At 42.5% G+C, this 144,179-nt stretch overlaps 2 protein-coding genes across 2 annotated transcripts in view; both read right to left on the bottom strand.

The window, feature by feature from the left end:
* The window catches only part of SASH3 (SAM and SH3 domain containing 3), a 97,412-nt gene extending 89,778 nt beyond the window's left edge, over positions 1 to 7,634 (bottom strand). Inside the window, exon 1 of the mRNA XM_056539732.1 lies at positions 7,504 to 7,634. Within this exon, the coding sequence (XP_056395707.1) occupies positions 7,504 to 7,560 (57 nt within the window). The 5' untranslated portion in view covers positions 7,561 to 7,634. The remainder of the gene's footprint in view (positions 1 to 7,503) is intronic.
* Positions 7,635 to 28,781: 21,147 nt separating this feature from the next.
* On the bottom strand, positions 28,782 to 113,568 carry XPNPEP2 (X-prolyl aminopeptidase 2). The gene is made up of 22 exons (XM_056538435.1): positions 113,527 to 113,568; positions 93,848 to 93,921; positions 84,864 to 84,928; positions 82,844 to 82,954; positions 82,449 to 82,512; positions 74,035 to 74,139; positions 65,655 to 65,741; positions 63,999 to 64,145; positions 61,401 to 61,502; positions 56,034 to 56,115; positions 53,752 to 53,947; positions 52,711 to 52,800; positions 51,848 to 51,957; positions 50,661 to 50,738; positions 49,913 to 49,984; positions 48,880 to 48,940; positions 45,612 to 45,681; positions 45,086 to 45,190; positions 44,405 to 44,464; positions 43,775 to 43,851; positions 42,675 to 42,773; positions 28,782 to 29,631 (listed from the first exon to the last, which is right to left on the bottom strand). The coding sequence occupies exons 2-22, from the start codon at positions 93,906 to 93,908 to the stop codon at positions 29,431 to 29,433; spliced, it is 2,043 nt and encodes a 680-aa protein (XP_056394410.1). The 5' UTR covers positions 93,909 to 93,921; positions 113,527 to 113,568; the 3' UTR covers positions 28,782 to 29,430.
* Between the last annotated feature and the right edge of the window lie 30,611 nt (positions 113,569 to 144,179).

The raw sequence follows: 144,179 nt of genomic DNA on the forward strand, positions 1-144,179 counted from the left end.
GGGGTATGTGCATATGTAGTGTTTTACTCTTTATTATGTGTAGTGTTTTTAGGGTACATTCACATATAGGGTTCACAGCGAGTTTCGCGCTGGGAGTCTGAGCTTCAGCGGAAAATTTGCTGCATCTCAAACTTGCAGCGAGAAAACTCGCTGTAAACCCAACTGTGTGAATGGACCCTGTACATTCACATGGTGGGGGGGCAAACCTCCAGCTGTTGCAAAACAACAATTCGCAGCATGCAGTGACAGAAGGGCATGCTGGGACTTGTAGTTGTGCAACAGCTGGAGGCACACTACTTTAACTTTAGGCATGCCCTTTGGCTGTCCGTGCATGTTGGAGGGTGTGGTTTTCAACAGCTGGAGGCACAGTGGTTGCAAAACACAGAGTTTGTTACATAACTCAGTGTTTCCCAACCCGTGTGCCTCCAGCTGTTGCAAAACTAAAACTCTTAGCATGCATGGTCTGTCAGTGCATGCTGGGAGTTGTAGTTTTGCAACAACTGGAGGCACACTGTCTGGGAAACATCTGTTTTCTAACTCCGTGTTTCCCAACCCGTGTGCCTCCAGCTGTTGCAAAACTACAACTCCCAGCATGCCCAGACAGCCGAAGGGCATGCTTGGATTTGTAGTTTTGCAACAACTGGAGGAGAACAGATTGGGGACAACTTTGTAGTGGTCTCCAAACTGTGGCCCTCCAGATGTTGCAAAACTTCAACTCCAAGCATGCCCAGACGGCCCAGGCATGCTGGGAGTTGTAGTTTTGCAACATCTGTAAGAGCACAGATTGGAGACCACTGCACAGTGGTCTCCAAACTGTGGTCCTCCAGATGTTGCAAAACTACAACTCCCAGCATGCCCAGACAGCCAAAGCTTGTCTGAGCATGCTGGGAGTTGTAGTTTTGAAACTCCTAGAAGCAGCAGCGAAGATCAGTGATGATCTTCAATGCTGTCTCTGATCCCGCCGCCTCCTCCACTTGCCTGACGCCTCCACGTGTGCCTGCCGCCGGTCCCCGGTCCCCATTGCTGCGCCGGTCTCCCCGCAGGTATGTGCCGCGGTTCCCCCGCAGCTCTTGGGTCCTCTTCACCCGCCCTGCCTGACATCTAGGGGAGGGCAGAGCGGGGGATCTGAACTTTCACCCCGCGTCAGCTGAGACACTGTGATTGGTCCACAGGGACCAATCACAGTGATCGCTGACCAGGACCATCAACAGATGGTCCTGGGGGGCTAGCAGAAGTTGTCCCCGGCTGGTAACAGCAGGACTTATGCCAGTTAACCCATGTGATGCCGCGCATCGCTGGGTTAACTGAATGACGTCTATAGACGTCGGAATGCGGGAAGGACCTGTGCAATCCGACATCTATAGACGTGATTCTGCGGTAAGGGGTTAAGGTACAAAAAGGGAATGGTAAAGATGTCAGAAACAATAAGATGGTTAGCAATGGCCGACATCTCACAATTTCATGTGCCCAAGTCTGAAAAAATATCTGACAGTGATGATAAAATAAAAAAGTGAAAAGTGAAAATAAATAAAATAAATAAAAGTTTTTTTTTCCGGCCTGCAGCACGGTAAACCATATTCAAATGTAAGGCTTTCTTTGCAGACCTTCATTTAGACATTAATTTGCCTTAAAATAAAAACTAAAACAAATAAAGCCAAACACACAGACAAACAAGTTTCTCAGAAGCCGCGTAGACATGATCTAAAAGCGGCGGTAAAAATTATCTGGGTGCAGATCTGCACGAAATGTATCATTGTCACTGAAACAAGATGATAAATTTGGAGAAGCACCGCCCCCCAAAAAATGCATCTAGACAAACAATAAGAATGATCCAGCCAAGACCATTCTTGATATATATCCCCCAGTGTTATTAAAAGTGCAGGAACTCAGTTCCCATGCGTTCCTGCAGGAATTGAGCCCTGGATACATGGTTTTAAAATGGATACCACATGACAAGCTTAGATACACAGCTTGGACAGGTGGTTGCAAATAGTAAAGCCTAAGGATAATGTAGTATATCTTCCTGAAAAACCATACACAGTGTATTTGTTAGGGACCTACCAGGGGACAGGGAGAGTGAGCCCTAATCTGACCCTAAAACCGCTCTCCCTGCCTACTTGCCCACTCACCCTAAACGGTGAGATGACAACTGGGCGCCGGTCCCTCCCTGAACTAAAGTGCTGGGGTCTAATAAAAACACTTACTAATAAATAGTCGTCCACCAACCAGAAAACTAACAGGAACAAACAACTCTACGATATATAAGTTCAGAGGACACCATCAGCGGACATGAATAGAGGACACTAAAGATCGCCGGACATGAACAGGGGGCACAGTGGCCGTGAACAGAGGACTCTATAGATCTGTGGTCATGAACAGAGGTCACTATAGATAAGTAGACATGTACCAACTCAAGAGATCAGAATACAAGAACTAATAAGCATAAAGTTCAAAACACTAGACAGGAAAACGGATAAGTCAACAGACAGGAATATAGCATAATCCTCCAGAACATCCAGTAGACTCCAAGTCCATGGACCAGAAACAGGGATATATCGCTAACCAGGAATGATCGCAATCCCCCAGAAACCACCAGTAGAAACAGGAATGTCTTGATACTAGAATCTCCCAGAGTCCACATTGGAGCATGGACAGACAGGGTGATCTATCACAAAGACCAGGATCTCCTAACAGTGTGTTGTCTTCCTGGTGCTTGAGTTCGGCACATCGCGGATCGGGTTGACAGGTTGCTGGGTGGGGCTGGAGAGGACTCAGCAGTCATGGTACATATTGGCACCAATGACAAAGTAAGAGGTAGGTGGAGTGTCCATAAAAATGATTTCAGGGACTTAGGCCGCAAGCTTAAGGCAAGGACCTCCAAGGTAGTCTTTTCTGAAATATTACCTGTACCACGAGCCGCACCAGAGAGGCAGCGGGAGATCAGGGAGGTAAACAAGTGGCTCAGAAGCTGGTGTAGAAAGGAAGGGTTTGGGTTCATGGAGAACTGGGCTGACTTCACTGTCGGATACTGAGACCTGTGAATCTCATAAAGGAAACAGGTTTCTGACTATAGCTAAAGACAATTATCTGTCCCAAATGGTGCAGGGCCCGACCAGAGGGGGCGCCCTACTCGACTTAATATTAACCAACAGACCTGACCAGAGGGGGCGCCCTACTAGACTTAATATTATCCAACAGACCTGACCAGAGGGGGCGCCCTACTAGACTTAATATTAACCAACAGACCTGACCAGAGGGGGCGCCCTACTAGACTTAATATTATCCAACAGACCTGACCAGAGGGGGCGCCCTACTGGACTTAATATTAACCAACAGACCTGACAGAGTAACTAATGTGCAGGTAGAAGGACACCTAGGAAATAGTGATCATAATATAATACATTATAACTTGTTCTGCAATAAGGGAACCTCTCGAGGGGCCACAAAAACAATGAACTTTAGGAAGGAAAAGTTCAATCAACTCAGAGAAGCTCTTAATATAAAATAGGAAAATGTCCCCAAAAACAAGAATACTGACACTAAAAATAAAAGTGTTGGCCCTTTAAAAAATGATTAAGAAGAAATTATAGACGGGGATCAGGAAAAAGCAAATATATTAAACAAATTCTTCTCCAGTGTATTCACCGCGGAAAATGAAATGCCAGGTGAAATACAGCGAGATAAGGTAAACTACCCAGTACAGGTCACCTGTCTAACCCAGGAAGAAGTACAGGTCACCTGTCTAACCCAGGAAGAAGTACAGTGCCGCCTACAAAAAATCAAAATAGGCAAATCACCAGGTCCAGATGGCCTTCACCCCCGTGTTCTAAAGAAATTAATTCATGTAATAGTCAGTCCCCTATTTTTAATATTCATGGACTCCATACTAACAGGGACTGTTCCCCAGGACTGGCACATGTCAAATGTGGTGCCAATATTTATAAAGGGGTCAAAAGGTGACCCCGAGAATTATGGACCTGTTAGTTTAACCTCTGTTATATGTAAATTGTTTGAGGGTTTTCTAAGAGATGCTATTTTGGAGAATTTTGATAAAAATAAATGTATGACCCCATATCACATGGCTTTATGAGGGATCGGTCCTGTCAAACTAACAAACTAACACTGTTACAAGTGGATCTGGATAGGTTGGAGGTTTGAGCTGGGAAGTGACAGATGAGGTTCAACACTGATAAATGTAAGGTAATGCACATGGGGAGGCAACATCCGGGCTGGGATTATGTATTAAATGGGAGAACACTTGGGACGTCTGACATGAAAAAGGACTTAGGAGTCTTAGTTAATAGTAAATTTAGCAGTAGAGACCAGTGTCGGGCAGCTGCTGCCAAGGCTAATAACATCATGGGGGCATCAATAGGGGCATAGATGCCCACGACAAGGAAATAATTCTTCCACTGTACAAATCACTAGTCAGACCACACATAGAATACTGTGTACAGTACTGGTCAGACCACACATAGAATACTGTGTACAGTACTGGTCAGACCACACATAGAATACTGTGTACAGTACTAGTCAGACCACACATAGAATACTGTGTACAGTACTGGTCAGACCACACATAGAATACTGTGTACAGTACTGGTCAGACCACACATAGAATACTGTGTACAGTACTGGTCAGACCACACATAGAATACTGTGTACAGTACTAGTCAGACCACACATAGAATACTGTGTACAGTACTGGTCAGACCACACATAGAATACTGTGTACAGTACTAGTCAGACCACACATAGAATACTGTGTACAGTACTGGTCAGACCACACATAGAATACTGTGTACAGTACTGGTCAGACCACACATAGAATACTGTATACAGTACTAGTCAGACCACACATAGAATACTGTGTACAGTACTGGTCAGACCACACATAGAATACTGTGTACAGTACTGGTCATACCACACATAGAACACTGTGTACAGTACTGGTCAGACCCCACATAGAATACTGTGTACAGTACTGGTCAGACCACACATAGAATACTGTGTACAGTACTGGTCAGACCACACATAGAATACTGTGTACAGTACTGGTCAGACCACACATAGAATACTGTGTGCATTACTGGTCAGACCACACATAGAATACTGTGTACAGTACAGGTCAGACCACACATAGAATACTGTGTACAGTACTAGTCAGACCACACATAGAATACTGTGTACAGTACTGGTCAGACCACACATAGAATACTGTGTACAGTACTAGTCAGACCACACATAGAATACTGTGTACAGTACTGGTCAGACCACACATAGAATACTGTGTACAGTACTGGTCAGACCACACATAGAATACTTTATACTGTACTGGTCAGACCACACATAGAATACTGTATACAGTACTGGTCAGACCACACATAGAATACTGTATACAGTACTGGTCAGACCACACATAGAATACTGTATACAGTACTGGTCAGACCACACATAGAATACTGTGTACAGTACTGGTCAGACCACACATAGAATACCGTGTACAGTACTGGTCAGACCGCACATAGAATACTGTGTACAGTACTGGTCAGACCACACATAGAATACTGTGTACAGTACTGGTCAGACCACACATAGAATACCGTATACAGTACTAGTCAGACCACACATAAAATACTGTGTACAGTACTGGTCAGACCACACATAGAATACTGTGTGCAGTACTGGTCAGACCACACATAGAATACTGTGTACAGTATTGGTCAGACCACACATGGAATACTGTGTACAGTACTAGTCAGACCACACATAGAATACTGTGTACAGTACTGGTCAGACCACACATAGAATACTGTGTACAGTACTGGTCAGACCACACATAGAATACCGTATACAGTACTAGTCAGACCACACATAAAATACTGTGTACAGTACTGGTCAGACCACACATAGAATACTGTGTGCAGTACTGGTCAGACCACACATAGAATACTGTGTACAGTATTGGTCAGACCACACATAAAATACTGTGTACAGTACTGGTCAGACCACACATAGAATACTGTGTACAGTACTGGTCAGACCACACATAGAATACTGTGTACAGTACTTGTCAGACCACACATAGAATACTGTGTACAGTACTGGTCAGACCACACATAGAATACTGTGTACAGTACTGGTCAGACCACACATAGAATACTGTGTACAGTACTGGTCAGACCACACATGGAATACTGTGTACAATACTGGTCAGACCACACATAGAATACTGTGTACAGTACTGGTCAGACCACACATGGAATACTGTGTACAATACTAGTCAGACCACACATAGAATACTGTGTACAGTACTGGTCAGACCACACATGGAATACTGTGTACAATACTGGTCAGACCACACATAGAATACTGTGTACAGTACTTGTCAGACCACACATAGAATACTGTGTACAGTACTGGTCAGACCACACATAGAATACTGTGTACAGTACTGGTCAGACCACACATAGAATACTGTGTACAGTACTGGTCAGACCACACATTGAATACTGTGTACAGTACTGGTCAGACCACACATAGAATACTGTGTACAGTACTGGTCAGACCACACATTGAATACTGTGTACAGTACTAGTCAGAACACACATAGAATACTGTGTACAATACTGGTCAGACCACACATAGAATACTGTGTACAGTACTGGTCAGACCACACATAGAATACTGTGTACAGTACTGGTCAGACCGCACATAGAATACTGTGTACAGTACTGGTCAGACCACACATAGAATACTGTGTACAGTACTGGGCACCAGTGTACAAGAAAGATATAGTAGAGCTGGAAAGGGTTCAAAGACGGGCAACCAGGGTAATACGGGGAATGGGAGGACTACAGTACCCAGAAAGATACCCAGAATTAGGGTTATTTAGTTTAGAAAATATAAGTATTAGGGGGCGACCTAATAACTGTGTATAAATATATCAGGGACCGTACAGAGATCTCTCCCATGATCTATTTATACCCAGGACTGTATCTATAACAAGGGGGCATCCTCTACATCTAGAGGAAAGAAGGTTTCTACACCAGCACAGACGGGGGTTCTTTACTGTAAGAGCAGTGAGACTGTGGAATTCTCTGCCTGAGGAGGTGTCATGGTGAACTCTATAAAAGAATATAAAAGGGGTCTGGATGCATTTTTGGAGAATAATAACATTACAGGTTATGTGTAATAGATTTATAGGGACAGAACGTTGATCCAGGGATTTATTCTGATGCCATATTTGGAGTCGGGAAGGAATTTTTACCTCTAGTATGAGGGATTTTTTGCCTCCTCTGGATCAACTCAGTAGGGACTCATTAGGGTTATAGGTTGAACTTGATGGACTCTGGTCTGAACTATATTACTAAGTTACTATGTTACATCTATGAGGGTAGTGTAAGAATATTGGAGGCTGCATGATAGGGGCACAAAGTCTACATGTGGAGCATTAATGTTCTATGCCCATCCTCACATGACGACCATAACGTTGTGACCTACCTTCTTTTTTTGACCGGGGTCCTTGTCCGAGGCGTTGGACGGTTTCCGCCGTAACATCTTGGACTAATATCAGGCTCAGATCTTATAATCTGGTAGATACAAGAAGTCGATGAATCAGGACTGGTGTTCTCTTGTCTCTGAAAGGATGAAACATATTACAGGAAGCCAGGTCACGTGATCTGCTAAAAAAGTCACTTATTGCGGCGGGGCCGAGAAGACCTGTAAATGAGGAAGGAAACCGCAAAAACAAAGAACTCCCCTAGAAGAGGCTGAAATACTGAGAAGACTACACGAATATTAGGTAATGTAATACAGCCCCTTATGTACAAGAATATAAATACTATAATACTGCTCCTATATACAAGAATATAACTACTATAATACTGCTCCTATATACAAGAATATGACTACTATAATACTGCCCCTATATACAAGAATATAACTACTATAATACTGTTCCTATATACAAGAATATATCTACTATAATACTGCTCCTATATATAAGAATATAACTACTATAATACTGCCTCCTATATACAAGAATATAACTACTATAATACTGCTCCTATATATACAGGAATATAACTACTATAATACTGCATCTATATACAAGAATATAACTACTATAATACTGCTCCTATATGCAAGAATATAACTACTATAATACTGCTCCTATATACAAGAATATAAATACTATAATACTGCTCCTATATACAAGAATATAACTACTATAATACTGCTCCTATATACAAGAATATAACTACTATAATACTGCTCCTATATACAAGAATATAACTACTATAATACTGCCCCTATATACAAGAATATAACTACTATAATACTGCTCCCTATATACAAGAATATAACTACTATAATACTGCCTCCTATATACAAGAATATAATTACTATAATACTGCCCCTATATACAACAATATAACTACTATAATACTGCTCCTATGTACAAGAATATAACTGCTATAATACTGCCCCTATATACAAGATTATTACTACTATAATACTGCTCCTATATACAAGAATATAATTACTATAATACTGCCCCTATATACAAGAATATAACTACTATAATACTGCTCCTATATACAAGAATATAACTACTATAATACTGCCCCTATATACAAGAATATAACTACTATAATACTGCTCCTATATACAAGAATATAATTACTATAATACTGCCCCCTATATACAAGAATATAACTACTATAATACTGCTCCTATATACAAGAATATAACTACTATATTACTGCCTCCTATATACAAGAATATAACTGCTATAATACTGCCCCCTATATACAAGAATATAGCTACTATAATACTGCTCCTATATACAAGAATATAACTACTATAATACTGTTCCTATATAGAAGAATATAACTGCTATAATACTGCTCCTATATACAAGAATATAACTGCTATAATACTGCCTCCTATATACAAGAATATAACTACTATAATACTGCTCCTGTATACAAGAATATAACTACAATAATACTGCTCCTATATACAAGAATATAACTACTATAATACTGCTCCTACACACAACAATATAACTACTATAATACTGCCTCCTATATACAAGAATATAACTATTACAATACTGCTCCTATATACAACAATGTAACTACTATAATACTGCTCCTATATACAAGAATATAACTACTATAATACTGCTCCTATATACAAGAATATAACTACTATAATACTGTTCCTATATACAAGAATATAACTGCTATAATACCGCCTCCTATATACAAGAATATAACTGCTATAATACTGCTCCTATATACAAGAATATAACTACTATAATACTGCCTCCTATATACAAGAATATAACTACTATAATACTGCTCCTATATACAAGAATATAACTACTATAATACTGCTCCTATATACAAGAATATAACTACTATAATACTTCTCCTATATACAAGAATATAACTACTATAATACTGCTCCTATATACAAGAACATAACTACTATAATACTGCTCCTATATACAAGAATATTACTACTATAATACTGCTCCTATATACAAGAATATAACTACTATAATACTGCATCTATATAAAAGAATATAACTACTATAGCACTGCCTCCTATATACAAGAATATAACTACTATAATACTGCTCCTATATACAAGAATATAACTACTATAATACTGCTCCTATATACAAGAATATAACTACTATAATACTGCTCCTATATACAAGAATATAAATACTATAATACTGCTCCTATATACAAGAATATAACTACTATAATACTGCTCCTATATACAAGAATATGACTACTATAATACTGCCCCTATATACAAGAATATAACTACTATAATACTGTTCCTATATACAAGAATATATCTACTATAATACTGCTCCTATATATAAGAATATAACTACTATAATACTGCCTCCTATATACAAGAATATAACTACTATAATACTGCTCCTATATATACAGGAATATAACTACTATAATACTGCATCTATATACAAGAATATAACTACTATAATACTGCTCCTATGTGCAAGAATATAACTACTATAATACTGCTCCTATATACAAGAATATAAATACTATAATACTGCTCCTATATACAAGAATATAACTACTATAATACTGCTCCTATATACAAGAATATAACTACTATAATACTGCTCCTATATACAAGAATATAACTACTATAATACTGCCCCTATATACAAGAATATAACTACTATAATACTGCTCCCTATATACAAGAATATAACTACTATAATACTGCCTCCTATATACAAGAATATAATTACTATAATACTGCCCCTATATACAACAATATAACTACTATAATACTGCTCCTATGTACAAGAATATAACTGCTATAATACTGCCCCTATATACAAGATTATTACTACTATAATACTGCTCCTATATACAAGAATATAATTACTATAATACTGCCCCTATATACAAGAATATAACTACTATAATACTGCTCCTATATACAAGAATATAACTACTATAATACTGCCCCTATATACAAGAATATAACTACTATAATACTGCTCCTATATACAAGAATATAATTACTATAATACTGCCCCCTATATACAAGAATATAACTACTATAATACTGCTCCTATATACAAGAATATAACTACTATATTACTGCCTCCTATATACAAGAATATAACTGCTATAATACTGCCCCCTATATACAAGAATATAACTACTATAATACTGCTCCTATATACAAGAATATAACTACTATAATACTGTTCCTATATAGAAGAATATAACTGCTATAATACTGCTCCTATATACAAGAATATAACTGCTATAATACTGCCTCCTATATACAAGAATATAACTACTATAATACTGCTCCTGTATACAAGAATATAACTACAATAATACTGCTCCTATATACAAGAATATAACTACTATAATACTGCTCCTACACACAACAATATAACTACTATAATACTGCCTCCTATATACAAGAATATAACTATTACAATACTGCTCCTATATACAACAATGTAACTACTATAATACTGCTCCTATATACAAGAATATAACTACTATAATACTGCCTCCTATATACAAGAATATAACTACTATAATACTGCTCCTATATACAAGAATATAACTACTATAATACTGCTCCTATATACAAGAATATAACTACTATAATACTTCTCCTATATACAAGAATACAACTACTATAATACTGCTCCTATATACAAGAACATAACTACTATAATACTGCTCCTATATACAAGAATATTACTACTATAATACTGCTCCTATATACAAGAATATAACTACTATAATACTGCTCCTATATAAAAGAATATAACTACTATAGCACTGCCTCCTATATACAAGAATATAACTACTATAATACTGCTCCTATATACAAGAATATAACTACTATAATACTGCTCCTATATACAAGAATATAACTACTATAATACTGCTCCTATATACAAGAATATAAATACTATAATACTGCTCCTATATACAAGAATATAACTACTATAATACTGCTCCTATATACAAGAATATAACTACTATAATACTGCTCCTATATACAAGAATATAACTACTATAATACTGCTCCTATATACAAGAATATAACTACTATAATACTGCTCCTATATACAAGAATATAACTACTATAATACTGCTCCTATATACAAGAATATAACTACTATAATACTGCTCCTATATACAAGAATATAACTACTATAACACTGCCTCCTATATACAAGAATAAAACTACTATAATACTACTGTGTAATTTGTCAATGTTTTTATGACTATTTCCCCATTACAATTACAGAAAGTGTTTCGGAGGCCCCTGATGGTGAGTGTAACACAGTGTGAGCAGAGCCTGAGCTGTTGGATTTTTACACATTGTGCCGCCTGTCTGTGGTCTAATATGGCGCACAGTTTTGCATTGTGGGGATTGCAGCGTTTCCTGCGCAGATGTCTGCCGTATATTACAGATAGGATTTGTTTCTCCTTCTGTTACTTCCTCCTATAGATTAAGATAAGAGATGATCACATGTCACAATCTATAGATTTACAGGAAGTGTCTGTACAGGGGGCAATGATCCGAAAATCTCTGTCAGCGGTCACTGTCCCTGCTGGAGTCCTAGTCACTGCTGGGTGACAATCAATATGGCCGCCAGAGGTGACCCTGTAACTGTGTGTCATGTACATATTCCCCCATAATAGTGTACTCTACAGATCCCCAATAACAGTGTGTCCTCTACAGATCCCCCATAACAGTGTCATCTACAGATGCTCCATAACAGTGTCATCTACAGATCCTTCATAACAGTGTGTCCTCTACAGATCCCCCATAACAGTGTATTCTACACATCCCCCATAACAGTGTCATCTACAGATACTCCATAACAGTGTCATCTACAGATACTCCATAACATTGTCGTCTACAGATCCTCCATATCAGTGTCATCTACAGATACTCCATAACAGTGTGTCATCTACAGATCCCCCATAACAGTTTAATCTACAGATACTCCATAATAGTGTCATCTACAGATACTCCATAACATTGTCGTCTACAGATCCTCCGTATCAGTTTAATCTACAGATTCCCCATAACATTGTCATCTACAGATCCTCCATAACAGTGTAATCTTTATATCCCCCATAACAGTGTGTCATCTACAGATCCCCCATAACAGTGTGTCATCTACAGATCCCCCATAACAGCTTAATCTTTATATCCCCCATAACAGTGTAATCTACAGATCCCCATAACAGTGTGTCCTCTACAGATCCTAATTATCAGTGTAATCTACAGATCCTCCATAACAGTGTGTCCTCTACAGATCCCCAATATCAGTGTAATCTGCAGAGCCCCCATAACAGTGTATCATCTACAGATCCCCCATAACAGTGTCATCTACAGATCCCCCATAGCAGTGTGTCCTCTACATATCCCCAATATCAGTGTAATCTACAGATCCCCCATAACAATGTGTCCTCTACAGATCCCCCATAACATTGTGTCCTCTACAGATCCCCAATATCAGTGTAATCTACAGATCCCCCATAACAGTGTGTCCTCTACAGATCCCCCATAACAGTGTAATCTACACATCCCCCATAACAGTGTCATCTACAGATCCTCCATAATGTTGCGTCCTCTACAGATCCCCCATAACATTGTCATCTACAGATCCCCCATGACAGTGTGTCCTCTACAGATCCCCCATACCATTGTGTCATTTACAGATCCCCCATAAAAGTGTGTCCTCTACAGATCCCCCATAACAGTGTGTCATCTACAGATCCCCCATAACAGTGTCATCTACAGATCCCCCATAACAGTGTGTCATCTACAGATCCCCCATAACAGTGTCATCTACAGATCCTCCATAACAGTGTGTCATCTACAGATTCTCCATAACAGTGTCATCTACAGATCCTCCATAAAAGTGTGTCATCTACAGATCCTCCATAACAGTATGTCATCTACAGATCCTCCATAACAGTGTGTCATCTTCAGATCCTCCATAACAGTGTGTCATCTACAGATCCTCCATAACAGTGTCATCTACAGATCCTCCATAACAGTGTATCATCTACAGATCCTCCATAACAGTGTGTCATCTACAGATACTCCATAAGTGTCATCTACAGATCCCCCATAACAGTGTAATCTACAGATCCCCCATAACAGTGTGTCATCTACAGATCCTCCATAACAGTGTCATCTACAGATACTCCATAACAGTTTCATCTACAGATCCCCCATAACAGTGTCATCTACAGATCCTCCGTAACAGTGTCATCTGCAGATCCCCCATAACAGTTTCATGTACAGATCCTCCATAACAGTGTGTCATGTACAGATCGCCCATAACAGTGTGTCATCTACAGATCCCCCATAACAGTGTCCTCTACAGATCCCCATAACAGTGTGTCATCTACAGATCCCCCTTAACAGTGTCCTCTACAGATCCCCCATAATGTTGTGTCCTCTACAGATCCCCCATAACAGTGTGTCATCTACAGATCCCCATAACAGTGTCCTCTGCAGATCCTCCATAACAGTGTGTCATCTACAGATCCCCCATAACAGTGTGTCATCTACAGATCCCCCATAACATTGAGTCATTTACAGATCCCCCATAACAGTGAGTCCTCTACAGATCCCCCATAAGTGTGTCCTCTACAGATCCCCAATAACATTGTGTCATTTACAGATCCCCCATAACAGTGTCATCTACAGATCCCCCATAACAGTGTGTCATCTACAGATCCCCCATAACAGTATCATCTACAGATCCTCCATAACAGTGTGTCATCTACAGATCCTCCATAACAGTGTCATCTACAGATCCTCCATAACAGTGTGTCATGTACAGATCCTCCATAACAGTGTGTCATCCTCAGATCCTCCATAACAGTGTCATCTACAGATCCTCCATAACAGTGTGTCATCTACAGATCCCCCATAACAGTATCCTCTACAGATCCCCAATATCAGTGTAATCTACAGATCCCCCATAACAGTGTGTCCTCTACAGATCCCCCATAACAGTGTAATCTACACATCCCCTATAACAGTGTCATCTACAGATCCTCCATAATGTTGCGTCCTCTACAGATCCCCCATAACATTGTCATCTACAGATCCCCCATAACAGTATGTCCTCTACAGATCCCCCATAACAGTGTGTCCTCTACAGATCCCCCATACCATTGTTTCATTTACAGATCCCCCATAACAATGTGTCCTCTACAGACCCCCCATAACAGTGTGTCATCTACAGATCCCCCATAACAGTGTCATCTACAGATCCCCCATAACAGTGTGTCATCTACAGATCCCCCATAACAGTGTCATCTACAGATCCTCCATAACAGTGTGTCATCTACAGATTCTCCATAACAGTGTCATCTACAGATCCTCCATAACAGTGTGTCATCTACAGATCCTCCATAACAGTATGTCATCTACAGATCCTCCATAACAGTGTGTCATCTACAGATCCTCCATAACAGTGTGTCATCTACAGATCCTCCATAACAGTGTATCATCTACAGATCCTCCATAACAGTGTATCATCTACAGATCCTCCATAACAGTGTGTCATCTACAGATACTCCATAAGTGTCATCTACAGATCCCCCATAACAGTGTCATCTACAGATCCCCCATAACAGTGTGTCATCTACAGATCCTCCATAACAGTGTCATCTACAGATACTCCATAACAGTGTCATCTACAGATCCCCCATAACAGTGTCATCTACAGATCCTCCATAACAGTGTCATCTACAGATACTCCATAACAGTGTCATCTACAGATCCCCCATAACAGTTTCATGTACAGATCCTCCATAACAGTGTGTCATGTACAGATCCTCCATAACAGTGTGTCATGTACAGATCGCCCATAACAGTGTGTCATCTACAGATCCCCCATAACAATGTCCTCTACAGATCCCCATAACAGTGTCCTCTACAGATCCCCATAACAGTGTGTCATCTACAGATCCCCCATAACAGTGTCCTCTACAGATCCCCCATAATGTTGTGTGCTCTACAGATCCCCCATAACAGTGTGTCATCTACAGATCCCCATAACAGTGTCCTCTGCAGATCCTCCATAACAGTGTGTCATCTACAGATCACTCATAACAGTGTGTCCTCTACAGATCCCCCATGCCATTGTGTCATTTACAGATCCCCCATAAAAGTGTGTCCTCTACAGATCCCCCATAACAGTGTGTCATCTACAGATACCCCATAACAGTGTCATCTACAGATCCCCCATAACAGTGTGTCATCTACAGATCCCCCATAACAGTGTCATCTACAGATCCTCCATAACAGTGTGTCATCTACAGATTCTCCATAACAGTGTCATCTACAGATCCTCCATAACAGTGTGTCACCTACAGATCCTCCATAACAGTATGTCATCTACAGATCCTCCATAACAGTGTGTCATCTACAGATCCTCCATAACAGTGTGTCATCTACAGATCCTCCATAACAGTGTAATCTACAGATCCTCCATAACAGTGTATCATCTACAGATCCTCCATAACAGTGTGTCATCTACAGATACTCCATAAGTGTCATCTACAGATCCCCCATAACAGTGTAATCTACAGATCCCCCATAACAGTGTGTCATCTACAGATCCTCCATAAGTGTCATCTACAGATACTCCATAACAGTGTCATCTACAGATCCCCCATAACAGTGTCATCTACAGATCCTCCATAACAGTGTCATCTACAGATACTCCATAACAGTGTCATCTACAGATCCCCCATAACAGTTTAATGTACAGATCCTCCATAACAGTGTGTCATGTACAGATCGCCCATAACAGTGTGTCATCTACAGATCCCCCATAACAGTGTCCTTACAGATCCCCATAACAGTGTGTCATCTACAGATCCCCCATAACAGTGTCCTCTACAGATCCCCCATAATGTTGTGTCCTCTACAGATCCCCCATAACAGTGTGTCATCTACAGATCCCCCATAACAGTATCATCTACAGATCCTCCATAACAGTGTGTCATCTACAGATCCTCCATAACAGTGTCATCTACAGATCCTCCATAACAGTGTGTCATGTACAGATCCTCCATAACAGTGTGTCATCTACAGATCCCCCATAACAGTGTCCTCTACAGATCCCCCATAATGTTGTGTGCTCTACAGATCCCCCATAACAGTGTGTCATCTACAGATCCCCATAACAGTGTCCTCTGCAGATCCTCCATAACAGTGTGTCATCTACAGATCACTCATAACAGTGTGTCCTCTACAGATCCCCCATGCCATTGTGTCATTTACAGATCCCCCATAAAAGTGTGTCCTCTACAGATCCCCCATAACAGTGTGTCATCTACAGATACCCCATAACAGTGTTATCTACAGATCCCCCATAACAGTGTGTCATCTACAGATCCCCCATAACAGTGTCATCTACAGATCCTCCATAACAGTGTGTCATCTACAGATTCTCCATAACAGTGTCATCTACAGATCCTCCATAACAGTGTGTCACCTACAGATCCTCCATAACAGTATGTCATCTACAGATCCTCCATAACAGTGTGTCATCTACAGATCCTCCATAACAGTGTGTCATCTACAGATCCTCCATAACAGTGTAATCTACAGATCCTCCATAACAGTGTATCATCTACAGATCCTCCATAACAGTGTGTCATCTACAGATACTCCATAAGTGTCATCTACAGATCCCCCATAACAGTGTAATCTACAGATCCCCCATAACAGTGTGTCATCTACAGATCCTCCATAAGTGTCATCTACAGATACTCCATAACAGTGTCATCTACAGATCCCCCATAACAGTGTCATCTACAGATCCTCCATAACAGTGTCATCTACAGATACTCCATAACAGTGTCATCTACAGATCCCCCATAACAGTTTAATGTACAGATCCTCCATAACAGTGTGTCATGTACAGATCGCCCATAACAGTGTGTCATCTACAGATCCCCCATAACAGTGTCCTTACAGATCCCCATAACAGTGTGTCATCTACAGATCCCCCATAACAGTGTCCTCTACAGATCCCCCATAATGTTGTGTCCTCTACAGATCCCCCATAACAGTGTGTCATCTACAGATCCCCCATAACAGTATCATCTACAGATCCTCCATAACAGTGTGTCATCTACAGATCCTCCATAACAGTGTCATCTACAGATCCTCCATAACAGTGTGTCATGTACAGATCCTCCATAACAGTGTGTCATCCTCAGATCCTCCATAACAGTGTCATCTACAGATCCTCCATAACAGTGTGTCATCTACAGATCCCCCATAACAGTGTCCTCTACAGATCCCCAATATCAGTGTAATCTACAGATTCCCCATAACAGTGTGTCCTCTACAGATCCCCCATAACAGTGTAATCTACACATCCCCCATAACAGTGTCATCTACAGATCCTCCATAATGTTGCGTCCTCTACAGATCCCCCATAACATTGTCATCTACAGATCCCCCATAACAGTGTGTCCTCTACAGATCCCCCATAACAGTGTGTCCTCTACAGGTCCCCCTTACCATTGTGTCATTTACAGATCCCCCATAACAATGTGTCCTCTACAGAGCCCCCATAACAGTGTGTCATCTACAGATCCCCCATAACAGTGTCATCTACAGATCCCCCATAACAGTGTGTCATCTACAGATCCCCCATAACAGTGTCATCTACAGATCCTCCATAACAGTGTATCATCTACAGATTCTCCATAACAGTGTCATCTACAGATCCTCCATAACAGTGTGTCATCTACAGATCCTCCATAACAGTATGTCATCTACAGATCCTCCATAACAGTGTGTCATCTACAGATCCTCCATAACAGTGTGTCATCTACAGATCCTCCATAACAGTGTATCATCTACAGATCCTCCATAACAGTGTATCATCCACAGATCCTCCATAACAGTGTGTCATCTACAGATACTCCATAAGTGTCATCTACAGATCCCCCATAACAGTGTCATCTACAGATCCCCCATAACAGTGTGTCATCTACAGATCCTCCATATCAGTGTCATCTACAGATACTCCATAACAGTGTCATCTACAGATCCCTCATAACAGTGTCATCTACAGATCCTCCATAACAGTGTCATCTACAGATACTCCATAACAGTGTCATCTACAGATCCCCCATAACAGTGTCATCTACAGATCCTCCATAACAGTGTCATCTACAGATACTCCATAACAGTGTCATCTACAGATCCCCCATAACAGTTTCATGTACAGATCCTCCATAACAGTGTGTCATGTACAGATCGCCCATAACAGTGTGTCATCTACATATCCCCCATAACAATGTCCTCTACAGATCCCCATAACAGTGTGTCATCTACAGATCCCCCATAACAGTGTCCTCTACAGATCCCCCATAATGTTGTGTCCTCTACAGATCCCCCATAACAGTGTGTCATCTACAGATCCCCATAACAGTGTCCTCTGCAGATCCTCCATAACAGTGTGTCATCTACAGATCACCCATAACAGTGTGTCATCTACAGATTCCCCATAACATTGTGTCATTTACAGAACCCCCATAACAGTGTGTCCTCTACATTTCCCCCATAAGTGTGTCCTCTACAGATCCCCCATAACATTGTGTCATTTACAGATCCCCCATAATGGTGTCATCTACAGATCCCCCATAACAGTGTGTCATCTACAGATCCCCCATTACAGTATCATCTACAGATCTTCAATAAAAGTGTCATCTACAGATCCTCCATAACAGTGTCATCTACAGATCCTCCATAACAGTGTGTCATCTACAGATCCTCCATAACAGTGTGTCATCTACAGATCCTCCATAACAGTGTGTCATCTACAGATCCTCCATAACAGTGTGTCATCTACAGATCCCCCATAACAGTGTCATCTACAGATCCTCCATAACAGTGTGTCATCTACAGATCCCCCATAACAGTGTCATCTACAGATCCTCCATAACAGTGTGTCATCTACAGATCCTCCATAACAGTGTCATCTACAGATACTCTATAACAGTGTCATCTACAGATCCCACATAACAGTTTCATGTACAGATCCTCCATAACAGTGTGTCATGTACAAATCCCCCATAACAGTGTGTCATCTACAGATCCCCCATAACAGTGTCCTCTACTGATCCCCCATAACGTTGTGTCCTCTACAGATCCCCCATAACAGTGTGTCATCTACAGATCCCCATAACAGTGTCCTCTGCAGATCCTCCATAACAGTGTGTCATCTACAGACCCCCCATAACAGTGTGTCATCTACAGATCCTCCATAACATTGTGTCATTTACAGATGCCCCATAACAGTGTGTCATCTACAGATCCCCATAACAGTGTCCTCTGCAGATCCTCCATAACAGTGTCCTCTGGAGATCCCTCATAACAGTGTCTTCTACAGATCCTCCATAATAGTGTCATCTACAGATCCCCCATAACAGTGTGTCATTTACAGATCCCCCATAACAGTGTGTCATCTACAGATCCCCATAACAGTGTCATCTACAGATCCCCCATAACAGTGTAATCTACAGATCCTCCATAACAGTGTCATCTACAGATCCTCCATAATGTTGCGTCCTCTACAGATCCCCCATAACATTGTCATCTACAGATCCCCCATAACAGTGTGTCCTCTACAGATCCCCCATAACAGTGTGTCCTCTACAGATCCCCCATACCATTGTGTCATTAACAGATCCCCCATAACAGTGTGTCCTCTACAGACCCCCCATAACAGTGTGTCATCTACAGATCCCCCATAACAGTGTCATCTACAGATCCCCATAACAGTGTGTCATCTACAGATCCCCCATAACAGTGTCATCTACAGATCCTCCATAACAGTGTGTCATCTACAGATTTTCCATAACAGTGTCATCTACAGATCCTCCATAACAGTGTGTCATCTACAGATCCTCCATAACAGTATGTCATCTGCAGATCCTCCATAACAGTGTGTCATCTACAGATCCTCCATAACAGTGTGTCATCTACAGATCCCCCATAACAGTGTCATCTACAGATCCTCCATAACAGTGTGTCATCTACAGATTCTCCATAACAGTGTCATCTAAAGATCCTCCATAACAGTGTATCATCTACAGATCCTCCATAACAGTGTATCATCTACAGATCTTCCATAACAGTGTGTCATCTACAGATACTCCATAAGTGTCATCTACAGATCCCCCATAACAGTGTCATCTACAGATCCCCCATAACAGTGTGTCACCTACAGATCCTCCATAACAGTGTCATCTACAGATACTCCATAACAGTGTGTCATCTACAGATTCTCCATAACAGTATGTCATCTACAGATCCCCATAACAGTGTCATCTACAGATCCCCCATAACAGTGTAATCTACAGATCCTCCATAACAGTGTCATCTACAGATCCTCCATAATGTTGCGTCCTCTACAGATCCCCCATAACATTGTCATCTACAGATCCCCCATAACAGTGTGTCCTCTACAGATCCCCCATAACAGTGTGTCCTCTACAGATCCCCCATACCATTGTGTCAATTACAGATCCCCCATAACAGTGTGTCCTCTACAGACCCCCCATAACAGTGTGTCATCTACAGATCCCCCATAACAGTGTCATCTACAGATCCCCATAACAGTGTGTCATCTACAGATCCCCCATAACAGTGTCATCTACAGATCCTCCATAACAGTGTGTCATCTACAGATTCTCCATAACAGTGTCATCTACAGATCCTCCATAACAGTGTGTCATCTACAGATCCTCCATAACAGTATGTCATCTGCAGATCCTCCATAACAGTGTGTCATCTACAGATCCTCCATAACAGTGTGTCATCTACAGATCCCCCATAACAGTGTCATCTACAGATCCTCTATAACAGTGTGTCATCTACAGATTCTCCATAACAGTGTCATCTACAGATCCTCCATAACAGTGTATCATCTACAGATCCTCCATAACAGTGTATCATCTACAGATCTTCCATAACAGTGTGTCATCTACAGATACTCCATAAGTGTCATCTACAGATCCCCCATAACAGTGTCATCTACAGATCCCCCATAACAGTGTGTCATCTACAGATCCTCCATAACAGTGTCATCTACAGATACTCCATAACAGTGTCATCTACAGATCACCCATAACAGTTTCATGTACAGATCCTCCATAACAGTGTGTCATGTACAGATCGCCCATAACAGTGTGTCATCTACAGATCCCCCATAACAATGTCCTCTACAGATCCCCATAACAGTGTCCTCTACAGATCCCCCATAACAGTGTGTCATCTACAGATCCCCCATAACAGTGTCCTCTACAGATCCCCCATAATGTTGTGTCCTCTACAGATCCTCCATAACAGTGTGTCATCTACAGATCCCAATAACAGTGTCCTCTGCAGATCCTCCATAACAGTGTGTCATCTACAGATCCCCCATAACAGTGTGTCATCTACAGATCCCCCATAACATTGTGTCATTTACAGATCCCCCATAACAGTGTGTCCTCTACATTTCCCCCATAAGTGTGTCCTCTACAGATCCCCCATAACATTGTGTCATTTACAGATCCCCCATAACGGTGTCATCTACAGATCCCCCATAACAGTGTGTCATCTACAGATCCCCCATAACAGTATTATCTACAGATCCTCCATAACAGTGTGTCATCTACAGATCCTCCATAACAGTGTCATCTACAGATCCTCCATAACAGTGTGTCATCTACAGATCCTCCATAACAGTGTGTCATCTACAGATCCTCCATAACAGTGTGTCATCTACAGATCCTCCATAACAGTTTGTCATCTACAGATCCCCCATAACAGTATCATCTACAGATCCTCCATAACAATGTGTCATCTACAGATCCTCCATAACAGTGTCATCTACAGATCCTCCATAACAGTGTGTCATCTACAGATCCTCCATAACAGTGTGTCATCTACAGATCCTCCATAACAGTGTGTCATCTACAGATCCTCCATAACAGTGTGTCATCTACAGATCCCCCATAACAGTGTCATCTACAGATCCTCCATAACAGTGTGTCATCTACAGATCCTCCATAACAGTGTCATCTACAGATCCCCCATAACAGTGTGTCATCTACAGATACTCCATAACAGTGTCATCTACAGATCCCCCATAACAGTGTCATCTACAGATCCTCCATAACAGTGTGTCATCTACAGATCCTCCATAACAGTGTCATGTACAGATACTCCATAACAGTGTCATCTACAGATCCCACATAACAGTTTCATGTACAGATCCTCCATAACAGTGTGTCATGTACAAATCCCCCATAACAGTGTGTCATCTACAGATCCCCCATAACAGTGTCCTCTACTGATCCCCCATAACGTTGTGTCCTCTACAGATCCCCCATAACAGTGTGTCATCTACAGATCCCCATATCAGTGTCCTCTGCAGATCCTCCATAACAGTGTGTCATCTACAGATCCCCCATAACAGTGTGTCATCTACAGATCCCCCATAACATTGTGTCATTTACAGATGCCCCATAACAATGTGTCATCTACAGATCCCCATAACAGTGTCCTCTGCAGATCCTCCATAACAGTGTCCTCTGGAGATCCCTCATAACAGTGTCATCTACAGATCCTCCATAATAGTGTCATCTACAGATCCCCCATAACAGTTTCATCTACAGATCCTCCATAACAGCGTGTCATCTACAGATCCCCTATAACAGTGTGTCATTTACAGATCCCCCATAACAGTGTGTCATCTACAGATCCCCATAACAGTGTCATCTACAGATCCCCCATAACAGTGTAATCTACAGATCCTCCATAACAGTGTCATCTACAGATCCCCATAACAGTGTGTCCTCTACAGATCCCCCATAACACTGTCTTCTACAGATCCCCATAACAGTATCATCTACATATCCCCATAACAGTATCATCTACAGATCCCCATAACAGTGTGTCCTCTACAGATCCCCCATAACACTGTCTTCTACAGATCCCCATAACAGTATCATCTACAGATCCCCATAACAGTGTGTCCTCTACAGATCCCCCATAACACTGTCTTCTACAGATCCCCATAACAGTATCATCTACAGATCCCCCATAACAGTGTGTCATCTACAGATCCCCCATAACAGTATCATCTACAGATCCTCCATAACAGTGTGTCATCTACAGATCCTCCATAACAGTGTCATCTACAGATCCTCCATAACAGTGTGTCATCTACAGATCCTCCATAACAGTGTGTCATCTACAGATCCTCCATAACAGTGTGTCATCTACAGATCCTCCATAACAGTGTGTCATCTACAGATCCCCCATAACAGTGTCATCTACAGATCCTCCATAACAGTGTGTCATCTACAGATTCTCCATAACAGTGTCATCTACAGATCCTCCATAACAGTGTGTCATCTAAAGATTCTCCATAACAGTGTGTCATCTACAGATACTCCATAACAGTGTCATCTACAGATCCCCCATAACAGTGTCATCTACAGATCCTCCATAACAGTGTGTCATCTACAGATCCTCCATAACAGTGTCATCTACAGATACTCCATAACAGTGTCTTCTACAGATCCCACATAACAGTTTCATGTACAGATCCTCCATAACAGTGTGTCATGTACAAATCCCCCATAACAGTGTGTCATCTACAGATCCCCCATAACAGTGTGTCATCTACAGATCCCCATAACAGTGTGTCATCTACAGATCCCCCATAACAGTGTCCTCTACTGATCCCCCATAACGTTGTGTCCTCTACAGATCCCCCATAACAGTTTGTCATCTACAGATCCCCATAACAGTGTCCTCTGCAGATCCTCCATAACAGTGTGTCATCTACAGATACTCCATAACAGTGTCATCTACAGATCCCCCATAACAGTGTCATTTACAGATCCTCCATAACAGTGTGTCATCTACAGATCCTCCATAACAGTGTCATCTACAGATACTCCATAACAGTGTCATCTACAGATCCAACATAACAGTTTCATGTACAGATCCTCCATAACAGTGTGTCATGTACAAATCCCCCATAACAGTGTGTCATCTACAGATCCCCCATAACAGTGTCCTCTACAGATCCCCATAACAGTGTGTCATCTACAGATCCCCCATAACAGTGTCCTCTACTGATCCCCCATAACGTTGTGTCCTCTACAGATCCCCCATAACAGTGTCCTCTGCAGATTCTCCATAACAGTGTGTCATCTACAGATCCCCCATAACAGTGTGTCATCTACAGATTCCCCATAACATTGTGTCATTTACAGATCCCCCATAACAGTGTGTCATCTACAGATCCCCATAACAGTGTCCTCTGAAGATCCTCCATAACAGTGTCCTCTGGAGATCCCTCATAACAGTGTCATCTACAGATCCTCCATAATAGTGTCATCTACAGATCCCCCACAACAGTGTCATCTACAGATCCTCCATAACAGTGTGTCATCTACAGATCCCCCATAACAGTGTGTCATTTACAGATCCCCCATAACAGTGTGTCATCTACAGATCCCCATAACAGTGTCATCTACAGATCCCCCATAACAGTGTAATCTACAGATCCTCCATAACAGTGTCATCTACAGATCCCCATAACAGTGTGTCCTCTACAGATCCCCCATAAAACTGTCTTCTACAGATCCCCATAACAGTATCATCTACAGATCCCCATAACAGTGTGTCCTCTACAGATCCCCCATAACACTGTCTTCTACAGATCCCCATAACAGTATCATCTACAGATCCTTCATAACAGTGTCATCTACAGATCCTCCATAACAGTTTGTCTTCTACAGATCCCCCATAACAGTGTGTCATCTACAGATCCCCATAACAGTGTCCTTTGGAGATCCCCCATAACAGTGTCATCTACAGATCCTCCATAACAGTGTGTCATCTACAGATCCCCCATAACAGTGTCCTCTGGAGATCCCTCATAACAGTGTCATCTACAGATCCTCCATAACAGTGTGTCATCTACAGATCCCCCATAACAGTGTCATCTACAGATTATTCCAACTAAAAGCTGGCTTACTTTACACCCAAAAAAATTACACCAACTTCTGACTAATTCGAGCCATGCTTAGTCATGTGAAGCCACACCCTTGTGCAGCTAAGCCCCTCCCCCTTGCCTGAGCCGCAGAAATAGTTTGGTTCTTTTGAGGCAAATCCTCATTGGTCACATCCGACCGTCTCACTTTATGGTAATGACTTTGTAATGGTTTAACTTATCTAAGGGATTTTTCTTTTAGGAAGAGAATCTGAGAGGTCTGTGTGACTCATGTTAAAAACTGCACCCCTAAAAGAATTCAGAACAGGATTTACCAACGTTGTTAACCCTTTAGGTGCTTCACAGGAATTAAAGGGGTACTCCGCAACAGCGGCAGGACCCTTGCGATCAGACATCCTATTCTTCGTAAATCTGTCCTGTTGAATTACATGTAGTAATACTTAAAGGGGTACTCCACCCCTGGACATCTTATCCCCTATCCAAAGGAGATAGGATATAAGATGTCTGATCGCGGGGGTCCCGCCGCTGATGCACCCTGAGTTCGTTTAGAGCGTTGGGTGCAGTGCCCATGCTCGTGACATCATGGCCACGCCCCCTCAATGACGGCCGTTATGCCCACTCCCATAGACTTGCATTGAGGGGGCGTGGCCGTGACATCATGAGACTCCACCCCACATCGCCAGTCATCCGGCATGGAGCGAAGTTCGCTCTGTGCACCGAATGTCTGGGTGTTGCAGACGCAATTGCGGGGGTCCCTAGTGGTGGGACCCCCGCAATCAGACATCCTATCCCTGCAATCAGACATCCTATCCCCTATCCCCGCAATCATACATCCTATCCTTTGGATAAGGGACAAGATGTCTAGGGACGGAGTACCCCTTTAAATGTTTCAGGCAGTTCTGCAGATATACAGATAGTTGTGCGCTCTCTAGTGGTCGTCATCACACATTGCAATCAATATAAAATACAATTTCTGTTCCCCTGTAGTTCTAGCAGTCTCGGAATGGAGACCTCACTAATGAGGAAGGGAATAGTTGTGTATAGTTTTGTAGATGTTATAGTGTGTGATCCAGTTGTGGCTGATGTGAATTTATTCCCTGTACACCGCTGTGGAACAAGTTAGTGCTATAAAAATACTGAGGTTAAAAAACACATGTACTCTCCCTCACTCCAGTTTGTTTGATGTTTAGTAATTACATTTCTCTATATAAATCTATGGACACCTTTCAATCAATGTTCTAATAATTTTATTTATTATGGCATGAAAAGCATTTTTCCCCTTGGTTTCTATAAAAAATTTTGCTCAGTTTCTCTTCTACAGCCGCCGCCATGTCCTCACATATAGTGCATTCTGCTGTGCTTCATTCAGAGTGAAAACCTTAAAGGGGTACTCTACTGGTAAACATTTTCTTCTAAATCAACTGGTGCCAGAAAGTTAAATAGATTTGTAAATTAATTCTATTATAAAATTTAAATCCTTCCAGTACTTATCAGCTGCTGTATAATACACAGGAAGTTGTTCTTTTTGAATTTCCCTTCTACCTGACCACAGTGCTCTCTGCTGACACCTCTGTCCATGTCAGGAACTGTCAGTCTCTGATAAGTACTGGAAGGATTGGGATTTTTTAATAGAAGTAATCTACAAATGTGTTTAACTTTCTGGCACCAGTTGATTTAGAAGAAAACGTTTTGCAGTGGAGTACCCCTTTAAGAGGGATTGCCTGACCATTTGGTCTCCAGCTTTTCTCTCTCCTCTCTTGATAGATCAGTCTCCATTCCTTATCTCTTCTCTCCTGATTGCTTGGTCTCTAGCCCATATCTCTCCACTCGTAACTGCTCAGTCTCCAGCCTGTGTCTCTTCTCTCCTGACATTTTGGCCTCCAGTCATTATCTCTCCTTTCCTGATGGCTCAGTCACCAGCACTTATCAATCCTTTCCATTCAGCTCGGTCTTCAGTCCTTATTTCTCCTCTTCTATTGGCTTGGTCTCTAGCCATTATCTTTCCTGATGGCTCAGTCTCCAGACAAGTCTCCTCTCCTGACAACTCAGTCTCCAGTCCTTATGTTTCCTCTCCTGACATTTCAGTCTCCAGTCCTTATCTCTCCTCTCCTAATGTCTTAGCCTCTAATCCCTATCTCTCCTCTCCTGATGACTTGGTGTCCAGCCTTAGCTCTTCTCCCCTGATCACTCAGTCTTCAGCCTTTATCTGTCCTCTCCTGAAGTTTCAGTGTGAAGCTATTATCTTTCCTCTCAGGTTCCAGCTCTTATCTTACCTCTCCTGATTGTCCAGTCTTCAGCCCATCCCTCTGCTCTCCTGACCTTTGATCTGGTCATAAATCAATTTTAAGTTCATTCAGGAGATGAGAGATAGGAGCTGAAGACGGTTTTCACAGAGGAGCCTTTACTTTGCGGTTGCAGAAGGACTTATAATATGTTTTTTTTACATAATATCGAATACAATGCAACAATATAAAATGTCATCCATAGGTGTCCATAGTGTTTACAGATAACATACAAATGTGGTTTTAGAGGGGTACTCCACTGCTCAGCATTTGGAACAAAATCTTCCGAATGCTTTGAGCCGGTGACGGGAGCTCGTGCATCATAGCCCTGCCCCTCATGACGTCACGCCCCCGCCCCCTCAATGCAAGTCTATGGGAGGGGGTGTCACGGCTGTCACGCCCCCTTCCATAGACTTGCATTGAGGGGGCGGGGCATCATGAGGGGCAGGGCTGTGACGTCACGTGCTGCCGTCTCTAAGCATTCAGAACATTTTGCTCCAAACGCTGAGCAGCGGAGTACCCCTTTAATGAATCCTTATTCTCCTCCTAATATATATATATATATATATATATATATGTCAGGCATATCCTAAAGCTTGTGTGTTTTGGTGCAATGTGTCGGTATGTAAATTCCCTGCACTTTTTTAATACTGAAGATCTGCAAATAAATCGTGTGTTATTGCAATTATTATAATGTAATAGGAATTAATGGACGTTTTCCATTCCTGGGAGATCTACATAGAGTATAACAGAGAGATGGTCACATGGGTGAGAGGTCTCCCATTTAGGACTATATGAGTCAAAAATTTACTGATATTTGGATTATAACAATTTACATGTAATAAAACACAGGTCACATGATTATACTTTCCGGATATATTTATTATTTGGGACATTATTTGGATCTTGAAGTGTCCCTGTAATAAACTGGAGTTTTATTGGACCAGACCTCTTAGTCTTCTTCTTCCACCATCGATGATCCCAGGCACGATGTATGAGGTGCCCCCGGCCAGTGCACTGTGATAGGAGACTTAAAGGTTTACCCCGCCCATAGACATCTTATCCCCACCTCTGGAGACCCCCGTGATCTCTCTGCTGCACCCAATGTTTGTTTAGATCGTCAGGTGCAGTGGGAGGTTCTTGATGTCATGGCCACGCCCCCTCAATGCAAGTATATGTGAGGGAGAGTGACTGCCATCACGCCCCCTCCCATAGACTTGCATTGAGGGGGGGTGGCCGTGATCTCACGAGCCTCCGCACCACATCTCCAGTCATCAGGCACGGAGCGAAGTTCGCTCTGAGCACCGGATGTCTGTGGTGCCGTGGCCAAGTTTGCGGGGGTCCCCAGTGGCGGGGATAAGATGTCTAGGGGCAGAGTACCTCTTTAAATCCTTCTTCAGCCCATTAGACGGCTCCATCCAGTTTGTATTAACCGCAGATCTACCTTACGAGGTCAGTATTATAGGTGACGTCATGGTGTGTATATAGGATGACGGCCATGTTATTCTCTGGGCTTCTGTCTTATACCATCGTCTGCTGTAGACACAGGTTGGAGATGAAGGTCATGGTGAGGAGACCGAGAGAGGCCACCGTGAAGGTCCCGTGGGACAAGGGCTGCGTGTTCTTCTCCAGCCATTTATACTCTTCATGAAGTTCTTGTTTTTGTAACTCAGGTCCAAGAATTTTCCTGATCTTCTCGTAATGTTTGTCTACGTGTTTAATCTAAAGAAGAACATGGAAGAAATGAAGAGGTCTTGTTTATATGGCCAATGACCTCAGCTGTGTAATCTATACCGACAATAATATAATCGATACTCCACGCTGTCCCAAACCAAGGCCCTAAAGCATCTGATCTGTGCCCCAATAGTAAGACCAATGCCCAAACCAATGCCCTCAAGCATCTGATCTGTGCCCCAATAGTAAGAACAATGCCCAAACCAATGCCCTCAAGCAGCTGATCTGTGCCCCAATAGTAAGACCAATGCCCAAACCAATGCCCTCAAGCATCTGATCTGTGCCCCCAATAATACAAATGCCCCAAAACAAAGCCCACAAGCATCTGATCTGTGCCACAATCATTTGACCAATGCCCCAATCCAAGGCCCTCAACCATCTGATCTGTGCCCCAATAGTAAGACCAATGCCCATACCAATGCCCTCAAGCATCTGATCTGTGCCCCCAATAATACAAATGCCCCAAAACAAAGCCCACAAGCATCAGATCTGTGCCCCCAATAATAAGACCAATGCCCAAACCACGGCCCTCAAGCATCTGATCTGTGCCCCCAATAATAAGACCAATGCCCAAACCAATGCCCTCAAGCATCTGATCTGTGCCTCCAATAATACAAATGCCCCAAAACAAAGCCCACAAGCATCAGATCTGTGCCCCCAATAATAAGACCAATGCCCAAACCACGGCCCTCAAGCATCTGATTGGTGCCCCCAATAATAAGACCAATGCCCAAACCAAGGCCCTTAAGCATCTGATCTGTGCCCCCAATAATAAGACCAATACCCCAAACCAAGGCCGTCAATCATCTTGTCTGTGCCCCCAATAATAAGACCAAATTCCCCAAACCAAGGCCCTCAAGCATATGATCTGTGCCACCAATAATAAGACCAATGCCCAAACCAAGGGTCTCAAGCATCTGATCTGTGCCCCCAATAATAAGACCAATACCCCAAACCAAGGCCGTCAATCATCTTGTCTGTGCCCCCAATAATAAGACCAAATTCCCCAAACCAAGGCCCTCAAGCATCTGATCTGTGCCCCCAATAATAAGACCAATGCCCAAACCAAGGCCCTCAAGCATCTGATCTGTGCCCCCAATAATAAGACCAATGCCCAAACCAAGGCCCTCAAGCATCTGATCTGTGCCCCCAATAATAATACCAATACCCCAAACCAATGCCCTCAAGCATCTGATCTGTGCCCCCAATAATAAGACCAATGCCCAAACCAAGGCCCTCAAGCATCTGATCTGTGCCCCCAATAATAAGACCAATACCCCAAACCAGGGCCGTCAAGCATCTTATCTGTGCCCCCAATAATAAGACCAATGCCCCAAAACAAGGCCCTCAAGCATCTGATCTGTGCCCCCAATAATAAGACCAATGCTCAAACCAAGGCCCTCAAGCATCTGATCTGTGCCCCCAATAATAAGACCAATGCCCAAACCAAGGCCCTCAAGCATCTGATCTGTGCCCCCAATAATAAGACCAATGCCCAAACCAAGGCCCTCAAGCATCTGATCTGTGCCCCCAATAATAAGACCAATACCCCAAACCAAAGCCGTCAAGCATCTTATCTGTGCCCCCAATAATTAGACCAATGCCCCAAAAAAGGCCCTCAAGCATCTGATCTGTTCCCCCAATAATAAGACCAATGCCCAAACCAAGGCCATCAAGCATCTTCTCTGTGCCCCAAATAATAAGACCAATGCCCAAACCAAGGCCCTCAAGCATCTGATCTGTGCCCCCAATAATAAGACCAATACCCCAAACCAAGGCCGTCAAGCATCTTATCTGTGCCCCCAATAATAAGACCAATGCCCAAACCAAGGCCCTCAAGCATCTGATCTGTGCCCCCAATAATAAGACCAATGCTCCAACCAAGGCCCTCAAGCATCTGATCTGTGCCCCCAATAATAAGACCAATACCCAAACCAAGGCCCTCAAACATCTGATCTGTGCCCTAATAATAAGACCAATGCCCAAACCAAGGCCCTCAAGCATCTAATCTGTGCCCCCAATAATAAGACCAATGCCCCAAACCAAGGTCCTCAAGCATCTGATCTGTGCCCCCAATAATAAGACCAATACCCCAAACCAAGGCCCTCAAGCATCTGATCTGTGCCCTAATAATAAGACCAATGCCCAAACCAAGGCCCTCAAGCATCTGATCTGTGCCCCCAATAATAAGACCAATGCTCAAACCAAGGCCCTCAAGCATCTGATCTGTGCCCCCAATAATAAGACCAATACCCCAAACATCTGATCTGTGCCCCAATACTAAGACCAATACCCCAAACCAAGGCCCTCGAGCATCTGATCTGTGCCCCCAATAATAAGACCAATGCCCAAACCAAGGCCCTCAAACATCTGATCTGTGCCCTAATAATAAGACCAATGCCCAAACCGAGGCCCTTAAGCATCTGATCTGTGCCCCCAATAATAAGACCAATGCCCAAACCAAGGCCCTCAAACATCTGATCTGTGCCCTAATAATAAGACCAATGCCCAAACCAAGGCCCTTAAGCATCTGATCTGTGCCCCCAATAATAAGACTAATGCCCAAACCAAGGCCCTCAAGCATCTGATCTGTGCCCCCAATAATAAGACCAATGCCCAAACCAAGGCCCACAAGATCTGATCTGTGCCCCCAATAATAAGACCAATGCCCAAACCAAGGCCCTCAAGCATCTGATCTGTGCCACCAATAATAAGACCAATGCTCAAACCAAGGCCCTCAAGCATCTGATCTGTGCCCCCAATAATAAGACCAATGCCCAAACCAAGGCCCTCAAGCATCTGATCTGTGCCCCCAATAATAAGACCAATACCCCAAACAATGCCCTCAAGCATCTGATCTGTGCCCCCAATAATAAGACCAATACCCAAACCAAGGCCCTCAAACATCTGATCTGTGCCCTAATAATAAGACCAATACCCAAACCAAGGCCCTCAAACATCTGATCTGTGCCCTAATAATAAGACCAATGCCCAAACCAAGGCCCTCAAGCATCTAATCTGTGCCCCCAATAATAAGACCAATACCCCAAACCAAGGCCCTCAAGCATCTGATCTGTGCCCTAATAATAAGACCAATGCCCAAACCAAGGCCCTCAAGCATCTGATCTGTGCCCCCAATAATAAGACCAATGCTCAAACCAAGGCCTTCAAGCATCTGATCTGTGCCCCCAATAATAAGACCAATACCCCAAACATCTGATCTGTGCCCCAATACTAAGACCAATACCCCAAACCAAGGCCCTCGAGCATCTGATCTGTGCCCCCAATAATAAGACCAATGCCCAAACCAAGGCCCTCAAACATCTGATCTGTGCCCTAATAATAAGACCAATGCCCAAACCGAGGCCCTTAAGCATCTGATCTGTGCCCCCAATAATAAGACCAATGCCCAAACCAAGGCCCTCAAACATCTGATCTGTGCCCTAATAATAAGACCAATGCCCAAACCGAGGCCCTTAAGCATCTGATCTGTGCCCCCAATAATAAGACCAATGCCCAAACCAAGGCCCTCAAACATCTGATCTGTGCCCCCAATAATAAGACCAATGCCCAAACCAAGGCCCACAAGATCTGATCTGTGCCCCCAATAATAAGACCAATGCCCAAACCAAGGCCCTCAAGCATCTGATCTGTGCCCCCAATAATAAGACCAATGCTCAAACCAAGGCCCTCAAGCATCTGATCTGTGCCCCCAATAATAAGACCAATACCCAAACCAAGGCCCTCAAACATCTGATCTGTGCCCTAATAATAAGACCAATGCCCAAACCAAGGCCCTCAAGCATCTAATCTGTGCCCACAATAATAAGACCAATGCCCCAAACCAAGGCCCTCAAGCATCTGATCTGTGCCCCCAATAATAAGACCAATACCCCAAACCAAGGCCCTCAAGCATCTGATCTGTGCCCTAATAATAAGACCAATGCCCAAACCAAGGCCCTCAAGCATCTGATCTGTGCCCCCAATAATAAGACCAATGCTCAAACCAAGGCCCTCAAGCATCTGATCTGTGCCCCCAATAATAAGACCAATACCCCAAACCAAGGCCGTCAAGCATCTTATCTGTGCCCCCAATAATAAGACCAATGCCCAAACCAAGGCCCTCAAGCATCTGATCTGTGCCCCCAATAATAAGACCAATGCTCCAACCAAGGCCCTCAAGCATCTGATCTGTGCCCCCAATAATAAGACCAATACCCAAACCAAGGCCCTCAAACATCTGATCTGTGCCCTAATAATAAGACCAATGCCCAAACCAAGGCCCTCAAGCATCTAATCTGTGCCCCCAATAATAAGACCAATGCCCCAAACCAAGGCCCTCAAGCATCTGATCTGTGCCCCCAATAATAAGACCAATACCCCAAACCAAGGCCCTCAAGCATCTGATCTGTGCCCTAATAATAAGACCAATGCCCAAACCAAGGCCCTCAAGCATCTGATCTGTGCCCCCAATAATAAGACCAATGCTCAAACCAAGGCCCTCAAGCATCTGATCTGTGCCCCCAATAATAAGACCAATACCCCAAACATCTGATCTGTGCCCCAATACTAAGACCAATACCCCAAACCAAGGCCCTCGAGCATCTGATCTGTGCCCCCAATAATAAGACCAATGCCCAAACCAAGGCCCTCAAACATCTGATCTGTGCCCTAATAATAAGACCAATGCCCAAACCGAGGCCCTTAAGCATCTGATCTGTGCCCCCAATAATAAGACCAATGCCCAAACCAAGGCCCTCAAACATCTGATCTGTGCCCTAATAATAAGACCAATGCCCAAACCAAGGCCCTTAAGCATCTGATCTGTGCCCCCAATAATAAGACTAATGCCCAAACCAAGGCCCTCAAGCATCTGATCTGTGCCCCCAATAATAAGACCAATGCCCAAACCAAGGCCCACAAGATCTGATCTGTGCCCCCAATAATAAGACCAATGCCCAAACCAAGGCCCTCAAGCATCTGATCTGTGCCACCAATAATAAGACCAATGCTCAAACCAAGGCCCTCAAGCATCTGATCTGTGCCCCCAATAATAAGACCAATGCCCAAACCAAGGCCCTCAAGCATCTGATCTGTGCCCCCAATAATAAGACCAATACCCCAAACAATGCCCTCAAGCATCTGATCTGTGCCCCCAATAATAAGACCAATACCCAAACCAAGGCCCTCAAACATCTGATCTGTGCCCTAATAATAAGACCAATACCCAAACCAAGGCCCTCAAGCATCTGATCTGTGCCCCCAATAATAAGACCAATACCCAAACCAAGGCCCTCAAACATCTGATCTGTGCCCTAATAATAAGACCAATGCCCAAACCAAGGCCCTCAAGCATCTGATCTGTGCCCCCAATAATAAGACCAATACCCCAAACATCTGATCTGTGCCCCAATAATAAGACCAATACCCCAAACCAAGGCCCTCGAGCATCTGATCTGTGCCCCCAATAATAAGACCAATGCCCAAACCAAGGCCCTCAAACATCTGATCTGTGCCCTAATAATAAGACCAATGCCCAAACCGAGGCCCTTAAGCATCTGATCTGTGCCCCCAATAATAAGACCAATGCCCAAACCAAGGCCCTCAAACATCTGATCTGTGCCCTAATAATAAGACCAATGCCCAAACCAAGGCCCTCAAGCATCTAATCTGTGCCCCCAATAATAAGACCAATGCCCCAAACCAAGGCCCTCAAGCATCTGATCTGTGCCCCCAATAATAAGTCCAATACCCCAAACCAAGGCCCTCAAGCATCTGATCTGTGCCCTAATAATAAGACCAATGCCCAAACCAAGGCCCTCAAGCATCTGATCTGTGCCCCCAATAATAAGACCAATGCTCAAACCAAGGCCCTCAAGCATCTGATCTGTGCCCCCAATAATAAGACCAATACCCCAAACATCTGATCTGTGCCCCAATAATAAGACCAATACCCCAAACCAAGGCCCTCGAGCATCTGATCTGTGCCCCCAATAATAAGACCAATGCCCAAACCAAGGCCCTCAAACATCTGATCTGTGCCCTAATAATAAGACCAATGCCCAAACCGAGGCCCTTAAGCATCTGATCTGTGCCCCCAATAATAAGACCAATGCCCAAACCAAGGCCCTCAAACATCTGATCTGTGCCCTAATAATAAGACCAATGCCCAAACCGAGGCCCTTAAGCATCTTCTCTGTGCCCCCAATAATAAGACCAATGCCAAAACCAAGGCCCTCAAACATCTGATCTGTGCCCTAATAATAAGACCAATGCCCAAACCAAGGCCCTTAAGCATCTGATCTTTGCCCCCAATAATAAGACCAATGCCCAAACCAAGGCCCTCAAACATCTGATCTGTGCCCTAATAATAAGACCAATGCCCAAACCGAGGCCCTTAAGCATCTGATCTGTGCCCCCAATAATAAGACCAATGCCCAAACCAAGGCCCTCAAACATCTGATCTGTGCCCTAATAATAAGACCAATGCCCAAACCAAGGCCCTTAAGCATCTGATCTGTGCCCCCAATAATAAGACCAATACCCCAAACCAAGGCCGTCAAGCATCTTATCTGTGCCCCCAATAATAAGACCAATGCCCAAACCAAGGCCCTCAAGCATCTGATCTGTGCCCCCAATAATAAGACCAATGCTCCAACCAAGGCCCTCAAGCATCTGATCTGTGCCCCCAATAATAAGACCAATACCCAAACCAAGGCCCTCAAACATCTGATCTGTGCCCTAATAATAAGACCAATGCCCAAACCAAGGCCCTCAAGCATCTAATCTGTGCCCCCAATAATAAGACCAATGCCCCAAACCAAGGCCCTCAAGCATCTGATCTGTGCCCCCAATAATAAGACCAATACCCCAAACCAAGGCCCTCAAGCATCTGATCTGTGCCCTAATAATAAGACCAATGCCCAAACCAAGGCCCTCAAGCATCTGATCTGTGCCCCCAATAATAAGACCAATGCTCAAACCAAGGCCCTCAAGCATCTGATCTGTGCCCCCAATAATAAGACCAATACCCCAAACATCTGATCTGTGCCCCAATACTAAGACCAATACCCCAAACCAAGGCCCTCGAGCATCTGATCTGTGCCCCCAATAATAAGACCAATGCCCAAACCAAGGCCCTCAAACATCTGATCTGTGCCCTAATAATAAGACCAATGCCCAAACCGAGGCCCTTAAGCATCTGATCTGTGCCCCCAATAATAAGACCAATGCCCAAACCAAGGCCCTCAAACATCTGATCTGTGCCCTAATAATAAGACCAATGCCCAAACCAAGGCCCTTAAGCATCTGATCTGTGCCCCCAATAATAAGACTAATGCCCAAACCAAGGCCCTCAAGCATCTGATCTGTGCCCCCAATAATAAGACCAATGCCCAAACCAAGGCCCACAAGATCTGATCTGTGCCCCCAATAATAAGACCAATGCCCAAACCAAGGCCCTCAAGCATCTGATCTGTGCCACCAATAATAAGACCAATGCTCAAACCAAGGCCCTCAAGCATCTGATCTGTGCCCCCAATAATAAGACCAATGCCCAAACCAAGGCCCTCAAGCATCTGATCTGTGCCCCCAATAATAAGACCAATACCCCAAACAATGCCCTCAAGCATCTGATCTGTGCCCCCAATAATAAGACCAATACCCAAACCAAGGCCCTCAAACATCTGATCTGTGCCCTAATAATAAGACCAATACCCAAACCAAGGCCCTCAAGCATCTGATCTGTGCCCCCAATAATAAGACCAATACCCAAACCAAGGCCCTCAAACATCTGATCTGTGCCCTAATAATAAGACCAATGCCCAAACCAAGGCCCTCAAGCATCTGATCTGTGCCCCCAATAATAAGACCAATACCCCAAACATCTGATCTGTGCCCCAATAATAAGACCAATACCCCAAACCAAGGCCCTCGAGCATCTGATCTGTGCCCCCAATAATAAGACCAATGCCCAAACCAAGGCCCTCAAACATCTGATCTGTGCCCTAATAATAAGACCAATGCCCAAACCGAGGCCCTTAAGCATCTGATCTGTGCCCCCAATAATAAGACCAATGCCCAAACCAAGGCCCTCAAACATCTGATCTGTGCCCTAATAATAAGACCAATGCCCAAACCAAGGCCCTAAAGCATCTAATCTGTGCCCCCAATAATAAGACCAATGCCCCAAACCAAGGCCCTCAAGCATCTGATCTGTGCCCCCAATAATAAGTCCAATACCCCAAACCAAGGCCCTCAAGCATCTGATCTGTGCCCTAATAATAAGACCAATGCCCAAACCAAGGCCCTCAAGCATCTGATCTGTGCCCCCAATAATAAGACCAATGCTCAAACCAAGGCCCTCAAGCATCTGATCTGTGCCCCCAATAATAAGACCAATACCCCAAACATCTGATCTGTGCCCCAATAATAAGACCAATACCCCAAACCAAGGCCCTCGAGCATCTGATCTGTGCCCCCAATAATAAGACCAATGCCCAAACCAAGGCCCTCAAACATCTGATCTGTGCCCTAATAATAAGACCAATGCCCAAACCGAGGCCCTTAAGCATCTGATCTGTGCCCCCAATAATAAGACCAATGCCCAAACCAAGGCCCTCAAACATCTGATCTGTGCCCTAATAATAAGACCAATGCCCAAACCGAGGCCCTTAAGCATCTTCTCTGTGCCCCCAATAATAAGACCAATGCCAAAACCAAGGCCCTCAAACATCTGATCTGTGCCCTAATAATAAGACCAATGCCCAAACCAAGGCCCTTAAGCATCTGATCTTTGCCCCCAATAATAAGACCAATGCCCAAACCAAGGCCCTCAAACATCTGATCTGTGCCCTAATAATAAGACCAATGCCCAAACCGAGGCCCTTAAGCATCTGATCTGTGCCCCCAATAATAAGACCAATGCCCAAACCAAGGCCCTCAAACATCTGATCTGTGCCCTAATAATAAGACCAATGCCCAAACCAAGGCCCTTAAGCATCTGATCTGTGCCCCCAATAATAAGACCAATACCCCAAACCAAGGCCGTCAAGCATCTTATCTGTGCCCCCAATAATAAGACCAATGCCCAAACCAAGGCCCTCAAGCATCTGATCTGTGCCCCCAATAATAAGACCAATGCTCCAACCAAGGCCCTCAAGCATCTGATCTGTGCCCCCAATAATAAGACCAATACCCAAACCAAGGCCCTCAAACATCTGATCTGTGCCCTAATAATAAGACCAATGCCCAAACCAAGGCCCTCAAGCATCTAATCTGTGCCCCCAATAATAAGACCAATGCCCCAAACCAAGGCCCTCAAGCATCTGATCTGTGCCCCCAATAATAAGACCAATACCCCAAACCAAGGCCCTCAAGCATCTGATCTGTGCCCTAATAATAAGACCAATGCCCAAACCAAGGCCCTCAAGCATCTGATCTGTGCCCCCAATAATAAGACCAATGCTCAAACCAAGGCCCTCAAGCATCTGATCTGTGCCCCCAATAATAAGACCAATACCCCAAACATCTGATCTGTGCCCCAATACTAAGACCAATACCCCAAACCAAGGCCCTCGAGCATCTGATCTGTGCCCCCAATAATAAGACCAATGCCCAAACCAAGGCCCTCAAACATCTGATCTGTGCCCTAATAATAAGACCAATGCCCAAACCGAGGCCCTTAAGCATCTGATCTGTGCCCCCAATAATAAGACCAATGCCCAAACCAAGGCCCTCAAACATCTGATCTGTGCCCTAATAATAAGACCAATGCCCAAACCAAGGCCCTTAAGCATCTGATCTGTGCCCCCAATAATAAGACTAATGCCCAAACCAAGGCCCTCAAGCATCTGATCTGTGCCCCCAATAATAAGACCAATGCCCAAACCAAGGCCCACAAGATCTGATCTGTGCCCCCAATAATAAGACCAATGCCCAAACCAAGGCCCTCAAGCATCTGATCTGTGCCACCAATAATAAGACCAATGCTCAAACCAAGGCCCTCAAGCATCTGATCTGTGCCCCCAATAATAAGACCAATGCCCAAACCAAGGCCCTCAAGCATCTGATCTGTGCCCCCAATAATAAGACCAATACCCCAAACAATGCCCTCAAGCATCTGATCTGTGCCCCCAATAATAAGACCAATACCCAAACCAAGGCCCTCAAACATCTGATCTGTGCCCTAATAATAAGACCAATACCCAAACCAAGGCCCTCAAACATCTGATCTGTGCCCTAATAATAAGACCAATGCCCAAACCAAGGCCCTCAAGCATCTAATCTGTGCCCCCAATAATAAGACCAATACCCCAAACCAAGGCCCTCAAGCATCTGATCTGTGCCCTAATAATAAGACCAATGCCCAAACCAAGGCCCTCAAGCATCTGATCTGTGCCCCCAATAATAAGACCAATGCTCAAACCAAGGCCTTCAAGCATCTGATCTGTGCCCCCAATAATAAGACCAATACCCCAAACATCTGATCTGTGCCCCAATACTAAGACCAATACCCCAAACCAAGGCCCTCGAGCATCTGATCTGTGCCCCCAATAATAAGACCAATGCCCAAACCAAGGCCCTCAAACATCTGATCTGTGCCCTAATAATAAGACCAATGCCCAAACCGAGGCCCTTAAGCATCTGATCTGTGCCCCCAATAATAAGACCAATGCCCAAACCAAAGCCCTCAAACATCTGATCTGTGCCCTAATAATAAGACCAATGCCCAAACCGAGGCCCTTAAGCATCTGATCTGTGCCCCCAATAATAAGACCAATGCCCAAACCAAGGCCCTCAAACATCTGATCTGTGCCCCCAATAATAAGACCAATGCCCAAACCAAGGCCCACAAGATCTGATCTGTGCCCCCAATAATAAGACCAATGCCCAAACCAAGGCCCTCAAGCATCTGATCTGTGCCCCCAATAATAAGACCAATGCTCAAACCAAGGCCCTCAAGCATCTGATCTGTGCCCCCAATAATAAGACCAATACCCAAACCAAGGCCCTCAAACATCTGATCTGTGCCCTAATAATAAGACCAATGCCCAAACCAAGGCCCTCAAGCATCTAATCTGTGCCCCCAATAATAAGACCAATGCCCCAAACCAAGGCCCTCAAGCATCTGATCTTTGCCCCCAATAATAAGTCCAATACCCCAAACCAAGGCCCTCAAGCATCTGATTTGTGCCCTAATAATAAGACCAATGCCCAAACCAAGGCCCTCAAGCATCTGATCTGTGCCCCCAATAATAAGACCAATGCTCAAACCAAGGCCCTCAAGCATCTGATCTGTGCCCCCAATAATAAGACCAATACCCCAAACATCTGATCTGTGCCCCAATAATAAGACCAATACCCCAAACCAAGGCCCTCGAGCATCTGATCTGTGCCCCCAATAATAAGACCAATGCCCAAACCAAGGCCCTCAAACATCTGATCTGTGCCCTAATAATAAGACCAATGCCCAAACCGAGGCCCTTAAGCATCTGATCTGTGCCCCCAATAATAAGACCAATGCCCAAACCAAGGCCCTCAAACATCTGATCTGTGCCCTAATAATAAGACCAATGCCCAAACCGAGGCCCTTAAGCATCTTATCTGTGCCCCCAATAATAAGACCAATGCCAAAACCAAGGCCCTCAAACATCTGATCTGTGCCCTAATAATAAGACCAATGCCCAAACCAAGGCCCTTAAGCATCTGATCTGTGCCCCCAATAATAAGACCAATGCCCAAACCAAGGCCCTCAAACATCTGATCTGTGCCCTAATAATAAGACCAATGCCCAAACCGAGGCCCTTAAGCATCTGATCTGTGCCCCCAATAATAAGACCAATGCCCAAACCAAGGCCCTCAAACATCTGATCTGTGCCCTAATAATAAGACCAATGCCCAAACCAAGGCCCTTAAGCATCTGATCTGTGCCCCCAATAATAAGACTAATGCCCAAACCAAGGCCCTCAAGCATCTGATCTGTGCCCCCAATAATAAGACCAATGCCCAAACCAAGGCCCACAAGATCTGATCTGTGCCCCCAATAATAAGACCAATGCCCAAACCAAGGCCCTCAAGCATCTGATCTGTGCCCCCAATAATAAGACCAATACCCCAAACCAAGGCCGTCAAGCATCTTATCTGTGCCCCCAATAATAAGACCAATACCCCAAACCAAGGCCGTCAAGCATCTTATCTGTGTCCCCAATAATAAGACCAATACCCCAAACCAAGGCCCTCAAGCATCTGATCTGTGCCCCCAATAATAAGACCAATGCCCAAACCAAGGCCGTCAAACATCTGATCGTTGCCCCCAATAATAAGACCAATGCCCAATCCAAGGCCCTCAATCATCTGATCTGTGCCCCCAATAATAAGACCAATAGCCCAAACCAAGGCCCTCAAGCATCTGATCTGTGCCCCCAATAATAAGACCAATAGCCCAAACCGAGGCCCTCAAGCATCTGATCTGTGCCCCAATAATAAGGCCAATACCCCAAACCAAGGCCCTCAAGCATCTTATCTGTGCCCCCAATAATAAGACCAATACCCCAAACCAAGGCCCTCAAGCATCTGATCTGTGCCCCCAATAATAAGACCAATGCCCAAACCAAGGCCCTCAAGCATCTGATCTGTGCCCCCAATAATAAGACCAATGCCCAAACCGAGGCCCTCAAGCATCTGATCGGTGCCCCCAATAATAAGGCCAATACCCCAAACCGAGGCCCTTAAGCATCTGATCTGTGCCCCCAACTATTCAGACACTATGGGTAATGCCTCAGTGATGTTATGATTATGGTCCACATGGTGCGATGACAGACACTATGACCGATGCCTCACTGTTTCAAAACTACAACTCCCATCATGCCCTGACAGCTGGAGGCATGCTGGGAGTTGTAGTTTTACTAGAGCAGTATTTGCCCTACAGTGTCTCCAGCTGTTGCAAAACTAAACTCCCAGCATGCCCGGACAGCCACAAGTTAGGAAAAACTGTGCGACAGTATAAAGATTTCTATGAGTTCACTACTCACCTGAGCTTGGGTCATCAGACTGGTGTCAATTAACTTTCTGTCATAGGGGACTAAGGTGATCGTCTCAAATGTGAGATACTTCTCCCCTCCAAATGTATTCTGCGTCCAGAGAAGAAGAGGGAGAGATGGGGGATGGAGAAATAGAAGGGAAGGAGGGGGGCAGAATAGAAAGGGTTAATCGCTGATCCATTCATTAAGGGTTACTATATGTAGTAATATGTGCCATATACATGGAAAATATAAACACATATTCCGCCCTCTAGTGGCCGTCATCATGTACAGCAATCCTGAAAAATATTATTCTAGAAATCTTCCACAGGGTGCGTTCACACCTGCGTATTTTCTGCTGTAGTTTTACTTCGCAGATTTTCTACCCATTGAAGTCAATTGGCAGCAGAAAATACGCAGGTGTGAACGCATCCACACGGTAAAAACAAGGGGAGAATTGATTATTCAGTTATGGCAAAAGAAAGTTGCAAATTTTCTTGATTGGCATCCAGTATACATACATTGTACATACATATATTATACATACATTATAAATACATACATGAAGGTATATATGGATGTAGACATGGAGGTGTATATATAAAGGTGTATATATATATATATATATATATATATATATATATATATATATATATAAAACTTCCCTCCTGTTTATGAATTGTCAGGCAGAATTATCCTCAGAATTAATATTCTGAACTTCATTTCTACCCTTTGAGATATATATATATATATATATATATATATATATATATGTGTGTAAAGGATCCGCCTCAGAACGCTCGGTGCCAGAGGCCGTGATTGTGCCGTCATGGCCATGCCCCTTGTGACGTCATGCCACCCCCCCACCCCATTCATGTCTATGGGAGGGGGCCTGTCTAATATGGAAACATGAAGGGGGTGTGTGGCATGACATCACAAGGGGGCATGTGTGGCCGTGATATCACGATCACTGCTGCAGGAATCCGGCGTTACTCCACTTCTCCTCTGCACAGGTTTTGATATATGTTTCCCCTGTACACTCCATATCCTTGTATTAGAATGCACAGTACATAAATCTCATAAAATCCAGGGACATATATAAAACAAAATACCTTGGTCTCGGCTTCCACCACCACCGCAATATCCTCAATCCGGATCCCAAAATATCCATCATGATAGTAACCGGGTTCTAATACCGAAAACAAAAGGCGTACTGTGAGGGAAAGAGGGTGCAGGGCTGCAGTGTCACCTCCACACTGTATAACAGCTACAACAATCCGGTCTGGCTGCAGCATCATCCTTGTCCCAGCCGAAGTGCAGACTGGGACAAAGTCCAGGAAGTGAGGGCGGGACCAGTATTCCTCTGTGCTCACTCCTGTCCTATCAGACTGGAGTAAGGAGGGGGTTACAGAGCAACCTGTAGTGATTGGATGAAGAGACCAAACACAGCACAGCAGACTCAGGGAGGGAGATGAGTCCTGCAGAGAGAGGACACGGCCCCCTCTAGAGAACAGAATGACAAACCAAGTGAGCAACAGGTTTTTGTGAGAGAAATATAGGTGCTAGACTCAAGATTAGATACTGAGTAGTGAATACTGCTCAGGTTAATGTGAGTACAAGTGGCCGTAGCCTTAGGAGAAAGGTCTGGAATCAAAGCAGAAGGAGTCATCTGAAGGAAATGCCGGCGCCACTTGTCATGAATCAATATGGCGTCAAGTAACGGTGATCAGGAGACAACTTACCGATGGAGGTGAACATTCCTTTTGTCAAAGCAATGTTGTTGGTCTGTAATCCCACTGGCCCTGAAATAGGGAATAGTGCACAGAAAGGGGGCAGAAGAAGTTACACAGTAACAATATAAATATTATAACAGTAAAATATACTTTACTGCCTGTTATAATAATAAAATAATAAATACTTTCCCGTTTGCACTAATAAATATAACAATAATTGATATTTCTAGCCTGTAATAATAATATATCAACAATAGATACTTTCCAGCCTGTAATAATAAAAATAATAATTAATTATGACAATAATATACACTTCCCCGTCTGCAATAATAAAAATAATAATAATAATAATGAATTATAACAATAATAGATACTTCCCCATCTGTAATAATAATAATAATAATAATAATATAACAAGTTACTTTCCAGCCTGTAATAATAAAAATAATAATAATAATTAATTATAACAATAATATACACTTCCCGTCTGTAATAATAATAATAATAATAATGATTTATAACAATAATAGATACTTCCCCATCTGTAATAATAATAATAATAATAATAATATAACAAGTTACTTTCCTGCCTGTAATAATAATAAATATAATAATAGATACTTTTCTGCCTGTAATAATAAATATCACAATAATAGATACTTTCTCCCCTGTTCCCAGGTTAGGACTTACATTCATGGACAGAAAAGAAGTTTCCTATCCCGTGTCCTGTGCCGTGGCCATAGTTCAGGCCGACTTCCCACAAGGCCTGTCTGGCTATTGCTTCAATGGTTCTACCTGTGGCCAGAAAAACATGACCCGTTTAAATCAATTATTTATTTATATATTTATATATTTTATTTTTTGTAAAACCAAATTTAAAATAATAAAACATTTAAGTTAAATTATGACAAAACAAAATGTATTTATTAAGGTTAGAGACAGTTAGACCATAAGGATTTATTGGTGGCTACAAACAAGCTGACTAGGCCATCCGTGGGGTCAAACAGGTCCCCAGCAATAATTTTGCGCTTTTCTGTGGAGGTGACAATCAGAAAGGCCTCAGCAAATATTGATACATTCTCTTTCAAAATTCAGAATACATGAAACTAGATACTTGACCCCCAGACTGTGGATTCTAAGGGAAGTCATTTAGGTTTATTTAATGAAGTAATTCTGCAGCAATGATAAAAGGACAAGAACGGAATAATGGAAATACCGGGAGTGCGAGGTGGAAAGACCAGTTTGCTGAGCTCGATATTTCCCATCAGGACCCGGGTGTAGGCCTCCTAGAGGATGAGAGAAATGGGGAGATTATTGGGGAAGGAGTTACCCTTTAACCAGGAGATGCATAGCGGCCATAATACATCAGCTTCTCTTCTCATTCATGTACAGATACAGTCATATATATATACAGTCACATAGATACAGACATATGTATATATATATAGTCACATAGATACAGACATATATATATATATATATAGGCACATAGATACAGACATATATATATATATATATATATATAGTCACATAGATACAGTCATATATATATAGTCACATAGATACAGTCATATATATATATAGTCACATAGATACAGTCATATGTATATAGTCACATGGATACAGTCATATATATATATAGTCACATAGTCATATATATATATATATATATATATATATATATATAGTCACATAGATACAGATACAGTCACATGGATACAGATACAGTCACATAGATACAGATACAGTCACATGGATACAGATACAGTCACATAGATACAGATACAGTCACATAGATACAGATACAGTCACATAGATACAGATACAGTCACATGGATACAGATACAGTCACATAGATACAGATACAGTCACATGGATACAGATACAGTCACATAGATACAGATACAGTCACATAGATACAGATACAGTCACATAGATACAGATACAGTCACATGGATACAGATACAGTCATATATATAGACACAGTCACATAGATACAGACATATATATATATAGTCACATAGATACAGTCATATATATATATAGTCACATAGTCATATATATATATATATATATATATATAGTCACATAGATACAGTCACATAGATACAGATACAGTCACATAGATACAGATACAGTCACATAGATACAGATACAGTCACATGGATACAGATACAGTCACATAGATACAGATACAGTCACATGGATACAGATACAGTCACATAGATACAGATACAGTCACATGGATACAGATACAGTCACATAGATACAGATACAGTCACATGGATACAGATATAGTCACATGGATACAGATACAGTCACATGGATACAGATACAGTCACATAGATACAGATACAGTCACATGGATACAGATACAGTCACATAGATACAGATACAGTCACATAGATACAGATACAGTCACATAGATACAGATACAGTCACATGAATACAGATACAGTCACATAGATACAGATACAGTCACATAGATACAGATACAGTCACATGGATACAGATACAGTCACATAGATACAGATACAGTCACATAGATACAGATACAGTCACATGGATACAGATATAGTCACATGGATACAGATACAGTCACATAGATAGAGATACAGTCACATGGATACAGATATAGTCACATAGATACAGATACAGTCACATGGATACAGATACAGTCACATAGATACAGATACAGTCACATAGATACAGATACAGTCACATAGATACAGATACAGTCACACAGATACAGATACATTCACATAGATACAGATACAGTCACATAGATACAGATACAGTCACATGGATACAGATACAGTCACATGGATACAGATATAGTCACATGGATACAGATACAGTCACATAGATACAGATACAGTCACATAGATACAGATACAGTCACATAGATACAGATACAGTCACATGGATACAGATACAGTCACATGGATACAGATATAGTCACATGGATACAGATACAGTCACATAGATACAGATACAGTCACATAGATACAGATACAGTCACATAGATACAGATACAGTCACATGGATACAGATACAGTCACATAGATACAGATACAGTCACATAGATACAGATACAGTCACATGGATACAGATATAGTCACATGGATACAGATACATTCACATAGATACAGATACAGTCACATAGATACAGATACAGTCACATGGATACAGATACAGTCACATGGATACAGATATAGTCACATGGATACAGATACATTCACATAGATACAGATATAGTCACATAGATACAGATACAGTCACATAGATACAGATACAGTCACATGGATACAGATACAGTCACATGGATACAGATATAGTCACATGGATACAGATACAGTCACATAGATACAGATACAGTCACATAGATACAGATACAGTCACATAGATACAGATACAGTCACATGGATACAGATACAGTCACATAGATACAGATACAGTCACATAGATACAGATACAGTCACATAGATACAGATACAGTCACATGGATACAGATACAGTCACATGGATACAGATACAGTCACATGGATACAGATACAGTCACATGGATACAGATACAGTCACATGGATACAGATACAGTCACATGGATACAGATACAGTCACATGGATACAGATACAGTCACATGGATACAGAAACAGTCACATAGATACAGATACAGTCACATGGATACAGACACAGTCACATAGATACAGATACAGTCACATAGATACAGATACAGTCACATGGATACAGATACAGTCACATGGATACAGATACAGTCACATAGATACAGATACAGTCACATAGATACAGATACAGTCACATGGATACAGATATAGTCACATGGATACAGATACAGTCACATAGATACAGATACAGTCACATAGATACAGATACAGTCACATAGATACAGATACAGTCACATGGATACAGACACAGTCACACAGATACAGATACAGTCACACATACAGATACAGTCACATGGATACAGATACAGTCACATAGATACAGATACAGTCACATAGATACAGATACAGTTACATGGATACAGATACAGTCACATAGATACAGATACAGTCACATAGATACAGATATAGTCACATAGATACAGATACAGTCACATAGATACAGATACAGTCACATAGATACAGATACAGTCACATAGATACAGATACAGTCACACAGATACAGATACAGTCACACATATACAGATACAGTTACATGGATACAGATACAGTCACATAGATACAGATACAGTCACATAGATACAGATACAGTTACATGGATACAGATACAGTCACATGGATACAGATACAGTCACATAGATAGAGATGCAGTCACATGGATACAGATACAGTCACACAGATACAGTCACATGGATACAGATACAGTCACACACACGGATACAAACACTCCTTGTCTCTCCTTGTTTAGGTTTTTCTTTTTGTAACACTTTGCTCATTTCCATAACATGTGACATTTGACCTTTTCAAAGTCAGTCGGTGTCCCCCAGTGAACCGTCCTCGTGATGTCAGTCGTTCCATCACTGAAAAACATTGATATGAAAATATAATAAGAAAAATACTGTAAACATAAAAGACTAGTGCTGCTTATCAAGTTATTGTCTCAGATGACAATTATTCCTAGTCATTGGGCTATTACTAATACTAATTATAGTGCTATTACTAATACTAATTATAGTGTTATTACTAATACTAATTATAGTGTTATTACTAATACTAATTATAGTGCTAATACTAATTATACTGCTATTTCAATTACGAATTACACTGCTATTATTATTACTTATTATATTGCTATTACTAAATATACTGCTATTACTATTACTAATTATACTGCTATTACTATTACTAATTATACTGCTATTACTATTACTAAATATACTGCTATTACTATTACTAATTATACTGCTATTACTATTACTAAATATACTGCTATTGCTATTACTCATTATACTGCTATTACTTATTATACTGCTATCACTATTACTTATTATACTGCTATTACTAATTATACTGCTATTACTATTACTTATTATACTGCTATTACTTTTACTAATTATACTGCTATTACTATTACTAATTATACAGCTATTACTATTACTAATTATACAGCTATTACTATTACTAATTATACAGCTATTACTTTTACTAATTATACAGCTATTACTATTACTTATTATACTGCTATTACTATTACTAAATATACTGCTATTACTATTACTAATTATACTGCTATTACTATTACTAATTATACTGCTATTACTATTACTTATTATACTGCTATTACTAATTATATTACTATTACTTATTATACTGCTATTACTATTACTAATTATACTGCTATTACTATTACCAATTATACAGCTATTACTATTACTTATTATACTACTATTACTAATTATTCTGCTCTTACTATTACCAATTATACAGCTATTACTATTACCAATTATACTGCTATTACTACATCCAATATGGGTAACATTTACAATACTCACTAGTACTGCCCCCCAGAGTCCACCAGATACATTTCCTTCTCAGTCAGTTCTCGGTCAGTTTGATTATTTGGCCTGAAAAATGAAAAAACAAAAAGTAATTTTCTGATATCAGGATTTTTCTTAGTAAATTCACATGAAACCTTAAATCCAGGGAGCAGTCACTATAGGGCCCATACTGCACCATATGACCCTATAGTCTGTATAGACATTACTGCTGGATATGAGGGCACTGCGGCAGCGGCACTGAATGGAGGCTATAGACCTGCGGACCTCTGGATGTAGACCACCAATATGCTGGGAGTTGTAGTTTTGCACAGTTTGGACACCACTGGTAGAGAGCATAAACCCCTATAGAGTCTATGGCAGTGTTTCCGAACCTGGGTGCCTCCAGCTGTGGCAAAACTTCAACTCCCAGCATACCCGGACAGCCAAAGGCTGTACGGGCATGCTGGAAGTTGTAGTTTTGCAACAGCTGGAGGCACCCTGGTTGGGAAATACTGGTCTGTGGTGCAGGGATCATCCTCTGTGCACATCCTCTGCTATTGTAATGAGTGCAGTCCTGCCTATCTAGTCTCCAGCAGCACAATCCCATTGGCTCTATAATCCCAGTGAATGACTCTTCCATCTCCTGCCATCCTGATGCTTTAGTGTCCAGTATATACATTGTCGTTCCTTTTCCTATGGATTTCCATGAATAAAATCAAAACTACATAAAAATCCATAGTCCCGGATGCGGTTCTGTCGTTACCTGTAGTGCGGCAGCGCGGCGTTGAGACCTCCTGCAGAAATGGTGCCAAAACTTGGACCTTTAAAATGCGCTTGTTTCCTAAAACAGGGAAATGAAACATTAACCATTAGTTTTCAGTGATTTTCTAAAAAAAAAAAAAAAAAAAAAAAAAAGGTACTCCACTGGAAAACACACACATGTATATATATATATATATATATATATATATATTTTTTTTTTTTTTTTTTTTATTTTTTTTTTTTCTTAAATCAACTGGTGCCAGAAAGTTAAACAAATTTGTAAACTACTTCTATTAAAAAATCTTAATCTTTCCATTACTTATCAGCTGCTGTATTCTCCAGTCTTACCACAGTGCTCTCTGCTGACACCTCTGTTCATGTCAGGAACTGTCCAGAGCAGGATAGGTTTGCTATGAGGATTTTGCTCCTGCTCTGGACAGTTCCTGACATGGGCAGAGGTGTCAGCAGAGAGCACTGTGGCCAGACAGAAAGAACTACACAACTTCATGTGGAGCATACAGCAGCTGATAAGTACTGGAAGGATTAAGTAATTTACAAATCTGTTTAACTTTCTGGCACCAGTTAATTAAAAAAAATAAAAAATAAAAAGATTTCCAGCAGATTACCCCTTTACAGGGGTACTCCGCCCCTATCTAAAGGATAGGGGATAAGATGTCTGATCGCAGTGGGCCCGCCGCTGGGGACCCCCACAATCTCTCTGCTTTACCCGGTGTTCGTTTAAAGTGTCAGGTGCAGTGCCGGAGGCTCGTGACATCATGGCCGCACCCTGCTCATGACATCACAACCAAGCCCCCATGGCTGTCACACCCCCTCCCATAGACTTACATTGAGGGGGCATGGCCGTGACGTTACGAGTGGGGCGTGACCATGACATCACAAGCCTCCGCATCGCCAGTCATCCGGCATGGAGCGAAGTTCACTCCGTGCACCGGATGTCTTGGGTACCACAGCAGAGATCGCGGGGGTCCCCAGCAGCGGGACCATCGCGATCAGACATCTTATCCCCTATCCTTTCGATAGGGGATAAGATGTCTTGGGGCGGAGTACCCCTTTAAGACTGCAAAAGTTGTGTCAAACCCATAAATTGTAGCTCTCAGTGGCGCATTTCACGTTTCCTCATAGCCACGCCCCTCTCATCTTTCTCCTCCCATCATTTAGAACACTTACGCCCGTAGCCCGTCCACATAATTTGCTCCACTTATTTCAGTCACCACACCATTCGGAACAGTTTTCTCCAACCAAAGTAAGTATTCCACGACCGCCACGGCGTCCCGGATCTAGGATCGCAGAGAATAAACTATAAACTATAAAGAAGTTGCTTTCTTCTAAAAACAGCGCCACCTCCTTTCTCAGGTTGTGTGTGGTATTACAGCTTGGCTCCAGTCACTTCAATGGAACTGAACGTTCATACCGTACACAACCTGAGGACTGGACCTCTATGTCATGTTAACTAGATACGTAATCCCCTCAAATTCCCAGAATGCACCGGTCCTGACCATTAAAGGGTTACTCCGGTGGAAAACTAATTTTTTTTTTTAATCAACTGGTGCCAGAAAGTTATACAGATTTGTAAATTACTGCTATATAAAAATCTTAATCCTTCTGGTACTTATCAGCTGCTGTATGCTCCACAGGAAGTTGTGTAGTTCTTTCCAGTCTAACCACAGTGCTCTCTGCTGACACCTCTGTCCATGAGGTTTGCTATGGGGATTTACTCCTACTCTGGACAGTTCCTGACATGGACAGAAGTGTCAGCAGAGAGCACTGTGATCAGACTGGAAAGAACTACACAACTTCCTGGGAGGATTAAGATTTTTATATAGAAATAATTTACAAATCTGTTTAACTTTCTGGAACCAAAATTATTTATTAAAAAATAAAATAAAATAGTTTTCCACCGGAGTACCCCTTTAATGATACCGCCACATAGGATCCCAGTCACATGTACACAGCACCTAATGCATTCCTATGGACCACGACTGTCCTAATACAGAGGTAACAACATACTACTCTCTGCGCATTATACTCACATGACATTGCTTCAATAATTCCTGCTCTTTCTCCGTTTTCACGGCTTTTGTCATCATGACCGGAGAATAATCATCAGACACCAGTTTATTCTGGGCAAAAAAGATATTAATAGAAAAGAATATAAAAAAAGTATAAAAAAATTAAAAATGTATCTATCTATCTATCTATCTATCTATCTCGTATCTATCTATCTATCTATTTATCTCATATCTATCTATCTGTCTATCTCATATCTATCTATCTATCTATTTATCTCATATCTATCTATCTATCTACCACATATCTATCAATCTATCTCATATCTTTCTCCTATCTATCTATCTATCTATCTCATATCTATCTCATATCTATCTATCTATCTATCTATCTATCTATATCTCATATCTATCTCCTATCTATCTATCTATCTATCTATCTCATATCTATCTATCTACCGCATATCTATCAATCTATCTCATATCTTTCTCCTATCTATCTATCTATCTATCTATCTGTATATCTATCTCATATCTATCTATCTATCTATATCTCATATCGTTGTCTTTGCACATGCTGGAATAAATACCACCTTATGCATAATTGTGGAGTGCTGCATCATCTTTACTTTTCTATATCTCATATCTATCTATCTATCTATCTATCTATCTATCTATCTCATATCTATCTCCTATCTAATATCTATCTATCTATCTATCTATCTATCTCATATCTATCTCATATCTATCTATCTATCTATCTATCTCATATCTATCTCCTATCTAATATCTATCTATCTATCTATCTATCTCATATCTATCTATCTATCTATCTCATATCTATCTATCTATCTCATATCTATCTATCTCATATCTATCTATCTCATATCTATCTATCTCATATCTATCTATCTATCTCATATCTATCTATCTATCTCATATCTATCTATCTATCTATCTCATATCTATCTATCTCATATCTATCTATCTCATATCTATCTATCTATCTATCTGTGTCTGTCTGCCCTCTGTATAGCCCTTCTTTCAGGAGATCAGTGATTTTACCTTTGGAATAACCTCGTATACGCCATAGTTGGTGTACCTAGATCCGATCCATACTTTCACATCCCCTTTCACATATTCCGCCAAGGTCTCGCGCACCTTTTCGTAGTCCAGGATCTGTACGCAGGTTGATCCCGGGCAGTTGGTGGTCAGGTAGGTGCGGACGCTGCTGGTAATCCGGCTGACGTTCACGAACAAACTACAAAAACAGAACAATAAGAAAACATCCGCAATGTCACCGTCATCAGAAGGGCCAAATAAAGTCACCACATTAGGAAAGGTTCCGCTGCTTTCTAATATATTTCACCTTTGAATTCTTTATTATTTTCATGATTTCTGCTGTCAGGGGATAGAATGTTCTTGTTTATTGTTACATTCTAACAAATCTTGCGCTCATTTTGCCGCCGTTACATCACACAAGATTGTATTCCAGTAAAAAAACATGTTATTGCTTTCATATCAACTGGCTCCAGAAAGTTAAACAGATTTGTAAATTAATTCTATAAAAAAAATCTTAATCCTTCCAGTACTTATCAGCTGTGGAAGTTATGTTGTTCTTTTCTGTCTAACCACAGTGCTCTCTGCTGACACCTCTGTCTTTCTCAGGAACTGTCCAGAGCAGGATAGGTTTTCTATGGGGATTTGCTTCTACTCTGGACAGTTCCTGATACAGACAGAGGTGTCAGCAGTGAGCACTGTGGTCAGATAGAAAAGAACAACTCAACTTCAGCAGCTGATAAGTAGTGGAAGGATTAAGATTTTTTAACAGAAGTAATTTTTAAATCTGTTTAACTTCCTGGAGCCAGTTGATATGAAATATATATATATATATATATATATATATATATATATATATATATATATATTTCTTACTGGAATACCCCTTTAATGTTTCCATTCACTGACCGATAACATAGATCTTGAAATGGTAAAAAAAACTGTATATTTAAAAGTTGAAAAACTGTTCACTGTATTTCCATGAAGCCGGGAGCCCCCTTTATGGTGCCTGATTTAGATACAGAATAAATATCTCTAATATTCTGATGTATCCTAAGGACTCCAATCTTCCCTAAGAATCCCCGGGAAATGTGTAAAATTTCCAGCAAATCATATTGGGGCAGTATTGGGTTAAGGCGGGGGTGGAGCTTTCTCATCAGCCCCCTCCCCTGCTTATCCAATTTCATGCAGCAGTCGAATTAACCCCTTTTCCACTGCAGCAATAGTTTTAATTTAAAGGGGTACTCCGCCCCTAGACATCTTATCCCCTATTCAAACGATAGGGGATAAGATGTCTGATCACGGGGGTCCCACAGCTGGGACCCCCGCAATCTCTGTGCAGCACCCGGCGTTCGTTTAGAACACTGGGTGCGGGTGACGGGGGTTGTGACGTCATTGCCACGCCTCTTGTGATGTCAAACCACGCCCCCTCAATGCAAGTCTATGGGAGGGGGCATGGCTTAACGTCACAAGAGGTGTGGACGTGACATCATGACCCCCGTCATCCGTTTCAAGCGTTTGGAACAAAATGTTACCAACGCTGGAGCAACGGAGTGCCGCTTTCAAGGGGTACTCCGGTGACAAAACGTTTTATTTTAAATCAACTGGTGCCAGAAAGTTAAACAGATTTGTAAATTACTTCTATTAAAAAAATCTTAATCCTTCCTGTACTTATTAGCTGCTGAATACTACAGCGGAAATTATTTTCTTTTTGAAACACAGAGCTCTCTGCTGACATCATGACCACAGTGCTCTCTGCTGACATCTCTGTCCATTTCAGGAACTGTCCAGAGCAGCATATGTTTGCTATGGGGATTTCCTTTTACCCTGGACAGTTCCTAAAATGGACAGAGATGTCAGCAGAGAGCACTGTGCTCGTGATGTCAGCAGAGAGCTCTGTGTTTCAAACCGAAAAGAATCTCCACTGTAGTATTCAGCAGCTAATAAGTACAGGAAGGATTAAGATTTTTTTAATATAAGTAATTTACAAATCTGTTTAACTTTCTGGCACCAGTTGATTAAAAAAAAAAAAAGTTTTTCACCGGAGTACCCCTTTAAGTAATTTTCCTTGTAATAATTTAAGCAGGACACAATATAATATATTATTAAATAAAACAATAAATAAATTAATATTTGTGGTGTGAAATGGAAAAAAGAGGAATTCTGCCATATGTGGAGGTCACTTTATGGCGCTCACCGTGCGGTAAACATGGCGTCTCTGTATTCTGCGGGGTCAGAGTGATACAAGTTATATGGTTACAATGTATCACGACTGGTGACATCACTACCTGATAGAATCGCTGCTCAGCAGGGAGTAGGAGTAGAAGAAAGGATTATAGGAGACATCTTGTCCTCGGAGATTGAAGAGCCCTGCGGGAAGAGAAGCGTCATGTGATATACTGCACTGTATACGGGGGGCGACCTCTATATACTGCCGCCAGATACCAGCCAGAAGAAGTTGTTTTGTGGCTGGGAGAGAACTTCCTGTATGTGACATAAATGAACATGGGGATCTGTGAGTTAAAGGGGTACTCCGGCGAAAAACAATTGACTGGCTCCAGAAAGTTAAAAAGATTTGTAAATTACTTCTATTACAAAATCTTAATCCTACCAGCACTTATCAGCTGCTGAAGTTGAGTTGTTCTTTCCAGTCTTACCACAGTGAACTCTGCTGACACCTCTGTCCATGTCAGGAACTATCCAGAGCAGGAGAGGTTTGCTATGGGGATTTGCCTCTACTCTGGACAGTTCCTGACATGGACAGAGGTGCCAGCAGAGAGCACTGTGGTCATACTGGAAAGAACTACACAACTTAAGCAGCTGATAAGTACTGGTAGGATTAAGATTTTTTAATAGAAGCAATTTACAAATCTATTTAACTCTCTGGAGCCAGTTGATATAAAAAAAAATTAATGTTTTTCCCCGGAGTACCCCTTTAAGCAAAACTGTTCTGTGAATTGCCCTACATTCATAGCAGACACGGTAAAATAAGAGTCTAAGGGTTAAAATGTACATATGTTGTTATATCAGATGAATGATGCCTTGGTCTTATGATGATCCCTAGCCTAGAGTCAGTAGTTTAGGACCAATTTACAGAAACTACAGATCCCAGCATGTCTCTTGCTGTGCAGAACGGTCGAAGGTAAGGATCAATCAGAAGACACTTACAGTAGGTTTTCTACTTTACTTTACAAAGTTGTTAGAACTTCCCATTTCTCAGTATTAGATGCATATGATGAATTAGATGTATTAGAAGTATTATATGTATTAGATGTATTAAATGTGTTATATATATTAGATGTATTATATGTATTAGATGTATTATATGTATTATATGTATTAGATGTATTAAATGTGTTATATATATTAGATGTATTATATGTACTAGATGTATTATATGTATTATATGTATTAGATGTATTAAATGTGTTATATATATTAGATGTATTATATGTATTATATATATTAGATGTATTATGTGTATTATATATATTAGATGTATTATGTGTATTATATGTATTATATGTGTTATATATATTAGATGTATTATATGTGTTATATATTAGATGTATTATATATATTAGATGTATTATATGTATTAGATGTATTATATGTATTAGATGTATTATATGTATTATATATATTAGATGTATTATATGTATTATATATATTAGATGTATTATATGTATTAAATGTATTAAATGTGTTATATATATTAGATGTATTATATGTATTATATATTAGATGTATTATGTGTATTATATATTAGATGTATTATATGTGTTATATATTAGATGTATTATATGTATTACATATTAGATGTATTATATGTGTTATATATTAGATGTATTATATATATTAGATATATTAGAAGTATTATATGTATTAGATGTATTATATGTATTATATATATTAGATGTATTATATGTATTATATATATTAGATGTATTATATGTATTAAATGTATTAAATGTGTTATATGTATTAGATGTATTATATGTATTATATATTAGATGTATTATGTGTATTATATATTAGATGTATTATATGTGTTATATATTAGATGTATTATATGTATTACATATTAGATGTATTATATGTGTTATATATTAGATGTATTATATATATTAGATATATTAGAAGTATTATATGTATTAGATGTATTATATGTATTATATGTATTAGATGTATTAGATGTATTATATGTATTAGATGTATTATATGTATTATATGTATTAGATGTATTAGATGTATTATATATATTAGATGTATTAGATGTATTATATATATTAGATGTATTATATGTATTAGATGTATTAGATGTATTATATGTATTAGATGTATTATATATATTAGATGTATTATATGTATTAGATGTATTATATGTATTGTATATTAGATGTATTATATGTATTATATATTATATATTATATGTATTATATATATATTAGATGTATTATATGTATTAGATGTATTATATATATTAGATGTATTAGATGTATTATATATATTAGATGTATTAGATGTATTATATATATTAGATGTATTAGATGTATTAGATGTATTATATATATTAGATGTATTATATGTATTAGATGTATTATATATATTAGATGTATTATATATATTAGATGTATTATATATATTAGATGTATTATATATATTAGATGTATTATATGTATTAGATGTATTAGATGTATTATATGTATTAGATGTATTATATATATTAGATGTATTATATGTATTAGATGTATTAGATGTATTAGATGTATTATATGTATTAGATGTATTATATATATTAGATGTATTATATGTATTATATGTATTAGATGTATTATATGTATTATATATTAGATGTATTATATATATTAGATGTATTATATGTATTAGATGTATTATATGTATTGTATATTAGATGTATTATATGTATTAGATGTATTATATGTATTGTATATTAGATGTATTATATGTATTATATATTAGATGTATTATATATATTAGATGTATTATATGTATTAGATGTATTATATATATATTAGATGTATTAGATGTATTAGATGTATTATATATATTAGATGTATTAGATGTATTAGATGTATTATATGTATTATATGTATTATATGTATTATATATATTAGATGTATTAGATGTATTAGATGTATTATATATATTAGATGTATTATATGTATTAGATGTATTATATATATTAGATGTATTATATATATTAGATGTATTATATATATTAGATGTATTATATGTATTAGATGTATTAGATGTATTGGATGTATTAGATGTATTAGATGTATTATATGTATTATATGTATTAGATGTATTAAATGTATTAGATGTATTAGATGTATTAGATGTATTAGATGTATTATATATTAGATGTATTAGATGTATTAGATGTATTATATATTAGATGTATTAGATGTATTAGATGTATTAGATGTATTAGATGTATTAGATGTATTAGATGTATTATATGTATTAGATGTATTAGATGTATTATATGTATTAGATGTATTATATGTATTAGATGTATTAGATGTATTAGATATATTAGATGTATTATATGTATTAGATGTATTATATATATTAGATGTATTATATGTATTAGATGTATTAGATGTATTATATGTATTAGATGTATTATATATATTAGATGTATTAGATGTATTATATATATTAGATGTATTATATGTATTAGATGTGTTAGATGTATTATATATATTAGATGTATTAGATGTATTATATGTATTAGATGTATTATATGTATTTTATATATTAGATGTATTATATGTATTTTATATATTAGATGTATTAGATGTATTATATATATTAGATGTATTAGATGTATTAGATGTGTTAGATGTATTATATGTATTAGATGTATTAGATATATTGGATGTATTAGATGTATTAGATGTATTAGATGTGTTAGATGTATTATATGTATTATATGTATTAGATGTATTATATATATTAGATGTATTATATGTATTAGATGTATTATATATATTAGATGTATTATATGTATTAGATGTATTATATATATTAGATGTATTATATGTATTTTATATATTAGATGTATTATATGTATTTTATATATTAGATGTATTAGATGTATTATATATATTAGATGTATTAGATGTGTTAGATGTATTATATATATTAGATATATTAGATGTATTAGATGTATTAGATGTATTAGATGTATTAGATGTGTTAGATGTATTAGATGTATTATATGTATTAGATGTATTATATATATTTAGATGTATTATATATATTAGATGTATTATATGTATTTTATATATTAGATGTATTATATGTATTTTATATATTAGATGTATTATATGTATTTTATATATTAGATGTATTATATGTATTATATATATCAGATGTATTATATATATTAGATGTATTATGTGTATTATATATATTAGATGTATTATGAGTATTATATATATTACGGTAGATGTATTATGTGTATTACATATATTAGATGTATTATGTGAATTAGATGTTTTACAGATATGATGGAGCTGGACCTGGAGTTGGATTTATCTTTGGTAGAATCCAATGAGAGGTAACACTAGAAGAGTAAAGTAAGCAGGGGCGGGTCCAAGAAGAGACCAGCAAGAGCCAACAAGGTCCCATTGACTTAACCAGTGGTAAAGGTGTGTCCCCCCCCACAGTGACCCCATAACCTGTACACCTCCCACAGTGACCCCATAACCTGTACACCCCCCACAGTGACCCCATATCCTGTACACCCCCCACAGTGACCCCATAACCTGTACACCCCCCACAGTGACCCCATAACCTGTACACCCCCACAGTGACCCCATAACCTGTACACCCCCCACAGTGACCCCATAACCTGTACACCCCCCACAGTGACCCCATAACCTGTACACCCCCCACAGTGACCCCGTATCCTGTACACCTCCCACAGTGACCCCATAACCTGTACACCCCCCACAGTGACCCCATATCCTGTACACCCCCCACAGTGACCCCATAACCTGTACACCCCTCACAGTGACCCCATAACCTGTACACCCCCCACAGTGACCCCATATCTTGTACACCCCCACAGTGACCCCATATCCTGTACACCCCCCATAGTGACCCCATATCCTGTACACCCCCCCACAGTGACCCCACATCCTGTACACCCCCCCACAGTGACCCCATATCCTGTACACCCCCCACAGTGACCCCATAACCTGTACACTCCCCACAGTGACCCCATAACCTGTACACCCCCACAGTGACCCCATAACCTGTACACCCCCACAGTGACCCCATAACCTGTACACCCCCCCACAGTGACCCCACATCCTGTACACCCCCCCACAGTGACCCCATATCCTGTACACCCCCCACAGTGACCCCATAACCTGTACACCTCCCACAGTGACCCCATATCTTGTATACCCCCACAGTGACCCCATATCCTGTACACCCCCCCACAGTGACCCCATATCCTGTACACCCCCCAGTGACCCCATATCCTGTACACCCCCCACAGTGACCCCATAACCTGTACACTCCCCACAGTGAATCCATAACCTGTACACCCCCCACAGTGACCCCATAACCTGTACCCCATGCCGGTGGGATGGTTTCCCTTCCTGATGACCTACATGCACTTTCCTCCAGAGATGACAGCAGCACCGCCGACGGCTTCTGGGAATGTTGTTCCATTTGTTTCCGGATATCGGTCACTTTTTCCTGCCAGGTGCTGCCTGAAAAAGAAGGAAAAATGCAGAGAAATGAACGATGATGCCAAAACGGGGGAAAATCGCCCAAAATATCTCTGTACAGAGGGAGAAGCATAAAGACATTTATATAATGCACTAATGTGGTGTCCCAGCCCCATAGACTGTCCTGCGGGTGAGAGATTGCCTCGGGCATCCCGCTGTCTATATGTTGGGCCCCTGCTCTATTGTCTGACCTGTTATAATGTCATGAATTCATTTATACACTGTACCTTTAACCCCTTAAGGACACATGACGTACTGGAACGTCATGTGTCCGCTCCCGATCTATAACGCGGGGCCACGGCCGGGACCTGTGGCTAATAGCGCGCGGCATTGATTGCGGTGCCGCGCGCTATTAACCCTTTAGACGTGGCGTTCAAAGTTGAATGCCGCTTCTAAAGTGAAAGTGAAAGCATGCCGGTTAGCTCAGTGGGCTGTTCGGGATAGCCGCGGGGAAATCGCGGCATCCCGAACAGCTTACAGGACAGCCGGAGGGTCTCTACCTGCCTCCTCCCTGTCCGATCGCTGAATGACTGCTCAGTGCCTGAGATCCAGGCATGAGCAGTCAAGCGGCAGAATCATCGATCACTGGTTTCTTATGAGAAACCAGTGATCAATGTAAAAGATCAGTGTGTGCAGTGTTATAGGTTCCTATGGGATAACAATGATCAGTGTGTACAGTGTTATAGGTCCCTATGGGGTAACAATGATCAGTGTAAGATATCAGTATGTGCAGTGTTATAGTCTCCTATGGGATAACAATGATCAGTATAAGAGATCAGTGTGTGCAGTGTTATAGGTCCCTATGGGATAACAATGATCAGTGTAAGATATCAGTATGTGCAGTGTTATAGTCTCCTATGGCATAACAATGATCAGTATAAGAGATCAGTGTGTGCAGTGTTATAGGTCCCTATGGGATAACAATGATCAGTGTAAGATATCAGTATGTGCAGTGTTATAGTCTCCTATGGGATAACAATGATCAGTATAAGAGATCAGTGTGTGCAGTGTTATAGATCCCTATGGGATAACAATGATCAGTGTAAGATATCAGTATGTGCAGTGTTATAGTCTCCTATGGGATAACAATGATCAGTATAAGAGATCAGTGTGTGCAGTGTTATAGGTCCCTATGGGATAACAATGATCAGTGTAAGATATCAGTATGTGCAGTGTTATAGGTCCCTATGGGATAACAATGATCAGTGTGTGCAGTGTTATAGGTCCCCATGGGAGCTATAACACTGCAAAAAAAAGTGGGAAAAAAAGTGAATAAAGATGATTTAACCCCTTCTCTAATAAAAGTTTGAATCACCCCACTTTTCCCATAAAAAAAGAACACAGTGTACATAAAAATAAACATATATGGTATCGCCGCGTGCGGAAATATCCGAATTATGAAAATATATCGTTAATTAAACCGCACGGTCAATGGCGTACACACAAAAAGATTCCAAAGTCCAAAATAGTGCATTTTTGGTCACTTTTTATATCAATAAGTCCTATCAATGCAAAAATGGTACCGTTAAAAACTTCAGATCATGGCGCAAAAAATGAGCCCTAATACCGCCCCATACGCGTAAAAATAAAAAAGTTATAGGGGTCAGAAGATGACATTTTTAAACGTATACATTTTCCTGCATGTAGTTATGATTTTTTCCAGAAGTGCGACAATATCCAACCTATATAAGTAGGGGATCATTTTAACCGTATGGACCTACAGAATAAAGAGAAGGGGTCATTTTTACCGAATAATGTAAAACATAGAAGCGGAAGCCCCCAAAAGTTACAAAACGGCCATTTTTTTTTAATCAATTTTGTCTCACAATAATTTTTTTTTCCCGTTTCACCGTAGATTTTTGGGCAAAATGACTGACGTCATTACAAAGTAGAATTGGAGGCGCAAAAAATTAGCTATCATATGGATTTTTAGGTGCAAAATTGAGTTATGATTTTTTAAAGGCAAGGAGCAAAAAACGAAAATGCAAAAACGGAAAAAAACCCGGTCCTTAAGGGGTTAAGGGATTGTGGTAGAGTGACCAGGTGACGCCCCAATGGGGGACCCCAAAACTAGCCCTTGTAGTGTAGGGGGGAGGAGAGTTCACTTGAAGTTTAGTGTAAGAGGAGTAAGAAGTGAAGGGCTGAAATACCGTGAGGAGCGGCCTACGGAAAACAAGACGACAAAATTCCACCGCCGCGCCAATCTCAGGAAATCCCCCGGCGCACAGGGGAAAATCAAAGTCTGGCGGTAAGAAGAGCTCTTGGGGGAAAATCGGTGAGTGCTGCTACTAAACTTAAAGAGGTACTCCACTGCTCAGTGTTTGAAACAAACTGTTCCGAACGCTGGAACCGGCGCCGGAAGCTCGTGACGCCATATCCCCGCCCCCTCATGACGTCACACCCCGCCCCCTCAATGCAAGTCTATGGGAGGGGGCGTGACAGCAGTATGCTTATAGGAAATGTAACATGGCCACCTACCTACAAACTCAGCGGGAATGGAATAGACTTCATTGTCCGGAAGAGCCGGCCGCTGACTCCCCCACACAACGTCCACCAGATTGTTAGGAATGGAGCGGAGAATCTTCCCAGAATCCTGCAGTAAACTGTCGAAGGATCGCCACTCGTCTACGAAAGAGAGATGGGACATCAGATGTAGCAGAGCTGAATGGGAAATGTAACAGTTTATTGTCCACACAATGAGGAAATATAGAGATGTCACAGGAACCAATCAGAAAGGGACAATGTAATAATAAGAGCTGGAATCTGATTGGTTGACATGGAAGTTTACAGAACTTTCCCCTTGCACTGGTTTTGATAAATATATGTGTATAAGATGTTTCCCTTTTATACCAGTTCACACCATGTGTTGGTTATATGACAGGATATTGTAATGTATCCAATGTTGTGCTCATAGGGTTAAATAGACCACATATAATCCACCGGTTACTATGTGCAGTTCGCTTTATGTCAAAATATGTTTTATGATTGGGACACAATGTAGCGGTGGTTAAAGGGGTATTCAGCCAAATACATCTTATCCCCTATCCAATGGATAGATCATAAGAAGTCTGATCACTGGGGTCCCGCCGCTGCGACCCCCTATGATCTCTGTGCAGCAAATGCATTCTATGCGGGGCTTCTGCTCCTGTCTCTGTGTTTCAGGACTGGGGACGTGAAGCCGCGACCCCTCCATTCATGTCTATGGGAGGGGGCCGGGTGTGACATCACGAGGGGGTGTGTGTGACGTCGTGTGACATCACAAGGGTGTGTGGTGTGAGACCACTCCCCTCCATTCATGTCCAAGGGAGGGGGCGTGGTGTGACATCAAAAGAGGTGTGGCATGACCTCAAGTCTCCAGTCCCTCCCATAGACATGAATGTAGGGGGCGTAGTGTGACATCACAAGGGGGTGTGGCATGACGTTGCATCTCCAGTCCTTCCCATAGGCATGAATGGGGGAAATGGTGTGACATCACAAGGGGGTGTGGAGTGACACCACTCCCCCTCCATTCATGTCTATGGGAGGGGGCTTGACTGGACACGTTACAGAGGTTTCTGAGACTGGAGCAGTAGCCCGGAATAGAATGTGGGTGCTGCACGGAGATCGCAGGGGGTCCCAGCAGCAGGCCCCAGCGATCGGGGATAAGATGTGTTTGGCCAGAATACCCCTTTAATGCTAAAACACATGGCGGCATAAACCAGATCAGATGTAGTCACTATGTTTGGCTTATCGTTCCCTTTGGACACAGTATATCCTGACCTGCACCTGTAGCGGAGATGAAGCTCGGTGTGAACAGCCCCTTACACGTGTTGTGGACAATTTATGAAGATCAGCGTCATACAGACGCAGGCGCGCTGGATTTATGTAGAGGCGCATGTCTCTATCTTCTGAGGCCGCGTCCTCCTACTGAAATGTATACGCAGCTGATGCTAGAGGAGATTCCAGCTAAAATGTATATCTGTTTTCAGGCGTAATTTGTACCCCCGCGTCTCCTTCATGTGACGCCCAACATGTGCTACACTCTGCCTACTACCAAAATTGCAAAATTTTTGCGCAAAGTGAATGTTGAGACTATCTGACAAATAAGCTGGGGATGATGTATCCCCCATTGTTTTAGGAAAACTGACAACGCACCAATGGAAAAGAGGAAAGGGTCGAAGCCGATCTCTTCTCCGTCCTTCAGTTCTTGTAGGATCCAGGAAACAATTTCAGAAGCTGAGACTGGAAACGGCAAAAGTTATTTATTACAATCTAATTAATACATAGAAGATGATAATAGTAATAATAATAGTATTAGTGTAGTAGTTGTTATTATTAACTATTACTGTTATTATTCCTTATGTAATGTCAATATATATATACCCTAGAATAATTATACTCTAATTAGCAGTAACTATAATTAACAGTGAGGCTCCTTCACACTATGAGAATTCATCCCTTATTAAATGTCCGTTTTCTGTATAATAACGGATCAAATAACAGGAACATCAAATATTCATCTGTTCAGACCCGTTATAACATCCATCATGTACGGCCGTAACACCTCTGCCTACAGACTCCCACAGCCGGGACTACTACTACTCCCATCATGGAACAGACTTGTTTCCATGATGGGAGTAGTAGTTCCCCGGCTGTGGGAGTCTGCAGACAGCTGGGGAGGCTACATTAGTGTTTGTACTACTACCCCCATCATTGAACTGAGTCTGTTCCATTGTTCCATGATGGGGGTTGTAGTACAGGGGCTGAGGGATTGATCGCACCAGGTTTCACTTCTGAGACCCGATGCGATTAGAAGTTATTAAGCAGGGGACGGGGCGGCCGGCTGCTGGCATTATGCGCTCCTGATAGAAATACTTTTCATTCATAGCGCTGCGGTGGCATATTATGGGGGGGTGTGTGTGTGGGTGTGTGTGTGTGTGGGGGGGGGGGGGGTGTATATATATATATATATATATATATATATATATATAAATGCGCTCCAGAAATACTTTTCATTCATAGCGCTGCGGTGGCATACTATGGGGGGGGTGTGTGTGGGGGGGGGGGGGGGGGGTGTGTGTGGGGGGGGGGGGTGTATATATATATATATATATATATATATATATAAAAAGCAAAATCATCGGTAGTTGCAGTATCTTGCAATAACCTTTTTTATTGGACTAACAAGATTTTGTAGAGACAAGCTTTCGGGATTCCTCCCTTTATCAAGTCATAAGCATTTCTGAGCTCACAAGGAGAAAACACAGGTTCTATCTCACAAAATATGCAGGGGTTAAAACAACATTAGTGGAGAATGGACATTAAGTTGGGCCATAAATTGTATAGCAATAGGACGATAGATACAGATAAGGATGAGGAGGGGGGGGGGGGGGGGGGGCTGGAGAGCAGAGGTGAGAATAGTGGTTACGCTGGACAGACAATTTTACTACAGAACCATAGACTGAAGATAAGACTAGACAGGGGAGGGGGAGCAGGGGTGTGATGGTGTTAGAGCAGGGAGAGAGTAGAGAGTTTAGCAAAGGTTATAGGAAATTTTGATAATGGGATAAGAAGCTTAAATCCACATTAAGTCCTCTGTTCTTGGAGTCATAAAGAACTATCATTTTGGCTTCAAATGTCTTTCTTTCCTGGGTGTTCTTGAAGTTTCCTTTCAGGATCTTGATTTTGAGGTCCTGTAGGGAGTGACCTGTTTGGGTGAAATGGTGTCCAACTGGGGTGCAATAGTCCTTTTCTCTATGGTTGTTGATGGACGATCTGTGGAGGTTCATCCTTTTGTTGAGTGGCTGACTGGTCTCCCCAATGTAACATCCCAGGTGACACTTGGTGCATTGTATCATGTAGACTACATTCTCTGTGGTGCAGGAGTATTGTCCCTTGGTGTTATATGTCTTGTCGTTGTGGCCTCAGGATTTGTGCAGATGTGTTGACAGAGTTTACAGCGCAGTTTGGCGCAGGGTTTGGTCCCATTGTCTGTATCTGATGTGTCTGTGGGTAGTTTCCTATTGACCAGTTTTTGTTTTAAGTTGGGTGGTTGTCTGAAGGCCAAGATGGGTGGTTCAGGAAAGATTTGCTTTAACACCTCATCTTCTGCTAGTATTGGCTGCAGGGCCTTGATGATTATGCATATTTCCTCAAGGGTGGGATTGTATGTGGTCACCAGTGGTATGCGTGATGAGGTTTGTTTCTCTCTGTATTGCAGCAGGTGTTCACGTGGTGTTTGAAGAGCAGAGTGGATTTTCTTATGGATGGTCCTTGGTTTGTAACCTTTTTGTTTACATTTCTCAGCTAGCGTTTGTAGATGTCTCTGTCATCAGGGTTGGAGCAGATGCGGTGGTACCTGATGGCTTGGCTGTATATTATGCCTTTCTTGGTGTGGGACGGATGGGAACTTGAATTGTTTAGATAGCTGGATCGGTCTGTGGGCTTTCTGTATACAGATGTCTGTATTGTGTCCTTGTTTATAGTTACAGTGGTGTCCAGAAAGTTTACACTTTCTGTAGAGAAGTCCATTTTGAGTTTGATGGATGGATTAAATGTGTTGAAGGCATCATGAAATTGTTTGAGTTTATCCTCTCCTTCAGTCCAAACAATGAAAATATCATCAATGTATCTGTAGTATCTGTAGGGTTTGTGAATTTGGGTATTCAGGAATCGCTCTTCAAGGTCAGCCATGAACAGATTGGCATATTGTGGTGCCATCTTGGTCCCCATAGCAGTTCCCATCGTCTGTAGGTATATTTCATTGTTGAAGCTGAAGTAGTTGTGTGTGAGAATGAATTCTATAAGTTTGGTGATGATCTGAGGGCTGTATTTCTCACACACAACTACTTCAGCTTCAACAATGAAATATACCTACAGACGATGGGAACTGCTATGGGGACCAAGATGGCACCACAATATGCCAATCTGTTCATGGCTGACCTTGAAGAGCGATTCCTGAATACCCAAATTCACAAACCCTACAGATACTACAGATACATTGATGATATTTTCATTGTTTGGACTGAAGGAGAGGATAAACTCAAACAATTTCATGATGCCTTCAACACATTTAATCCATCCATCAAACTCAAAATGGACTTCTCTACAGAAAGTGTAAACTTTCTGGACACCACTGTAACTATAAACAAGGACACAATACAGACATCTGTATACAGAAAGCCCACAGACCGATCCAGCTATCTAAACAATTCAAGTTCCCATCCGTCCCACACCAAGAAAGGCATAATATACAGCCAAGCCATCAGGTACCACCGCATCTGCTCCAACCCTGATGACAGAGACATCTACAAACGCTAGCTGAGAAATTTAAACAAAAAGGTTACAAACCAAGGACCATCCATAAGAAAATCCACTCTGCTCTTCAAACACCACGTGAACACCTGCTGCAATACAGAGAGAAACAAACCTCATCACGCATACCACTGGTAGCCACATACAATCCCACCCTTGAGGAAATATGCAAAATCATCAAGGCCCTGCAGCCAATACTAGCAGAAGATGAGGTGTTAAAGCAAATCTTTCCTGAACCACCCATCTTGGCCTTCAGACAACCACCCAACTTAAAACAAAAACTGGTCAATAGGAAACTACCCACAGACACATCAGATACAGACAATGGGACCAAACCCTGCGCCAAACCGCGCTGTAAACTCTGTCAACACATCTGCACAAATCCTGAGGCCACAACGACAAGGCACACAACATCAAGGGACAATACTCGTGCACCACAGAGAATGTAGTCTACATGATATAATGCACCAAGTGTCACCTGGGATGTTACATTGGGGAGACCAGTCAGCCACTCAAAAAAAGGATGAACCTCCACAGATCGTCCATCAACAACCATAGAGAAAAGGACTATTGCACCCCAGTTGGACACCATTTCACCCAAACAGGTCCCTCCCTACAGGACCTCAAAATCAAGATCCTGAAAGGAAACTTCAAGAACACCCAGGAAAGAAAGACATTTGAAGCCAAAATGATAGTTTTTTATGACTCCAAGAACAGAGGACTTAATGTGGATTTAAGCTTCTTATCCCATTATCAAAATTTCCTATAACCTTTGCTAAACTCTCTACTCTCTCCCTGCTCTAACACCATCACACCCCTGCTCCCCCTCCCCTGTCTAGTCTTATCTTCAGTCTATGGTTCTGTAGTAAAATTGTCTGTCCAGCGTAACCACTATTCTCACCTCTGCTCTCCAGCCCCCCCCCTCCTCCTCATCCTTATCTGTATCTATCGTCCTATTGCTATACAATTTATGGCCCAACTTAATGTCCATTCTCCACTAATGTTGTTTTAACCCCTGCATATTTTGTGAGATAGAACCTGTGTTTTCTCCTTGTGAGCTCAGAAATGCTTATGACTTGATAAAGGGAGGAATCCCGAAAGCTTGTCTCTACAAAATCTTGTTAGTCCAATAAAAAAGGTTATTGCAAGATACTGCAACTACCGATGATTTTGCTTTTTGCATCACTGGACTAATACGGCTACTCCTAACTAATCTATATATATATATATATATATATAAATGCGCTCCAGAAATACTTTTCATTCATAGCGCTGCGGTGGCGTATTATGACAAATGCGCTGCGGGGGGTGTATATATATATATATATATATATATAAATGCGCTGGTGGGGGTCACATTAATTAATCTTTATTAATGCGCTGCAGGGGGCTAGATATATAGGCTATATGTCTGCCCCCCCTGCAGCACTGTATATCTTGCCCCCCACAGTGCTTTTAATATACATATGCCCCCCTGCTGTTCACAATTAGTGTTGAGCGGCATAGGCCATATTAAAATTTGCGATATTTCGCGAATATATGGACGAATATTCGTCATATATTCGTTAAATTTGCATATTCGTAATATTCCCGTTTTATTTTCGCATATGATAAAGTTAACATAAGAGAAAATCTGCATATGCGAATATTCGCGCGTCAGTCTCACACAGTAGTATTAGAGCCTTCATTACGCCACAAGCTGGAAGCAGAGAGGGATGATCACTGTGATGTGTACTGTGAAAAAAAAAACAACAACGAATATTCGCAAGTAACACTACTCACAATGTTCATTTTTAAATCTCCTGCTGAGAGCCCTGATTGGCTCCTCGGTATCGGCCATTCAGGGGGGATTTAAAAATGAAAGTTAAAACACACCGGACCATGCTGTCCGCTCCCCTACTTAATAACTTCTGATCGCATCGGGTCTCAGAAACGAAACCCACTGCGATCAAACCCTCAGTCCCTGTACTGCAACCCCCATCATGGAAAATACTCTGTTCCATAATGGAGGTAGTAGTACAAACACTAATGTAGCCTCCCCAGCCACCGGCAGACTCCCACAGCCAGGGAATTACTACTCCCATCATGGAAACAAGTCAGTTCCATGATGGGAGTAGTAGTAGTCCCTCAGCACTGCAGGAGTCAGTTCCATGATGGGAGTAGTAGTAGTAGTCCCTCAGCACTGCAGGAGTCAGTTCCATGATGGGAGTAGTAGTAGTCCCTCAGCACTGCAGGGGTCAGTTCCATGATGGGAGTAGTAGTAGTCCCTCAGCACTACAGGAGTCTGTTCCATGATGGGAGTTGTAGTAGTCCCTCAGCACTACAGGAGTCTGTTCCATGATGGGAGTAGTAGTAGTCCCTCAGCACTGCAGGAGTCAGTTCCATGATGGGAGTAATAGTAGTCCCTCAGCACTGCAGGAGTCAGTTCCATGATGGGAGTAATAGTAGTCCCTCAGCACTGCAGGAGTCAGTTCCATGATGGGAGTAGTAGTAGTCCCTCAGCACTGCAGGAGTCGCTGATGTCACCTCTTCTGAGCTCAGAAGTAATAACGGATATTATAAACCAGACGGACGACATAAAGGCTCATCCATCACCCATAGACTTCAATGTTAAAAATAACGGCCGTTCATTTACCCGTTTCTTGTGACAGAAGAAAAATGAGTGCATGTTCCGTTATTTCTTCTGTCACAACTAACGTCCGTTATTCATGACCGGCTATAACGGGTCATAACGGATAATCAAAAAATCCCATAGACTTTAATGGGATTTTGTAACGGACGTTTATCATCCGTTTTTAAAGCTTTTCTAACAGACGTTTATAACGGATGAAGTTTATAGTGTGAAAGGGGCCTAAAAGAAAGGGGCATACTTACCTCCCCAGCCCCCTGCTCCGCTGTCACGTCTTCCCATCCTGAATGCCCTTCCATTCTGCCAGCTTCGTGATTGGCTGAGCGAGGAGCAAGACATGACCGGACGCTGGCAGAAGAGAAGCACAGCCGGGACCCCGAGACGTAGCAGCGGGGAGTAAGGGGGGGAGGTAAGTATCTGCTTTTTTTAAATGTTTTAATGCACAGTGAGATGTTCTAAAAATAGTTTTTATAAAAATGGTTAAAACCGATACCGATGCAGCACTTATTCTCGTGTGGCACAATTATTTTTTGCTGTGATCGGCTGTTTTACAAGATGCCGTTACTGTCGCCACGCTGCAGCATTTTTCTGCTGGCATTACACATTGGCGCAACAGTCCTGCATGGAACAATGGCGTGTGAGCGCAGCCTGACATGGAGCCTTAAAGCAGTGTTTCCCAATCAGGGTGCTTCCAGCTGTTGCAAAACTACAACTCCCAGCATGCCCGGACAGCCAAAGGCTGTCCGGGCATGCTAGGAGTTGTAGTTTTGCAACAGCTGGAGGCTGTCCGGGCATGCTAGGAGTTGTAGTTTTGCAACAGCTGGAGGCTGTCCGGGCATGCTGGGAGTTGTAGTTTTGCAACAGCTGGAGGCTGTCCGGGCATGCTGGAAGTTGTAGTTTTGCAACAGCTGGAGGCTGTCCGGGCATGCTGGAAGTTGTAGTTTTGCAACAGCTGGAGGCTGTCCGGACATGCTGGGAGTTGTAGTTTTGCAACAGCTGGAGGCTGTCCGGGCATGCTGGGAGTTGTAGTTTTGCAACAGCTGGAGGCTGTCCAGGCATGCTGGGAGTTGTAGTTTTGCAACAGCTGGAGGCGGTCCGGGCATGCTGGGAGTTGTAGTTTTGCAACAGCTGGAGGCTGTCCGGGCATGCTGGGAGTTGTAGTTTTGCAACAGCTGGAGGCTGTCCGGGCATGCTGGGAGTTGTAGTTTTGCAACAGCTGGAGGCTGTCCGGGCATGCTGGGAGTTGTAGTTTTGCAACAGCTGGAGGCTGTCCGGGCATGCTGGGAGTTGTAGTTTTGCAACAGCTGGAGGCACACTGGTTGGGAAAAACTGCTTTATTGTCTTTATTTCCAAAATTGGATACTGTATCCTATGAGGGTCATATTCAAAACTCTTCACTTCAAAAATTTCTCGTTTGTTTGTGTAGAAAGTTTATATCAGATATTCAAAGTGTTTTACATGAGAACTGTCCAAGGTTTACACCAGTCTCACCAGTTTAGCAAAAGTGGGCGTGGCTATGTAAATTTTATGTTTTACAGGATATTATCAAAGGGGTGCGAGTCCATTCTACATAAAAACTAATTAACATTTATTATTTTTTTTTTTTTACCAGAAATGGTTGTAGTTTTTTAGTTTCTTGTTTTCTTTAGTTTTTTTTTTTTTTTTTTTTGGGGGGGGGGGGGGGGAAAGGTGTATATATATACATTTTTTTTTATTTCATGGTCACTATACCTGAACTTATATTTAAGGCCTAGAAATGTTTTTTTTTTTACAGTTATCGCTTGTCTGGGCGCTAGTAATCATAGAATATTACGTGAGATGCTTCCGCCAGAATTTTCCGGAATGTAAAATTTGCCGCCATATTGGATTTTTTTTTCCCCCAAAAAATCCAGTATGGCAGCAACAATAAAAAAATTTGCCCCAATTTTGGCGCAAAAAAATCAAACAAAAGTGGCACGAAAATGAACTCTCACATATTTTCATATTTTCAAAGCAGCACAAGAGACCTTTGAAAATGTAAGGAGAAAAAAAAGTGTAATTAAAGGGGCACTCCGGTGGAAAACTTATTTTTTTTTTTTTCATATCAACTTGCACCAGAAAGTTAAACAGATTTGTAAATTACTTCTATTAAAAAAAAAATCTTAATCCTTCCAGTACTTATCAGCTGCTGAAGTTGAGTTGTTCTTTTCTGTCTGACCGCAGTGCTCTCTGATGACACCTGAGGTCCGTGTCAGGAACTGTCCAGAGCAGTAGAAAATCCACATAGCAAACCTATGCTGCTCTGGACAGTTCCTGACACGGACAGAGGTGTCAGCAGAGAGCACTGTGGACAAGACAAAAAAGAAATTAAAAAAGATAAAGAATTTCCTCTGTGGCATACAGCTGCTAATAAGTACTGGAAGGGTAAAGATTTTTTAATAGAAGTCATTTACAAATCTGTTTAACTTTCTGGCACCAGTTTATTAAAAAAAAAATATATATATTCCACCGGAGTACCCCTTTAATATTGCTAGAACAGAAATTACAGGAGTTTTTGAATATCTCCCCCTATGTGTTTTATGAGGTGGTAAAGGACTCCATGGATTTACTGACGTGTTTTCTGAAGTTCCCAGTTACAGTCCATCTCCCGCTCCGCCTGGGTCCAATAGCGGCTGTCGGTGAAGACGGCGGCTCGGGTCAGAGTGACCGCTGCGCTACCTGAAACAACAGAATAAACCAATTATGGAGGCGCGTGGAAACTGCCAGACACCAAATGATTAATATGTTTTTACTTTACTAACTTAATACAAGAAAAATAAGTTAGAGGTCTGCAAACAGTGCACCTCCAGCTGTTGCAAAACTACAACTCCCAGCATGCACGGACAGCCGTTGGCTGTCTGGGCATGCTGGGAGTTGTAGTTTTGCAACAGCTGGAGGTGCACAGTTTGCAGATCATTGATCTAACCACCTAACTGAATCATTATACAATGTAAAGTTCTTTCATATTCTAGTTGACTCCTTTGAGATTTTCCAGATCTCTGCTTGCTGTCATTGAATGTTCACTGTGCAACTAAAGAGCTTACACTCCAGACTGAAGCATTGGCCAATGCTTAAATTGCACAGTCTAAAGCCATGTTCACACAGTGGGAAAAATTAGCACAATATATATATATATATATATATATATATATATATATATATATATATATATATATATAATTACTATGTATTATTTTAACAAAATACAGTGTGTATTTTTAGTAAAAAAAAAAATTTGGGCAAACTAGTGTACTGTATTCTAGTCTATGAAAAAAGCATCCATCAGTGCGCACATTCTGTGAAAAACGGCCTAACGCCAAAAACACATTAAAGGGTACCTCTCATCAAAAAAACTTTTGATATATTATAGATTAATGTATGCAGAATAACTTTACAATTGCATGTTATTAAAAAATATGCTTCTTTCTATTTAATTTTCCACTTTGAAGAAATGACCACTAGGGGTCTCCCTACCAGTCCTGGCAGCAAGCATTTCAGACTCATGCTGGAGTCCTAAACACTACGAGCTGCCAGTCTGCTTTGTTCACAAAGGAGAACACTCAGAGCTGCCAGCCTGCTTTGTTCACAGCCTGTTTGGCTGTGAACAAAGCAGGCTGGCAGCTGTGAGTGTTTAGGACTCCAGCATGAGTCAGAAATGCTTGCTGACAGGACTGATCGGGAAAAATACAATAGAAAGAAGCATATTTTTCATTAACATGTTATTGGAAAGTTATTCAACATTCATTAATCTAAAATATATCTAAAGTTTATTTGATGAGAGGTACCCTTTAACCCCTTAAGGACACATGACGTTCTCATACGTCTCCATTTCCGAGTCCTTAAGGACACACGACGTATGAGAACGTCATGTGTTTTACCGGCCCCCCGCAACCATTTGGAGGGGAGCCGGTGCCCGATGCCTGCTGAAATCGTTCAGCAGGCATCGCAGCATATCGCCCAGGGGGGTCATGATGACCCCCCATGTCGGCAATGGCCGCAGATCGCTGGACAATTCAGTCCAGCGATCTGCGGCGGATTCCGGGTCAATCGGGTCTCCAGTGACCCGGTGACCCGGAATTATTGGCTGATCAGCCAGAGCCTGCAGGGGTGAGGTGGCACTGGTGCCACCTCACGATCGCCCTGATTCGTCGGCCGTATTACTGGCCGACCAATCAGGGCACCTGCTGCGGGTGTCACTCCCGCACCCGCTCCGCCCCTCTTCCGGAGGACGTGAGCGGGTGCGGGACGTGCACCCCGGGTCCTGGGGACCCCGATCCCCGGCGTCCCTGTTGGGATCGGGGCCCCAGGAGCAGCGGCGGCGACGACGAGGAACTGACCTGATGCGGCTGGATCGTTGGAGGTGAGTGACAGCTCCCAGCATGCAAAAAGGGCATGCTGAGAGCTGTAGTTATGCAACAGCAGGAGGCAGACCACCACAACTCCCAGCATTCCCTTATGGGCATGCTGGGACTTGTAGTTTTGCAACAGCTGGAGGCACATTCTTTCTATGGAATAGTGTACCTTCAGCTGTTGTATAACTACAACTCCCAGCTTGCACAATCAGCTAAAGTGCATGCTGGGAGTTGTAGTGGTGCATCTGGTGGTTGCATAACTACAACTCCCAGCATGCCCATTGGCTGTCGGTGACTGCTGAGAGTTGTAGTTTTGCAACAGCTGAAGGCACACTGAGTTAAGTAGCAAACCAGTGTGTCTCCAGCTGTGGCATAACTACAATCCCCAGCATCCCCAGCCAAAGTAGTATGCCTCCAGCTGTTGCATAACTACAAGACCCAGCATGCCCTTCCGCTGTCCGTACATGTTGGGGGTTGTAGCTTTTGCAACAGCTGAAGGCACACTGGTTGCAAAACACTGAGTTTGTTACCAAACTCGGTGTTTCACAACCAGTGTGCCTCCAGCTGTTGCAAAACTACAACTCCCAGCATGCACTAATAGACCGTACATGCTGGGAGTTGTAGTTTTGCAACAGCTGGATGTTCCCCCCCCCCCCCCCCCAATGTGAATGTACAGGGTACACTCACATGGGCGGAGGATTACAGTAAATATCCGGCTGCAAGTTTGAGGTGCGGCTAAATTTCTGCCGCAGCTCAAACTGCCAGCGAGAAACTACTGTGAACCCCCCGCCCGTGCGACTGTACCCTAAAAACACTACACTACACTAACACACAATAAAATAAAAAGTAAAAAACACTACATATACACATTCCCCTACACAGCCCCCCTCCCCTCCCCAATAAAAATGAAAAACGTCTGTTACGCCACTGTTTCCAAAACGGAGCCTCCAGCGGTTGCAAAACTACAACTCCCAGCATCCACTGATAGACCGTACATGCTGGGAGTTGTAGTTTTGCAACAGCTGGATGTCCCCCCCCCCCCCAATGTGAACGTACAGGGTACACTCACACGGGCGGAGGATTACAGTAAGTATCCGGCTGCAAGTTTGAGCTGCGTCAAATTTTCTGCCGCAGCTCAAACTGCCAGCGAGAAACTACTGTGAACCCCCGCCCATGTGACTGTACCCTAAAAACACTACTCTAACACAAAATAAAATAAAAAGTAAAAAACACTACATATACACATACCCCTACACAGCCCCCCTCCCCAATAAAAATGAAAAACATCTGGTACGCCACTGTTTCCAAAACGGAGCCTCCAGCTGTTGCAAAACAAATACTCCCAGTATTGCCATATAGCCGTTGACTGTCTAGGCATGCTAGGAGTTTTACAACAGCTGGAGGCACCCTGTTTGGGAATCACTGGCGTAGAATACCCCTATGTCCACCCCTATGCAAGTCCCTAATTTAGGCCTCAAATGCGCATGGCGCTCTCACTTTGGAGCCCTGTCGTATTTCAAGGCAACAGTTTAGGGCGACATATGGGGTATCGCCGTACTCGGGAGAAATTGCCTAACAAATTTTGGGGGGTATTTTCTGCTATTACCCTTTTTAAAAATGTAAAATTTTTGGGAAAACAAGCATTTTAGGTAAAAAGATATATATATATATATTTTTTTTTACATATGCAAAAGTCGTGAAACACCTGTAGGGTATTAAGGTTCACGTTACCCCTTGTTACGTTCCCCGAGGGGTCTAGTTTCCAAAATGGTATGCCATGTGTTTTTTTTTGCTGTCCTGGCACCATAGGGGCTTCCTAAATGCGGCATGCCCCCAGAGCAAAATTTCCTTCAAAAAAGCCAAATGTGACTCCTTCTCTTCTGAGACCTGTAGTGCGCCAGCAGAGCACTTTTCACCCCCATATGGGGTGTTTTATGTATCGGGATAAATTGGGCTTCAAATTTGGGGGGGGGGGTATTTTCTGCTATTACCCTTTTTAAAAATGTAAAATTTTTGGGAAAACAAGCATTTTAGGTAAAAAGATATATATATATTTTTTTACATATGCAAAAGTCGTGAATCACCTGTAGGGTATTAAGGTTCACTTTACCCCTTGTTACGTTCCCTGAGGGGTCTAGTTTCCAAAATGGTATGCCATGTGTTTTTTTTTTGCTGTCCTGGCACCATAGGGGCTTCCTAAATGCGGCATGCCCCCCAAAATCCATTTGTCGCTCCTTCCCTTCTGAGCCCTCTACTGCGCCCGCTGAACAATTAACATAGACATATGAGGTATGTGCTTACTCGAGAGAAATTGGGTTTCAAATACAAGTAAAAATTTTCTCCTTTTTACCCCTTGCAAAAATGCAAAAATTGGGTCTACAAGAACATGCGAGTGTAAAAAATGAAGATTTTGAATTTTCTCCTTCACTTTGCTGCTATTCCTGTGAAACACCTAAAGGGTTAATACACTTACTGAATGTCATTTTGAATACTTTGGCGGGTGTAGTTTTTATAATGGGGTCTTTTATGGGGTATTTCTAATATGAAGACCCTTCAAATCCACTTCAAACCTGAACTGGTCCATGAAAAATAGCGAGTTTGAAAATTTTGTGAAAAAATTCAAAATTGCTGTTGAACTTTAAAGCCCTCTGGTGTCTTCCAAAAGTAAAAACTCATAAATTTTATGATGCAAACATAAAGTAAACATATTTTATATGTGAACCCAAAAAAATATATATTTTGAATATCCATTTTCCTTACAAGCAGAGAGCTTCAAAGTTCGAAAAATGCAAAATTTTCATTTTTTTCATCAAATTTTGGGATTTTTCACCAAGAAAGGATACAATTTACCATAAAATTTTACCACTAAGTTAAAGTAGAATATGTCACGAAAAAACAATCTCGGAATCAGAATGATAACTAAAAGCATTCCAGAGTTATTAATGTTTAAAGTGACAGTGGTCAGAATTGCAAAAAACGCTCCGGTCCTTAAGGTGTAAAATGGCCTGGTCCTTAAGGGGTTAAAGTAATGAACACATTCATAATTTGCAGCAATAATAAAGAAATTTCGGTAGGAATAACAAAATCCAAAACAGTAAAAAAAATAAAAATAAAAAATACTGTAAAAATTTGAAATAACTGACAGAAATTTCTACATTTTCTTTCTGGTTTTAATGTTAAAAATCCAGGGAAGAATGCAGGAAAAACGTAAAATAAACAAACACCAAGACTAAAATCCATTATTTTTGAAAAAAAAAAAAAAAAGATTAAAAAGAACAAAACAAAAAAACAACGCAAAAAAAGTTCCCTCTTATTTTGCATTCCCAAAATGCCTTTTTTTTTATTTTTTATTTATTTTATTTTTTTAAATAGTGGGTTTTATTCTTGATGTTTTTTTCCCCTTTGGTGTCTTTTTTGCATTTTTCACTGTCTTTTTATCATTACAAGTCATGTGATTCATTCATCATGTGACTTAAGGATTTCTATTGAGGAATTGGGGACAAGAAAAAAAAAAAAACACACAATGTTACAACGTTAAACCTACACTGGAGTTTCCTATGAAAAAAAAATAAAAACACTAAAATTCCCTAAAAAAAATAAATAAAGTTGCAGTCTCAGCATTTCACAATTTTTGAAATCTGCCATTGAGACAAAAAACGACAATGAAGAGTGAGAAAAACGCCAAGTGAAATCACAGCCTTATTAGAAAGACTCTCAGATTTTTACGGCTACGAATATGACTGAGAATGCGACAAACCCGTAAACATGACCAGAGGAGGCGCCAATGTTTTCCAAGTGACTCAATCCGATAAATTTGGCGCATCTTTACACTTCTTTTTCATACCAAGTAGGAGTTGGCTTTCTTTCCACTTTGGCACATTCTGCCATATTTTGGACCATTTAAGCCACACCCTCTTTGTTAAGCCACACCCACACCCCATTTAAGCCACACCCCTTTGTCATGTGAACAGAAGAAAGTGTTTAAAATACAAAGTAAATTTGTCTAAGATGAAGTGTGCCTTATTTTACTACTTTTAGCGCCAAAGTCAAGATGAACAGACGTTGGTAAATCTGTATCTGACTCAGAGACACAACCTGTGGACAGGAGGGGGCGCTGTTTTTTGCAAAAAATAGACTCAACGTTTTTCTATTCCTGGACGACCCCATTAACCCTCTAATAGGGAGTGTGAAATTAGTTTTCTATAGTAGATGACCCCTTTAAAGGCGTACTCCGTTACCTTGCTGTCGGAGCGTCCGGAAGTTATTGTTCAGAACGATGTGTGTGCGGGCTTCCGTGTTCAGGGCCACCCCTTGTGACGTCATGCCCGCCCCCTCAATGAAAGTCTCTGGGAAGGGGGCGTGACGGCGGGCATGACATCACGAGGGGCGGCCCTGAACATGGAAGCCCGCACACACATCGTTCGGAACAATAACTTCCGGACGCTGGAAAGCGGAGCTCCAACAGCGAGGTAATGGTGTATCCCTTTAAAGGGGTACTCCGCTGCTCAGCATTTGGAACAAACTGTTCCGAACGCTGGAGTCGGCACCGGGAGCTTGTGACGTCATAGCCCTGCGCCCCTCATGATGTCATGCCCCGCCCCCTCAATGCAAGTCTATGGAAGGGGGCGTGACGGCTGTCACGCCCCCTCCCATAGACTTGCATTGAGGGGGTGGGACGTGACATCATGAGGGGCAGGGCTGTGACATCACACGCTCTCGGCTCCAGCGTTCGGAACAGTTTGTTCCAAATGCTGAGCAGCGGAGTACCCCTTTAAGTCATCGGCCCTCCTGTCTGCTGTGATATCTCTAGTGACCTCCAGACCCAGGAGATTGTAATCAATTGTTTCCTCGGATCCTATCAGATCTTTTATGACCATCACATAAATGACTTTTGTTATTTCCTTGTGTCACAGATAAAGGGCAGATTCCTCCAGTGTCTGTGAATCATTCACCAAACTCACAGCGGGGACGTCTTACCATAGTGACCTCTGCAACATGGAGACTCTGGAACTATTAGGATCCGATCCTGGAACCAACCTCAAACTTAAAGGGGTACTCCGGTGGAAAACTATTTATTTTAAATCAACTGGTGGCAGAAAGTTATACAGATTTGTAAATAACTTCTATAAAAAAAAATCTTCATCCTTCCAGTACTTATCAGCTGCTGTTTACTACAGAAAAAAGTTCTTTTCTTTTTGAATTTCCTTTCCAGTCTGTCCACAGTGCTCTCTGCTGACACCTCTGTCCATGTCAGGAACTGTCCAGAGTAGGAGCAAATCCCCCATAGCAAACCTCTCCTGCTCTGGACAGTTCCTGACATGGACAGAGGTGTCAGCAGAGAGCACTGTGGTCAGACTGGAAAGGAAATTAAAAAAGAAAATAACTTTCTCTGTAGTAAACAGCAGCTGATAAGTACTGGCTGGATTAATATTTTTAAATAAAAGTAATTTACAAATCATTTGAACTTTCTGGCACCAGTTGATTTAAAATCAATTGTTTTCCACCGGAGTGCCCCCTCTGAGTCCTCCGATGTCATGTTATCCATAGACAAGATATGAAAAGGTGTATCGAGGTAATAGAGTGGGGTCCTCATTGGAGACACCACAATTAGAGAGCACCTAAGGCGGTAGATATATATATATATATATATATATATATATATATATATATATATATAGCTGCAAAAAAACAATTAATCGTACAATCGATTCATTGCCAATGACAAATGAATTGATGAATCAGGGAAAATGGCAAAATGACCAAAAAAGTTTTTTGGGGGCTTTAATTAAAAAAAAAATATGCACAAGTGAAAAAGGTTTTTTATTACATTTCCTCCATGCCCCTATTATTACTTGGCACAGTGTTTCCAAACCAGGGTGCCTCCAGCTGTTGCAAAACTACAACTCCCAGCCAACCCGGACAGCCTCTTGCTGGAGTTATAGTTTTGCAACAGCTGGAGGCACCCTGGTTTGGAAACACTGACTTAGCATTTAAAGCAAAATTGTTACCTCCGTACGAGGTACAGAATAATGTCAGTTAGGGCATAATGCGATCTAATGCGCCCTAACCCCGCGCCCGGCAAGGAACCCTGTACGCCTATCATGCGGAACCAGCAAAGTAAGGACAAGAACCTTCCCTTAGATCATATTATGCCCCAACTGATGGTGCCCATACCTTGTACTGCGCTCTGCCCCCTCAACCGGCTCCCAGAGCGGAATATGAAGTTACAGTGCTGTGATTTCATATTCCCCACTGAGAGCTCTGATTGGTCAATCAGTGCTGCCCAATCAGAGCTCCTGGTGGGGAATATGACATCACAGCACTGTAACTTCCTATTCCTGCACTGGGAGCCGGACGGCCAGAGGGAAGAGGGTAGTGCCGCCTGCAGAAGTGCAGCGCTGACCCAAAAATGTCATAACTCCGGTGAATCAGAGCTCGATTAATCAGTGACGGGATTGGTCGGCAACGAATCCAGTTATCAACTTTTATCAATAATGTTGATTCACTATTACAGCCATATACATATGTCTTCATCAGCCCTGGGGTCCATCATATGCAATATTGTTGTAATATACAATTTCCACCATTTTCAGACCCATCTAGGACACTACAGATACATTGTTGAAGATTTTCTACCTGAGGATCCCATGAAGCCCGTCAGCCATTGTCTCCGTTTCTCGCGGATCGCTGTGTATTCCCCCTGATTATACAATGGGAAATGTCAGATTAAAAAACAAAGACTTTCTATTGGTCACTGACAGACAAAGCTCAAGTATTGTAAAAACATGCAGCTCGTTATCCTCATCCCATACTCCACCCCCCATCAGTGCACTGTCCTTAAATACTCTGTGCTGCTGGGGTCCCTTTCTCTATGTAACTCTCAGTCTCTCATCTCCCACAATGTAAGCACACGACTCTCCGGAAATACTCAGCGCTGCTCGTGTCTGGCTTCTTCACTTGTCCCCATCATGTCTGACAATTACCCATCCAGATGTTTGTATCAACCTCTAATAACAATTAGATCTTCTCACCAAGTGCGGGTCGGTGGCCGGGATAATGTACGCAGAGATGTTGTTTATTCTCATTTGTTGGCGAAGATTATTCAGATCTTCTGTGGAGTTTTTTGCAGTTGGTGGAACATGCTAGAAAGGAAAAAGAAGAACAAGAAGGTTAGAGAGCGAAGAGCAGAAGATGATGGAGAAGGAGAAGAAGAAAAGAACAAGAAGGTTAGAGAGCGAAGAGCAGAAGATGATGGAGAATGAGAAGAAGAATAGAATAAGTAGATAAGAGAACAAAGAGCAGAAGATGATGGAGAATGAGAAGAAAAGAACAAGAAGGTTAGAGAGCGAAGAGCAGAAGATGATGGAGAAGGAGAAGAAGAAAAGAACAAGAAGGTTAGAGAGCGAAGAGCAGAAGATGATGGAGAATGAGAAGAAGAAAAGAACAAGAAGGTTAGAGAGCGAAGAGCAGAAGATGATGGAGAATGAGAAGAATAATAGAATAAGTAGATAAGAGAACAAAGAGCAGAAGATGATGGAGAATGAGAAGAATAATAGAATAAGTAGATAAGAGAACAAAGAGCAGAAGATGATGGAGAATGAGAAGAAAAGAACAAGAAGGTTAGAGAGCGAAGAGCAGAAGATGATGGAGAAGGAGAAGAAGAAAAGAACAAGGTTAGAGAGCGAAGAGCAGAAGATGATGGAGAATGAGAAGAAGAAAAGAACAAGAAGGTTAGAGAGTGAAGAGCAGAAGATGATGGAGAATGAGAAGAAAAGAACAAGAAGGCTAGAGAACGAAGAGCAGAAGATGATGGAGAATGAGAAGAAGAAAAGAACAAGAAGGTTAGAGAGTGAAGAGCAGAAGATGATGGAGAATGAGAAGAAGAAAAGAACAAGAAGGTTAGAGAACGAAGAGCAGAAGATGATGGAGAATGAGAAGAAGAAAAGAACAAGAAGGTTAGAGAGTGAAGAGCAGAAGATGATGGAGAATGAGAAGAAAAGAACAAGAAGGTTAGAGAGTGAAGAGCAGAAGATGATGGAGAATGAGAAGAAGAAAAGAACAAGAAGGTTAGAGAACGAAGAGCAGAAGATGATGGAGAATGAGAAGAAGAAAAGAACAAGAAGGTTAGAGAGTGAAGAGCAGAAGATGATGGAGAATGAGAAGAAGAAAAGAACAAGAAGGTTAGAGAGCGAAGAGCAGAAGATGATGGAGAATGAGAAGAAGAAAAGAACAAGAAGGTTAGAGAGTGAAGAGCAGAAGATGATGGAGAATGAGAAGAAGAAAAGAACAAGAAGGTTAGAGAGCGAAGAGCAGAAGATGATGGAGAATGAGAAGAAGAAAAGAACAAGAAGATTAGAGAACGAAGAGCAGAAGATGATGGAGAATGAGAAGAAGAAAAGAACAAGAAGGTTAGAGAGTGAAGAGCAGAAGATGATGGAGAATGAGAAGAAGAAAAAGAACAAGAAGGTTAGAGAGCGAAGAAAGCAACAAGAATGAGAAGAAGAAGGTTAGAGAACAAAGAGCAGAAGATGACGGAGAAAGAGAAGAGGAAAAGTACAAGAAGGTTAGAGAAGGAAGAGCAGAAGATGATGGAGAAGGACGAGAAGAAAAGGAGAGGATTGTGAGAAAGGAAAAAGGGAATGAGAAGAAAGACAAAGGAGGGAAAAAAAGGAAGACAGAAAATAACAAGAAGAAAAAAAGAGGAAGAAGGTTAGAGAATCAAGAGCAGAAGATTATGGAGAAGGAGAAGGATTACAGGAAAAGAAAAGAAAGAAAAACAAAAAAAATTGTACAAGAAAAAAATAGAACAATGAGGAGGAGAAAGAGAAGATACAGTAGATGAAGATGGAGAGGGAAAAAAATGAGAAAGAGAAGGAGAAAAACAAAAGGAGAGAGAAGACAAAGAGACAAAGAAGAAGAACAGATGAGACATAATAGAATAAGAAGGGGCAACGATGAAGCAGAAAATGAACAAGGAGAAGACAAGGAGAGTGAGAAGAAGAATAAAGAAGAGGAGAATAGGGAGAACAGGGCACCGTGCAGGGGTCTTACTGGGGGGCTGGTAGAACAATTCCTTATGGTGGTGTCTCGGGGCCTCGGCACGCCTTCAGCAATTTCTGAAAGAAAAATGTGAAGAAATTTGGGTTGAAAAGAGAAATGTCAGATATAAGTATGTGCAGTCGGAGACGTATGATCTCTATAAGGGTCCGCTCCCCTCAGGACCCCCCTTTACTGTCTGCGGAGGCCCAGGGTGTTGTGTATTACATGACGCCGAATGAGATTCCTGTTAGTAACCTTTCATCTACAGAGTCCCAGTGGCCCAATCGGCACATTGACCACTTTAAGAAGCTTTAAAGGGGTATTCCGGCCAAAAGACATCTTATCTCCTATTATCGCCATTTCTGTGCAGCTCCCGCATTCTATGCAGGGCTGCTGCTCCAGTCTCGGAAACCTCCGGGACTGGAGACGTGACATCATGCCATGCCCCTTGTGAGGTCACACCCCACCCCCCCATTCATGTCTATGGGAGGGGGCGTGATGGCAGTAAATGGAGGGGCATGACATCAGAAGGGGGCGTGGCATGATGTCACGTCCCTGTGTCAGGTTCTGCTCCAGTCTCAGAAATGCTGCATTGCTGAGACAGAGACGTGATGACATCATACCCCCTCCATTCATGTGGTGCGGCGTGACGTCACAAATGGGCGCGGTGTGACATTACGTCTCCAGTCCCGGAAACACAAAGTTTTTCTACTGAAATAAATGGGGGTCAGAAGAGGACAATTTTTAACATACTTATTTTGTTAATTTTTTTTTTTTTTTAGGTTTTACATTAATAGAAAAACCGCATAACTTGGGCATCATTTTAATCCCGTTGACCTACAGAATAAAGACAACATGGCGATTTTACCACAAAGTGCCACTGCGTAAAAACAAAATCCCCAAAATTTGCAAAATTACGCATTTCTTTTCGATGTCACCCACAAATAATAATTTTTTTGGTGTACGCCATAAATTTTATGGAAGATGAGTGATGTCATTATAAAGGACAATTGGTCGCACAAAAACAAACAAACAAACCCACATGAGTCTGTGGATGGAAAAACTAAAGAGTTTTGGCTCTTAAAACTAAAGGGCAAAAATTAAAGGGGTTAAGAAAATTTTTTGCCACAATTTGCATTTGATCAATCACTGACCAACGTAAAAATCTACATTCAAGTCATTTTCTTAAATGAGTTGTGCAAAAAATTGTGGCTTTTTACTGTAACTGGAAACTGGATACACTTGTAATGTATATATATATATATATATATATATATATATATATATATATATATATATATAGGAATATGCAAATCAGTTAATTACATCACCTTTTCAGGCGATGTTCCCATGTATCATTTTAGCTCCAGTTAAGAAATATAAAAAGCTAATCGGGATTAATGCCAAGCCAGAACTCTCTCTCCAGAAGGAAAGAGCACCCATCTGCAGACAGCTGTTTCGGGGTACTTGCCCCTCGTCAGAACAGAGCAGGGTAATCTGGCTTGGCTTGGCTGAGATAAGGTCCCTCATCTCAGCCAATCCAGATTACCCTGCTCTGTACTGATGAGGGGCAAGTACCCCGAAATAGCTGTCTGCAGATGGGTGCTCTTTCCTTCTGGAGAGAGAGTTCTGGCTTGGCATTAATCCCGATTAACTTTTTATATTCCGTAACCGGAGCTAAGCTGATACCTGTTACGCCTAGCGCTCCGGGCCCCCGCTCCTCCCCGGAGCGCTCACGGCGTCTTTCTCCCTGCAGCTCCCCGGTCAGTCCCGCTGACCGGGAGCGCTGCTCTGTCATGGCCGTTGGGGATGCGATTCGCACAGCGGGACGCGCTCGCTCGCGAATCGCATCCCAGGTCACTTACCCGTTCCCGTCCCCTGCTGTCATGTGCTGGCGCGCGCGGCTCCGCTCTCTAGGGCGCGCGCGCGCCAGCTCCCTGAGACTTAAAGGGCCAGTGCACCAATGATTGGTGCCTGGCCCAATTAGCTTAATTGGCTCCCACCTGCTCCCTGGCTATATCTGGTCTCCTCCCTTGCACTCCCTTGCCGGATCTTGTTGCCATCGTGCCTAGTGAAAGCGTTTTGTGTGTTTAAAGCCTGTGTACCAGAACTTCTGCTATCTCCCCTGACTACGAACCTTGCCGCCTGCCCCCGACCTTCTGCTACGTCCGACTTTGCTTCTGTCTACTCCCTTGTACCGCGCCTATCTTCAGCAGTCAGAGAGGTGAGCCGTTGCTAGTGGATACGACCTGGTCACTACCGCCGCAGCAAGTCCATCCCGCTTTGCGGCGGGCTCTGGTGAAAACCTGTAGTGGCTTAGAACCGGTCCACTAGCGCGGTCCTCGCCATCCCTCTCTGGCACAGAGGATCCACTACCTGCCAGCCGGCATCGTGACAGTAGATCCGGCCATGGATCCCGCTGAAGTTCCTCTGCCAGCTGTCGCTGACCTCCCTACGCTGGTCGCCCAGCAAGCTCGTCAGATCGCCCAACAAGATCACCAGCTGTCGTACTTGACCACCATGACACAGCAACTCCAGTCACAACTACAGCAAGTACAGTCACAGCTACAGCAGCAACAACCATCTCCTCCGCCAGCTCCTGCACCCCTTCCGCAGCGAGTGGCCACTCCTAGCCTCCGCCTGTCCTTGCCGGACAAATTTAATGGGGACTCTAAGTTTTGCCGTGGCTTTCTTTCGCAATGTTCCCTGCACTTGGAGATGATGTCGGACCAGTTTCCTACTGAAAGGTCTAAGGTGGCTTTCGTAGTCAGCCTTCTGTCTGGAAAAGCCCTGTCATGGGCCACACCGCTCTGGGACCGCAATGACCCCGTCACTGCCTCTGTACACTCCTTCTTCTCGGAAATTCGAAGTGTCTTTGAGGAACCTGCCCGAGCCTCTTCTGCTGAGACTGCCCTGCTGAACCTGGTCCAGGGTAATTCCTCCGTTGGCGAGTACGCCATACAATTCCGTACTCTTGCTTCTGAACTATCCTGGAATAATGAGGCCCTCTGCGCGACCTTTAAAAAAGGCCTATCCAGCAACATTAAAGATGTTCTGGCCGCACGAGAGACTCCTGCTAACCTGCATGAACTCATTCATCTAGCCACTCGCATTGACATGCGTTTTTCTGAGAGGCATCAAGAGCTCCGCCAGGAAAAAGACTTAGATCTCTGGACACCTCTCCCACAGTCTCCACTGCAATCTGCGCCTAGGCCTCCCGCCGAGGAGGCCATGCAAGTGGATCGGTCTCGCCTGACCCTGGAAGAGAGGAATCGCCGTAAGGAAGAGAATCTTTGTCTGTACTGTGCCAGTACTGAACATTTTTTGGTGGATTGCCCAATCCGTCCTCCACGTCTGGGAAACGCACGCTCGCACCCAGCTCTCGTGGGTGTGGCGTCTCTTGATGCTAAGTCGGCTTCTCCACGTCTCACGGTGCCTGTTCGGATTTCTACTTCAGCCAGCTCTCCCCTCTCAGCCGTGGCCTGCCTGGACTCTGGAGCTTCTGGGAATTTTATTCGGGAGTCCTTAGTGAATAAATTCCGCATTCCGGTGACCCGTCTTGTCAAGCCACTCCACATTTCCGCGGTCAACGGAGCCAGGTTGGATTGCACCGTGCGTTACCGCACGGAGCCCCTCCTAATGTGCATCGGACCTCATCACGAGGAAATTGTATTTTTTGTCCTTCCTAATTGCACTTCTGAAGTTCTCCTTGGACTACCCTGGCTTCAACACCATTCCCCAACCCTGGATTGGTCCACTGGGGAGATCAAGAGTTGGGGTCCCTCTTGTTCCAAGGACTGCCTTCAACCGGTTCCCAGTACTCCCTGCCGTGACCCTGTGGTTCCTCCTGTATCCGGTCCCCCTAAGGTCATTAAGGACTCTGCCTGCCACAGGAAATGCCTCTCCCCCCCTCCCAGTCCCATCAGGCAAGCCTCTGTGTCCCCTCATGGCCCTCGTCCTGGTGTCACACTGCCCCGTGCCAGGTCTCGCCCTCTGCCCTCTCTCCCCATTCCTACTCCTGCTGTACTGCCTGCCGTTGAGGAATCCCTCCATCCTTTCCCGGTGTCCTCATCCCAGGGGAGGCAGTTACCGGACAAAGAGAAGGGGAGACCTAAGGGGGGGGGTACTGTTACGCCTAGCGCTCCGGGCCCCCGCTCCTCCCCGGAGCGCTCACGGCGTCTTTCTCCCTGCAGCTCCCCGGTCAGTCCCGCTGACCGGGAGCGCTGCTCTGTCATGGCCGTTGGGGATGCGATTCGCACAGCGGGACGCGCCCGCTCGCGAATCGCATCCCAGGTCACTTACCCGTTCCCGTCCCCTGCTGTCATGTGCTGGCGCGCGCGGCTCCGCTCTCTAGGGCGCGCGCGCGCCAGCTCCCTGAGACTTAAAGGGCCAGTGCACCAATGATTGGTGCCTGGCCCAATTAGCTTAATTGGCTCCCACCTGCTCCCTGGCTATATCTGGTCTCCTCCCTTGCACTCCCTTGCCGGATCTTGTTGCCATCGTGCCTAGTGAAAGCGTTTTGTGTGTTTAAAGCCTGTGTACCAGAACTTCTGCTATCTCCCCTGACTACGAACCTTGCCGCCTGCCCCCGACCTTCTGCTACGTCCGACTTTGCTTCTGTCTACTCCCTTGTACCGCGCCTATCTTCAGCAGTCAGAGAGGTGAGCCGTTGCTAGTGGATACGACCTGGTCACTACCGCCGCAGCAAGTCCATCCCGCTTTGCGGCGGGCTCTGGTGAAAACCTGTAGTGGCTTAGAACCGGTCCACTAGCGCGGTCCTCGCCATCCCTCTCTGGCACAGAGGATCCACTACCTGCCAGCCGGCATCGTGACAATACCAGGGAACATCGCCTGAAAAGGTGATGTAATGAGCTGATTTGCATATTTCCCTACCCAGAATGCCTGCGGAGTGCTTAGTGGCCCTTGAAAGCTCCGTCACACCAGGAGTGGTGAACTCTCCCTGAGTTAAATACTCATCCCATAGATATATATATATATATATATATATATATATATATATATATATATATATATATATATATAATAGATATTGGATCAGGAGACATTTCTAGCCTCTTCCATTTAACAAGGATGTGTCCATTCACTGACAGCAGTCGGAGATCTTAAATATTACCACACAAAGGTGTGTGTTATATAAAGTGTCACATAATGGTGCAATATCGATGACATTTTGGAAAATAGTGTCCCCATGCAGAAGAATAGGGTGTAAGTTAGAGAACATGTACAAAATGTACAGCAGTGTTTTCCAAACCGTGTGATCCCCGCTGCTGCAAAACTACAACTCCCAGCATGCCCAGACAGCCGAAGGCTGTCCGAGCATGCTGGGAGTTGTAGTTTTGCAACAGCTGGGGACACACCATTTGGAAAACACTGATGTATCTGATTTATAAATGAAAAAAGTGTTTATAAGAATTATAAAAAAAAAAAAAGAAAAATAATATGTTTTAATAAATGAAAAATAATATGTATAATAATAAATGAAAAATAATGTTTATAAAAATGATTAATAAATAAAAAATATATATAACAATAATTAATAAATACAAAATAATATTTATAATAATGATTAATAAATGAAAAATGATGTGTATAATAATAAATGAAAAATAATATTTATAGTAATGATTAATAAATGAAAAATAATATGTACAATATTTAATAAATGAAAAATAATATTTATAATAATGATTAATAAATGTAAAATGATATGTACAATAATAATAAATGAAAAATAATATGCATACTAATAATTAATAAATGAAAAATATGTTTATAATAATGATTAATAAATGAAAAATAATATGTACAATATTTAATAAATGAAAAATTATATTTAGAATAATACAAAATGAGAAATAATATTTATAATAATGATTAATAAATAAAATATGAAAAAATTGAAAAAGAATGTTTATAATAATGATTAACACATGAATAATAATATGTATAATAATAATGAATACATGGAAAATAATATTAATGTTAATGATAAATAAATAAAACAATAAATATTTCTAATGATTTGTGAACAATTTTTTTAATAATGATAAATAAAAACAAAAATATTTAACTGCTATTTTTGAACTCTGTGCTGATTTCTCCCATTACCTATTACAATACAGAATATTTGATAGGACAATCCAATAGACTTTATGTTACCATTCCCAACATCTCTGCTTGTTGTCAGTGAACGAGAACACGAACCTGCAAACCTGTACATGGTGGATAGAATTGTATCCAGTGTAGATGAGAGTCTGTGAGCTAAAGACATCAGCAGCTGCTGCTCAAATCCCTCTGTAATTTGTTACAATGTATCAGTCCAGAGAGAGTTATGCATTTACAGATGTAGCAGAGCTGTTCCATTCCACTATTTGGTGCTGCAGCATTTATTTTCTAATCTCAGGTAACATATAGATCTTATTTCCGTTTCACATGATTTTTATTGTTTTTTTTCCAAAGAATTAAACAAAAGGAACATTTTAACAATGAATTTGGAATGCAATATAGATCAAATTAAAGGGGGTACGGGGGTACTCCGGTGGAAATTATTATTATTATTATTATTATTATTATTATTATTATTTTAAATCAACTGGTGCCAGAAAGTTAAACAGATTTGTATATTCCTTAAATTAAAAAATCTTAATCCTTCCAGTACTTATTAGCTGCTGAATACTACAGAGGAAATTCTTTTCTTTTTGGAACACAGAGCTCTCTGCTGACATAACGAGCACAGTGCTCTCTGCTGACATCTCTGTCCATTTTAGGAACTGTCCAGAGCAGCATATGTTTTCTATGGGGATATTCTCCTACTCTGGACAGTTCCTAAAATGGACAGAGATGTCAGCAGAGAGCACTGTGGCCATGATGTCAGCAGAGAGCACTGTGTTCCAAAAAGAAAAGAATTCCCCCTGTAGTATTCAGCAGCTAATAAGTACTGGAAGGATTAAGATTTTTTAATAGAAGTAATTTACAAATCTGTTTAACTTTCTGGCATTGGTTGCTTAAAAAATAAAAAAAGTTTTCCACCCCTTTAATATGTATTCGTCTAAAATACAATGTTATTAATAATGCATGCGTTGTAAAAATGTTGCCTTATATATATATATATATATATATATATATATATATATATATATATATAAACTTATGATCGTTTATGTCATAACATCATTTAGCCTAAAGATACTAAATGTTTAACATAAAAATGACTAATGTTGATTGGTAATTATGAAAGGCTGGAGGCTTTATTAAGCATATGAAATTTGAGCTATTTTGTTTATTTCTGTATCTATTTGTTTTTGTAACTTAACGGAATAAATTTTTACGTAGTTGTTGTATTTCGCCATAGACGCTTCTTCCTCCTCCCCCATAGATGCAGTTTACAATCTTACGTACATTAATCATCAATAATGTAGAAAGCCTTGCAGTAGGAGACCCCTGTATGTAGGATTAACAGGCGTAGAACTTATTTCCCATGTTATCACATCACGTTTTTGTCTCCGTGTTAAAAACCGTACGGCAACCACATACGTTTTTTTTAACATGGACATCAATGGGAAACACACATGTATACGGTTCCATACGGGAAACCGAATACGGTTTTTACTTTGCACATGCGCATTTGCATCCTAAAGTCCCCACCCAACACCCCTCCCATTAAAAATGGACATTTTCAAAAACATATTTTTTTTATTTTATAAAAACGGACGGATCTGTATGCACTTTATAAAACAGTATACGGTTTAAAAACGCAAATGGTTTACTTTTTCCCATACTGTTCCATCAGTTTTTTTGCCATATGGTTTTCTTTAGAAAAACTGATTGAAAACAGTATGGCAAAAACGTGATGCGAACCCAGCCTAAAGCTGGGTTCCCGTTATGTTTCCCCCATATGGGAGCGCATACGGCAGGGGGAGCTAAAACCTCGCGCTCCCGTATGTAATTCATTTCAATGAGGCGGCCGCAGTGAAACGTTCGGTCCGGTCGACTCATTTTTGCCCCGTATGCACTTTTACAACTGGACCTAAAACCGTGGTTGACCACAGTTTTAGGTCCGGGGAAAAAGCGCATACGGGAGCGCGAGGTTTTAGCTCCCCCCTGCCGTATACACTCCCGTATGGGGGAAAACGTAATGGGAACCCAGCCTAAATGACAAACTCAGCTCTGCTCCTCCTAGAGATATAGTAATAGCTGCACCTTGTTTTGTACAACTATTTATATGACAATCACACTTTTTGTTGTTGTTGTTTCTTCAACATAGTGTTTTCCAAACAGTGTTCCTCCAGCTGTTGCAAAAATACAACCCCCACCCTGCCGGGACAGCCTCAAGTACTTAGGGGAGAAAAGAACCCTTTCAGTGGAGGAAACCTCTAGCAAACCATGACAGAAAGATTGCCCTACGCTTTGGCTTAGAGTACTGTTTTTCAAACCAGGGTGTCTCCAGCTGTTGCAAAACTACAACTCCCAGCATGCCCGGACAGTTTCCAGCACTTAGGGAAGAAAAACCTCCCTCAGTGGTGGAAACCTCTAGGGAACCATGGCTGGAGGATTGCTATTCCCTTGGGTTCACAGCAGGGTTTCCCAACCAGTGTGCCTCCAGCTGTTGCAAAACTACAACTCCCAGCATGCCCGGACAGCCTCCAGCACTTTGGGGAGAAAAAACTCTCAGTGGAGGAAACCTCTAGGGAAACATGGCTGGAGGATTGCTTTACCCTTTGCTTAGAGCAATGTTTTCCAACCAGGGTGCCTCCAGCTGTTGCAAAACTAAAACACCCAGCGTGTCCGGACAGCCAAAGGCTGTCCGGGCATGCTGGGTGTTGTAGTTTTGCAACAGCTGGAGACGCAATGAAGCCTGAGAGAATGATCTCCAAAGCAGATATCCTATTGAAATAGCACAGTAAGCAATGGTAAATGACACAACCAGCTCTGCTACACCTGTCCAGCTGTGTTTGTCATTGGCTGCACAAACCTACCGTACTGGATGAAGAGGATGAGTGTGAGGGTCCACACGAAGCCTGTCACGTCTCCCCCCATTCCTCGATGGGATCTGCAGCCGGGAGAGAGAGAGATCTACAATCTGTAGTTTATAGTAATGGGTCACTCATGAACTAGCACCCACTCCTCTCTGCTACTCCCATTGGGTGTTCAGCACCGCCCAGCTGGAGAGCAGCCGACCCTCACCGTCATGGCCCAACTGGTTCCTGTCCTGTGACCCCCAATATTATCTCATGTCTATCAGATGAGTTAACACACTCATTACCACTGCACAGCAGAGCTGAGGCTGTCACCATTACCGTCATTACCGCCCAAGATTTGAGAGTGTAAGGGTTAATTGCTATATAATTTGATATACGGTGATCCCAGCTACAGTGTTAGCTATATATAACCCATTGACGTCCCCCATAGTGCGGAGGGCAGGGGAGGATACTGGATATTATGTCACCCATATAAGCAGAGGTATCTAATCAGAAAGGGATACACCGCATTCCAACATATACTGTGCGCAGCCCATACGGGAGCAGGAATAATATACGTGTATATATGAACTTACATAGGACTGCACGTAACATTTACTATATTATCTGTACTCAGAGAGTTATCACTGCGTTATCTGTGGTGTTACATAGGACTGCAGGTCACATCTACTACATTATCTGTACTCAGAGAGTTATCACTGTTATCTGTGGTGTTACATAGGACTGCAGGTCACATCTATACATTATCTGTACTCAGAGAGTTATCACTGTTATCTGTGGTGTTACATAGGACTGCAGGTCACATCTATACATTATCTGTACTCAGAGAGTTATCACTGTTATCTGTGGTGTTACATAGGACTGCAGGTCACATCTATACATTATCTGGTCTCAGAGAGTTATCACTGTGTTTTCTGTGGTGTTACATAGGACTGCAGGTCACATCTATACATTATCTGTGCTCAGAGAGTTATCACTGTGTTATCTGTGGTGTTACATAGGACTGCAGGTCACATCTACTACATTATCTGTACTCAGAGAGTTATCACTGTTATCTGTGGTGTTACATAGGACTGCAGGTCACATCTATACATTATCTGTACTCAGAGAGTTATCACTGTGTTATCTGTGGTGTTACATAGGACTGCAGGTCACTTCTATACATTATCTGTAATCAGAGAGTTATCACTGTGTTATCTGTGGTGTTACATAGGACTGCAGGTCACATCTATACATTATCTGTACTAAGAGAGTTATCACTGTTATCTGTGGTGTTACATAGGACTGCAGGCCACATCTATACATTATCTGTACTCAGAGAGTTATCACTGTTATCTGTGGTGTTACATAGGACTGCAGGTCACATCTATACATTATCTGTACTCAGAGAGTTATCACTGTGTTATCTGTGGTGTTACATAGGACTGCAGGTCACATATCTACATTATCTGTACTCAGAGAGTTATCACTGTGTTATCTGTGGTGTTACATAGGACTGCAGGTCACATCTATACATTATCTGTACTCAGAGAGTTATCACTGTGTTATCTGTGGTGTTACATAGGACTGCAGGTCACATCTATACATTATCTGTACTCTGAGAGTTATCACTGTTATCTGTGGTGTTACATAGGACTGCAGGTCACATCTATACATTATCTGTACTCAGAGAGTTATCACTGTGTTATCTGTGGTGTAACATAGGACTGCAGGTCACATCTATACATTATCTGTACTCAGAGAGTTATCACTGTTATCTGTGGTGTTACATAGGACTGCAGGTCACATCTATACATTATCTGGTCTCAGAGAGTTATCACTGTGTTTTCTGTGGTGTTACATAGGACTGCAGGTCACATCTATACATTATCTGTGCTCAGAGAGTTATCACTGTGTTATCTGTGGTGTTACATAGGACTGCAGGTCACATCTACTACATTATCTGTACTCAGAGAGTTATCACTGTTATCTGTGGTGTTACATAGGACTGCAGGTCACATCTATACATTATCTGTACTCAGAGAGTTATCACTGTTATCTGTGGTGTTACATAGGACTGCAGGTCACATCTATACATTATCTGTACTCAGAGAGTTATCACTGTTATCTGTGGTGTTACATAGGACTGCAGGTAACATCTATACATTATCTGTACTCAGAGAGTTATCACTGTGTTATCTGTGGTGTTACATAGGACTGCAGGTCACATCTATACATTATCTGGTCTCAGAGAGTTATCACTGTGTTTTCTGTGGTGTTACATAGGACTGCAGGTCACATCTATACATTATCTGTGCTCAGAGAGTTATCACTGTGTTATCTGTGGTGTTACATAGGACTGCAGGTCACATCTACTACATTATCTGTACTCAGAGAGTTATCACTGTTATCTGTGGTGTTACATAGGACTGCAGGTCACATCTATACATTATCTGTACTCAGAGAGTTATCACTGTGTTATCTGTGGTGTTACATAGGACTGCAGGTCACTTCTATACATTATCTGTAATCAGAGAGTTATCACTGTGTTATCTGTGGTGTTACATAGGACTGCAGGTCACATCTATACATTATCTGTACTAAGAGAGTTATCACTGTTATCTGTGGTGTTACATAGGACTGCAGGCCACATCTATACATTATCTGTACTCAGAGAGTTATCACTGTTATCTGTGGTGTTACATAGGACTGCAGGTCACATCTATACATTATCTGTACTCAGAGAGTTATCACTGTGTTATCTGTGGTGTTACATAGGACTGCAGGTCACATATCTACATTATCTGTACTCAGAGAGTTATCACTGTGTTATCTGTGGTGTTACATAGGACTGCAGGTCACATCTATACATTATCTGTACTCAGAGAGTTATCACTGTGTTATCTGTGGTGTTACATAGGACTGCAGGTCACATCTATACATTATCTGTACTCTGAGAGTTATCACTGTTATCTGTGGTGTTACATAGGACTGCAGGTCACATCTATACATTATCTGTACTCAGAGAGTTATCACTGTGTTATCTGTGGTGTAACATAGGACTGCAGGTCACATCTATACATTATCTGTACTCAGAGAGTTATCACTGTTATCTGTGGTGTTACATAGGACTGCAGGTCACATCTATACATGATCTGTACTCAGAGAGTTATCACTGTTATCTGTGGTGTTACATAGGACTGCAGGTCACATCTATACATTATCTGTACTCAGAGAGTTATCACTGTGTTCTCTGTGGTGTTACATAGGACTGCAGGTCACATCTATACATTATCTGTCCTCAGAGAGTTATCACTGTGTTATCTGTGGTGTTACATAGGACTGCAGGTCACATCTATACATTATCTGTACTCAGAGAGTTATCACTGTTATCTGTGGTGTTACATAGGACTGCAGGTCACATCTATACATTATCTGTGCTCAGAGAGTTATCACTGTTATCTGTGGTGTTACATAGGACTGCAGGTCACATCTATACATTATCTGTACTCAGAGAGTTATCACTGTGTTATCTGTGGTGTTACATAGGACTGCAGGTCACATCTACTACATTATCTGTACTCAGAGAGTTATCACTGTGTGTTATCTGTGGTGTTACATAGGACTGCAGGTCACATCTACTACATTATCTGTACTCAGAGAGTTATCACTGTGTTATCTGTGGTGTTACATAGGACTGCAGGTCACATCTATACATTATCTGTACTCAGAGAGTTATCACTGTTATCTGTGGTGTTACATAGGACTGCAGGTCACATCTACTACATTATCTGTACTCAGAGAGTTATCACTGTTATCTGTGGTGTTACATAGGACTGCAGGTCACATCTACTACATTATCTGTACTCAGAGAGTTATCACTGTGTGTTATCTGTGGTGTTACATAGGACTGCAGGTCACATCTACTACATTATCTGTACTCAGAGAGTTATCACTGTGTTATCTGTGGTGTTACATAGGACTGCAGGTCACATCTATACATTATCTGTACTCAGAGAGTTATCACTGTTATCTGTGGTGTTACATAGGACTGCAGGTCACATCTACTACATTATCTGTACTCAGAGAGTTATCACTGTTATCTGTGGTGTTACATAGGACTGCAGGTCACATCTACTACATTATCTGTACTCAGAGTTATCACTGTGTTATCTGTGGTGTTACATAGGACTGCAGGTCACATCTATACATTATCTGTACTCAGAGAGTTATCACTGTGTTATCTGTGGTGTTACATAGGACTGCAGGTCACATCTACTACATTATCTGTACTCAGAGAGTTATCACTGTGTTATCTGTGGTGTTACATAGGACTGCGGGTCACATCTATACATTATCTGTACTCAGAGAGTTATCACTGTTATCTGTGGTGTTACATAGGACTGCAGGTCACATCTACTACATTATCTGTACTCAGAGAGTTATCACTGTGTTATCTGTGGTGTTACATAGGACTGCAGGTCACATCTACTACATTATCTGTACTCAGAGTTATCACTGTATTATCTGTGGTGTTACATAGGACTGCAGGTCACATCTATAAATTATCTGTACTCAGAGAGTTATCATTGTTATCTGTGGTGTTACATAGGACTGCAGGTCTCATCTATACATTATCTGTACTCAGAGAGTTATCACTGTTATCTGTGGTGTTACATAGGACTGCAGGTCACATCTATTATATTATCTGTACTCAGAGAGTTATCACTGTGTTATCTGTGGTGTTACATAGGACTGCAGGTCACATCTATACATTATCTGTACTCAGAGAGTTATCACTGTGTTATCTGTGGTGTTACATAGGACTGCAGGTCACATGTATACATTATCTGTACTCAGAGAGTTATCACTGTGTTATCTGTGGTGTTACATAGGACTGCAGGTCACATCTATTATATTATCTGTACTCAGAGAGTTATCACTGTGTTATCTGTGGTGTTACATAGGACTGCAGGTCACATCTATACATTATCTGTACTCAGAGAGTTATCACTGTGTTATCTGTGGTGTTACATAGGACTGCAGGTCACATGTATACATTATCTGTACTCAGAGAGTTATCACTGTGTTATCTGTGGTGTTAAATAGGACTGCAGGTTATATCTATACATTATCTGTACTCAGAGAGTTATCACTGTTATCTGTGGTGTTACATAGGACTGCAGGTCACATCTACTACATTATCTGTACTCAGAGAGTTATCACTGTTATCTGTGGTGTTACATAGGACTGCAGGTCACATCTATACATTATCTTGTCTCAGAGAGTTATCACTGTGTTATCTGTGGTGTTACATAGGACTGCAGGTCACATCTATACATTATCTGTACTCAGAGAGTTATCACTGTTATCTGTGGTGTTACATAGGACTGCAGGTCACATCTATACATTATCTGTACTCAGAGAGTTATCACTGTGTTATCTGTGGTGTTACATAGGACTGCAGGTCACATCTATACATTATCTGTACTCAGAGAGTTATCACTGTTATCTGTGGTGTTACATAGGACTGCAGGTCACATCTATACATTATCTGTACTCAGAGAGTTATCACTGTGTTATCTGTGGTGTTACATAGGACTGCAGGTCACATCTATACATTATCTGTACTCAGAGAGTTATCACTGTTATCTGTGGTGTTACATAGGACTGCAGGTCACATTTATACATTATCTGTACTCAGAGAGTTATCACTGTTATCTGTGGTGTTACATAGGACTGCAGGTCACATCTATACATTATCTGTACTCAGAGAGTTATCACTGTGTTATCTGTGGTGTTACATAGGACTGCAGGTCACATCTATACATTATCTGTACTCAGAGAGTTATCACTGTTATCTGTGGTGTTACATAGGACTGCAGGTCACATCTATACATTATCTGTACTCAGAGAGTTATCACTGTGTTATCTGTGGTGTTACATAGGACTGCAGGTCACATCTATACATTATCTGTACTCAGAGAGTTATCACTGTTATCTGTGGTGTTACATAGGACTGCAGGTCACATCTATACATTATCTGTACTCAGAGAGTTATCACTGTTATCTGTGGTGTTACATAGGACTGCAGGTCACATCTATACATTATCTGTACTCAGAGAGTTATCACTGTTATCTGTGGTGTTACATAGGACTGCAGGTCACATTTATACATTATCTGTACTCAGAGAGTTATCACTGTTATCTGTGGTGTTACATAGGACTGCAGGTCACATCTATACATTATCTGTACTCAGAGAGTTATCACTGTGTTATCTGTGGTGTTACATAGGACTGCAGGTCACATCTATACATTATCTGTACTCAGAGAGTTATCACTGTGTTATCTGTGGTGTTACATAGGACTGCAGGTCACATCTATACATTATCTGTATTCAGAGAGTTATCACTGTTATCTGTGACGTTACATAGGACTGCAGGTCACATCTATACATTATCTGTATTCAGAGAGTTATCACTGTTATCTGTGGTGTTACATAGGACTGCAGGTCACATCTATACATTATCTGTACTCAGAGAGTTATCACTGTGTTATCTGTGGTGTTACATAGGACTGCAGGTCACATCTATACATTATCTGTACTCAGAGAGTTATCACTGTTATCTGTGGTGTTACATAGGACTGCAGGTCACATCTATACATTATCTGTACTCAGAGAGTTATCACTGTGTTATCTGTGGTGTTACATAGGACTGCAGGTCACATCTATACATTATCTGTACTCAGAGATATCACTGTTATCTGTGGTGTTACATAGGACTGCAGGTCACATCTATACATTATCTGTACTCAGAGAGTTATCACTGTGTTATCTGTGGTGTTACATAGGACTGCAGGTGACATCTATACATTATCTGTACTCAGAGAGTTATCACTGTGTTATCTGTGGTGTTACATAGGACTGCAGGTCACATCTATACATTATCTGTACTCAGAGAGTTATCACTGTTATCTGTGGTGTTACATAGGACTGCAGGTCACATCTATACATTATCTGTACTCAGAGAGTTATCACTGTGTTATCTGTGGTGTTACATAGGACTGCAGGACACATCTATACATTATCTGTACTCAGAGAGTTATCACTGTGTTATCTGTGGTGTTACATAGGACTGCAGGTCACATCTATACATTATCTGTACTCAGAGAGTTATCACTGTGTTATCTGTGATGTTACATAGGACTGCAGGTCACATCTACTACATTATCTGTACTCAGAGAGTTATCACTGTGATATCTGTGGTGTTACATAGGACTGCAGGTCACATCTATACATTATCTGACTCAGAGAGTTATCACTGTTATCTGTGGTGTTACATAGGACTGCAGGTCACATCTACTACATTATCTGTACTCAGAGAGTTATCACTGTGTTATCTGTGGTGTTACATAGGACTGCAGGTCACATATACTACATTATCTGTACTCAGAGAGTTATCACTGTGTTATCTGTGGTGTTACATAGGACTGCAGGTCACATATACTACATTATCTGTACTCAGGGAGTTATCACTGTGTTATCTGTGGTGTTACATAGGACTGCAGGTCACATCTATACATTATCTGTACTCAGAGAGTTATCACTGTGTTATCTGTGGTGTTACATAGGACTGCAGGTCACATCTATACATTATCTGTACTCAGAGAGTTATCACTGTGTTATCTGTAGTGTTACATAGGACTGCAGGTCACATCTATACATTATCTGTACTCAGAGAGTTATCACTGTGTTATCTGTGGTGTTACATAGGACTGCAGGTCACATCTATACATTATCTGTACTCAGAGAGTTATCACTGTGTTATCTGTAGTGTTACATAGGACTGCAGGTCACATTTATACATTATCTGTACTCAGAGAATTATCACTGTGTTATCTGTGGTGTTACATGGGACTGCAGGTCACATCTACTACATTATCTGTACTCAGAGAGTTATCACTGTTATCTGTGGTGTTACATAGGACTGCAGGTCACATCTATACATTATCTGCACTCAGAGAGTTATCACTGTGTTATCTGTGGTGTTACATAGGACTGCAGGTCACATCTATACATTATCTGTACTCAGAGAGTTATCACTGTGTTATCTGTGGTGTTACATAGGACTGCAGGTCACATCTATACATTATCTGTACTCAGAGAGTTATCACTGTGTTATCTGTGGTGTTACATAGGACTGCAGGTCACATCTACTACATTATCTGTACTCTGAGAGTTATCACTGTTATCTGTGGTGTTACATAGGACTGCAGGTCACATCTATACATTATCTGTACTCAGAGAGTTATCACTGTTATCTGTGGTGTTACATAGGACTGCAGGTCACATCTATACATTATCTGTACTCAGAGAGTTATCACTGTGTTATCTGTGGTGTTACATAGGACTGCAGGTCACATCTATACATTATCTGTACTCAGAGAGTTATCACTGTTATATGTGGTGTTACATAGGACTGCAGGTCACATCTATACATTATCTGTACTCAGAGAGTTATCACTGTGTTATCTGTGGTGTTACATAGGACTGCAGGTCACATCTACTACATTATCTGTACTCAGAGAGTTATCACTGTTATCTGTGGTGTTACATAGGACTGCAGGTCACATTTATACATTATCTGTACTCAGAGAGTTATCACTGTTATCTGTGGTGTTACATAGGACTGCAGGTCACATCTACTACATTATCTGTACTCAGAGAGTTATCACTGTGTTATCTGTGGTGTTACATAGGACTGCAGGTCACATCTATACATTATCTGTACTCAGAGAGTTATCAATGTGTTATCTGTGGTGTTACATAGGACTGCAGGTCACATCTATACATTATCTGTACTCAGAGAGTTATCACTGTGTTATCTGTGGTGTTACATAGGACTGCAGGTCATATCTATACATTATCTGTACTCAGAGTTATCACTGTGTTATCTGTGGTGTTACATAGGACTGCAGGTCACATCTATACATTATCTGTACTCAGAGATTTATTACTGTGTTATCTGTGGTGTTACATAGGACTGCAGGTCACATCTACTACATTATCTGTACTCAGAGAGTTATCACTGTGTTATCTGTGGTGTTACATAGGACTGCAGGTCACATCTACTACATTATCTGTACTCAGAGAGTTATCACTGTGTTATCTGTGGTGTTACATAGGACTGCAGGTCACATCTATACATTATCTGTACTCAGAGAGTTATCACTGTTATATGTGGTGTTACATAGGACTGCAGGTCACATCTATACATTATCTGTACTCAGAGAGTTATCACTGTGTTATCTGTGGTGTTACATAGGACTGCAGGTCACATCTATACATTATCTGTACTCAGAGAGTTATCACTGTGTTATCTGTGGTGTTACATAGGACTGCAGGTCACATCTATACATTATCTGTACTCAGAGAGTTATCACTGTGTTATCTGTGGTGTTACATAGGACTGCAGGTCACATCTACTACATTATCTGTACTCTGAGAGTTATCACTGTTATCTGTGGTGTTACATAGGACTGCAGGTCACATCTATACATTATCTGTACTCAGAGAGTTATCACTGTTATCTGTGGTGTTACATAGGACTGCAGGTCACATCTATACATTATCTGTACTCAGAGAGTTATCACTGTGTTATCTGTGGTGTTACATAGGACTGCAGGTCACATCTATACATTATCTGTACTCAGAGAGTTATCACTGTTATATGTGGTGTTACATAGGACTGCAGGTCACATCTATACATTATCTGTACTCAGAGAGTTATCACTGTGTTATCTGTGGTGTTACATAGGACTGCAGGTCACATCTACTACATTATCTGTACTCAGAGAGTTATCACTGTTATCTGTGGTGTTACATAGGACTGCAGGTCACATTTATACATTATCTGTACTCAGAGAGTTATCACTGTTATCTGTGGTGTTACATAGGACTGCAGGTCACATCTACTACATTATCTGTACTCAGAGAGTTATCACTGTGTTATCTGTGGTGTTACATAGGACTGCAGGTCACATCTATACATTATCTGTACTCAGAGAGTTATCAATGTGTTATCTGTGGTGTTACATAGGACTGCAGGTACTGCAGGTCACATCTATACATTATCTGTACTCAGAGAGTTATCACTGTGTTATCTGTGGTGTTACATAGGACTGCAGGTCATATCTATACATTATCTGTACTCAGAGAGTTATCACTGTGTTATCTGTGGTGTTACATAGGACTGCAGGTCACATCTATACATTATCTGTACTCAGAGAGTTATTACTGTGTTATCTGTGGTGTTACATAGGACTGCAGGTCACATCTACTACATTATCTGTACTCAGAGAGTTATCACTGTGTTATCTGTGGTGTTACATAGGACTGCAGGTCACATCTACTACATTATCTGTACTCAGAGAGTTATCACTGTGTTATCTGTGGTGTTACATAGGACTGCAGGTCACATCTATACATTATCTGTACTCAGAGAGTTATCACTGTGTTATCTGTGGTGTTACATAGGACTGCAGGTCACATCTATACATTATCTGTACTCAGAGAGTTATCACTGTTATCTGTGGTGTTACATAGGACTGCAGGTCACATCTATACATTATCTGTACTCAGAGAGTTATCACTGTGTTATCTGTGGTGTTACATAGGACTGCAGGTCACATCTATACATTATCTGTACTCAGAGAGTTATCACTGTTATCTGTGGTGTTACATAGGACTGCAGGTGACATCTATACATTATCTGTACTCAGAGAGTTATCACTGTTATCTGTGGTGTTACATAGGACTGCAGGTCACATCTATACATTATCTGTACTCAGAGAGTTATCACTGTGTTATCTATGGTGTTACATAGGACTGCAGGTCACATCTATACATTATCTGTACTCAGAGAGTTATCACTGTGTTATCTGTGATGTTACATAGGACTGCAGGTCACATCTACTACATTATCTGTACTCAGAGAGTTATCACTGTGATATCTGTGGTGTTACATAGGACTGCAGGTCACATCTACTACATTATCTGTACTCAGAGAGTTATCACTGTGTTATCTGTGGTGTTACATAGGACTGCAGATCACATCTATACATTATCTGTACTCAGAGAGTTATCACTGTGTTATCTGTGGTGTTACATAGGACTGCAGATCACATCTATACATTATCTGTACTCAGAGAGTTATCACTGTTATCTGTGGTGTTACATAGGACTGCAGGTCACATCTACTACATTATCTGTACTCAGAGAGTTATCACTGTTATCTGTGGTGTTACATAGGACTGCAGGTCACATCTATACATTATCTGTACTCAGAGAGTTATCACTGTGTTATCTGTGGTGTTACATAGGACTGCAGGTCACATCTATACATTATCTGTACTCAGAGAGTTATCACTGTGTTATCTGTGGTGTTACATAGGACTGCAGGTCACATCTATACATTATCTGTACTCAGAGAGTTATCACTGTGTTATCTGTGGTGTTACATAGGACTGCAGGTCACATCTATATATTATATGTACTCAGAGAGTTATCACTGTTATCTGTGGTGTTACATAGGACTGCAGGTCACATCTACTACATTATCTGTACTCAGAGAGTTATCACTGTTATCTGTGGTGTTACATAGGACTGCAGGTCACATCTACTACATTACATGTACTCAGAGAGTTATCACTGTGTTATCTGTGGTGTTACATAGGACTGCAGGTCACATCTATACATTATCTGTATTCAGAGAGTTATCACTGTGTTATCTGTGGTGTTACATAGGACTGCAGGTCACATCTACTACATTATCTGTACTCAGAGAGTTATCACTGTGTTATCTGTGGTGTTACATAGGACTGCAGGTCACATCTATACATTATCTGTACTCAGAGAGTTATCACTGTGCTATCTGTGGTGTTACATAGGACTGCAGGTCACATCTATACATTATCTGTACTCAGAGAGTTATCACTGTGTTATCTGTGGTGTTACATAGGACTGCAGGTCACATCTACTACATTATCTGTACTCAGAGAGTTATCACTGTGTTATCTGTGGTGTTACATAGGACTGCAGGTCACATCTATACATTATCTGTACTCAGAGAGTTATCACTGTGCTATCTGTGGTGTTACATAGGACTGCAGGTCACATCTATACATTATCTGTACTCAGAGAGTTATCACTGTTATCTGTGGTGTTACATAGGACTGCAGGTCACATCTACATTATCTGTACTCAGAGAGTTATCACTGTTATCTGTGGTGTTACATAGGACTGCAGGTCACATCTATACATTATCTGTACTCAGAGAGTTATCACTGTTATCTGTGGTGTTACATAGGACTGCAGGTTATATCTATACATTATCTGTACTCAGAGAGTTATCACTGTTATCTGTTGTGTTACATAGGACTGCAGGTCACATCTATACATTATCTGCACTCAGAGAGTTATCACTGTTATCTGTGGTGTTACATAGGACTGCAGGTCACATCTATACATTATCTGTACTCAGAGAGTTATCACTGTTATCTGTGGTGTTACATAGGACTGCAGGTCACATCTATACATTATCTGTACTCAGAGAGTTATCACTGTGTTATCTGAGGTGTTACATAGGACTGCAGGTCACATCCACTACATTATCTGTACTCAGAGAGTTATCACTGTGTTATCTGTGGTGTTACATAGGACTGCAGGTCACATCTACTACATTATCTGTACTCAGAGAGTTATCACTGTTATTTATGGTGTTACATAGGACTGCAGGTCACATCTATACATTATCTGTACTCAGAGAGTTATCACTGTGTTATCTGTGGTGTTACATAGGACTGCAGGTCACTTCTATACATTATCTGTACTCAGAGAGTTATCACTGTTATCTGTGGTGTTACATAGGACTGCAGGTCACATCCACTACATTATCTGTACTCAGAGAGTTATCACTGTTATCTGTGGTGTTACATAGGACTGCAGGTCACATCTACTACATTATCTGTACTCAGAGAGTTATCACTGTGTTATCTGTGGTGTTACATAGGACTGCAGGTCACATCTATACATTATCTGGTCTCAGAGAGTTATCACTGTGTTATCTGTGGTGTTACATAGGACTGCAGGTCTCATCTATACATTATCTGTACTCAGAGAGTTATCACTGTTATCTGTGGTGTTACATAGGACTGCAGGTCACATCTATACATTATCTGTACTCAGAGAGTTATCACTGTTATCTGTGGTGTTACATAGGACTGCAGGTCACATCTATACATTATCTGTACTCAGAGAGTTATCACTGTTATCTGTGGTGTTACATAGGACTGCAGGTCACATCTATACATTATCTGTACTCAGAGAGTTATCACTGTGTTATCTGAGGTGTTACATAGGACTGCAGGTCACATCCACTACATTATCTGTACTCAGAGAGTTATCACTGTGTTATCTGTGGTGTTACATAGGACTGCAGGTCACATCTATACATTATCTGTACTCAGAGAGTTATCACTGTTATCTGTGGTGTTACATAGGACTGCAGGTCACATCTATACATTATCTGTACTCAGAGAGTTATCACTGTGTTATCTGAGGTGTTACATAGGACTGCAGGTCACATCCACTACATTATCTGTACTCAGAGAGTTATCACTGTGTTATCTGTGGTGTTACATAGGACTGCAGGTCACATCTACTACATTATCTGTACTCAGAGAGTTATCACTGTTATTTATGGTGTTACATAGGACTGCAGGTCACATCTATACATTATCTGTACTCAGAGAGTTATCACTGTGTTATCTGTGGTGTTACATAGGACTGCAGGTCACTTCTATACATTATCTGTACTCAGAGAGTTATCACTGTTATCTGTGGTGTTACATAGGACTGCAGGTCACATCCACTACATTATCTGTACTCAGAGAGTTATCACTGTTATCTGTGGTGTTACATAGGACTGCAGGTCACATCTACTACATTATCTGTACTCAGAGAGTTATCACTGTGTTATCTGTGGTGTTACATAGGACTGCAGGTCACATCTATACATTATCTGGTCTCAGAGAGTTATCACTGTGTTATCTGTGGTGTTACATAGGACTGCAGGTCTCATCTATACATTATCTGTACTCAGAGAGTTATCACTGTTATCTGTGGTGTTACATAGGACTGCAGGTCACATCTATACATTATCTGTACTCAGAGAGTTCTCACTGTGTTATCTGTGGTGTTACATAGGACTGCAGGTCACATCTATACATTATCTGTACTCAGAGAGTTATCACTGTTATCTGTGGTGTTACATAGGACTGCAGGTCACATCTACTACATTATCTGTACTCAGAGAGTTATCACTGTGTTATCTGTGGTGTTACATAGGACTGCAGGTCACATCTATACATTATCTGTACTCAGAGAGTTATCACTGTGTTATCTGTGGTGTTACATAGGACTGCAGGTCACATCTATACATTATCTGTACTCAGAGAGTTATCACTGTTATCTGTGGTGTTACATGGGACTGCAGGTCACATCTATACATTATCTGTACTCAGAGAGTTATCACTGTATTATCTGTGGTGTTACATAGGACTGCAGGTCACATCCACTACATTATCTGTACTCAGAGAGTTATCACTGTTATCTGTGGTGTTACATAGGACTGCAGGTCACATCTACTACATTATCTGTACTCAGAGAGTTATCACTGTGTTATCTGTGGTGTTACATAGGACTGCAGGTCACATCTATACATTATCTGGTCTCAGAGAGTTATCACTGTGTTATCTGTGGTGTTACATAGGACTGCAGGTCTCATCTATACATTATCTGTACTCAGAGAGTTATCACTGTTATCTGTGGTGTTACATAGGACTGCAGGTCACATCTATACATTATCTGTACTCAGAGAATTATCACTGTGTTATCTGTGGTGTTACATGGGACTGCAGGTCACATCTACTACATTATCTGTACTCAGAGAGTTATCACTGTTATCTGTGGTGTTACATAGGACTGCAGGTCACATCTATACATTATCTGCACTCAGAGAGTTATCACTGTGTTATCTGTGGTGTTACATAGGACTGCAGGTCACATCTACTACATTATCTGTACTCAGAGAGTTATCACTGTTATCTGTGGTGTTACATAGGACTGCAGGTCACATCTATACATTATCTGTACTCAGAGAGTTATCATTGTGTTATCTGTGGTGTTACATAGGACTGCAGGTCACATCTATACATTATCTGTACTCAGAGAGTTATCACTGTGTTATCTGTGGTGTTACGTAGGACTGCAGGTCACATCTACTACATTATCTGTACTCTGAGAGTTATCACTGTTATCTGTGGTGTTACATAGGACTGCAGGTCACATCTATACATTATCTGTACTCAGAGAGTTATCACTGTTATCTGTGGTGTTACATAGGACTGCAGGTCACATCTATACATTATCTGTACTCAGAGAGTTATCACTGTGTTATCTGTGGTGTTACATAGGACTGCAGGTCACATCTATACATTATCTGTACTCAGAGAGTTATCACTGTTATATGTGGTGTTACATAGGACTGCAGGTCACATCTATACATTATCTGTACTCAGAGAGTTATCACTGTGTTATCTGTGGTGTTACATAGGACTGCAGGTCACATCTACTACATTATCTGTACTCAGAGAGTTATCACTGTTATCTGTGGTGTTACATAGGACTGCAGGTCACATTTATACATTATCTGTACTCAGAGAGTTATCACTGTTATCTGTGGTGTTACATAGGACTGCAGGTCACATCTACTACATTATCTGTACTCAGAGAGTTATCACTGTGTTATCTGTGGTGTTACATAGGACTGCAGGTCACATCTATACATTATCTGTACTCAGAGAGTTATCAATGTGTTATCTGTGGTGTTACATAGGACTGCAGGTCACATCTATACGTTATCTGTACTCAGAGAGTTATCACTGTTATCTGTGGTGTTACATAGGACTGCAGGTCACATCTATACATTATCTGTACTCAGAGAGTTATCACTGTGTTATCTGTGGTGTTACATAGGACTGCAGGTCACATCTACTACATTATCTGTACTCAGAGAGTTATCACTGTGTTATCTGTGGTGTTACATAGGACTGCAGGTCACATCTATACATTATCTGTACTCAGAGAGTTATCACTGTGTTATCTGTGGTGTTACATAGGACTGCAGGTCACATCTATACATTATCTGTACTCAGAGAGTTATCACTGTTATCTGTGGTGTTACATAGGACTGCAGGTCACATCTATACATTATCTGTACTCAGAGAGTTATCACTGTGTTATCTGTGGTGTTACATAGGACTGCAGGTCACATCTATACATTATCTGTACTCAGAGAGTTATCACTGTGTTATCTGTGGTGTTACATAGGACTGCAGGTCACATCTATACATTATCTGTACTCAGAGAGTTATCACTGTGTTATCTGTGATGTTACATAGGACTGCAGGTCACATCTACTACATTATCTGTACTCAGAGAGTTATCACTGTGATATCTGTGGTGTTACATAGGACTGCAGGTCACATCTACTACATTATCTGTACTCAGAGAGTTATCACTGTGTTATCTGTGGTGTTACATAGGACTGCAGATCACATCTATACATTATCTGTACACAGAGAGTTATCACTGTGTTATCTGTGGTGTTACATAGGACTGCAGATCACATCTATACATTATCTGTACTCAGAGAGTTATCACTGTTATCTGTGGTGTTACATAGGACTGCAGGTCACATCTACTACATTATCTGTACTCAGAGAGTTATCACTGTTATCTGTGGTGTTACATAGGACTGCAGGTCACATCTATACATTATCTGTACTCAGAGAGTTATCACTGTGTTATCTGTGGTGTTACATAGGACTGCAGGTCACATCTACTACATTATCTGTACTCAGAGAGTTATCACTGTTATCTGTGGTGTTACATAGGACTGCAGGTCACATCTATACATTATCTGTACTCAGAGAGTTATCACTGTGTTATCTGTGGTGTTACATAGGACTGCAGGTCACATCTATATATTATATGTACTCAGAGAGTTATCACTGTTATCTGTGGTGTTACATAGGACTGCAGGTCACATCTACTACATTATCTGTACTCAGAGAGTTATCACTGTTATCTGTGGTGTTACATAGGACTGCAGGTCACATCTACTACATTATCTGTACTCAGAGAGTTATCACTGTTATCTGTGGTGTTACATAGGACTGCAGGTCACATCTATACATTATCTGTATTCAGAGAGTTATCACTGTGTTATCTGTGGTGTTACATAGGACTGCAGGTCACATCTACTACATTATCTGTACTCAGAGAGTTATCACTGTGTTATCTGTGGTGTTACATAGGACTGCAGGTCACATCTATACATTATCTGTACTCAGAGAGTTATCACTGTGCTATCTGTGGTGTTACATAGGACTGCAGGTCACGTCTATACATTATCTGTACTCAGAGAGTTATCACTGTGTTATCTGTGGTGTTACATAGGACTGCAGGTCACATCTACTACATTATCTGTACTCAGAGAGTTATCCCTGTGTTATCTGTGGTGTTACATAGGACTGCAGGTCACATCTATACATTATCTGTACTCAGAGAGTTATCACTGTGTTATCTGTGGTGTTACATAGGACTGCAGGTCACATCTATACATTATCTGTACTCAGAGAGTTATCACTGTGTTATCTGTGGTGTTACATAGGACTGCAGGTCACATCTACTACATTATCTGTACTCAGAGAGTTATCACTGTGTTATCTGTGGTGTTACATAGGACTGCAGGTCACATCTATACATTATCTGTACTCAGAGAGTTATCACTGTGTTATCTGTGGTGTTACATAGGACTGCAGGTCACATCTATACATTATCTGTACTCAGAGAGTTATCACTGTTATCTGTGGTGTTACATAGGACTGCAGGTCACATCTATACATTATCTGTACTCAGAGAGTTATCACTGTTATCTGTGGTGTTACATAGGACTGCAGGTCACATCTATACATTATCTGTACTCAGAGAGTTATCACTGTTATCTGTGGTGTTACATAGGACTGCAGGTCACATCTATACATTATCTGTACTCAGAGTTATCACTGTTATCTGTGGTGTTACATAGGACTGCAGGTCACATCTATACATTATCTGTACTCAGAGAGTTATCACTGTTATCTGTGGTGTTACATAGGACTGCAGGTCACATCTATACATTATCTGTACTCAGAGTTATCACTGTGTTATCTGTGGTGTTACATAGGACTGCAGGTCACATCTATACATTATCTGTACTCAGAGTTATCACTGTTATCTGTGGTGTTACATAGGACTGCAGGTCACATCTATACATTATCTGTACTCAGAGAGTTATCACTGTGTTATCTGTGGTGTTACATAGGACTGCAGATCACATCTATACATTATCTGTACTCAGAGAGTTATCACTGTGTTATCTGTGGTGTTACATAGGACTGCAGGTCACATCTATACATTGTCTGTACTCAGAGAGTTATCACTGTGTTATCTGTGGTGTTACATAGGACTGCAGGTCACATCTATACATTATCTGTACTCAGAGAGTTATCACTGTTATCTGTGGTGTTACATGGGACTGCAGGTCACATCTATACATTATCTGTACTCAGAGAGTTATCACTGTATTATCTGTGGTGTTACATAGGACTGCAGGTCACATCCACTACATTATCTGTACTCAGAGAGTTATCACTGTTATCTGTGGTGTTACATAGGACTGCAGGTCACATCTACTACATTATCTGTACTCAGAGAGTTATCACTGTGTTATCTGTGGTGTTACATAGGACTGCAGGTCACATCTATACATTTTCTGGTCTCAGAGAGTTATCACTGTGTTATCTGTGGTGTTACATAGGACTGCAGGTCTCATCTATACATTATCTGTACTCAGAGAGTTATCACTGTTATCTGTGGTGTTACATAGGACTGCAGGTCACATCTATACATTATCTGTACTCAGAGAGTTATCACTGTTATCTGTGGTGTTACATAGGACTGCAGGTGACATCTATACATTATCTGTACTCAGAGAGTTATCACTGTGTTATCTGTGGTGTTACATAGGACTGCAGGTCACATCTATACATTATCTGTACTCAGAGAGTTATCACTGTTATCTGTGGTGTTACATAGGACTGCAGGTGACATCTATACATTATCTGTACTCAGAGAGTTATCACTGTGTTATCTGTGGTGTTACATAGGACTGCAGGTCACATCTATACATTATCTGTACTCAGAGAGTTATCACTGTTATCTGTGGTGTTACATAGGACTGCAGGTGACATCTATACATTATCTGTACTCAGAGAGTTATCACTGTTATCTGTGGTGTTACATAGGACTGCAGGTGACATCTATACATTATCTGTACTCAGAGTTATCACTGTGTTATCTGTGGTGTTACATAGGACTGCAGGTCACATCTATACATTATCTTTGGACGTCCTCCTTGTATATAGTCTGTAATCCACACAGCAGCCTCTCAGTTACAGAACACATTCAGCTCTGCTACATCTTCTAGTTCTTTTTGGTATTTATTCGATGTCTATAAAAGAATAACTTCACCTGTTACAAAGTCCATAGATTCCTGTGAGGAGATGGAGGATCAGCGGCGGTGACTGATTAACGCTTATGACTGATCTTTTAGATAAGAAGATGATCAAAACTGCGGCCATAAAGCGCCAGTGCTGCGCTGGGTGTAGTGTAATCATTAATGGGATAACTGGGAAATAGCGGGCACTGCTGCATCTATTTATGGGGGCAATCCACACCTGGCTTTTGGTTAAAGCATAACTCCGCCGCTGAGCAACACGTTACAGCAGTGTTTCCCAACCAGGGTGCCTCCAGCTGTTGCAAAACTACAACTCCCAGCATGCCCGGACAGCCTTCGGCTGTCCGGGCATGCTGGGAGTTGTAGTTTTGCAACAGCTGGAGGCACCCTGTAAAACTTGTAAAGCTTTTTTTTTTTTTTTTTTAATCATCTGGGGCCAGAAAGTTAAACAGATTTGTAAATTACTTCTATATAAAAATCTTAATCCTTCCAGTACTTTTTCGGGGCTGTATACTACAGAGGAAATGCTTTTCTTTTTGGATTTCTCTTCTGTCATGACCACAGTGCTCTCTGCTGACACCTCTGTCCATTTTAAGAATGGTCCAGAGGAGGAGAAAATCACCATAGCAAACATATGCTGCTCTGGACAGTTCCTAAAATGGACAGCAGAGGTCAGCAGAGAGCACTGTGGTCAGGACATCAGAGAAATCTAAAAAGATAAGCATTTCCTCTGCAGTATACAGCCCCTAAAAAGCACTGGAAGGATTAAGATTTTTTTAATAGAAGTGATTTACAAATCTGTTTAACTTTCTGGCACCAGTTGATTTAAAGGGGTATTCCAGGCAAAAACTTTTTTTTTATATATCAACTGGCTCCGGAAAGTTAAACAGATTTGTAAATTACTTCTATTAAAAAATCTTAATCCTTCCAATAGTTATTAGCTTCTGAAGTTGAGTTGCTGTTCTCTGTCTAACTGCTCTCTGATGACTCACGTCCCGGGAGCTGTCCAGCTCCTATGGGGATATTTTCCCATCATGCACAGCTCCCGGGACGTGACATCATCATCGAGCAGTTAGACAGAAAACTTCAGAAGCTAATAACTATTGGAAGGATTAAGATTTTTTAATAGAAGTAATTTACAAATCTGTTTAACTTTCCGGAGCCAGTTGATATATAAAAAAAGGTTTTTGCCTGGAATACCCCTTTAAATATATATATTTTTTCTACGGGAGTACCCCTTTAATACACAGGTCGGCTGGAGTCTCTGTATAGTAATTGTGGTGCAGCTCGTCAATATTCTCTAATGGGGAAGTTTAGATTTTATCTGGGAGTAACTTGCGATGTAAAGATGTCGCATGTAGTGTTGAGCGCTATATAGTCACAATTCTGAATATTCATCATTTTTCCCCACAGAACACATCGCAGTGATGTCATCCCTCGCTGCTGCCACCTTGTGGTCTGAGGGAGACTCCTATACTATTTACTGTATTAGACTGGAGAGCGAATATTCGAGAATATCGCCACTAAAATTAGATGGGTAGATAGATAGTGACGATATTAGCGAATATGACAGGACAGTATTCAAAATGAAGATAGAGAGATATGAGATAGATGGATATGAGATAGATAGATGTGAGATAGGTATGAGATAGAGAGATAGATAGATAGATATGAGATAGATAGATAGATATGAAACTGATAGATATGAGATAGATAGATAGCTAGATAGATAGATAGATATGAGAGAGAGAGATAGATATGAGAGAGATAGATAGATATGAGAGAGATAGATAGATAGATAGATATGAGATAGATATGAGATAGATAGATATGAGATAGATAGATAGATATGAGATAGATAGATAGATATGAGATAGATAGATATGAGATAGATAGATATGAGATAGATAGATAGATATGAGATAGATAGATAGATAGATATGAGAGAGATAGATATGAGATAGATATGAGATAGATATGAGATAGATAGATAGATATATAGATGAGATAGATAGATAGATATGAGATAGATAGATATGAGATAGATAAATATGAGATAGATAGATAGATAGATAGATAGATAGATATGAGAGAGATAGATAGATATGAGAGAGATAGATATGAGATAGATGATAGATATGAGATAGATATGAGATAGATAGATAGATATATAGATGAGATAGATAGATAGATAGATATGAGATAGATAAATATGAGATAGATAGATAGATATGAGATAGATTGATATGAGACACAGATAGATATGAGATAGATAGATAGATATGAGATATATAGAGAGACAGATAGATAGATATGAGATATATAGATAGACAGATAGATAGATATGAGATAGATAGATAGATAGATATATGAGATAGATATGAGATAGATAGATAGATATGAGATAGATAGATAGATAATGAAGTCCTAAGAACAGCACAACCGCTGTGGTATCCTGTTATCAGTTAGGTGAACGCCGTCATGGGATTCCTGGTCAAGGAGTCCGGTTAGATCCACATGGAAAAGACCGCAGCAGTCACTCAGAGATAGTTCCGAAAAACGGTGAAGTGTTTATTTCATCCTCAACTTCTATTTGTATGTGAGGATGAAATAAACACTTCACCGTTTTTTGGAACTATCTCTGTGTGACTGCTGCGGTCTTTTCCATGTAGATAGATAGATAATATAGATAAATAGGTAGATTGATATTTTAATACAAATGTCACTTGACGCAGTTATGTAAAGCAAAAATAACCGTGAATATATTGAATATGAGAATTTTGCGAATATAGTATGAATAATCGTCCATATACTCGCGAAATATTGTGAATTTGAATATGGCCTATGCCGCTCATCACTAGTCGCATCACAAAGGGCAGGAAAGACGTGAACCCTGAGCTTTCCCCAGAACCCCTTTCCGTGCCTACTTGATATCTGTCACGATTCGGCTTACAGGTAGTGGATCCTCTGTGTCAGCGAGGGATTGGCGTGGACCGTGCTGGTGGACCGGTTCTAAGAGGCTACTGGTGTTCACCAGAGCCCGCCGCAAAGCGGGATGGTCTTGCTGCGGCGGTAGCAACCAGGTCGTATCCACTAGCAACGGCTCAACCTCGCTGACTGCTGAGAAGGCGTGGGACAGAAGGATTAGGCAGAGGCAAGGTCAGACGTAGCAGAAGGTCGGGGCAGGCGGCAATGTTCGTAGTCAAGATGGATAGCAGGAGTTCAGGTAACACAGGCTTTGGACAACACTAAACGCTTTCACTGGCACAAGGCAACAAGATCCGGCAAGGGAGTGCAGGGGCAGTGAAGTGATATAGCCAGGGAGCAGGTGGAAGCTAATTAAGCTAATTGGGCCAGGCACCAATCATTGGTGCACTGACCCTTTAAGTCTCAGAGAGCCGGCGCGCGCGCGCCCTAGAGAGCGGAGCCGCGCGCGCCAGCACATGACAGCAGGGGACCGGGACGGGTAAGTGACTTGGGATGCGATTCGCGAGCGGGTGCGTCCCGCTGTGCGAATCGCATCCCCGACGGCCATGTCAGTGCAGCGCTCCCGGTCAGCGGGACCGACCGGGGCGCTGCAGGGAGAGAGACGCCGTGAGCGCTCCGGGGAGGAGCAGGGACCCGGAGCGCTCGGCGTAACAGTACCCCCCCCTTAGGTCTCCCCCTTTTTTTGTCCGACAACTGCTTTACCTGGGACGAGGACACCGGGAGTGAATGGAGGGTTTCTTCAAAGGCAGGCAGTACAGCAGGAGTGGGAATGGGGAGGGAGGGCAGAGGGCGAAGCCTGGCACGGGGCAGTGTGTCACCAGGACGGGGGCCATGAGGAGGCACTGAGGCTTGCCTGACGGGACTGGGAGGGGGGGGGAGAGGCACTTCCTATGGCAAGCAGAGTCCCAGTTCTTGATCTCCCCGGTGGTCCAGTCAAGGGTGGGAGAATGAAGCCGGAGCCATGGCAGACCGAGGAGGACCTCAGAGGTACAGTTGGGAAGGACGAAGAACTCAATCACTTCGTGATGGGGTCCAATACACATCAAGAGGGGTTCTGTGCGGTAACGCACGGTGCAATCCAATCTGACTCCGTTGACCGCGGAAATGTAGAGCGGCTTGACGAGACGGGTCACCGGGATGCAGAATTTATTCACCAAAGACTCCAAAATGAAATTCCCAGAGGCACCAGAGTCCAAGCAGGCCACGGCTGAGAGGGAGGAGTTGGCTGAAGGAGAAATCCGCACGGGCACCGTGAGACGTGGAGAAGCAGACTTTGAACCAAGAGACGCCACACCCACGTGAGCTGGGTGCGTGCGTGCGTTTCCCAGACGTGGAGGACGAATAGGACAATCCACCAAGAAATGCTCGGTACTGGCACAGTACAGACAAAGATTTTCTTCCCTACGGCGATTCCTCTCTTCCTGGGTCAGGCGAGACCGATCCACTTGCCTGGCCTCCTCGGCGGGAGGCCCAGGCGTAGACTGCAAAGGATGCTGTGGGAGAGGTGCCCAGAGATCTAAGTCTTTTTCCTGGCGGAGCTCCTGATGTCTCTCAGAAAAACGCATGTCAATGCGGGTGGCCAAATGGATAAGTTCTTGCAGGTTGGCAGGAATCTCTCGTGCGGCCAGCACATCCTTGATGCTACTGGATAGGCCTTTTTTAAAGGTCGCGCAGAGAGCCTCGTTATTCCATGATAATTCGGAAGCAAGAGTACGAAATTGGATGGCGTACTCGCCCACTGAAGAATTACCCTGGACCAGGTTCAGCAGGGCAGTCTCGGCAGAAGAAGCTCGGGCTGGCTCCTCGAAGACACTCCGGACTTCAGCGAAGAAGGACTGGACTGTGGCAGGATCATTGCGGTCCCAGAGCGGTGTGGCCCAAGACAAGGCCTTTCCTGAAAGAAGGCTCACTACGAACGCCACCTTAGACCGTTCTGTAGGAAACAAGTCCGACAACATCTCCATATGCAGGGAACATTGAGACAGAAATCCACGGCAGAGTCTAGAGTCCCCATCAAATTTGTCCGGCAGGGACAAGCGGAGGCTAGGAGCGGCCACTCGCTGCGGAGGAGGTGCAGGAGCTGGCAGAGGAGATGGTTGCTGCTGTAGCAGAGGCAGAAGTTGCTGTAACGTGGCGGTCAACTGCGACAGCTGCTGTCCTTGTTGGGCAATCTGCTGTGATTGCTGAGCGACCACCGTGGTGAGGTCAGCGAGACTTGGCAGCGGCACCTCAGCGGGATCCATGGCCGGATCTACTGTCACGATTCGGCTTACAGGTAGTGGATCCTCTGTGTCAGCGAGGGATTGGCGTGGACCGTGCTGGTGGACCGGTTCTAAGAGGCTACTGGTGTTCACCAGAGCCCGCCGCAAAGCGGGATGGTCTTGCTGCGGCGGTAGCAACCAGGTCGTATCCACTAGCAACGGCTCAACCTCGCTGACTGCTGAGAAGGCGTGGGACAGAAGGACTAGGCAGAGGCAAGGTCAGACGTAGCAGAAGGTCGGGGCAGGCGGCAAGGTTCGTAGTCAAGATGGATAGCAGGAGTTCAGGTAACACAGGCTTTGGACAACACTAAACGCTTTCACTGGCACAAGGCAACAAGATCCGGCCAGGGAGTGCAGGGGAAGTGAAGTGATATAGCCAGGGAGCAGGTGGAAGCCAATTAAGCTAATTGGGCCAGGCACCAATCATTGGTGCACTGGCCCTTTAAGTCTCAGAGAGCCGGCGCGTGCGCGCCCTAGAGAGCGGAGCCGCGCGCGCCAGCACATGACAGCAGGGGACCGGGACGGATAAGTGACTTGGGATGCGATTCGCGAGCAAGTGAGTCCCGCTGTGCGAATCGCATCCCCGACGGCCATGTCAGTGCAGCGCTCCCGGTCAGCGGGACCGACCGGGGCGCTGCAGGGAGAGAGACGCCGTGAGCGCTCCGGGGAGGAGCAGGGACCCGGAGCGCTCGGCGTAACAATATCTAGCTCGTCCATACACTAAGTAAAATGCAGGGCCGTCATGGTCAAAACGATAAACAGAAACTGTACAAGGTCGGGGACACAAGTCAGGACACGAATGGTAACAAGCTAAAAAAAGACACAGACAGGTAACCAGGATACTAAATAATGGCAGAAATGCAAAGTAGTAACAAAGAGATAACAGGACAGCAGATAAATAGTGTACAGACAACAGCCCAAGAAACCAAGCCAGATAAACAGCATATATGATAATATGAATGAGACGGGATAGAAGGGAATATATAACAGCGAGAAGGTATGCAGGGGGCGGACAGGCAAACTGAAGTCAGATAGTATATAGATCAAAGATATATAAAGAATCAATACACAAAGAAACTACAAAACCAAACTGACTCCTATGTTAGAAACAGTGAAGATCAGAAAACAGAACCAACCATAGGAGGAACAGAATAAACCAAACTCCAAACATGGAGGAATACAAAACAGGTCTGAACACTAACCAAGGCCCAGGGTCACAGAACAGATACAAAGCTCGATATGAAAACACCGACAATAGTACAGACAGAAAACGGGACAGTCAGAACTCTGATAAAAGCCAAACAGGATAAAAACGAATAAGCCATGGCTATATAAAAGTACATGTGTGCACAAAGTCAAGTAAAATATGCAGCCGACTAAAGGCTCAAAATAACCCCTCCTAGCTGCTGATTGGTCAAAAACAGTAACTCTTACCTGACCAGGGAGTAACATACATAGGTCAGATGCGATCATTACAGAAGACATAAAACTTCCTAAACACAGTAGGGTTATAGGTTGAACTTAATGGACTCTTGTCTTTTTTCAATGTTACAAACTATATTACTATGTAACTATGTTCTGTGTATGAGGAGCGGCCAATTTTCCCTCTGCAGGCTGGACCTCTAATTTTCAGTTTTCCCTGATCTAGTGGGTGAAGACTATTTGCTATAATGTCTTCATACACTGTAGACCCAGAAGAGAGAATCCTGCTCCTCTATATCTCTGTAAACCACCCTCAAAAGCACCAACAACATGGAGGACAGTATAGAGCAGTACTGAGCAGTGTAAGCTGTGAATCAAGCACTGATGAGATGTAACACTTACTAGAGCTTTCAGCAGCTTCCTTCTTACTGTGTTTAATTCCTTCCTCTTCATGGACTTTTATAGGCAGATGTAACCTGCTCCCTCAGTGAAGATATGTTTCTGCAGACTGATTTGTTTGTTTATTGATGGATTTATTTATTTGTTAGTATTAATAGACAAGGCATCAAGTCCAGTATTGGGTGTGAGTGGAGAAGATATTATGGGAGGAATAAATAAAAGGCCGCCTCTGCTACATCACAGATATTATAAGTCAAACTATACTATAACAGTAAAGCAGCGTGGACGGCGCCTCCTGCAGGGTAACAGGGGGTCAGACTGGACTAATGCACTGAAGCCAAGCTTTGTAGATAGGGCCTTACTGACTTGACTAAATTCATCATCATCATCATTCATGTCAGAGAACAGACATAAAATACCTGAAGGTGTCTCCGTCCATCATCCCTGGTCAGATGTGATGGGGGCTTATCCCGACCCCTCAGTCTGGATGTAGCGGCGGTTTTATTTTCATTGGCCGCGGTGGCGATTCTCACTGCCGGCCGGAGAGATCCTCAATAACAAGGACCTAGTGTTGGCACAGCTCAGCTATGTCTCAGAGAACGTCCTGCCCCGAGTTGAACTAAGGCCACCCATGATAGAGAGACATTCACCAGCCCCCCGGGGGTTAATCCTTATATTAACCCTTTAAATACTAGTATCAAAAACTCTACTTCAAATCTTCCAAAACAATGTCTATAAGATGGGAAAGAGCTGTGACCTGTGACCTGATCACTCATGTGATGTCAGTGAGGACAGGGCTGCACATTTACTATGTATTGGGGATACAAAGGGTTAATGTGATGGGATTTTAGTCATTAATTATGTTTTGCCTCTATAGTCAGGAATAAGACAATCTGCACCAAGATCTCCGCATCCTACAGCAGCAAAATGTCCTGGAGAGAGGAGGGATGAGGACTAAGGGACTGAAAACAGATCAGACTCAACAAGGACTCCTCCTGAGTGTAATGTATATAGTGATAGTGCCAGAGTATATAGTAACAATTACACAGAGTATATAGTAACAGCTACACAGAGTATATAGTAACAACTACACAGAGTATATAGTAACAACTACACAGAGTATATAGTAACAGCTACACAGAGTATATAGTAACAGCTACACAGAGTATATAGTAACAACTACACAGAGTATATAGTAACAACTACACAGAGTATATAGTAACAGCTAGACAGAGTATATAGTAACAACTACACAGAGTATATAGTAACAACTACACAGAGTATATAGTAACAGCTAGACAGAGTACATAGTAACAACTACACAGAGTATATAGTAACAACTACACAGAGTATATAGTAACAACTACACAGAGTATATAGTAACAGCTACACAGAGTATATAGTAACAACTACACAGAGTATATAGTAACAACTACACAGAGTATATAGTAACAACTACACAGAGTATATAGTAACAGCTAGACAGAGTATATAGTAACAACTACACAGAGTATATAGTAACAACTACACAGAGTATATAGTAACAACTACACAGAGTATATAGTAACAACTACACAGAGTATATAGTAACAACTACACACAGTATATAGTAACAGCTACACAGAGTATATAGTAACAGCTACACACAGTATATAGTAACAACTACACAGAGTATATAGTAACAACTACACAGAGTATATAGTAACAACTACACAGAGTATATAGTAACAACTACACAGAGTATATAGTAACAACTACACAGAGTATATAGTAACAACTACACAGAGTATATAGTAACAACTACACAGAGTATATAGTAACAACTACACAGAGTATATAGTAACAACTACACAGAGTATATAGTAACAACTACACAGAGTATATAGTAACAACTACACAGAGTATATAGTAACAGCTACACAGAGTATATAGTAACAGCTACACAGAGTATATAGTAACAGCTACACAGAGTATATAGTAACAACTACACAGAGTATATAGTAACAACTACACAGAGTATATAGTAACAGCTACACAGAGTATATAGTAACAGCTACACAGAGTATATAGTAACAGCTACACAGAGTATATAGTAACAGCTACACACAGTATATAGTAACAACTACACACAGTATATAGTAACAGCTACACAGAGTATATAGTAACAACTACACAGAGTATATAGTAACAACTACACAGAGTATATAGTAACAGCTACACAGAGTATATAGTAACAGCTACACAGAGTATATAGTAACAGCTACACAGAGTATATAGTAACAGCTACACACAGTATATAGTAACAACTACACACAGTATATAGTAACAACTACACAGAGTATATAGTAACAACTACACAGAGTATATAGTAACAACTACACACAGTATATAGTAACAACTACACACAGTATATAGTAACAACTACACAGAGTATATAGTAACTACTACACAGAGTATATAGTAACAACTACACAGAGTATATAGTAACAACTACACAGAGTATATAGTAACAACTACACAGAGTATATAGTAACTACTACACAGAGTATATAGTAAGAATAACACAGAGTATATAGTAAGAATAACACAGAGTATATAGTAAGAATAACACAGAGTATATAGTAAGAATAACACAGAGTATATAGTAAGAATAACAGAGTATATAGTAAGAATAACAGAGTATATAGTAAGAATAACAGAGTATATAGTAAGAATAATACAGAGTATATAGTAAGAATAACACAGAGTATATAGTAAGAATAAGAGTATATAGCCCAGAACGTATAGTTACAATGTCTGAGTTAATAATAACAATGAGTTAAATGGTTCAGCTTTTTTTTATTATTATTATCGAGTTTGTTCCTTTATTACTATTGTCACATGATCAATGATATCCTGCTATGTCGCTGCCACAACTGATTTTACTCTGTAAAAGGAGATAACTGTAAAAAAATAAAAATAATAATCAGTATTAATAAATTTAAAAAACAAATAAACAAGAAACAATGGGTTAAATGGAACAGGATTGCAGGAAAGGAAACGTCTATTAACCCTACATTCCAGAAGTCTTCTTTTCTGCTCTTCCTTCTTTCTTCCCCTGTTCTCTCATTATATTCTTTCCTTCCCACCTTCTTCCTTCTTTACTTCCTTTCCTTTTATTCCTGTCCCTCGTTTTACCGCCCATCCTTCCTTTTGTTCTTATCTCCTCCGCCCTCATCCCTTTCTCTCACATTCTTTTTTCATCCTTCTCTTTTACTTTTTCTTCCTCTATCTTTCTTCCTTCTTCTTAGTTACACTGCTGGGCTAAATATACAGCAACAGAAGAATACAGCAGCACACTGCTGGCACAAAGATATAGATAAAACATGAGTATATAGATAAAACATGAGTATATAGATAAAACATGAGTATATAGATAGAACATGAAAAGCTATACAGCTTGTTTTATCTACATCTTTGTGCTGGCAGTGTGCTGCTGTATTCTCCTGTTGCTGTATATTTAGCCCAGCAGCCTGCACCTGTAAGCCAGGTTTTTACAATAGTTTGGATCAATAGTGCTGGCCAACTTATTCTTTGGTTGTATTACACATACGGGGGAGTGGCTACCTCCATGTTGGCCTTGCACCCCACCCACCTCTATCAGGTGTATATAAGGTACCTTGGATGTTTCAGACCTTGCATGCCTGCTGAACTGTTCACACAGAGGCATATTCACAGTGTAGGGTCCGTCCCAGAATGAGGTCACTTTACCGTGGTGGGACGGTCCACGCTATTTGGCGCCAAATTTGCAAGCTAAGTACCTCATAATTTCATAATTTCATACTTTCATTTGTTGCATTACAGCTGTATAGCTTTTCATGTTCTATCTATATACTCATGTTGTATCTATATACTCATGTTTTATCTATATACTCATGTTTTATCTATATCTTTGTGCTTGCAGTGCGCTGCTGTATTCTCCTGTTGCTGTATATTTAGCCCAGCAGCCTGCACCTGTAAGCCAGGTCTATATAATAATTTGGAATCAATAGTGCTGGCCAACTTATTCTTTGGTTGTACCTACCTAGCTGGCTATCTACCTTATTGGCTATTTATCTATCTACCTACCTAACTGATTTTCTTCATACCTACCAATAAAAAAAAGCTACCTACTCGAATACTTACCTCCCTAGCTATCTTCCAAACTACCTGGCAACCTATCTAAATACCTACATGTTTGTCATTTTATCTATCTACCTACCTACCTACCTGGATTTCTTGAAATCTACCTAGCTACCTACCTGACTACCTACTTACCAAACAACCTGGCAACCTACTTACCTACCTTCCTTGCTATCTAGCTACCTACCTAGCTGGCTATCTACCTTACTGGCTATCTATCTACCTACCTTCCTACCTGGATGTCTTCATACCTACCTAGCTACCTACCCAGCTATCTGTCTACCAAACTACTCGGCAACCTAGCTACCTACCTACCTGGATGCCTTCATATCTACCTACGCATTAAAACTATCTAGTTTTAGCACAACACTGTATCTGAGTTGCCATCAAAATATCATTATAGAATAGAGCATGAACAGCCATAGAGCCTAATATTGAAATCTCTTAATAGAGTACAGTGGGGCAAAAAAGTATTTAGTCAGCCACCAATTGTACAAGTTCTCCCACTTAAAAAGATGAGAGGCTGTAATTATCATCATAGGTTATAACCTCAACTATGAGAGACATAATGAGAACTAAAAAATCCTCTAGAGCAGTGATGTTTTGGGGCTGTTGCTGGGCAACCCAGACTTTCAACTCCCCCCAAAGGTTTTCTATGGGGTTGAGATCTGGAGACTGTCTAGGCCACTCCAGGACCTTGAAATGCTTCTTACGAAGCCACTCCTTCATTGTTCGGGCGGTGTGTTTGGGATCATTGTCATGCTGAAAGACCCAGCCACGTTTCCTCTTCAATGCCCTTGCTGATGGAAGGAGGTTTTCACTCAAAATCTCACGATACATGGCCCCATTCATTCTTTCCTTTACACTGATCAGTCGTCCTTGTCCCTTTGCTGAAAAATAGCCCCAAAGCATGATGTTTCCACCCCCCATGCTTCACAGTAGGTATGGTGTTCTTTGGATGCAACTCAGCATTCTTTCTCCCCCAAACATAACGAGTTGAGTTTTTACCAAAAAGTTCTACTTTGGTTTCATCTGATCATATGACATTCTCCCAATACTCTTCTGGATCATCCAAATGCTCTCTAGCAAACTTCAGACGGGCCCGGACATGTACTGGCTTAAGCAGGGGGACACGTCTGGCACTGCATGATTTGAGTCCCTGGCGGTGTACTGTATTACTGATGGTAGCCTGTGTTACTTTGGTCCCAGCTCTCTGCAGGTCATTCACTAGGTCCCTCCGTGTGGTTTTGGGATTTTTGCTCACCGTTCTTGTGATCATTTTGACACCAAGGGGTGAGATCTTGTATGGAGCCCCAGATGGAGGGAGATTATCAGTGTCCTTGTATGTTGTCCATTTTCTAATAATTGCTCCCACAGTTGATTTCTTCACACCAAGCTGCTTGCCTATTGCAGATTCAGTCTTCCCAGCCTGGTGCAGGTCTACAATGTTGTTTCTGGTGTCCTTTGACAGCTCTTTGGTCTTGGCCATAGTGGAGTTTGGAGTGTGACTGTTTGAGGTTGTGGACAGGTGTCTTTTATACTGATAACAAGATCACACAGGATCCATTAATACAGGTAACGAGTGGAGGACAGAGGAGACTCTTAAAGAAGAAGTTACAGGTCTGTGAGAGCCAGAAATCTTACTTGTTTGTAGGTGACCAAATACTTATTTTCCACCATAATTTTCAAATAAATTCTTAAAAATTCAGACAATGTGAATTTATGGATTTTTTTTCTCATTCTGTCTCTCATAGTTGAGGTTATAACCTATGATGAAAATTACAGAACTCTCTCATCTTTTTAAGTGGGAGAACTTGCACAATTGGTGGCTGACTAAATACTTTTTTGCCCCACTGTATATATTGCATATAAATGCTCTTTCTTATAAAAGTGAAAAACACAATACAGATACAGTGATAATAATTTTAAGTAACACTGCCATCCGGTGGTTCCTTTATTTTTGCACATTAATGGTGATTTTGACTATTCATATGACAAAGGTTAAGTTTATTAAACAAAAAAAAATATAAGGGGGGGGGGGGGGTCTTTAGTTTAGGGTTATCTCTACAGTGGTATACTCCAATAGGTTGTTTGTTGCAATTTCTAAGCCCTGAGATCTCTGGGGAATTTGTGGTTAAAATGATAGGAATTTCCACCCATAAAAGACATATGGCCGTGTTGTGTCTGCAGCGCAAGATCACCAGGGGAGTGCAAGATACATCGCACCCGCCACATCTGTATCCTTATAGGATGTATTCCACTTACAGTGCCGAACTGTCTCATTTTTCTGTCTTGCATACTAGGTAGAAACACAAAGGGAGCCAGCACTGGATGACCACTGGGGATGTGCCCGTAATCCACCCGAACGCCAAAGACGGGTACACTTCACACTCTCTCCAAAGGAAACAGCAACAATCGCCAGGTCCAGTATAGTAGCAAACTGATATTTATTGCATCAATAACAGCAACGTTTCGGCTTAAAGTGAGCCTTTCTCAAGCATAGTGCAAATAGCAATGAATCAAACTTATATATGTAGTGAAGGAACATGATTGGTGACAATACAGGTGCATTACATTAATCATTAGACATTGTGTCCACCCTCAACCCATGATTGGGTAGATGGGCGGTCATGTGATATCAAATCTGTCAAAATGTCAAATAACAGACTTAAACTCTATAAATATTAACGTTATTACTTCCCCACATGGAGCGACGGAGTCCGCAGGGATCAGCAATTCATCTCCGACCCTCCGATTGTTGATAGTTCTAACCATTCCCGTGCATCTGAGTCGCCGTCTGTTCGCTCCTCCGTTTGTAAACAAAGGAGCTGCGGCTGCGCGGATCCCACATAGATCTCCGCCCAGCCTTCATTCCATAGTGTCGTCAGTGAACAATCTGCGCATGCGCGGGTGCTCCGTGCATCGATTCTGGCCGTCCTGCAGTGAGTGCACAGAGAGCGCTGTCAATAAATGCAGCAGCTCTGTGTACTATATTCACCAGGATCTTGGCCAATAGGAATGTTTATAGGACAGACTGAAAATTGACGACAATATATAGTGAAAAAAGAGGGGGTTGTGTGTATTCTTCGGTAGAATTGCATAAAGTTCCGTGCGTCTTCTCGCTCCATGTGGGTTAGGTGTGAACAAGGTGTCTAAAAATGATACAAAAATACAAAAAGTTATACAAAGTTAAAATGTAATAAAACCAACGCCTCTGTTACGCCGAGCGCTCCGGGTCCCCGCTCCTCCCCGGAGCGCTCGCTACACTCTCCTCACTGCAGCGCTCCGGTCAGATCCACTGACCCGGGGCGCTGCGATACCGCCTCCAGCCGGGATGCGATTCGCGATGCGGGTGGCGCCCGCTCGCGATGCGCACCCCGGCTCCCGTACCTGACTCGCTCTCCGTCGGTCCTGTCCCGACGCGCGCGGCCCCGCTCCCTAGGGCGCGCGCGCGCCGGGTCTTTGCGATTTAAAGGGCCACTGCGTCGCTGATTGGCGCAGTGGTTCCAATTAGTATGTTCACCTGTGCACTCCTTATTTATACCTCACTCCCCCTGCACTCCCTCGCCGGATCTTGTTGCCATTGTGCCAGTGAAAGCGTTTCCTTGTGTGTTCCTAGCCTGTGTTCCAGACCTCCTGCCGTTGCCCCTGACTACGATCCTTGCTGCCTGCCCCGACCTTCTGCTACGTCCGACCTTGCTTCTGTCTACTCCCTTGTACCGCGCCTATCTTCAGCAGTCAGAGAGGTTGAGCCGTTGCTAGTGGATACGACCTGGTCACTACCGCCGCAGCAAGACCATCCCGCTTTGCGGCGGGCTCTGGTGAAAACCAGTAGTGACTTAGAACCGATCCACTAGCACGGTCCACGCCAATCCCTCTCTGACACAGAGGATCCACTACCTGCCAGCCGGCATCGTGACAGTAGATCCGGCCATGGATCCCGCTGAAGTTCCTCTGCCAGTTGTCGCTGACCTCACCACGGTGGTCGCCCAGCAGTCACAACAGATAGCGCAACAAGGCCAACAGCTGTCTCAACTGACCGTGATGCTACAGCAGCTACTACCACAGCTTCAGCAATCATCTCCTCCGCCAGCTCCTGCACCTCCTCCGCAGCGAGTGGCCGCTTCTGGTCTACGACTATCCTTGCCGGATAAATTTGATGGGGACTCCAAGTTTTGCCGTGGCTTTCTTTCCCAGTGTTCCCTGCACTTGGAGATGATGTCGGACCAGTTTCCTACTGAAAGGTCTAAGGTGGCTTTCGTAGTCAGCCTTCTGTCTGGAAAAGCTCTGTCATGGGCCACACCGCTCTGGGACCGCAATGACCCCGTCACTGCCTCTATACACTCCTTCTTCTCGGAAATTCGAAGTGTCTTTGAGGAACCTGCCCGAGCCTCTTCTGCTGAGACTGCCCTGTTGAACCTGGTCCAGGGTAATTCTTCCGTTGGCGAGTACGCCGTACAATTCCGTACTCTTGCTTCAGAATTATCCTGGAATAATGAGGCCCTCTGCGCGACCTTTAAAAAAGGCCTATCCAGCAACATTAAGGATGTTCTGGCCGCACGAGAAATTCCTGCTAACCTACATGAACTCATTCATCTAGCCACTCGCATTGACATGCGTTTTTCCGAAAGGCGTCAGGAGCTCCGCCAGGATATGGACTTTGTTCGCACTAGGCGTTTTTTCTCCCCGGCTCCTCTCTCCTCTGGTCCCCTGCAATCCGTTCCTGTGCCTCCCGCCGTGGAGGCTATGCAGGTCGACCGGTCTCGCCTGACACCTCAAGAGAGGACACGACGCCGCATGGAGAATCTCTGCCTGTACTGTGCCAGTACTGAACACTTCCTGAAGGATTGTCCTATCCGTCCTCCCCGCCTGGAAAGACGTACGCTGACTCCGCACAAAGGTGAGACAGTCCTTGATGTCTACTCTGCTTCTCCACGTCTCACTGTGCCTGTGCGGATATCTGCCTCTGCCTTCTCCTTCTCTACTATGGCCTTCTTGGATTCCGGATCTGCAGGAAATTTTATTTTGGCCTCTCTCGTCAACAGGTTCAACATCCCGGTGACCAGTCTCACCAGACCCCTCTATATCAATTGTGTAAACAATGAAAGATTGGACTGTACCATACGTTTCCGCACGGAGCCCCTTCTCATGTGCATCGGACCTCATCACGAGAAGATTGAATTGTTGGTCCTCCCCAATTGCACTTCCGAAATTCTCCTTGGACTACCCTGGCTTCAACTTCATTCCCCAACCCTGGATTGGTCCACTGGGGAGATCAAGAGTTGGGGGCCCTCTTGTTTCAAGGACTGCCTAAAACCGGTTCCCAGTACCCCTTGCCGTGACTCTGTGGTTCCTCCTGTAACCGGTCTCCCTAAGGCCTATATGGACTTTGCGGATGTTTTTTGCAAAAAACAAGCTGAGACTCTACCTCCTCACAGGCCTTATGATTGTCCTATTGACCTCCTCCCGGGCACTACTCCACCCCGGGGCAGAATTTATCCTCTGTCCGCCCCTGAGACTCTTGCCATGTCTGAATACATCCAGGAAAATTTAAAAAAGGGCTTTATCCGTAAATCCTCCTCTCCTGCCGGAGCCGGATTTTTCTTTGTGTCCAAAAAAGATGGCTCTCTACGTCCTTGCATTGACTACCGCGGTCTTAATAAAATCACGGTAAAGAACCGCTACCCCCTACCCCTCATCTCTGAACTCTTTGATCGCCTCCAAGGTGCCCACATCTTTACCAAACTGGACTTAAGAGGTGCTTATAATCTCATCCGCATCATAGAGGGGGATGAATGGAAAACGGCATTTAACACTAGAGATGGACACTTTGAGTATCTGGTCATGCCCTTTGGCCTGTGCAACGCCCCTGCCGTCTTCCAAGACTTTGTTAATGAAATTTTTCGTGATCTCTTATACTCCTGTGTTGTTGTATATCTGGACGATATCCTGATTTTTTCTGCCAATCTAGAAGAACACCGCCAGCATGTCCGTATGGTTCTTCAGAGACTTCGTGACAATCAACTTTATGCCAAGATAGAGAAATGTCTGTTTGAATGCCAATCTCTTCCTTTCCTAGGATACTTGGTCTCTGGCCAGGGACTACAAATGGATCCAGACAAACTCTCTGCCGTCTTAGATTGGCCACGCCCCTCCGGACTCCGTGCTATCCAACGTTTTTTGGGGTTCGCCAATTATTACAGGCAATTTATTCCACATTTTTCTACCGTTGTGGCTCCTATTGTGGCTTTAACCAAAAAAAATGCCGATCCCAAGTCTTGGCCTCCTCAAGCGGAAGACGCCTTTAAACGGCTCAAGTCTGCCTTTTCTTCGGCTCCCGTGCTCTCCAGACCTGACCCATCTAAACCCTTCCTATTGGAGGTTGATGCCTCCTCTGTAGGAGCTGGAGCGGTCCTTCTACGAAAAAATTCTTCCGGGCATGCTGTTACTTGTGGTTTTTTTTCTAGGACCTTCTCTCCGGCGGAGAGGAACTACTCCATCGGGGATCGAGAGCTTCTAGCCATTAAATTAGCACTTGAGGAATGGAGGCATCTGCTGGAGGGATCAAGATTTCCAGTTATTATTTACACCGATCACAAGAACCTCTCCTACCTCCAGTCTGCCCAACGGCTGAATCCTCGCCAGGCCAGGTGGTCTCTGTTCTTTGCCCGATTTAATTTCGAAATTCACTTTCGGCCTGCCGATAAGAACATTAGGGCCGATGCTCTCTCTCGTTCCTCGGATGCTTCGGAAGTTGAACTCTCTCCGCAACACATCATTCCTCCTGACTGCCTGATTTCCTCTTCTCCAGCCTCCATCAGGCAAACTCCTCCAGGAAAGACCTTCGTCTCTCCACGCCAACGCCTCGGAATCCTCAAATGGGGTCACTCCTCCCATCTCGCAGGTCATGCAGGCATCAAGAAATCTGTGCAACTCATCTCTCGCTTCTATTGGTGGCCGACTCTGGAGACGGATGTCGTGGACTTTGTGCGAGCCTGTACTGTCTGTGCCCGGGATAAGACTCCTCGCCAGAAGCCCGCTGGTCTCTGATTGGTATGGATTTTATTACTGACTTACCCCCATCCCGTGGCAACACTGTTATTTGGGTGGTCGTTGATCGATTCTCCAAAGTGGCACATTTCATCCCTCTTCCTGGTCTTCCTTCAGCGCCTCAGTTGGCTAAACAATTTTTTGTACACATTTTTTGTCTTCACGGGTTGCCCACACAAATCGTCTCGGATAGAGGCGTCCAATTCGTGTCAAAATTCTGGAGGGCTCTCTGTAAACAACTCAAGATTAAATTAAACTTTTCTTCTGCATATCATCCTCAATCCAATGGACAAGTAGAAAGAATTAACCAGGTTTTGGGTGATTATTTACGACATTTTGTTTCCTCCCGCCAGGATGATTGGGCAGATCTTCTACCATGGGCCGAATTCTCGTATAACTTCAGAGTCTCTGAATCTTCCTCCAAATCCCCATTTTTCGTGGTGTACGGCCGTCACCCTCTTCCCCCCCTCCCTACCCCCTTGCCCTCTGGTCTGCCCGCTGTGGATGAAATTTCTCGTGATCTTTCCATCATATGGAGAGAGACCCAAAATTCTCTCTTACAGGCTGCATCACGCATGAAGAAATTTGCGGATAAGAAAAGAAGAGCTCCTCCCATTTTTTCTCCTGGAGACAAGGTATGGCTCTCCGCTAAATATGTCCGCTTCCGTGTCCCTAGCTACAAGTTGGGACCACGCTATCTTGGTCCTTTCAAAATTTTGTCCCAGATTAAACCTGTCTCTTACAAACTTCTTCTTCCTCCTTCTCTTCGTATTCCTAATGCCTTTCACGTTTCTCTTCTTAAACCACTTATCATCAACCGTTTCTCTCCCAAACTTGTTTCCCCCACTCCTGTTTCCGGCTCCTCGGACATCTTCTCCGTCAAAGAGATTCTGGCATCCAAGAAGGTCAGAGGGAAAACCTTTTTTTTAGTTGATTGGGAGGGTTGTGGTCCAGAAGAGAGATCCTGGGAACCTGAGGACAATATTCTAGACAAAAGTCTGATCCTCAGGTTCTCAGGCTCTAAGAAGAGGGGGAGACCCAAGGGGGGGGGTACTGTTACGCCGAGCGCTCCGGGTCCCCGCTCCTCCCCGGAGCGCTCGCTACACTCTCCTCACTGCAGCGCTCCGGTCAGATCCACTGACCCGGGGCGCTGCGATACCGCCTCCAGCCGGGATGCGATTCGCGATGCGGGTGGCGCCCGCTCGCGATGCGCACCCCGGCTCCCGTACCTGACTCGCTCTCCGTCGGTCCTGTCCCGGCGCGCGCGGCCCCGCTCCCTAGGGCGCGCGCGCGCCGGGTCTTTGCGATTTAAAGGGCCACTGCGCCGCTGATTGGCGCAGTGGTTCCAATTAGTATGTTCACCTGTGCACTCCTTATTTATACCTCACTCCCCCTGCACTCCCTCGCCGGATCTTGTTGCCATTGTGCCAGATCTTGTTGCCATTGTGTGTTCCTAGCCTGTGTTCCAGACCTCCTGCCGTTGCCCCTGACTACGATCCTTGCTGCCTGCCCCGACCTTCTGCTACGTCCGACCTTGCTTCTGTCTACTCCCTTGTACCGCGCCTATCTTCAGCAGTCAGAGAGGTTGAGCCGTTGCTAGTGGATACGACCTGGTCACTACCGCCGCAGCAAGACCATCCCGCTTTGCGGCGGGCTCTGGTGAAAACCAGTAGTGACTTAGAACCGATCCACTAGCACGGTCCACGCCAATCCCTCTCTGACACAGAGGATCCACTACCTGCCAGCCGGCATCGTGACAGCCTCCCATCGTTTATCATTATAAAGAAAGTATACACGTATTCCTGTACAGAGAAGAGTAGAAAAGAACACTGCATACTAGGTAGGTAGATACATAGTGTAGTTGGTAGGTAAGTAGGTAGCCAGGTAGGTAAGAAGACCATCAGGTAGGTCGGCAGTTAGGTTTCCTGGTAGGTAGATACAGTGATTGTAGTTTTAAGAAACACTGCCATCTAGTGGTTCCTTTATTTTTGCATTTAAATGGTGATTTTAACTAATCATATAATAAAGGTAAAGTTTTATTAAACACAAAAAATATAAAGGGGGGCCTTTAGTTTAGGGTTATCCCTACAGGGGTATACCCCAATAGATTGTTTGTTACAATTCCTATCAATGATAGTGATGGTCCTTCCCAGGTCCGCTTGGCAGCCAGATATCCTCCTGCAGACTGTAGCATAGTGTGGACAAACATAGAGGTCCCCTGGGGGTGATCAGAGCGATACTCGGATGGTCACTCGGGAAAGCTGGATACTTAAATAGGCACCGTGCAGGAAAAAGCAATTAGGTACTTCAGGAGGTTAGAAGGAAGATAGAAGGTTTATTGTAAAGACAACACATTGTGAGGAATTTTATCCTGACGAAGAGGGATAAAACCTCTCAAAACGTGTTGTCAATCCTGCTACTATCCTGCTTATACAATCCTGAAGTACCTGATTGCTTTCTCCAGGATGTTGCCTATTTAGGTATCTACCTGGCTAGCTATCTACCAAGCTACCTGGCTATCTATCTACTGTTACGCCGAGCGCTCCGGGTCCCCGCTCCTCCCCGGAGCGCTCGCAGCATCCTCGCATTTGCAGCGCCCCGGTCAGACCTGCTGACGGGTACGCTGCAATATCCCTCTCAGCCGGGATGCGATTCGCGATGCGGGAGGTGCCCGCTCGCGATGCGCATCCCGGCTCCCGTACCTGACTCGTTCCCCGTCTGTCTTGTCCCGGCGCGCGCGGCCCCGCTCCTTAGGGCACGCGGGCGCCGGGTCTCTGCATTTTAAAGGGCCACTGGCGCAGCAGGCTTAATCAGTGTGTTCACCTGTGCGCTCCCTACTTATACCTCACTTCCCCTGCACTCCCTCGCCGGATCTTGTTGCCATTGTGCCAGTGAAAGCGTTTCCTTGTGTGTTCCTAGCCTGTGTTCCAGACCTCCTGCCGTTGCCCCTGACTACGATCCTTGCTGCCTGCCCTGACCTTCTGCTACGTCCGACCTTGCTCTTGTCTACTCCCTTGTACCGCGCCTATCTTCAGCAGTCAGAGAGGTTGAGCCGTTGCTAGTGGATACGACCTGGTCACTACCGCCGCTGCAAGACCATCCCGCTTTGCGGCGGGCTCTGGTGAATACCAGTAGCAACTTAGAACCGGTCCCACCAACACGGTCCACGCCAATCCCTCTCTGGCACAGAGGGTCCACCTCCAGCCAGCCGAATCGTGACAGTAGATCCGGCCATGGATCCCGCTGAAGTCCCACTGCCAGTTGTCGCCGACATCACCACGGTGGTCGCCCAGCAGTCGCAACAGATAGCGCAACAAGGCCACCAGCTGTCTCAACTGACCGTGATGCTACAGCAGCTATTATCTCAGCTCCAGCAACCATCTCCTCCGCCAGCTCCTGCACCTCCTCCGCAGCGAGTGGCCGCTTCCGGCCTACGATTATCCTTGCCGGATAAATTTGATGGGGACTCTAAGTTTTGCCGTGGCTTTCTTTCACAATGTTCCCTGCACTTGGAGATGATGTCGGACCAGTTTCCTACTGAAAGGTCTAAGGTGGCTTTCGTAGTCAGCCTTCTGTCTGGGAAAGCGCTGTCATGGGCCACACCGCTCTGGGACCGCAATGACCCTGTCACTGCCTCTGTACACTCCTTCTTCACGGAGATCCGAAGTGTCTTTGAGGAACCTGCCCGAGCCTCTTCTGCTGAGACTGCCCTGCTGAACCTGGTCCAGGGTAATTCTTCTGTTGGCGAGTACGTCATCCAATTCCGTACTCTTGCCTCCGAATTGTCCTGGAATAATGAGGCCCTCTGCGCGACCTTTAAAAAAGGCCTATCCAGCAACATTAAAGATGTGCTGGCCGCACGAGAAATTCCTGCTAACCTGCATGAACTTATTCATCTGGCCACCCGCATTGACATGCGTTTTTCCGAAAGGCATCAGGAGCTCCGCCAGGATATGGACTTTGTTCGCACGAGGCGGTTTCTCTCCTCGGCTCCTCTCTCCTCTGGTCCTCTGCAATCCGTTCCTGTGCCTCCCGCCGTGGAGGCTATGCAAGTTGACCGGTCTCGCTTGACACCTCAAGAGAGGACACGACGCCGCATGGAGAATCTATGCCTGTACTGTGCCGGTACCGAACACTTCCTGAGAGATTGTCCTATCCGTCCTCCCCGCCTGGAAAGACGTATGCTGACTCCGCACAAAGGTGACACAGTTCTTGATGTCAACTCTGCTTCTCCACGCCTTACTGTGCCTGTGCGGATATCTTCCTCTACCTTCTCCTTCTCTGCTACGGCCTTCTTGGATTCCGGATCTGCAGGAAATTTTATTTTGGCCTCTCTCATCAACAGGTTCAACATTCCGGTGACCAGTCTCGCCAGACCCCTCTACATCAATTCTGTTAACAACGAAAGATTGGACTGTACCGTGCGTTACCGCACGGAGCCCCTCCTAATGTGCATCGGACCTCATCACGAAAAAATTTAATTTTTGGTCCTCTCCAACTGCACTTCTGAAATTCTTCTTGGATTACCGTGGCTTCAACGCCATTCCCCAACCCTTGATTGGTCCACAGGAGAAATCAAGAACTGGGGTACTTCTTGTCACAAGGACTGTCTTAAACCGGTTCCCAGTACTCCTTGCCGTGACCCTGTGGTTCCCACTGTATCGGTCTTCCTAAGGCTTATATGGACTATGGTGACGTTTTTTGCAAAAAGCAAGCTGAGACTTTACCTCCTCACAGGCCTTATGACTGTCCTATTGACCTCCTCCCGGGTACTACTCCACCCCGGGGCAGAATCTATCCTCTGTCTGTTCCAGAGACTCTTGCCATGTCGGAGTACATCCAGGAGAATTTTAAAAAGGGGTTTATCCGCAAGTCCTCCTCCCCTGCCGGAGCTGGATTTTTTTTTTGTGTCCAAAAAAGATGGCTCCCCACGTCCTTGCATTGATTACCGCGGACTTAATGAAATCACGGTAAAAAAACGCTACCCCTTACCTCTTATCTCGGAACTCTTTGATCGCTTACAAGGTGCCCACATCTTTACCAAACTGGACTTAAGAGGTGCTTATAATCTCATCCGCATCAGGGAGGGGGACGAATGGAAGACTGCATTTAACACCAGAGATGGACACTTTGAGTATCTGTTCATGCCCTTTGGCCTGTGCAACGCCCCTGCCGTCTTCCAAGACTTTGTTAATGAAATTTTTCGTGATCTCCTATATTCCTGTGTTGTGGTTTATCTGGACGATATTCTGATTTTTTCTGCCAACTTAGAAGAACACCGCCAGCATGTCCGCATGGTTCTTCAGAGACTTCGGGACAATCAACTTTATGCCAAAATGGAGAAATGTCTCTTTGAATGTCAATCTCTTCCTTTCCTAGGATACTTGGTCTCTGGCCAGGGACTACAAATGGACCCAGATAAACTCTCTGCCGTCTTAGATTGGCCACGCCCCTCCGGACTCCGTGCTATCCAACGTTTTTTGGGGTTCGCCAATTATTACAGACAGTTTATTCCACACTTTTCCACTATTGTGGCTCCTATCGTGGCTTTAACCAAGAAGAATGCCAATCCTAAGTCCTGGTCTCCCCAAGCGGAAGACGCATTTAAACATCTCAAGTCTGCCTTTTCTTCTGCTCCCGTGCTCTCCAGACCTGACCCATCTAAACCCTTTCTATTGGAGGTAGATGCCTCCTCAGTGGGAGCTGGAGCTGTCCTTCTACAAAAAAATTCTTCCGGGCATGCTGTTACTTGTGGTTTTTTTTCTAGGACCTTCTCCCCGGCGGAGAGAAACTATTCCATCGGGGATCGAGAACTACTGGCCATTAAATTGGCGCTTGAGGAATGGAGGCACCTGCTGGAGGGATCAAAATTTCCAGTTATCATATACACTGATCACAAGAATCTCTCCTATCTCCAGTCTGCCCAACGACTGAACCCTCGCCAGGCCAGGTGGTCGTTATTCTTTGCCGGTTTTGACTTTGAAATTCATTTTCGCCCTGCCGACAAGAACATTAGGGCCGATGCCCTCTCTCGTTCTTCTGATGCCTCTGAAGTAGAGGTCTCTCCACAACATCCTGACTGTCTGATCTCCACTTCTCCAGCCTCCATCAGGCAAACTCCTCCAGGGAAGACCTTCGTTTCTCCACGCCAGCGTCTCGGGATTCTCAAATGGGGACTCTCCTCCCACCTCGCTGGCCATGCGGGCATCAAAAAATCCTTGCAACTCATCTCTCGTTTCTATTGGTGGCCTACTCTGGAGACTGATGTTGTTGATTTTGTGCGGGCCTGTACTGTCTGTGCCCGGGATAAGACTCCTCGCCAGAAGCCTGCTGGTCTCCTTCATCCTCTGCCTGTCCCCGAACAGCCTTGGTCACAGATTGGTATGGACTTTATTACGGACTTACCCTCATCCCGTGGCAACACAGTTGTTTGGGTGGTCGTTGATCGATTTTCCAAGATGGCACATTTTATTCCTCTTCCTGGTCTTCCTTCAGCGCCTCAGTTGGCAAAGCAATTTTTGTACACATTTTTCGCCTTCACGGTTTGCCCACGCATATCGTCTCGGATAGAGGCGTCCAATTCGTGTCTAAATTCTGGAGGGCCCTCTGTAAACAGCTCAAGATCAAATTAAACTTCTCTTCTTCTTATCATCCCCAATCCAATGGGCAAGTAGAAAGAATTAATCAGGTCCTGGGTGACTATTTACGGCATTTTGTTTCCTCCCGCCAGGATGACTGGGCAGATCTTCTACCATTGGCCGAATTCTCATACAACTTCAGAGTCTCCGAATCTTCTGCTAAATCCCCATTTTTCGTGGTGTACGGCCATCACCCTCTTCCCCCCCTCCCTACTCCCTTGCCCTCTGGTTTGCCCGCTGTGGATGAAGTGACTCGTGATCTTTCCACCATATGGAAAGAGACCCAAAATTCTCTTGTACAGGCTTCATCCCGGATGAAAAGATTTGCCGATAAGAAAAGAAGAACTCCCCCCATTTTTGCTCCCGGAGACAAGGTATGGCTCTCCGCTAAATATGTCCGCTTTCGTGTCCCCAGTTACAAACTGGGACCACGCTATCTTGGCCCTTTCAAAGTCTTGTGCCAGATTAATCCTGTCTCTTACAAAACTCCTTCTTCCTCCTTCTCTTCGTATTCCCAATGCCTTCCATGTCTCTCTCCTTAAACCACTCGTCATTAACCGCTTCTCTCCCAAACTTGTTTCCCCCACTCCTGTTTCCGGTTCTTCTGACGTCTTCTCCGTGAAGGAGATTCTGGCCTCCAAGACTGTCAGAAAGAAAAAAAATTTTTTGGGTGGATTGGGAAGGCTGTGGCCCAGAAGAGAGATCCTGGGAACCTGAGGACAACATTCTAGACAAAAGTCTTATCCTCAGGTTCTCAGGCTCCAAGAAGAGGGGGAGACCCAAGGGGGAGGGGTACTGTTACGCCGAGCGCTCCGGGTCCCCGCTCCTCCCCGGAGCGCTCGCAGCATCCTCGCATTTGCAGCGCCCCGGTCAGACCTGCTGACCGGGTACGCTGCAATATCCCTCTCAGCCGGGATGCGATTCGCGATGCGGGAGGCGCCCGCTCGCGATGCGCATCCCAGCTCCCGTACCTGACTCGTTCCCCGTCTGTCTAGTCCCGGCGCGCGTGGCCCCGCTCCTTAGGGCGCGCGCGCGCGCCGGGTCTCTGCAATTTAAAGGGCCACTGCGCCACTGATTGGCGCAGCAGGCTTAATCAGTGTGCTCACCTGTGCACTCCCTATGTATACCTCACTTCCCCTGCACTCCCTCGCCGGATCTTGTTGCCATTGTGCCAGTGAAAGCGTTTCCTTGTGTGTTCCTAGCCTGTGTTCCAGACCTCCTGCCGTTGCCCCTGACTACGATCCTTGCTGCCTGCCCTGACCTTCTGCTACGTCCGACCTTGCTCTTGTCTACTCCCTTGTACCGCGCCTATCTTCAGCAGTCAGAGAGGTTGAGCCATTGCTGGTGGATACGACCTGGTTGCTACCGCCGCTGCAAGACCATCCCGCTTAGCGGCGGGCTCTGGTGAATACCAGTAGCAACTTAGAACCGATCCACCAACACGGTCCACGCCAATCCCTCTCTGGCACAGAGGATCCACCTCCAGCCAGCCGAATCGTGACATCTACCTACTTAACTACTTGGCTACACCCCTCCCCTAGGCTTTCATTGAGGGGGCGTGGTGTGATGTCATGAGGGGCGGAGCCATGATGTCACAATACCCTGGCCCCTGTATCACCCGTCATCAGCCATGGAATGATCTTTTCTCCATGCAGCTCATGAACGCCAGGTGGTGCAGCAGAGATCACGGGGGTCCCCAGCGGCGGGACCCCCACGATCAGACATCTTATCCGCTATCCTTTGGAAAGGAGATAAGATGTCTAGGGGCGGAGTACCCCTTTCAATTTTGCACCTACAGATTCATATAATATTTTTTTGCATAATCAATTGTACTTTGTAATAACATCAATAATTTAATAATAAAGTCTACGGCAAAAAACAAGTATGAGGATCATTTCAGCGGTGACATCACTAAGCTCCGCCCATGCTCCAAGCCGGGTGCCCGGAACAAAGGTAACGTAGGTGATCCCGCTACGGAACGGGACAAGGTGAGTACCGTTTAATATATACCACAATTCAGTCCATTTGGACTAAGTAAGAAAGTCCACATTTTATCCCTCACTGAAAATAATAAAACTGAACCTTTATTGACTAGAAAATAATAAAACAGTTTATGAGCTGATATTGAATGAAAAGCCCAACATCACAATCGCTCTGTTCTGATATGTATTTGTGTCCATTTGGACGAACATTAGAGATGAGGGCCCAGTAGACCTGCAGTGTGTACTGGTCATTAGTGCTGGTGCTGATAATAAATTTCCTCACAATGTTTCGTCACATGTCATCAGAGGTTAAGGGTCACTTGCCCCTTAACCTCTGAGGACGTCACATATATCAGAACAGAGCGATTGTGATGTTGGGCTTTTCATTCAATATCAGCTCATAAACTGTTTTCTTATTTTCTAGTCAATAAAGGTTCAGTTTTATTATTTTCAGTGAGGGATATAAGGTGGACTTTCTCACTTAGTCCAAATAGACTGAATTGTGGTATATTAAACGTTGGTTTAGTTCACCCCTCACTTGGGTCATTGATCCTTGGGATCTATAAATTTGAGCTTATGAGGTGAGTACCGTTGTCCTCAGTGTCACCTGTATCTGTTGGTATGGACAGGTTAGTGCAGGTGACACTGGTGTCAGATTTCCTTTAAGAACCAGGACGCTTGAGTGTAACTGTAAGCCCTTCATCCTGGACTGGTTAAAAAACTAAAATCTCAAAACACACATCAGTGTCCTCCGCAGTGCCCCCACATCCGTTTCCTCTGCAGTGCCCCACATCAGTGCCCTCTGCCCATGCCCCACATCAGTGTCCTCTGCAGTGCCCCCACATCAGTGTCCTCCACAGTGCCCCACATCAGTGTCCTCTGCAGTGCCCCCACATCAGCGTCCTCCACAGTGCCCCCATATCAGTGTCCTCTGCAGTGCCCCCACATCAGCGTCCTCTGCAGTGCCCCCACATCAGTGTCCTCTGCAGTGCCCCCACATCAGTGTCCTCCACAGTGCCCCCACATCAGTGCCTTCTGCAGTACCCCCACATCAGTGCCCTTCGCAGTGCCCCCACATCAGTGCCCTCACATCAGTGTCCTCTGCAGTGCCCTTCGCAGTGCCCCCACATCAGTGCCCTCCACAGTGCTCAACATCAGTGCCTTCTGCAGTGCCCCCAATTCAGTGCCCTCTGCCCATGCCTCCACATCAGTGCCCTTCGCACTGCCCCCACATCAGTGTCCTCTGCAGTGGCCCCACATCAGTGTCCTCTGCAGTGCCCCCACATCAGTGTCCTCTGCAGTGCCCCCATATCAGTGTCCTCTGCAGTGCCCCCACATCAGTGTCCTCTGCAGTGCCCCCACATCAGTGTCCTCTGCATTGCCCCCATATCAGAGTCCTCTGCAGTGCCCCCACATCAGTGCCTTCTGCAGTACCTTCACATCAGTGTCCTCCGCAGTGCCCCCACATCAGTGTCCTTCGCAGTGCCCCCACATCAGTGTCCTCTGCATTGCCCCCATATCAGAGTCCTCTGCAGTGCCCCCACATCAGTGCCTTCTGCAGTACCTTCACATCAGTGTCCTCCGCAGTGCCCCCACATCAGTGTCCTTCGCAGTGCCCCCACATCAGTGTCCTCTGCAGTGCCCCCACATCAGTGTCCTCTGCAGTGGCCCCATATCAGTCTCCTCTGCAGTGCCCCCCCATCAGTGTCCTCTGTAGTGCCCCCACATCATTGTCCTCTGCATTGCCCCCATATCAGTGTCCTACACAGTGCCCCCACATCAGTGCCTTCTGCAGTACCCTCACATCAGTGTCCCCACATAAGTGCCCTCTGCAGTGCCCCCACATCAGTGACCCAACAGTGTCCTCCACAGTCCCCCTGCAATGCTAAGCTAGAGGCTAAGACTCCCAATGTTGCTGCTCTTGTATTTTTCATTACCTGCACTTGTGTTACCATCACATGGCCAGAGAATAGAATTAAATATTTAAAGGGGTTATCCAGGAAAAAAACTTTTTTTTTAATATATATCAACTGGCTCCAGAAAGTTAAACAGATTTGTAAATTACCTCTATTAAAAAATCTTAATCCTTTCAGTACTTATGAGCTTCTGAAGTTAAGGTTGTTCTTTTCTGTCTAAGTGCTCTCTGATGACACGTGTCTCGGGAACCGCCCAGTTTAGAAGCAAATCCCCATAGCAAACCTCTTCTAAACTGGGCGGTTCCCGAGACACGTGTCATCAGAGAGCACTTAGACAGAAAAGAACAACCTTAACTTCAGAAGCTCATAAGTACTGAAAGGATTAAGATTTTTTAATAAAAGTAATATACAAATCTGTTCAACTTTCTGGAGCCAGTTGATATATATCTATATCTATATATATATATATATATATATATATTTTTTTTTTTTTTTTTTTTTCCTGGATAACCCCCTTTAACTAATTAACAGCAAACAGACATCTTACAATACTTGAGCAATTGATATGATACAGAAAGTATATTACAGAAGTTCATCACTGTCAATGTAATTTATTGTATAATAAAGGTTATTAGTGTTATTAATTGTTATAATTTTGTATAATATCTTGCTATTCCTTGTATAATAAAACGTGATACATAATTGTGGAGACGACGGTCACTTTGGGGGGTTTCTTTTCTGATTCTGATTTCTAAATAGCTCTGATAACAATCTCTTATTAGTTTTAGTTTTTACAGTTTTCACAGTACAAACCTGTGTGTCTCTATGGCAGTGTTTCCCAACCAGGGTGCCTCCAGAGTTGTAGAGGGTGCCTCCAGAGGAAGTTGTAGTTTTGCAACATCTGGAGGCACCCTGGTTGGAAAACCACTGCTCTATGGTCACATACAACAATGTCATGTTAATCCTCCCTCTGGTCTCTATTCTGTAGGTTCTCATGAAGAGAAATAACACAAAGGGATTTTCTAGTAACCATGGAAACACATAGGATAAAATCATCAATAATTAGAAAAAAATGCTGCCACCTCTGTGAGGTTTGCTATGGGGATTTGCTCTTATTCTAGACAGTTCCTGACATGGACAGAGGTGTCAGCAGAGAGCACTGTGGTCAGACTGAAAAGAACTACACAACTTCCTCTGGAGCATACAGCAGCTGATAAGTACTGGAAGGATTAAGATTTTTAAATAGAAGCAAATAACAAATCTGTAGAACTTTCTGGCACCAGTTGATCTGAAAACATTTGTTTTCCACCGGAGTACCCCTTTAACCCCTTAAGGACCAGGGGTTTTTCCGTTTTTGCATTTTCGTTTTTTGCTCCTTGCCTTTAAAAAATCATAACTCTTTCAATTTTGCACCTAAAAATCCATATGATAGCTTATTTTTTGCGCCACCAATTCTACTTTGTAATGACGTCAGTCATTTTGCCCAAAAATCTACGGTGAAACGGAAAAAAAATCATTGTGCGACAAAATTGAAAAAAAAAAACACTGTTTTGTAATTTTTGGGGGCTTCCGTTTCTACGTATTACATTTTTCTGTAAAAATTATACCTTATCTTTATTCTGTAGGTCCATACGATTAAAATGATCCCCTACTTATATAGGTTTGATTTTGTCGGACTTCTGGAAAAAATCATAACTACATGCAGGAAAATTAATACGTTTAAAATTGTCGTCTTCTGACCCCTATAACATTTAATTTTTCCATGTATGGGGCGGTATGAGGGCTCATTTTTTGCGCCGTGATCTGAAGTTTTTAACGGTACAATTTTTGCATTGATAGGACTTATTGAT

This window comes from Hyla sarda, chromosome 9 (genome assembly GCF_029499605.1).
Source record: "Hyla sarda isolate aHylSar1 chromosome 9, aHylSar1.hap1, whole genome shotgun sequence".
Lineage (NCBI taxonomy): Eukaryota > Metazoa > Chordata > Amphibia > Anura > Hylidae > Hyla > Hyla sarda.

What these genes read in the sequence shown, in the direction of transcription:
- XPNPEP2 (XM_056538435.1), bottom strand. Translation starts at nt 93,908, where the DNA reads ATGGGGGGAGACGTGACAGGCTTCGTGTGGACCCTCACACTCATCCTC. An exon ending in CATCCTCTTCATCCAGTACG is followed by an intron (nt 84,929 to 93,847) that starts GTAGGTTTGTGC and finishes TTTTTCTTTCAG; the next exon opens with AAATTGCTGAAGGCGTGCCG. An exon ending in CACCGACTGACTTTGAAAAG is followed by an intron (nt 45,682 to 48,879) that starts GTCAAATGTCAC and finishes CTCATCCTCTAG; the next exon opens with GAGGCCTACACCCGGGTCCT.